The following is a 144,179-nucleotide window of genomic DNA, read 5'->3' as shown; positions in this document are numbered from 1 at the left end:
CAGTACCCTAGCAACAGAGTAAACAAAGCCTTATATCTCCGCATCAGAACATCGTAGAGACACGGGGGTTTGACCGTTTGACTCGTGACTCGGAGTGTAATCACTAGTGGATGCCAATTTTCTCCCTAGCAACCAAATACAGTACCCTAGCAACCGAATAAACAAAGCCTTATATCTTTGCATCAGAATATCGTAGAGACATGTGGGTTGAATTGTTTTACTTTTGGCTTGGAGTATAATCATATATTGTCCCCCGAAATTTGCCACGGCAAGCACCACTTCACATTTTCTTCAGGAAATGTACCTATCTAGTTATTATTATTATTCTTCTTTTTCTGGACACTTTTTCGGCGCGTAGCTCGTCCCGCACGCATTGTCATAGACCCATAAATTAGGGCTCAAATCGACCGGCTTATTGAGGAGAGGTGTGCTATGACTTTTATAAGCGATCGGGTGCAGGATTTCCGAAAGGGGGGCGAAAAACCACCCAAAAAATCCCATTGACTTAACATTGCGCCCAACTTTGACGAGTCATAGCTCCGCTCGAGGATTTTGTAGAAACATGTGGGTTACAACATTTAAAGAGGGTAGTAGGCTCTGTAAGAACATGGATCACAATGGGGTGTAAGTTGTACCCCTGGGGTGTAAGAGGTGCCCAAAAGTGCCCCAATGAAAAGTCAATGGGGCAAAATCCCATAGACTTACCATTGCAAAAATTTTGACGGGTCATAGGTCCGAGCCAGGATTTCATAGAAACATGTGTGTTACTAAATTTCAAGAGGGTGCTAGACTCTGTCAGGACGTCCCCCACAATGGGGTGTAAGGTTACCATAGCAACCATTTTGGGCACCCTAGCAACCTATACCATAGACTGCCATTATAAAATGCCCGGATGGATATCTTTGCACCACAGTGTCATAGAGACATGGGGGTGGGCTCATTTTACTCAGGCATCCAATCAGTATCTCAGGATCCTTACAGACTTACTAAGCCACGCCCCTAGCAACCAGTTTTGAGCACCCTAGCAACATAAAATACAAACAGTTATATCTCGGCATCAGAACATCGTAGAGACACGGGGGTTGGACCGTTTTACTTGTGACTAGGGGTGTAACAATTGGGCACATCATTGGCCACTCCCAAGCCACGCCCCTAGCAACCAAATTTGAGCACCCTAGCAACCGAATAAACAAAGCCTTATATCTCCGCATCAGAACATCGTAGAGACACGGGGTTTGGACCGTTTTACTTGTGACTCGGGGTGTAATCACTGGGCACATCATTGGCCACTCCCAAGCCACGCCCCTAGCAACCAAATACAGTACCCTAGCAACAGAGTAAACAAAGCCTTATATCTCCGCATCAGAACATCGTAGAGACACGGGGGTTGGACCGTTTTACTTGTGACTCGGAGTGTAATCACTGGGCACATAATTGGCCACTCCCAAGCCACGCCCCTAGCAACCAAATACAGTACCCTAGCAACAGAGTAAACAAAGCCTTATATCTCCGCATCAGAACATCGTAGAGACACGGGGGTTGGACCGTTTTACTTGTGACTCGGAGTGTAATCAATGGGCCCATCATTGGCCACTCCCAAGCCACGCCCCTAGCAACCAAATACAGTACCCTAGCAACAGAGTAAACAAAGCCTCATATCTCCGCATCAGAACATCGTAGAGACACGGGGTTTGGACCGTTTGACTCGTGACTCGGAGGGTAATCACTAGTGGATGCCATTTTTTCCCTAGCAACCAAATACAGTACCCTAGCAACAGAGTAAACAAAGCCTTATATCTCCGCATCAGAACATCGTAGAGACACGGGGTTTGGACCGTTTGACTCGTGACTCGGAGGGTAATCACTAGTGGATGCCATTTTTTTCCCTAGCAACCAAATACAGTACCCTAGCAACAGAGTAAACAAAGCCTTATATCTCCGCATCAGAACATCGTAGAGACACGGGAGTTGGATCGTTTTACTTTTGGCTTGGAGTATAATCATATATGATCTCCAGAATTTTGCCACGGCAAGCACCACTCACATTTTCTTCAGGAAATGTACCTATCTAGTTATTATTATTATATTTTATTCTTACATCCGGACACTTTTTTCGGCAATTAACTCGTCCCGCACGCTTTGTTGTAGACCCATGAAAGAGGGCTCAAATCGACCGGATTATTGAGGAGAGGTGTGCTATGACTTTTATAAGGGATCGGGTGCAGGATTTCCGAAAGGGGGGCGTAAAACCACCCCCAAAATCCCATTGACTTAACATTGGGCCCAACTTTGATGGGTCATAGCTCCGCTCGTGGATTTTGTAGAAACATGTGGGTTACAACATTTGAAGAGGGTGGTAGGCTCTGTAAAAACATAGATCACAATGGGGTGTAAGTTGTACCCCTGGGGTGTAAGAGGTGCCCAAAAGTGTCCCAATGAAAAGTCAATGGGGCAAAATCCCATAGACTTACCATTGCAAAAATCTTGACGGGTCATAGGTCCGAGCCAGGATTTCATAGAAACATGTGGGTTACTACATTTGAAAAGGGTGCTAGACTCTGTCAGGACGTCCCCCACAATGGGGTGTAAGGTTACCATAGCAACCATTTTGGGCACCCTAGCAACCTATACCATTGACTGCCATTATAAAATGCATAGATGGATATCTTCGCACCACAGTGTCATAGAGACATGGGGGTGGGCTCATTTTACTCAGGCATCCAATCAGTCTCTCAGGATCCTTACAGACTTACTAAGCCACGCCCCTAGCAACCACTTTTGAGCACCCTAGCAACATAAAATACAAACAGTTATATCTCGGCATCAGAACATCTTAGAGACACGGGGGTTGGACCGTTTTACTTGTGACTAGGGGTGTAACAATTGGGCACATCATTGGCCACTCCCAAGCCACGCCCCTAGCAACCAAATTTGAGCACCCTAGCAACCGAATAAACAAAGCCTTATATCTCCGCATCAGAACATCGTAGAGACACGGGGTTTGGACCGTTTTACTTGTGACTCGGAGTGTAATCACTGGGCACATCATTGGCCACTCCCAAGCCACGCCCCTAGCAACCAAATACAGTACCCTAGCAACAGAGTAAACAAAGCCTTATATCTCCGCATCAGAACATCGTAGAGACACGGGGGTTGGACCGTTTTACTTGTGACTCGGAGTGTAATCACTGGGCTCATCATTGGCCACTCCCAAGCCACGCCCCTAGCAACCAATAACAGTACCCTAGCAACAGAGTAAACAAAGCCTTATATCTCCGAATCAGAACATCGTAGAGACATGGGGTTTGGACCGTTTGACTCGTGACTCGGAGGGTAATCACTAGTGGATCCCATTTTTTTCCCTAGCAACCAAATACAGTACCCTAGCAACAGAGTAAACAAAGCCTTATATCTCCGCATCAGAACATCGTAGAGACACGGGGGTTGGACCGTTTGACTCATGACTCGGAGGGTAATCACCAGTGGATGCAATTTTTTTCCCTAGCAACCAAATACAGTACCCTAGCAACAGAGTAAACAAAGCCTTATATCTCCGCATCAGAACATCGTAGAGACACGGGGGTTGGATCGTTTGCCTTTTGGCTTGGAGTATAATCATAAATTGTCCCACGAAACTTGCCACGGCAAGCACCACTCACATTTTCTTCAGGAAATGTACCTATCTAGTTATTATTATTATATTTTATTCTTACATCCGGACACTTTTTTCGGCGATTAACTCGTCCCGCACGCTTTGTTGTAGACCCATGAAAGAGGGCTCAAATCGACCGGATTATTGAGGAGAGGTGTGCTATGACTTTTATAAGGGATCGGGTGCAGGATTTCCGAAAGGGGGGCGTAAAACCACCCCCAAAATCCCATTGACTTAACATCGGGCCCAACTTTGATGGGTCATAGCTCCGCTCGTGGATTTTGTAGAAACATGTGGGTTACAACATTTGAAGAGGGTGGTAGGCTCTGTAAAAACATAGATCACAATGGGGTGTAAGTTGTACCCCTGGGGTGTAAGAGGTGCCCAAAAGTGTCCCAATGAAAAGTCAATGGGGCAAAATCCCATAGACTTACCATTGCAAAAATTTTGACGGGTCATAGGTCCGAGGCAGGATTTCATAGAAACATGTGGGTTACTAAATTTGAAAAGGGTGCTAGACTCTGTCAGGACGTACCCCACAATGGGGTGTAAGGTTACCATAGCAACCATTTTGGGCACCCTAGCAACCTATACCATTGACTGCCATTATAAAATGCCTAGATGGATATCTTCGCACCACAGTGTCATAGAGACATGGGGGTGGGCTCATTTTACTCAGGCATCCAATCAGTCTCTCAGGATACTTACAGACTTACTAAGCCACGCCCCTAGCAACCACTTTTGAGCACCCTAGCAACATAAAATACAAACAGTTATATCTCGGCATCAGAACATCTTAGAGACACGGGGGTTGGACCGTTTTACTTGTGACTAGGGGTGTAACAATTGGGCACATCATTGGCCACTCCCAAGCCACGCCCCTAGCAACCAAATTTGAGCACCCTAGCAACCGAATAAACAAAGCCTTATATCTCCGCATCAGAACATCGTAGAGACACGGGGTTTGGACCGTTTTACTTGTGACTCGGAGTGTAATCACTGGGCACATCATTGGCCACTCCCAAGCCACGCCCCTAGCAACCAAATACAGTACCCTAGCAACAGAGTAAACAAAGCCTTATATCTCCGCATCAGAACATCGTAGAGACACGGGGGTTGGACCGTTTTACTTGTGACTCGGAGTGTAATCACTGGGCACATAATTGGCCACTCCCAAGCCACGCCCCTAGCAACCAAATACAGTACCCTAGCAACAGAGTAAACAAAGCCTTATATCTCCGCATCAGAACATCGTAGAGACACGGGGGTTGGACCGTTTTACTTGTGACTCGGAGTGTAATCACTGGGCACATCATTGGCCACTCCCAAGCCACGCCCCTAGCAACCAAATACAGTACCTTAGCAACAGAGTAAACAAAGCCTTATATCTCCGCATCAGAACATCGTAGAGACATGGGGGTTGGACCGTTTGACTCATGACTCGGAGGGTAATCACTAGTGGATGCCATTTTTTTCCCTAGCAACCAAATACAGTACCCTAGCAACAGAGTAAACAAAGCCTTATATCTCCGCATCAGAACATCGTAGAGACATGGGGTTTGGACCGTTTGACTCGTGACTCGGAGGGTAATCACTAGTGGATGCCATTTTTTTCCCTAGCAACCAAATACAGTACCCTAGCAACAGAGTAAACAAAGCCTTATATCTCCGCATCAGAACATCGTAGAGACACGGGGGTTGGACCGTTTGACTCATGACTCGGAGGGTAATCACCAGTGGATGCAATTTTTTTTCCCTAGCAACCAAATACAGTACCCTAGCAACAGAGTAAACAAAGTCTTATATCTCCGCATCAGAACATCGTAGAGACACGGGGGTTGGACCGTTTGACTCGTGACTCGGAGGGTAATCACTAGTGGATGCCATTTTTTTCCCTAGCAACCAAATACAGTACCCTAGCAACAGAGTAAACAAAGCCTTATATCTCCGCATCAGAACATCGTAGAGACACGGGGTTTGGACCGTTTGACTCGTGACTCGGAGGGTAATCACTAGTGGATGCCATTTTTTCCCTAGCAACCAAATACAGTACCCTAGCAACAGAGTAAACAAAGCCTTATATCTCCGCATCAGAACATCGTAGAGACACGGGGGTATGATCGTTTGACTCGTGACTCGGACGGTAATCACTAGTGGATGCCATTTTTTTCCTTAGCAACCAAATACAGTACCCTAGCAACAGAGTAAACAAACCCTTATATCTCCGCATCAGAACATCGTAGAGACACGGGGTTTGGACCGTTTGACTCGTGACTCGGAGTGTAATCACTAGTGGATGCCAATTTTCTCCCTAGCAACCAAATACAGTACCCTAGCAACCGAATAAACAAAGCCTTATATCTTCGCATCAGAATATCGTAGAGACATGTGGGTTGAATTGTTTTACTTTTGGCTTGGAGTATAATCATATATTGTCCCCCGAAATTTGCCACAGCAAGCACCACTTCACATTTTCTTCAGGAAATGTACCTATCTAGTTATTATTCTTTTTCTCCCCCCAAAATTTCGGCAACTAACTCGTCCTAGGGCTTTCAAGCTACATGCACCAAATTTTCCACAGACCTTCAGACTGGTCTGACTTAGTGTGCTATATCTTTTCTAACTGATGGGACCTTCCGAATTCCTAAACGGGGGTCTCGAACACCCCAAAATTTCCATTGACTTAACATTGAGACAAACTTTGATGGGTCATAGCTGTAAGTGAGAAACTTGTAGAAACTTGTGGCTTACCACATTTAAGGTGGCTGACAGGCTCTGTAAGAACATACATCACAATGGGGTGTAAGCTATACCCCTGGGGTGTAAGAGGCCCCCAAAATTTCCCATTGACTTATAATGGGGCAGGAAACATGCCCATATAAGGGAATAAAAGCGTCCCAGATGGAATATCTTTACTTTAGAGTGTCGTAGAGACATGGGGGTGGGCTCATTTTACTCAGTCATCCAATCAGTCTCTTAGGATCGCCCAAAAGCTATTTAGCCACGCCCCTAGCAACAATTTTGGGTACCCTAGCAACATCTCCCATAGACTACCATTATAAAAAGCCCAGATGGATATCTTTACACCAGCGTGTCATAGAGACATAGGGGTGGGCTCATTTTACTCAGGCATCCAATCAGTCTTAATAGGATTCTTATTGAGGCATTAAGCCACGCCCCTAGCAACCAAATTTGAGCATCCTAGCAACATAATAAACAAAGCCTTATATCTCTTGGTCTGAACATCATAGAGACATGGGGGTTGGGTCTTTGGGTCATGTTAGCTTCATGTTAGCTCCATGCTAAGTCATACTAGCTTCATGCTAGTTTCATGCTAGCTTTATGCTAATTTCATAATAAATGTTGCTAACTTCATGCTAAATCATGCTAACTTCATGTTAAATCTTGTTAGCTGCACGCTAAATAGTGCTAGCGTCATGCTAATCATGTTAGCATCATGCTAATCATGCTAGCTTCACGTTAAATCATGCTAGCTTCATGCTAATCATGCTAACCTCATGCTTACTTCATGCTAATCATGCTAGCCTCATGCTACCTTCATGCTAATCATGCTAACATCATGCTAGCTTCATGCTAATCATGCTAGCAACATGCTAGCTTCATGCTAATCATGTTAGCATCATGCTAGCTTCATACTAATCATGCTAGCTTCATGCTAACATCATGCTAGCTTCATGCTAATCATGCTAGCATCATGCTAGCTTCATGCTAATCATGCTAACTTCATGTTAAATCTTGTTAGCTGCACGCTAAATAGTGCTAGCGTCATGCTAATCATGTTAGCATCATGCTAATCATGCTAGCTTCACGTTAAATCATGCTAGCTTCATGCTAATCATGCTAACCTCATGCTTACTTCATGCTAATCATGCTAGCCTCATGCTACCTTCATGCTAATCATGCTAACATCATGCTAGCTTCATGCTAATCATGCTAGCAACATGCTAGCTTCATGCTAATCATGTTAGCATCATGCTAGCTTCATACTAATCATGCTAGCTTCATGCTAACATCATGCTAGCTTCATGCTAATCATGTTAGCATCATGCTAGCTTCATGCTAATCATGCTAACATCATGCTAGCTTCATGCTAATCATGCTAACATCATGCTAGCTTCATGCTAATCATGCTAGAATCATGCTAGCTTCATGCTAATCATGCTAGAATCATGCTAGCTTCATGCTAATCATGCTAGAATCATGCTAGCTTCATGTTAATCATGCTAGAATCATGCTAGCTTCATGTTAATCATGCTAGAATCATGCTAGTTTCATGCTAATCATGCTACCATCATGCTAACTTTATGCTAGCTTCATGCTTATCATGTTAGCATCATGCTAGCTTCATGCTAATCATGCTAGCATCATGCTAGCTTCATGCTAATCATGCTAGCATCATGCTAGCTTCATGCTAATCATGCTAGCATCATGCTAGCTTAATGCTAATCATGTTAGCTTCATGCTAATCATGCTAGTATCATGCTAGCTTCATGCTAATCATGCTAGCATCATGCTAGCTTCATGCTAATCATGCTAGCATCATGCTAGCTTCATGCTAATCATGCTAGCATCATGCTAGCTACATGCTAATCATGCTAGCATCATGCTAGCTTCATGCTAATCATGCTAGCATCATGCTAGCTTCATGCTAATCATGTTAGCATCATGCTAGCTTCATGCTAATCATGCTAGCATCATGCTAGCTTCATGCTAATCATGCTAGCATCATGCTAGCTTCATGCTAATCATGCTAGCATCATGCTAGCTTCATGCTAATCATGCTAGCTTCATGCTAACATCATGCTAATCATGCTAGCTTCATGCTAACATCATGCTAGCTTCATGCTAGCTTCATGCTAACATCATGCTAGCTTCATGCTAATCATGCTAAATCATGCTAACTTCATGCTAATCATGCTAGCATCATGCTAGCTTCATGTTAATCATGCTAGCATCATGCTAGCTTCATGTTAATCATGCTAGCATCATGCTAGCTTCATGCTAATCATGCTAGCATCATGCTAGCTTCATGCTAATCATGCTAGCTTCATGCTAATCATGCTAGCATCATGATAGCTTCATGCTAATCATGCTAGCATCATGCTAGCTTCATGCTAATCATGCTAGCAACATGCTAGCTTCATGCTAATCATGTTAGCATCATGCTAGCTTCATACTAATCATGCTAGCTTCATGCTAACATCATGCTAGCTTCATGCAAATCATGCTAGCATCATGCTAGCTTCATGCTAATCATGCTAACATCATGCTAGCTTCATGCTAATCATGCTAACATCATGCTAGCTTCATGCTAATCATGCTAGCTTCATGCTAATCATGCTAGCTTCATGCTAATCATGTAAGCATCATGCTAGCTTCATGCTTAAACATACTAACTGCCAGACAGCATACTAAACTAAACTTCTGTCAATCCGTTTTAAATGTTCAGGCTACGCTTTTTCAAGCCAACATAAAGTTTGTCTTCAAACTTTAATATCTAGTTATATTTTATTCTTACATCTGCACGTTTTTTCGGCACCTAACTCGTCCCGCACGGTTTGTCGTAGACCCATGAAAGAGGGCTCAAATCGACCGGCTTATTGAGGAGAGGTGTGCTATGACTTTTAGAAGCGATCGGGTGCAGGATTTCCGAAAGGGGGGCGAAAAACCACCCGAAAAATCCCATTGACTTAACATTGCGCCCAACTTTGACGAGTCATAGCTCCGCTCGAGGATTTTGTAGAAACATGTGGGTTACAACATTTGAAGAGGGTGGTAGACTCTGTAAGAACATACATCACATTGGGGTGTAAGTTGTACCCCTGGGGTGTAAGAGGCGCCCAAAAGTGCCCCAATGAAAAGTCAATGGGGGAAAATCCCATAGACTTAACATTGCAAAAACTTTGACGGGTCATAGGTACGAGCGAGGATTTTGTAAAAACATGTGGGTTACATTATTTGAAGACGGTGGTAGACTCTGTAAGAACATGGATCACAATGGGGTGTAAGTTGTACCCCTGGGGTGTAGAAGGCACCCGAATTTTCCCATTGACTTATAATGGGGCAGGAAACATGCCCATATAAGGGAATAAAAAAGTTCCAGATGGGATATCTTTGCTTTACAATGTCGTAAAGACAAGGGGGTGGGCTCATTTTACTCAGACATCCAATCAGTCTATCAGGATATTCCCAAAGCTTTTAAGCCACGCCCCTAGCAACCACTTTTGAGCACCCTAGCAACATAAAATTCAAACAGTTATATCTCCGCATCAGAACATCGTAGAGACACGGGGGTTGGACCGTTTGACTCCTGACTTAGAGTGTAATCATTATGGGATGCCAATTTTTTCCCTAGCAACCAAATACAGTACCCTAGCAACAGAGTAAACAAAGCCTTATATCTCCGCATCAGAACATCGTAGAGACACGGGGGTTGGACCGTTTGACTCCTGACTTAGAGTGTAATCATTATGGGATGCCAATTTTTTCCCTAGCAACCAAATACAGTACCCTAGCAACAGAGTAAACAAAGCCTTATATCTTCGCACCAGAACATCGTAGAGACACTGGGCTTGGACCGTTTGACTAGTGACTCAGAGTGTAATCATTATGGGATGCCAATTTTTTCCTTAGCAACCAAATACAGTACCCTAGCAACAGAGTAAACAAAGCCTTATATCTCCGCATCAGAACATCGTAGAGACACGGGGGTTGGACCGTTTGACTCGTGACTCAGAGTGTAATCATTATGGGATGCCAATTTTTTCCCTAGCAACCAAATACAGTACCCTAGCAACAGAGTAAACAAAGCCTTATATCTCCGCATCAGAACATCGTAGAGACACGGGGCTTGGACCGTTTGACTCGTGACTCAGAGTGTAATCATTATGGGATGCCAATTTTTTCCCTAGCAACCAAATACAGTGCCCTAGCAACAGAGTAAACAAAACCTTATATCTCCGCATCAGAAAATCGTAGAGACACGGGGGTTGGACCGTTTGACTCGTGACTCGGAGTGTAATCATTATGGGATGCCAATTTTTTCCCTAGCAACCAAATACAGTACCCTAGCAACAGAGTAAACAAAGCCTTATATCTCCGCATCAAAACAACGTAGAGACACGGGGGTTGGACCATTTGACTCGTGACTCGGAGTGTAATCACTATGGGATGTCAATTTTTTCCCTAGCAACCAAATACAGTACCCTAGCAACCGAATAAACAAAGCCTTATATCTCCGCATCAGAACAACGTAGAGACACGGGGGTTGGACCGTTTGACTCTTGACTCGGAGGGTAATCACTAGTGGATGTCGTTTTTTCCCCTAGCAACCAAATACAGTACCCTAGCAACAGAGTAAACAAAGCCTTATATCTCTGCATCAGAACATCGTAGAGACACGGGGGTTGGACCGTTTGACTCGTGACTCGGAGGGTAATCACTAGTGGATGCCGTTTTTTCCCCTAGCAACCAAATACAGTACCCTAGCAACAGAGTAAACAAAGCCTTATATCTCAGCATCAGAACATCGTAGAGATACGGGGTTTGGAACGTTTGACTCGTGACTCGGAGGGTAATCACTAGTGGATGCCAATTTTTTCCCCTAGCAACCAAATACAGTACCCTAGCAACAGAGTAAACAAAGCCTTATATCTCCGCATCAGAACATCGTAGAGACACGGGGGTTGGACCGTTTGACTTGTGACTTCCGACATTAACTCGTCCTAGGGTAATCACTAGTGGATGCCAAATTTTTCCCTAGCAACCAAATTCAGTACCCTAGCAACAGAGTAAACAAAGCCTTATATCTCTGCATCAGAACATTGTACAGACACGGGGGTTGGACCGTTTGACTCGTGACTCGGAGGGTAATCACTAGTGGATGGAAATGTTTTCCCTAGCAACCAAATACAGTACCCTAGCAACCGGATAAACACAGCCATATATCTCCGCATCAGAACATCGTAGAGACACGGGAGTTGGATCGTTTTACTTTTGACTTGGAGTATAATCATATATGGTCCCCAGAATTTTGCCACGGCAAGCACCACTCACATTTTCTTCAGGAAATGTACCTATCTAGTTATTATTAGTGGTGCTTGCATTTATGCAAAGCATCACTATTACTATTGCTCAGGGATATTATTATTATTATTAGTGGTGCTTGCATTTATGCAAAGCATCACTATTATTATTGCTCAAAGATATTATTAGTGGTGCTTGCATTTATGCAAGGCATCACTATTACTATTCCTCATACTTATTCTTATTATTCTTATTCTGGACACTTTTTTCGGCGCGTAACTCGTCCCGCACGGTTTGTCATAGACCCATGAAAGATGGCTCAAAATGACCGGTTTATTGAGGAGAGGTGTGCTATGACTTTTATAAGGGATCGGGTGCAGGATTTTCGAAAGGGGGACGAAAAACCACCCGAAAAATCCCATTGACTTAACATTGCGCCCAACTTTGACGGGTCATAGCTCAGCTCGAGGATTTGGTAGAAACTTGTGGGTTACAACATTTGAAGAGGGTGGTAGACTCTGTAAGAACATACATCACAATGGGGTGAAAGTTGTACCCCTGGGGTGTAGGAGGCGCCCAAAAGTGCCCCATTGACTTATAATTGGTCAGGGAACATGCCCATATAAGGGAATAAGAATTTTCCTGATGGGATATCTTCGAATTACAGTGTCGTAGAATCAAGGGGGTGGGCTTATTTTACTCAGGCATCCAATCAGTCTCTCAGGAGAGTCCCAGAGCTATTAAGCCACGCCCCTAGCAACCATTTTGGGCACCCTAGCAACATCTCCCATAGACTGCCATTATAAAATGCCCAGATGGATATCTTTGCAGCACAGTGTCATAGAGACATGGGGGTGGGCTCATTTTACTCAGGCATCCAATCAGTCTCTCGGGATCCTTAAAGACTTACTAAGCCACGCCCCTAGCAACCACTTTTGAGCACCCTAGCAACATAAAATTCAAACAGTTATATCTCGGCATCAGAACATCGTAGAGACAAGGGGGTTGGACCGTTTTACTTGTGACTAGGGGTGTAACAATTGGGCACATCATTGGCCACTCCCAAGCCACGCCCCTAGCAACCAAATACAGTACCCTAGCAACAGAGTAAACAAAGCCTTATATCTCCGCATCAGAACATCGTAGAGACACGGGGGTTGGACCGTTTGACTCGTGACTCAGAGTGTAATCATTATGGGATGCCAATTTTTTCCCTAGCAACCAAATACAGTACCCTAGCAACCGAGTAAAAAAGCCTTATATCTCCGCATCAGAACATCGTAGAGACACGGGGGTTGGACCGTTTGACTAGTGACTCAGAGTGTAATCATTATGGGATGCCAATTTTTTCCCTAGCAACCAAATACAGTACCCTAGCAACAGAGTAAACAAAGCCTTATATCTCCGCATCAGAACATCGTAGAGACACGGGGGTTTGACCGTTTGACTCGTGACTCGGAGTGTAATCACTAGTGGATGCCAATTTTCTCCCTAGCAACCAAATACAGTACCCTAGCAACCGAATAAACAAAGCCTTATATCTTCGCATCAGAATATCGTAGAGACATGTGGGTTGAATTGTTTTACTTTTGGCTTGGAGTATAATCATATATTGTCCCCCGAAATTTGCCACGGCAAGCACCACTTCACATTTTCTTCAGGAAATGTACCTATCTAGTTATTATTCTTCTTTTTCTGGACACTTTTTCGGCGCGTAACTCGTCCCGCACGCTTTGTCGTAGACCCATAAATTAGGGCTCAAATCGACCGGCTTATTGAGGAGAGGTGTGCTATGACTTTTATAAGCGATCGGGTGCAGGATTTCCAAAAGGGGGGCGAAAAACCACACAAAAAATCCCATTGACTTAACATTGCGCCCAACTTTGACGAGTCATAGCTCCGCTCGAGGATTTTGTAGAAACATGTGGGTTACAACATTTGAAGAGGGTGGTAGGCTCTGTAAGAACATGGATCACAATGGGGTGTAAGTTGTACCCCTGGGGTGTAAGAGGTGCCCAAAAGTGCCCCAATGAAAAGTCAATGGGGCAAAATCCCATAGACTTACATTGCAAAAATTTTGACGGGTCATAGGTCCGAGCCAGGATTTCATAGAAACATGTGGGTTACTAAATTTGAAGAGGGTGCTAGACTCTGTCAGGACGTCCCCCACAATGGGGTGTAAGGTTACCATAGCAACCATTTTGGGCACCCTAGCAACCTATACCATAGACTGCCATTATAAAATGCCCGGATGGATATCTTTGCACCACAGTGTCATAGAGACATGGGGGTGGGCTCATTTTACTCAGGCATCCAATCAGTCTCTCAGGATCCTTACAGACTTACTAAGCCACGCCCCTAGCAACCACTTTTGAGCACCCTAGCAACATAAAATACAAACAGTTATATCTCGGCATCAGAACATCGTAGAGACACGGGGGTTGGACCGTTTTACTTGTGACTAGGGGTGTAACAATTGGGCACATCATTGGCCACTCCCAAGCCACGCCCCTAGCAACCAAATTTGAGCACCCTAGCAACCGAATAAACAAAGCCTTATATCTCCGCATCAGAACATCGTAGAGACACGGGGTTTGGACCGTTTTACTTGTGACTCGGAGTGTAATCACTGGGCACATAATTGGCCACTCCCAAGCCACGCCCCTAGCAACCAAATACAGTACCCTAGCAACAGAGTAAACAAAGCCTTATATCTCCGCATCAGAACATCGTAGAGACACGGGGGTTGGACCGTTTTACTTGTGACTCGGAGTGTAATCACTGGGCACATCATTGGCCACTCCCAAGCCACGCCCCTAGCAACCAAATACAGTACCTTAGCAACAGAGTAAACAAAGCCTTATATCTCCACATCAGAACATCGTAGAGACACGGGGGTTGGACCGTTTGACTCATGACTCGGAGGGTAATCACTAGTGGATGCAATTTTTTTCCCTAGCAACCAAATACAGTACCCTAGCAACAGAGTAAACAAAGCCTTATATCTCCGCATCAGAACATCGTAGAGACACGGGGGTTGGACCGTTTGACTCGTGACTCGGAGGGTAATCACTAGTGGATGCCATTTTTTTCCCTAGCAACCAAATACAGTACCCTAGCAACAGAGTAAACAAAGCCTTATATCTCCGCATCAGAACATCGTAGAGACACGGGGTTTGGACCGTTTGACTCGTGACTCGGAGGGTAATCACTAGTGGATGCCATTTTTTTCCCTAGCAACCAAATACAGTACCCTAGCAACAGAGTAAACAAAGCCTTATATCTCCGCATCAGAACATCGTAGAGACACGGGGTTTGGACCGTTTGACTCGTGACTCGGAGGGTAATCACTAGTGGATGCCATTGTTTCCCCTAGCAACCAAATACAGTACCCTAGCAACAGAGTAAACAAAGCCTTATATCTCCGCATCAGAACATCGTAGAGACACGGGGTTTGGACCGTTTGACTCGTGACTCAAAGGGTAATCACTAGTGGATGCCATTTTTTTCCCTAGCAACCAAATACAGTACCCTAGCAACAGAGTAAACAAAGCCTTATATCTCTGCATCAGAACATCGTAGAGACATGGGGGTTGGACCGTTTGACTCGTGACTGGAAGTGTAATCACTAGTGGATGCCAATTTTTTCCCTAGCAACCATATACAGTACCCTAGCAACAGAGTAAACAAAGCCTTATATCTCCGCATCAGAACATCGTAGAGACACGGGGGTTGGATCGTTTGACTTTTGGCTTGGAGTATAATCATAAATTGTCCCTTGAAACATGCCACGGCAAGCACCACTCACATTTTCTTCAGGAAATGTACCTATCTAGTTATATTTTATTCTTACATCCGGACACTTTTTTCGGCGATTAACTCGTCCCGCACGCTTTGTTGTAGACCCATGAAAGAGGGCTCAAATCGACCGGATTATTGAGGAGAGGTGTGCTATGACTTTTATAAGGGATCGGGTGCAGGATTTCCGAAAGGGGGGCGTAAAACCACCCCCAAAATCCCATTGACTTAACATTGGGCCCAACTTTGATGGGTCATAGCTCCGCTCGTGGATTTTGTAGAAACATGTGGGTTACAACATTTGAAGAGGGTGGTAGGCTCTGTAAAAACATAGATCACAATGGGGTGTAAGTTGTACCCCTGGGGTGTAAGAGGTGCCCAAAAGTGTCCCAATGAAAAGTCAATGGGGCAAAATCCCATAGACTTACCATTGCAAAAATTTTGACGGGTCATAGGTCCGAGGCAGGATTTCATAGAAACATGTGGGTTACTAAATTTGAAAAGGGTGCTAGACTCTGTCAGGACGTACCCCACAATGGGGTGTAAGGTTACCATAGCAACCATTTTGGGCACCCTAGCAACCTATACCATTGACTGCCATTATAAAATGCCTAGATGGATATCTTCGCACCACAGTGTCATAAAGACATGGGGGTGGGCTCATTTTACTCAGGCATCCAATCAGTCTCTCAGGATACTTACAGACTTACTAAGCCACGCCCCTAGCAACCACTTTTGAGCACCCTAGCAACATAAAATACAAACAGTTATATCTCGGCATCAGAACATCTTAGAGACACGGGGGTTGGACCGTTTTACTTGTGACTAGGGGTGTAACAATTGGGCACATCATTGGCCACTCCCAAGCCACGCCCCTAGCAACCAAATTTGAGCACCCTAGCAACCGAATAAACAAAGCCTTATATCTCCGCATCAGAACATCGTAGAGACACGGGGTTTGGACCGTTTTACTTGTGACTCGGAGTGTAATCACTGGGCACATCATTGGCCACTCCCAAGCCACGCCCCTAGCAACCAAATACAGTACCCTAGCAACAGAGTAAACAAAGCCTTATATCTCCGCATCAGAACATCGTAGAGACACGGGGGTTGGACCGTTTTACTTGTGACTCGGAGTGTAATCACTGGGCACATAATTGGCCACTCCCAAGCCACGCCCCTAGCAACCAAATACAGTACCCTAGCAACAGAGTAAACAAAGCCTTATATCTCCGCATCAGAACATCGTAGAGACACGGGGGTTGGACCGTTTTACTTGTGACTCGGAGTGTAATCACTGGGCACATCATTGGCCACTCCCAAGCCACGCCCCTAGCAACCAAATACAGTACCCTAGCAACAGAGTAAACAAAGCCTTATATCTCCGCATCAGAACATCGTAGAGACATGGGGGTTGGACCGTTTGACTCATGACTCGGAGGGTAATCACTAGTGGATGCCATTTTTTTCCCTAGCAACCAAATACAGTACCCTAGCAACAGAGTAAACAAAGCCTTATATCTCCGCATCAGAACATCGTAGAGACATGGGGTTTGGACCGTTTGACTCGTGACTCGGAGGGTAATCACTAGTGGATGCCATTTTTTTCCCTAGCAACCAAATACAGTACCCTAGCAACAGAGTAAACAAAGCCTTATACCTCCGCATCAGAACATCGTAGAGACACGGGGGTTGGACCGTTTGACTCATGACTCGGAGGGTAATCACCAGTGGATGCAATTTTTTTCCCTAGCAACCAAATACAGTACCCTAGCAACAGAGTAAACAAAGTCTTATATCTCCGCATCAGAACATCGTAGAGACACGGGGGTTGGACCGTTTGACTCGTGACTCGGAGGGTAATCACTAGTGGATGCCATTTTTTTCCCTAGCAACCAAATACAGTACCCTAGCAACAGAGTAAACAAAGCCTTATATCTCCGCATCAGAACATCGTAGAGACACGGGGTTTGGACCGTTTGACTCGTGACTCGGAGGGTAATCACTAGTGGATGCCATTTTTTACCTAGCAACCAAATACAGTACCCTAGCAACAGAGTAAACAAAGCCTTATATCTCCGCATCAGAACATCGTAGAGACACGGGGGTATGATCGTTTGACTCGTGACTCGGACGGTAATCACTAGTGGATGCCATTTTTTTCCTTAGCAACCAAATACAGTGCCCTAGCAACAGAGTAAACAAACCCTTATATCTCCGCATCAGAACATCGTAGAGACACGGGGTTTGGACCGTTTGACTCGTGACTCGGAGTGTAATCACTAGTGGATGCCAATTTTCTCCCTAGCAACCAAATACAGTACCCTAGCAACCGAATAAACAAAGCCTTATATCTTCGCATCAGAATATCGTAGAGACATGTGGGTTGAATTGTTTTACTTTTGGCTTGGAGTATAATCATATATTGTCCCCCGAAATTTGCCACAGCAAGCACCACTTCACATTTTCTTCAGGAAATGTACCTATCTAGTTATTATTCTTCTTCTGTTCATACTTTTTACCAATTGTAACTCCTCCTAGAGCTTTCAAGCTACACCCACAAAACTTTACAAAACTTTTAAGACTGGTCCGTAGATGGGTGCTATGACTTTTCTAACTGATGGGACCTACCGAATTCCTAAACGGGGCGCTCAAACACCCCAAATTTTCCATTGACTTAACATTGCGACAAACTTTGACGGGTCATAGCTGCAAGCGAGAAATTTGTAGAAACTTGTGGGTTACCACATTTGAAGAGGCTGGCAGACTGTGTAAGAACATACATCACATTGGGGTGTAAGTTTCACCCCTGGGGCGTAAGGACCACCCAAATTTCCCCATTGACTTATAATGGGGGAGGGAACATGCCCATATAAGGGAATAAAAGCGTCCCAGATGGAATATCTTCACTTTAGAGTGTCGTAGAGACAAGGGGGTGGGCTCAATTTAGTCAGGCATCCAATCAGTCTCTCAGGATCGCCCCATAGCTATTAAGCCACGCCCCTAGCAACCATTTTTGGGCACCCTAGCAACATATCCCATAGACTGCCATTATAAAATGCCCAGATGGATATCTTTGCAGCACAGTGTCACAGAGACATGGGGGTGGGCTCATTTTACTCAGGCATCCAATCAGTCTCGGAGGATTCTTATTGAGGTATTAAGCCACGCCCCTAGCAACCAAATATGAGCACCCTAGCAACATAATAAACAAAGCCTTATATCTCTGGATCCGAACATCATAGAGACATGGGGGTTGGGTCTTTTGGTCATGTTAGCCTTATGCTAGCTCCATGCTAAGTCATACTAGCTTCATGCTAGTTTCGTGCTAGCTTTATGCTAATTTCATAATAAATCTTGCTAACTTCATGCTAATCATGTTAGCATCATGCTAGCTTCATACTAATTCATGTTAGCATCGTGCTAACTTCATGTTAATTCATGTTAGCATCATGCTAGCTTCATGCTAATTCATGTTAGCTTCGTGCTAGCTTCATGCTAATTCATGTTAGCATCGTGCTAGCTTCATGCTAATTCATGTTAGCATCGTGCTAGCTTCATGCTAATTCATGTTAGCATCGTGCTAGCTTCATGCTAATTCATGTTAGCATCGTGCTAACTTCATGCTTATTCATGTTAGCATCGTGCTAGCTTCATGCAAATTCATGTTAGCATCGTACTAGCTTCATGCTAATTCATGTTAGCATCGTACTAGCTTCATGCAAATTCATGTTAGCATCGTACTAGCTTCATGCTAATTCATGTTAGCATCGTACTAGCTTCATGCTAATTCATGTTAGCATTGTGCTAGCTTCATGCTAATTCATGTTAGCATCTACTAGCTTCATGCTAATTCATGTTAGCATCGTGCTAGCATCATGCTAATTCATGTTAGCATCGTGCTAGCTTCATGCTAATTCATGTTAGCATCGTGCTAGCTTCATGCTAATTCATGTTAGCATCGTGCTAGCTTCATGCTAATTCATGTTAGCATCGTGCTAGCTTCATGCTAATTCATGTTAGCATCGTGCTAGCTTCATGCTAATTCATGTTAGCGTCGTGTTAGCTTCATGCTAATTCATGTTAACGTCGTGCTAGCTTCATGTTAATTCATGTTAGCGTCGTGCTAGCTTCATGCTAATTCATGTTAGCATCGTGCTAGCTTCATGCTAATTCATGTTAGCGTCGTGTTAGCTTCATGCTAATTCATGTTAGCGTCGTGTTAGCTTCATGCTAATTCATGTTAACGTCGTGCTAGCTTCATGCTAATTCATGTTAGCGTCGTGCTAGCTTCCTGCTAATCATGCTAGCTTCATGCTAATCATGCTAGCATCATGCTAGCTTCATGCTAATTCATGTTAACATCATGCTAGCTTCATGCTAATTCATGCTAGCTTCATGCTAATTCATATTAGCACAATGCTAATTCATATTAGCATCATGCTAGCTTCATGCTAATTCATGTTAGCATCATGCTAGCTTCATGCTAATTCATATTAGCATCATGCTAGCTTCATGCTAATTTATGTTAGCATCATGCTAGCTTCATGCTAATTCATGTTAGCATCATGCTAGCTTCATGCTAATTCATGTTAGCATCATGTTAGCTTCATGCTAATTCATGTTAGCATCATGTTAGCTTCATGCTAATTCATGTTAGCATCATGCTAGCTTCATGCTAATTTATGTTAGCATCATGCTAGCTTCATGCTAATTCATGTTAGCATCATGCTAGCTTCATGCTAATTCATGTTAGCATCATGCTAGCTTCATGCTAATTCATGTTAGCATCATGCTAGCTTCATGCTAATTCATGTTAGCATCATGCTAGCTTCATGCTAATTTATGTTAGCATCATGTTAGCTTCATGATAATTCATGTTAGCATCATGCTAGCTTCATGCTATTTCATGTTAGCACAATGCTAATTCATGTTAGCATCATGCTAACTTCATGCTAATTCATGTTAGCATCATGCTAGCTTCATGCTAATTCATGTTAGCATCATGTTAGCTTCATGATAATTCATGTTAGCATCATGCTAGCTTCATGCTAATTCATGTTAGCATCGTGCTAGCTTCATGCTAATTCATGTTAGCATCATGCTAGCTTCATGCTAATTCATGTTAGCATCATGCTAGCTTCATGCTAATTCATGTTAGCATCATGCTAGCTTCATGCTAATTCATGTTAGCATCATGCTAACTTAGTGCTAAACATGCTAACATGGTAACTTTTGGTATCATGTTTACGGAAAGTTATAATACTAAACTAAACTTGTTTTAAATTTCTCTCAATCTGTTTTAAACGTTCAGGCTAGGCTTTGTCAAGCCAACATAAAGTTTGTCTTCAAACTTTTCTATCTAGTTAGTGGTGCTTGCATTTATGCAAAGCATCACTATTACTATCTTGCATACTTATTAGTGGTGCTTGCATTTATGCAAAGCATCACTATTACTATTGCTCAGGGATATTATTAGTGGTGCTTGCATTTATGCAAGGCATCACTATTACTATTGCTCATACTTATTATTTATTATATCTTTATTTATTCTTATATCTGGACACTTTTTCGGCGCGTAACTCGTCCCACACGGTTTGTCGTAGACCAATGAAACAGGGCTCAAAATGACCGGCTTATTGAGGACACGTCTGCTATGACTTTTATAAGCGATCGGGTGCAGGATTTCCGAAAGGGGGGCGAAAAACCACCCGAAAAATCCCATTGACTTAACATTGCGCCCAACTTTGACGAGTCATAGCTCCGCTCGAGGATTTTATAGAAACATGTGGGTTACAACATTTGAAGAGGGTGGTAGGCTCTGTAACAACATGGATCACAATGGGGTGTAAGTTGTACCCCTGGGGTGTAAGAGGCACCCGAAAATTCCCATTGACTTATAATGGGGCAGGAAACATGCCCATATAAGGGAATAAAACAGTTCCAGATGGGATATCTTTGCTTTACAGTGTCGTAGAGCTAAGTGGGTGGGCTCATTTCACTCGGGCATCCAATCAGTCTCTCAGGATCATCCCAGAGCTATTAAGCCACGCCCCTAGCAACAATTTTGGGCACCCTAGCAACATCTCCCATAGACTGCCATTATAAAATGCCCAGATGGATATCTTTGCACCACAGTGTCATAGAGACATGGGGGTGGGCTCATTTTACTCAGGCATCCAATCAGTCCCTCAGGATCCTTACATAGGTATTAAGCCACGCCCCTAACAACCACTTTTGAGCACCCTAGCAACATAAAATTCAAACAGTTATATCTCAACATCCGAACATCGTGGAGACACGGGGGTTGGACCGTTTGACTCGTGACTCAGAGTGTAATCATTATGGGATGCCAATTTTTTTCCCTAGCAACCAAATACAGTACCCTAGCAACAGAGTAAACAAAGCCTTATATCTCTGCATCAGAACATCATAGAGACACGGGGGTTGGACCGTTTGACTTGTGACTCGGTGTGTAATCATTATGGGATGCCAATTTTTTCCCTAGCAACCAAATACAGTACCCTAGCAACAGAGTAAACAAAGCCTTATATCTCCGCCTCAGAACATCGTAGAGACACGGGGGTTGGACCGTTTGACTCGTGACTCAGAGTGTAATCACTATGGGATGCCATTTTTTTCCATAGCAACCAAATACAGTACCCTAGCAACAGAGTAAACAAAGCCTTATATCTCCGCCTCAGAACATCGTAGAGACACGGGGGTTGGACCGTTTGACTTGTGACTCGTTGTGTAATCACTATGGGATGCCATTTTTTCCCTAGCAACCAAATACAGTACCCTAGCAACAGAGTAAACAAAGCCTTATATCTCTGCATCAGAACATCGTAGAGACACGGGGGTTGGACCGTTTGACTTGTGACTCGTTGTGTAATCACTATGGGATGCCATTTTTTCCCTAGCAACCAAATACAGTACCCTAGCAACAGAGTAAACAAAGCCTTATATCTCAGCATCAGAACATCGTAGAGACACGGGGGTTGGACCGTTTGACTCGTGACTCAGAGTCTAATCACTATGGGATGCCAATTTTTTCCCTAGCAACCAAATACAGTACCCTAGCAACAGAGTAAACAAAGCCTTATATCTCTGCATCAGAACATCATAGAGACACGGGGGTTGGACCGTTTGACTTGTGACTCGGTGTGTAATCATTATGGGATGCCAATTTTTTCCCTAGCAACCAAATACAGTACCCTAGCAACAGAGTAAACAAAGCCTTATATCTCCGCCTCAGAACATCGTAGAGACACGGGGGTTGGACCGTTTGACTCGTGACTCAGAGTGTAATCACTATGGGATGCCATTTTTTTCCATAGCAACCAAATACAGTACCCTAGCAACAGAGTAAACAAAGCCTTATATCTCCGCCTCAGAACATCGTAGAGACACGGGGGTTGGACCGTTTGACTTGTGACTCGTTGTGTAATCACTATGGGATGCCATTTTTTTCCCTAGCAACCAAATACAGTACCCTAGCAACAGAGTAAACAAAGCCTTATATCTCTGCATCAGAACATCGTAGAGACACGGGGGTTGGACCGTTTGACTTGTGACTCGTTGTGTAATCACTATGGGATGCCATTTTTTTCCCTAGCAACCAAATACAGTACCCTAGCAACAGAGTAAACAAAGCCTTATATCTCAGCATCAGAACATCGTAGAGACACGGGGGTTGGACCGTTTGACTCGTGACTCAGAGTCTAATCACTATGGGATGCCAATTTTTTCCCTAGCAACCAAATACAGTACCCTAGCAACAGAGTAAACAAAGCCTTATATCTCCGCATCAGAACATCGTAGAGACACGGGGGTTGGACTGTTTGACTCGTGACTCGGAGTGTAATCATTATGGGATGCCAATTTTTTCCCTAGCAACCAAATACAGTACCCTAGCAACAGAGTAAACAATGCCTTATATCTCCGCCTCAGAACATCGTAGAGACACGGGGGTTGGACCGTTTGACTCGTGACTCAGAGTGTAATCACTGTGGGATGCCATTTTTTCCCATAGCAACCAAATACAGTACCCTAGCAACAGAGTAAACAAAGCCTTATATCTCCGCCTCAGAACATCGTAGAGACACGGGGGTTGGACCGTTTGACTTGTGACTCGGTGTGTAATCACTATGGGATGCCATTTTTTTCCCTAGCAACCAAATACAGTACCCTAGCAACAGAGTAAACAAAGCCTTAAATCTCCGCCTCAGAACATCGTAGAGACACGGGGGTTGGACCGTTTGACTCGTGACTCGGAGTGTAATCATTATGGGATGCCATTTTTGTTCCCTAGCAACCAAATACAGTACCCTAGCAACAGAGTAAACAAAGCCTTATATCTCTGCATCAGAACATCATAGAGACACGGGGGTTGGACCGTTTGACTTGTGACTCGGTGTGTAATCATTATGGGATGCCAATTTTTTCCCTAGCAACCAAATACAGTACCCTAGCAACAGAGTAAACAAAGCCTTATATCTCCGCCTCAGAACATCGTAGAGACACGGGGGTTGGACCGTTTGACTCGTGACTCAGAGTGTAATCACTATGGGATGCCATTTTTTTCCATAGCAACCAAATACAGTACCCTAGCAACAGAGTAAACAAAGCCTTATATCTCCGCCTCAGAACATCGTAGAGACACGGGGGTTGGACCGTTTGACTTGTGACTCGTTGTGTAATCACTATGGGATGCCATTTTTTTCCCTAGCAACCAAATACAGTACCCTAGCAACAGAGTAAACAAAGCCTTATATCTCTGCATCAGAACATCGTAGAGACACGGGGGTTGGACCGTTTGACTTGTGACTCGTTGTGTAATCACTATGGGATGCCATTTTTTTCCCTAGCAACCAAATACAGTACCCTAGCAACAGAGTAAACAAAGCCTTATATCTCAGCATCAGAACATCGTAGAGACACGGGGGTTGGACCGTTTGACTCGTGACTCAGAGTCTAATCACTATGGGATGCCAATTTTTTCCCTAGCAACCAAATACAGTACCCTAGCAACAGAGTAAACAAAGCCTTATATCTCCGCATCAGAACATCGTAGAGACACGGGGGTTGGACTGTTTGACTCGTGACTCGGAGTGTAATCATTATGGGATGCCAATTTTTTCCCTAGCAACCAAATACAGTACCCTAGCAACAGAGTAAACAATGCCTTATATCTCCGCCTCAGAACATCGTAGAGACACGGGGGTTGGACCGTTTGACTCGTGACTCAGAGTGTAATCACTGTGGGATGCCATTTTTTCCCATAGCAACCAAATACAGTACCCTAGCAACAGAGTAAACAAAGCCTTATATCTCCGCCTCAGAACATCGTAGAGACACGGGGGTTGGACCGTTTGACTTGTGACTCGGTGTGTAATCACTATGGGATGCCATTTTTTTCCCTAGCAACCAAATACAGTACCCTAGCAACAGAGTAAACAAAGCCTTAAATCTCCGCCTCAGAACATCGTAGAGACACGGGGGTTGGACCGTTTGACTCGTGACTCGGAGTGTAATCATTATGGGATGCCATTTTTGTTCCCTAGCAACCAAATACAGTACCCTAGCAACAGAGTAAACAAAGCCTTCTATCTCCGCATCAGAACATCGTAGAGACACGGGGGTTGGACCGTTTGACTCGTGACTCTGCGTGTAATCACTATGGGATGCCATTTTTTCCCCTAGCAACCAAATACAGTACCCTAGCAACAGAGTAAACAAAACCTTATATCTCCGCATCAGAACATCGTAGAGACACGGGGGTTGGACCGTTTGACTCGTGACTCGGAGTGTAATCACTAGTGGATGCCATTTTTTTCCCTAGCAACCAAATACAGTTCCCTAGCAACAGAGTAAACAAAGCCTTATTTCTCCGCATCAGAACATCGTAGAGATACGGGGGTTGGACTGTTTGACTCGTGACTCGGAGTGTAATCACTAGTGGATGCCAATTTTTTCCCTAGCAACCAAATACAGTACCCTAGCAACCGGATAAACACAGCCTTATATCTCCGCATCAGAACATCGTAGAGACACGGGAGTTGGATCGTTTTACTTTTGGCTTGGAGTATAAACATATATGGTCCTCAGAATTTTGCCACGGCAAGCACCACTCACATTTTCTTCAGGAAATGTACCTATCTAGTTATATTTTATTCTTACATCCGGACACTTTTTTCGGCGATTAACTCGTCCCGCACGCTTTGTTGTAGACCCATGAAAGAGGGCTCAAATCGACCGGATTATTGAGGAGAGGTGTGCTATGACTTTTATAAGGGATCGGGTGCAGGATTTCCGAAAGGGGGGCGTAAAACCACCCCAAAAATCCCATTGACTTAACATTGGGCCCAACTTTGATGGGTCATAGCTCCGCTCGTGGATTTTGTAGAAACATGTGGGTTACAACATTTGAAGAGGGTGGTAGGCTCTGTAAAAACATAGATCACAATGGGGTGTAAGTTGTACCCCTGGGGTGTAAGAGGTGCCCAAAAGTGCCCCAATGAAAAGTCAATGGGGCAAAATCCCATAGACTTACCATTGCAAAATTTTTGACGGGTCATAGGTCCGAGCCAGGATTTCATAGAAACATGTGGGTTACTAAATTTGAAGAGGGTGCTAGACTCTGTCAGGACGTCCCCCACAATGGGGTGTAAGGTTACCATAGCAACCATTTTGGGCACCCTAGCAACCTATACCATAGACTGCCATTATAAAATGCCCGGATGGATATCTTTGCACCACAGTGTCATAGAGACATGGGGGTGGGCTCATTTTACTCAGGCATCCAATCAGTCTCTCAGGATCCTTACAGACTTACTAAGCCACGCCCCTAGCAACCACTTTTGAGCACCCTAGCAACATAAAATACAAACAGTTATATCTCGGCATCAGAACATCGTAGAGACACGGGGGTTGGACCATTTTACTTGTGACTAGGGGTGTAACAATTGGGCACATCATTGGCCACTCCGAAGCCACGCCCCTAGCAACCAAATTTGAGCACCCTAGCAACCGAATAAACAAAGCCTTATATCTCCGCATCAGAACATCGTAGAGACACGGGGTTTGGACCGTTTTACTTGTGACTCGGAGTGTAATCACTGGGCACATCATTGGCCACTCCCAAGCCACGCCCCTAGCAACCAAATACAGTACCCTAGCAACAGAGTAAACAAAGCCTTATATCCCCGCATCAGAACATCGTAGAGACACGGGGGTTGGACCGTTTTACTTGTGACTCAGGGTGTGATCACTGGGCACATAATTGGCTACTCCCAAGCCACGCCCCTAGCAACCAAATACAGTACCCTAGCAACAGAGTAAACAAAGCCTTATATCTCCGCATCAGAACATCGTAGAGACACGGGGGTTGGACCGTTTTACTTGTGACTCGGAGTGTAATCACTGGGCACATCATTGGCCACTCCCAAGCCACGCCCCTAGCAACCAAATACAGTACCCTAGCAACAGAGTAAACAAAGCCTTATATCTCCGCATCAGAACATCGTAGAGACATGGGGGTTGGACCGTTTGACTCGTGACTCAGAGTGTAATCATTATGGGATGCCAATTTTTCCCTAGCAACCAAATACAGTACCCTAGCAACAGAGTAAACAAAGCCTTATATCTCCGCATCAGAACATCGTAGAGACACGGGGGTTGGACCGTTTGACTCGTGACTCGGCGGGTAATCACTATGAGATGCCAATTTTTTCCCTAGCAACCAAATACAGTACCCTAGCAACAGAGTAAACAAAGCCTTATATCTCCGCATCAGAACATCGTAGAGACATGGGGGTTGGACCGTTTGACTCGTGACTCAGGGTGTAATCATTATGGTCTGCCAATTTTTTCCCTAGCAACCAAATATAGTACCCTAGCAACAGAGTAAACAAAGCCTTATATCTCAGCATCAGAACATCGTAGAGACACGGGGGTTGGACCGTTTGACTCGTGACTCAGATTGTAATCATTATGGGATGCCAATTTTTTCCCTAGCAACCAAATATAGTACCCTAGCAACAGAGTAAACAAAGCCTTATATCTCAGCATCAGAACATCGTAGAGACATGGGGGTTGGACCGTTTGACTCGTGACTCAGAGTGTAATCATTATGGGATGCCAATTTTTTCCCTAGCAACCAAATACAGTACCCTAGCAACAGGGTAAACAAAGCCTTATATCTCCGCATCAGAACATCGTAGAGACATGGGGGTTGGACCGTTTGACTCGTGACTCAGAGTGTAATCATTATGGGATGCCAATTTTTTCCCTAGCAACCAAATACAGTACCCTAGCAACAGAGTAAACAAAGCCTTATATCTCCGCATCAGAACATCGTAGAGACACGGGGGCTGGACCATTTGACTCGTGACTCAGAGTGTAATCATTATGGGATGTCAAAATTTTCCCTAGCAACCAAATACAGTACCCTAGCAACCGAATAAACAAAGCCTTATATCTCTGCACCAGAACATCGTTGAGACACGGGGGTTGGACCGTATGACTCGTGACTCAGAGTGTAATCATTATGGGATGCCAAATTTTTCCCTAGCAACCAAATACAGTACCCTAGCAACCGGATAAACACAGCCTTATATCTCCACATCAGAACATCGTACAGACACGGGAGTTGGATCGTTTAACTTTTGGCTTGGAGTATAATCATATATGGTCCCCAGAATTTTGCCACGGCAAGCACCACTCACATTTTCTTCAGGAAATGTACCTATCTAGTTAGTGGTGCTTGCATTTATGCAAAGCATCACTATTACTATTGCTCAGGGATATTATTATATTTTATTCTTACATCCGGACACTTTTTTCGGCGATTAACTCGTCCCGCACGCTTTGTTGTAGACCCATGAAAGAGGGCTCAAATCGACCGGATTATTGAGGAGAGGTGTGCTATGACTTTTATAAGGGATCGGGTGCAGGATTTCCGAAAGGGGGGCGTAAAACCACCCCAAAAATCCCATTGACTTAACATTGGGCCCAACTTTGATGGGTCATAGCTCCGCTCGTGGATTTTGTAGAAACATGTGGGTTACAACATTTGAAGAGGGTGGTAGGCTCTGTAAAAACATAGATCACAATGGGGTGTAAGTTGTACCCCTGGGGTGTAAGAGGTGCCCAAAAGTGCCCCAATGAAAAGTCAATGGGGCAAAATCCCATAGACTTACCATTGCAAAAATTTTGACGGGTCATAGGTCCGAGCCAGGATTTCATAGAAACATGTGGGTTACTAAATTTGAAGAGGGTGCTAGACTCTGTCAGGACGTCCCCCACAATGGGGTGTAAGGTTACCATAGCAACCATTTTGGGCACCCTAGCAACCTATACCATAGACTGCCATTATAAAATGCCCGGATGGATATCTTTGCACCACAGTGTCATAGAGACATGGGGGTGGGCTCATTTTACTCAGGCATCCAATCAGTCTCTCAGGATCCTTACAGACTTACTAAGCCACGCCCCTAGCAACCACTTTTGAGCACCCTAGCAACATAAAATACAAACAGTTATATCTCGGCATCAGAACATCGTAGAGACACGGGGGTTGGACCATTTTACTTGTGACTAGGGGTGTAACAATTGGGCACATCATTGGCCACTCCGAAGCCACGCCCCTAGCAACCAAATTTGAGCACCCTAGCAACCGAATAAACAAAGCCTTATATCTCCGCATCAGAACATCGTAGAGACACGGGGTTTGGACCGTTTTACTTGTGACTCGGAGTGTAATCACTGGGCACATCATTGGCCACTCCCAAGCCACGCCCCTAGCAACCAAATACAGTACCCTAGCAACAGAGTAAACAAAGCCTTATATCTCCGCATCAGAACATCGTAGAGACACGGGGGTTGGACCGTTTTACTTGTGACTCGGAGTGTAATCACTGGGCACATAATTGGCTACTCCCAAGCCACGCCCCTAGCAACCAAATACAGTACCCTAGCAACAGAGTAAACAAAGCCTTATATCTCCGCATCAGAACATCGTAGAGACACGGGGGTTGGACCGTTTTACTTGTGACTCGGAGTGTAATCACTGGGCACATCATTGGCCACTCCCAAGCCACGCCCCTAGCAACCAAATACAGTACCCTAGCAACAGAGTAAACAAAGCCTTATATCTCCGCATCAGAACATCGTAGAGACATGGGGGTTGGACCGTTTGACTCGTGACTCAGAGTGTAATCATTATGGGATGCCAATTTTTCCCTAGCAACCAAATACAGTACCCTAGCAACAGAGTAAACAAAGCCTTATATCTCCGCATCAGAACATCGTAGAGACACGGGGGTTGGACCGTTTGACTCGTGACTCGGCGGGTAATCACTTTGAGATGCCAATTTTTTCCCTAGCAACCAAATACAGTACCCTAGCAACAGAGTAAACAAAGCCTTATATCTCCGCATCAGAACATCGTAGAGACATGGGGGTTGGACCGTTTGACTCGTGACTCAGGGTGTAATCATTATGGTCTGCCAATTTTTTCCCTAGCAACCAAATATAGTACCCTAGCAACAGAGTAAACAAAGCCTTATATCTCAGCATCAGAACATCGTAGAGACACGGGGGTTGGACCGTTTGACTCGTGACTCAGATTGTAATCATTATGGGATGCCAATTTTTTCCCTAGCAACCAAATATAGTACCCTAGCAACAGAGTAAACAAAGCCTTATATCTCAGCATCAGAACATCGTAGAGACATGGGGGTTGGACCGTTTGACTCGTGACTCAGAGTGTAATCATTATGGGATGCCAATTTTTTCCCTAGCAACCAAATACAGTACCCTAGCAACAGGGTAAACAAAGCCTTATATCTCCGCATCAGAACATCGTAGAGACATGGGGGTTGGACCGTTTGACTCGTGACTCAGAGTGTAATCATTATGGGATGCCAATTTTTTCCCTAGCAACCAAATACAGTACCCTAGCAACAGAGTAAACAAAGCCTTATATCTCCGCATCAGAACATCGTAGAGACACGGGGGTTGGACCGTTTGACTCGTGACTCAGAGTGTAATCATTATGGGATGTCAAAATTTTCCCTAGCAACCAAATACAGTACCCTAGCAACCGAATAAACAAAGCCTTATATCTCTGCACCAGAACATCGTTGAGACACGGGGGTTGGACCGTATGACTCGTGACTCAGAGTGTAATCATTATGGGATGCCAAATTTTTCCCTAGCAACCAAATACAGTACCCTAGCAACCGGATAAACACAGCCTTATATCTCCACATCAGAACATCGTACAGACACGGGAGTTGGATCGTTTAACTTTTGGCTTGGAGTATAATCATATATGGTCCCCAGAATTTTGCCACGGCAAGCACCACTCACATTTTCTTCAGGAAATGTACCTATCTAGTTAGTGGTGCTTGCATTTATGCAAAGCATCACTATTATTATTGCTCAAAGATATTATTATTATTCTTCTTTTTCTGGACACTTTTTCGGCGCGTAACTCGTCTCGCACGGTTTGCCGTAGTGCCTTGAAAGAGGGCTCAAATCGACCGGATTATTGAGGAGAGGTGTGCTATGACTTTTATAAGCGATCGGGTGCAGGATTTCCGAAAGGGGCGCGAAAAACCTCCCGAAAACGTCCCATTGACTTTACATTGCGTCGAACTTTAACGGGTCATAGCTCCACTCGAGGATTTAGTAGAAACATGTGAGTTACAGCATTTGAAGAGGGTGGTAGGCTCTGTAAGAACATACATCACATTGGGGTGTAAGTTGTACCCCTGGGGTGTAAGAGGTGCCCAAAAGTGCCCTAATGGAAAGTCAATGGGGCGAAAATCCCATAGACTAACATTGCGAAAAAAAATTGACGGGTCACAGGTCCAAGTGAGGATTTCATAGAAACATGTGGGTTACTAAAATTGAAGAGGGTGCTAGACTCTGTCAGGACGTCCCCCACAATGGGGTGTAAGGTTACCCTAGCAACCGTTTTGGGCACCCTAGCAACATCTCCCATAGACTGCCATTATAAAATGCCCAGATGGATATCTTTGCACCACAGTGTCATAGAGACATGGGGGTGGGCTCATTTTACTTAGGCATCCAATCAGTCTCTCAGGATCCTTAAAGACTTATTAAGCCACGCCCCTAGCAACCACTTTTGAGCACCCTAGCAACATAAAATTCAAACAGTTATATCTCGGAATCAGAACATTGTAAAGACACGGGGGTTGGACCGTTTTACTTGTGACTAGGGGTGTAACAATTGGGCACATAATTGGCCACTCCCAAGCCACGCCCCTAGCAACCAAATTTGAGCACCCTAGCAACCGAATAAACAAAGCCTTATATCTCCGCATCAGAACATCGTAGAGACACGAGGGTTGGACCGTTTTACTTGTGACTAGGGGTGTAACAATTGGGCACATCATTGGCCACTCCCAAGCCACGCCCCTAGCAACCAAATTTGAGCACCCTAGCAACCGAATAAACAAAGCCTTATATCTCCGCATCAGAACATCGTAGAGACACGAGGGTTGGACCGTTTTACTTGTGACTAGGGGTGTAACAATTGGGCACATCATTGGCCACTCCCAAGCCACGCCCCTAGCAACCAAATTTGAGCACCCTAGCAACCAAATAAACAAAGCCTTATATCTCTGCATCAGAACATCGTAGAGACACGGGGGTTGGACCGTTTGACTAGTGACTCAGAGTGTAATCATTATGGGATGCCATTTTTTCCCCTAGCAACCAAAAACAGTACCCTAGCAACAGGGTAAACAAAGCCTTATATCTCCGCATCAGAACATCGTAGAAACACGGGGGTTGGACCGTTTGACTCGTGACTCGGAGGGTAATCACTAGTGGATGCCATTTTTTTCCCTAGCAACCAAATACAGTACCCTAGCAACAGAGTAAACAAAGCCTTATATCTCCGCATCAGAACATCTTAGAGACACGGGGGTTGGACCGTTTGACTCGTGACTCGGCGTGTAATCATTATGGGATGCCAATTTTTTCCCTAGCAACCAAATACAGTACCCTAGCAACAGAGTAAACAAAGCCTTATATCTCCGCATCAGAACATCGTAGAGACACGGGGGTTGGACCATTTTACTTTTGGCTTGGAGTATAATCATATATGGTCCCCAGAATTTTGCCACGGCAAGCACCACTTCACATTTTCTTCAGGAAATGTACCTATCTAGTTAGTGGTGCTTGCATTTATGCAAGGCATCACTATTATTATTCCCCATACTTATTATTATTATTCTTCTTTTTCTGGACACTTTTTCGGCGCGTAACTCGTCCCGCACGGTTTAACGTAGTCCCATGAAAGAGGGCTCAAATCGACCGGATTATTGAGGAGAGGTGTGCTATGACTTTTATAAGCGATCGGGTGCAGGATTTCTGAAAGGGGGGCGAAAAACCACCCGAAAAATCCCATTGACTTAACATTGTGCCCAACTTTGACGAGTCATAGCTCCGCTCGAGGATTTTATAGAAACATGTGGGTTACAACATTTGAAGAGGGTGGTAGGCTCTCTAAGAACATACATCATAATGGGGTGTAAGTTGTACCCCTGGGGTGTAAGAGGTGCCCAAAAATGCCTAATGAAAAGTCAATGGGGCAAAATCCCATAGACTTAACATTGCAAAAATTTTGACGGGTCATAGGTACGAGTGAGGATTCCTTAGAAACATGTGGGTTACTAAATTTGAAGAGGGTGGTAGGCTCTGTAAGAACATACATCACATTGGGGTGTAAGTTGTACCCCTGGGGTTTAAGAGGCACCCGAAAATTCCCATTGACTTATAATGGGGCAGGAAACATGCCCATATAAGGGAATAAAACAGTTCCAGATGGGATATCTTTGGTTTACAGTGTCGTAGAGATAAGTGGGTGGGCTCATTTTACTCGGGCATCCAATCAGTCTCTCAGGATCATCTCAGAGCTATTAAGCCACGCCCCTAGCAACCACTTTTGAGCACCCTAGCAACCTATCCCATAGACTGCCATTATAAAATGCCCAGATGGATATCTTTGCACCACAGTGTCATAGAGACATGGGGGTGGGCTCATTTTACTCAGGCATCCAATCAGTCGCTCAGGATCCTTACAGAGTTACTAAGCCACGCCCCTAGCAACCACTTTTGAGCACCCTAGCAACATAAAATACAAACAGTTATATCTCGGCATCAGAACATCGTAGAGACACGGGGGTTGGACCGTTTTACTTGTGACTAGGGGTGTATCAATTGGGCACATCATTGGCCACTCCCAAGCCACGCCCCTAGCAACCAAATTTGAGCACCCTAGCAACCGAATAAACAAAGCCTTATATCTCCGCATCAGAACATCGTAGAGACACGGGGTTTGGACCGTTTTACTTGTGACTCGGAGTGTAATCACTGGACACATAATTGGCCACTCCCAAGCCACGCCCCTAGCAACCAAATACAGTACCCTAGCAACAGAGTAAACAAAGCCTTATATCTCCGCATCAGAACATCGTAGAGACACGGGGGTTGGACCGTTTTACTTGTGACTCGGAGTGTAATCACTGGGCTCATCATTGGCCACTCCCAAGCCACGCCCCTAGCAACCAAATACAGTACCCTAGCAACAGAGTAAACAAAGCCTTATATCTCCGCATCAGAACATCGTAGAGACATGGGGGTTGGACCGTTTGACTCATGACTCGGAGGGTAATCACTAGTGGATGCCATTTTTTTCCCTAGCAACCAAATACAGTACCCTAGCAACAGAGTAAACAAAGCCTTATATCTCCGCATCAGAACATCGTAGAGACATGGGGTTTGGACCGTTTGACTCGTGACTCGGAGGGTAATCACTAGTGGATGCCATTTTTTTCCCTAGCAACCAAATACAGTACCCTAGCAACAGAGTAAACAAAGCCTTATATCTCCGCATCAGAACATCGTAGAGACACGGGGGTTGGACCGTTTGACTCGTGACTCGGAGGGTAATCACTAGTGGATGCCATTTTTTTCCCTAGCAACCAAATACAGTACCCTAGCAACAGAGTAAACAAAGCCTTATATCTCCGCATCAGAACATCGTAGAGACACGGGGTTTGGACCGTTTGACTCGTGACTCGGAGGGTAATCACTAATGGATGCCATTTTTTCCCCTAGCAACCAAATACAGTACCCTAGCAACAGAGTAAACAAAGCCTTATATCTCCGCATCAGAACATCGTAGAGACACGGGGTTTGGACCGTTTTACTCGTGACTCGGAGTGTAATCACTAGTGGATGCCAATTTTCTCCCTAGCAACCAAATACATTACCCTAGCAACAGAGTAAACAAAGCCTTTTATCTCCACATCAGAACATCGCAGAGACACGGGGGTTGGACCGTCTGACTCGTATCTCGGAGTGTAATCACTAGTGGATGCCAATTTTTTCCCTAGCAACCAAAAACAGTACCCTAGCAACAAAGTAAACAAAGCCTTATATCTCCGCATCAGAACATCGTAGAGACACGGGGGTTTGACCGTTTGACTCGTGACTCGGAGTGTAATCACTAGTGGATGCCAATTTTCTCCCTAGCAACCAAATACAGTACCCTAGCAACCGAATAAACAAAGCCTTATATCTTCGCATCAGAATATCGTAGAGACATGTGGGTTGAATTGTTTTACTTTTGGCTTGGAGTATAATCATATATTGTCCCCCGAAATTTGCCACGGCAAGCACCACTTCACATTTTCTTCAGGAAATGTACCTATCTAGTTATTATTATTATTCTTCTTTTTCTGGACACTTTTTTCGGCGCGTAACTCGTCCCGCACCCTTTGTCGTAGACCCATGAAATAGGGCTCAAATCGACCGGCTTATTGAGGAGAGGTGTGCTATGACTTTTATAAGCGATCGGGTGCAGGATTTCTGAAAGGGGGGCGAAAAACCACCCGAAAAATCCCATTGACTTAACATTGCGCCCAACTTTGACGAGTCATAGCTCCTCTCAAGGATTTTGTTGAAACATGTGGGTTACAACTTTTGAAGAGGGTGGTAGGCTCTGTAAAAACATGGATCACAATGGGGTGTAAGTTGTACCCCTGGGGTGTAAGAGGTGCCCAAAAGTGCCCCAATGAAAAGTCAATGGGGCAAAATCCCATAGACTTACCATTGCAAAAATTTTGAGGGGTCATAGGTCCGAGCCAGGATTTCATAGAAACATGTGGGTTACTAAATTTGAAAAGGGTGCTAGACTCTGTCAGGACGTCCCCCACAATGGGGTGTAAGGTTACCATAGCAACCATTTTGGGCACCCTAGCAACCTATCCCATAGACTGCCATTATAAAATGCCAAGATGGATATCTTTGCACCAGAGTGTCATAGAGACATGGGGGTGGGCTCATTTTACTCAGGCATCCAATCAGTCTCTCAGGATCCTTATTGAGATATTAAACCACGCCCCTAGCAACCACTTTTTAGCACCCTAGCAACATAAAATTCAAACGGTTATATCTCGGAATCAGAACATCGTAGAGACACGGGGGTTGGACCGAATTACTTGTGACTCGGAGTGTAATCACTGGCCACATCATTGGCCACTCCCAAGCCACGCCCCTAGCAACCAAATTTGAGCACCCTAGCAACGGAATAAACAAAGCCTTATATCTCTGCATCAGAACATCGTAGAGACACGGGGGTTGGACCGTTTTACTCGTGACTCGAAGGGTAATCACTAGTTAATGCCAAGAGGTGTTAAGCCACGCCCCTAGCAACCAAATATGAACACCCTAGCAACGGAATAAACAAAGCCTTATATCTTCGCATCAGAACATCGTAGAGACACGGGGGTTGGACCGTTTTACTCGTGAGTCGAAGGGTAATCACTAGTGGATGCCAAGAGGTGTTAAGCCACGCCCCTAGCAACCAAATATGAACACCCTAGCAACGGAATAAACAAAGCCTTATATCTTCGCATCAGAACATCGTAGAGACACGGGGGTTGGACCGTTTTACTCGTGACTCGAAGGGTAATCACTAGTTAATGCCAAGAGGTGTTAAGCCACGCCCCTAGCAACCAAATGCAGGACCCTAGCAACAGAGTAAACAAAGCCTTATATCTCCACATCAGAACATCGTAGAGACACGGGGGTTGGACCGTTTGACTCATGACTCGGAGGGTAATCACTAGTGGGTGCCATTTTTTTCCCTAGCAACCAAATGCAGGACCCTAGCAACAGAGTAAACAAAGCCTTATATCTCCGCATCAGAACATCGTAGAGACACGGGGTTTGGACCGTTTGACTCGTGACTCGGAGGGTAATCACTAGTGGATGCCATTTTTTCCCTAGCAACCAAATACAGTACCCTAGCAACAGAGTAAACAAAGCCTTATATCTCTGCATCAGAACATCGTAGAGACACGGGGGTTGGACCGTTTTACTTTTGGCATGGAGTATAATCATAAATTGTCCCTTGAATTTTGCCACGGCAAGCACCACTCACATTTTCTTCAGGAAATGTACCTATCTAGTTATGTTGGCTTTGAAAAAGCCAATATATTGTTATTGCTATTAAACTTATTATTATTCTTTTTCTCCCCCCAAAATTTCGGCAACTAACTCGTCCTAGGGCTTTCAAGCTACATGCACCAAATTTCCACAGACCTTCAGACTGGTCTGACTTAGTGTGCTATATCTTTTCTAACTGATGGGACCTTCCGAATTCCTAAACGGGGGTCTCGAACACCCCAAAATTTCCATTGACTTAACATTGAGACAAACTTTGACGGGTCATAGCTGTGAGTGAGAAACTTGTAGAAACTTGTGGCTTACCACATTTAAGGTGGCTGACAGGCTCTGTAAGAACATACATCACAATGGGGTGTAAGCTGTACCCCTGGGGTGTAAGAGGCCCCCAAAATTTCCCATTGACTTATAATGGGGCAGGAAACATGCCCATATAAGGGAATAAAAGCATCCCAGATGGAATATCTTTACTTTAGAGTGTCGTAGAGACATGGGGGTTGGACCGTTTTACTTGTGGCTTGAAGGTTGATCATTATGGGATGCCAATTTTCTCCCTAGCAACCAAACTTAGTACCCTAGCAACGGAATAAACAAAGCCTTATATATCCGCTTCAGAACATCATAGAGACACGGGGGTTGGACCGTTTTACTTGTGGCTTGAAGGTTGATCATTATGGGATGCCAATTTTCTCCCTAGCAACCAAACTTAGTACCCTAGCAACGGAATAAACAAAGCCTTATATCTCCGCTTCAGAACATCATAGAGACACGGGGGTTGGACCGTTTTACTTGTGGCTTGAAGGTTGATCATTATGGGATGCCAATTTTCTCCCTAGCAACCAAACTTAGTACCCTAGCAACGGAATAAACAAAGCCTTATATCTCCGCTTCAGAACGTCATAGAGACACGGGGGTTGGACCGTTTTACTTGTGGCTTGAAGGTTGATCATTATGGGATGCCAATTTTCTCCCTAGCAACCAAACTTAGTACCCTAGCAACGGGATAAACAAAGCCTTATTTCTCCGCTTCAGAACATCATAGAGACATGGGGGTTGGACCGTTTTACTTGTGGCTTGAAGGTTGATCATTATGGGATGCCAATTTTCTCCCTAGCAACCAAACTTAGTACCCTAGCAACGGAATAAACAAAGCCTTATATCTCCGCTTCAGAACATCATAGAGACACGGGGTTGGACCGTTTTACTTGTGGCTTAAAGGTTGATCATTATGGGATGCCAATTTTCTCCCTAGCAACCAAACTTAGTACCCTAGCAACGGAATAAACAAAGCCTTATATCTCCGCTTCAGAACATCATAGAGACACGGGGGTTGGACCGTTTTACTTGTGGCTTGAAGGTTGATCATTATGGGATGCCAATTTTCTCCCTAGCAACCAAACTTAGTACCCTAGCAACGGAATAAACAAAGCCTTATATCTCCGCTTCAGAACATCATAGAGACACGGGGGTTGGACCGTTTTACTTGTGGCTTGAAGGTTGATCATTATGGGATGCCAATTTTCTCCCTAGCAACCAAACTTAGTACCCTAGCAACGGAATAAACAAAGCCTTATATCTCCGCTTCAGAACGTCATAGAGACACGGGGGTTGGACCGTTTTACTTGTGGCTTGAAGGTTGATCATTATGGGATGCCAATTTTCTCCCTAGCAACCAAACTTAGTACCCTAGCAACGGGATAAACAAAGCCTTATTTCTCCGCTTCAGAACATCATAGAGACACGGGGGTTGGACCGTTTTACTTGTGGCTTGAAGGTTGATCATTATGGGATGCCAATTTTCTCCCTAGCAACCAAACTTAGTACCCTAGCAACGGAATAAACAAAGCCTTATATCTCCGCTTCAGAACATCATAGAGACACGGGGTTGGACCGTTTTACTTGTGGCTTGAAGGTTGATCATTATGGGATGCCAATTTTCTCCCTAGCAACCAAACTTAGTACCCTAGCAACGGAATAAACAAAGCCTTATATCTCCGCTTCAGAACATCATAGAGACACGGGGGTTGGACCGTTTTACTTGTGGCTTGAAGGTTGATCATTATGGGATGCCAATTTTCTCCCTAGCAACCAAACTTAGTACCCTAGCAACGGAATAAACAAAGCCTTATATCTCCGCTTCAGAACATCATAGAGACACGGGGGTTGGACCGTTTTACTTCTGGCTTGAAGGTTGATCATTATGGGATGCCAATTTTCTCCCTAGCAACCAAACTTAGTACCCTAGCAACGGAATAAACAAAGCCTTATATCTCCGCTTCAGAACATCATAGAGACACGGGGGTTGGACCGTTTTACTTCTGGCTTGAAGGTTGATCATTATGGGATGCCAATTTTCTCCCTAGCAACCAAACTTAGTACCCTAGCAACGGAATAAACAAAGCCTTATATCTCCGCTTCAGAACATCATAGAGACACGGGGGTTGGACCGTTTTACTTGTGGCTTGAAGGTTGATCATTATGGGATGCCAATTTTCTCCCTAGCAACCAAACTTAGTACCCTAGCAACGGAATAAACAAAGCCTTATATCTCCGCTTCAGAACATCATAGAGACATGGGGGTTGGACCGTTTTACTTGTGGCTTGAAGGTTGATCATTATGGGATGCCAATTTTCTCCCTAGCAACCAAACTTAGTACCCTAGCAACGGAATAAACAAAGCCTTTTATCTCCGCTTCAGAACATCTTAGAGACACGGGGGTTTGACCGTTTTACTTGTGGCTTGAAGGTTGATCATTATGGGATGCCAATTTTCTGCCCAGCAACCAAACTTAGTACCCTAGCAACGGAATAAACAAAGCCTTATATCTCCGCTTCAGAACATCATAGAGACACGGGGGTTGGACCGTTTTACTTGTGGCTTGAAGGTTGATCATTATGGGATGCCATTTTTCTCCCTAGCAACCAAACTTAGTACCCTAGCAACGGAATAAACAAAGCCTTATTTCTCCGCTTCAGAACATCTTAGAGACACGGGGGTTGGACCGTTTTACTTGTGGCTTGAAGGTTGATTATTATGGGATGCCAATTTCCTCCCTAGCAACCAAACTTAGTACCCTAGCAACGGAATAAACAAAGCCTTATATCTCAGCATCAGAACATTGTAGAGACACGGGGGTTGGACCGTTTTACTTGTGGCTTGAAGGTTGATCATTATGGGATGCCAATTTTCTCCCTAGCAACCAAACTTAGTACCCTAGCAACGGAATAAACAAAGCCTTATATCTCCGCTTCAGAACATCATAGAGACATGGGGATTAGACTGTTTTACTTGTGGCTTGAAGGTTGATCATTATGGGATGCCAATTTTCTCCCTAGCAACCAAACTTAGTACCCTAGCAACGGAATAAACAAAGCCTTTTATCTCCGCTTCAGAACATCTTAGAGACACGGGGGTTTGACCGTTTTACTTGTGGCTTGAAGGTTGATCATTATGGGATGCCAATTTTCTCCCTAGCAACCAAACTTAGTACCCTAGCAACGGAATAAACAAAGCCTTATATCTCCGCTTCAGAACATCATAGAGACACGGGGGTTGGACCGTTTTACTTGTGGCTTGAAGGTTGATCATTATGGGATGCCAATTTTCTCCCTAGCAACCAAACTTAGTACCCTAGCAACGGAATAAACAAAGCCTTATATCTCCGCTTCAGAACATCATAGAGACACGGGGGTTGGACCGTTTTACTTGTGGCTTGAAGGTTGATCATTATGGGATGCCAATTTTCTCCCTAGCAACCAAACTTAATACCCTAGCAACGGAATAAATGTTAGCTTCATTCTAGCTTCATGCTAATCATGTTAGCTTCATGCTAGCTTCATGCTAATCATGTTAGCTTCATGTTAGCTTCATGCTTATCATGTTAGCTTCATGCTAGCTTCATACTGATCATGCTAACATCATGCTAGCTTCATGCTAATCATGCTATCTTCATGCTAATCATGCTAACTTCATGCTAATCATGCTAACAGCCAGATAGCCTACTAAAATAAACTTCTGTCAAACCATTTTAAATGTTCAGGCTACGCTTTTTCAAGCCAACATAAAGTTTGTCCTCAAACTTTAATATCTAGTTAGTGGTGCTTGCATTTATGCAAAGCATCACTATTATTATTGCTCAAAGATATTATTATTATTCTTCTTTTTCTGGACACTTTTTCGGCGCGTAACTCGTCCCGCACGCTTTGTCGTAGACCCATAAATTAGGGCTCAAATCGACCGGCTTATTGAGGAGAGGTGTGCTATGACTTTTATAAGCGATCGGGTGCAGGATTTCCGAAAGGGGGGCGAAAAACCACCCAAAAAATCCCATTGACTTAACATTGCGCCCAACTTTGACGAGTCATAGCTCCGCTCGAGGATTTTGTAGAAACATGTGGGTTACAACATTTGAAGAGGGTGGTAGGCTCTGTAAGAACATGGATCACAATGGGGTGTAAGTTGTACCCCTGGGGTGTAAGAGGTGCCCAAAAGTGCCCCAATGAAAAGTCAATGGGGCAAAATCCCATAGACTTACATTGCAAAAATTTTGACGGGTCATAGGTCCGAGCCGGGATTTCATAGAAACATGTGGGTTACTAAATTTGAAGAGGGTGCTAGACTCTGTCAGGACGTCCCCCACAATGGGGTGTAAGGTTACCATAGCAACCATTTTGGGCACCCTAGCAACCTATACCATAGACTGCCATTATAAAATGCCCGGATGGATATCTTTGCACCACAGTGTCATAGAGACATGGGGGTGGGCTCATTTTACTCAGGCATCCAATCAGTCTCTCAGGATCCTTACAGACTTACTAAGCCACGCCCCTAGCAACCACTTTTGAGCACCCTAGCAACATAAAATACAAACAGTTATATCTCGGCATCAGAACATCGTAGAGACACGGGGGTTGGACCGTTTTACTTGTGACTAGGGGTGTAACAATTGGGCACATCATTGGCCACTCCCAAGCCACGCCCCTAGCAACCAAATTTGAGCACCCTAGCAACCGAATAAACAAAGCCTTATATCTCCGCATCAGAACATCGTAGAGACACGGGGTTTGGACCGTTTTACTTGTGACTCGGAGTGTAATCACTGGGCACATAATTGGCCACTCCCAAGCCACGCCCCTAGCAACCAAATACAGTACCCTAGCAACAGAGTAAACAAAGCCTTATATCTCCGCATCAGAACATCGTAGAGACACGGGGGTTGGACCGTTTTACTTGTGACTCGGAGTGTAATCACTGGGCACATCATTGGCCACTCCCAAGCCACGCCCCTAGCAACCAAATACAGTACCTTAGCAACAGAGTAAACAAAGCCTTATATCTCCACATCAGAACATCGTAGAGACACGGGGGTTGGACCGTTTGACTCATGACTCGGAGGGTAATCACTAGTGGATGCAATTTTTTTCCCTAGCAACCAAATACAGTACCCTAGCAACAGAGTAAACAAAGCCTTATATCTCCGCATCAGAACATCGTAGAGACACGGGGGTTGGACCGTTTGACTCGTGACTCGGAGGGTAATCACTAGTGGATGCCATTTTTTTCCCTAGCAACCAAATACAGTACCCTAGCAACAGAGTAAACAAAGCCTTATATCTCCGCATCAGAACATCGTAGAGACACGGGGTTTGGACCGTTTGACTCGTGACTCGGAGGGTAATCACTAGTGGATGCCATTTTTTTCCCTAGCAACCAAATACAGTACCCTAGCAACAGAGTAAACAAAGCCTTATATCTCCGCATCAGAACATCGTAGAGACACGGGGTTTGGACCGTTTGACTCGTGACTCGGAGGGTAATCACTAGTGGATGCCATTGTTTCCCCTAGCAACCAAATACAGTACCCTAGCAACAGAGTAAACAAAGCCTTATATCTCCGCATCAGAACATCGTAGAGACACGGGGTTTGGACCGTTTGACTCGTGACTCAAAGGGTAATCACTAGTGCATGCCATTTTTTTCCCTAGCAACCAAATACAGTACCCTAGCAACAGAGTAAACAAAGCCTTATATCTCTGCATCAGAACATCGTAGAGACATGGGGGTTGGACCGTTTGACTCGTGACTGGAAGTGTAATCACTAGTGGATGCCAATTTTTTCCCTAGCAACCATATACAGTACCCTAGCAACAGAGTAAACAAAGCCTTATATCTCTGCATCAGAACATCGTAGAGACACGGGGGTTGGATCGTTTGACTTTTGGCTTGGAGTATAATCATAAATTGTCCCTTGAAACATGCCACGGCAAGCACCACTCACATTTTCTTCAGGAAATGTACCTATCTAGTTATTATTATTCTTTTTCTGGACACTTTTTCGACGCGTAACTCGTCCCGCACGGTTTAACGTAGTCCCACGAAAGAGGGCTCAAATCGACCGGATTATTGAGGAGAGGTGTGCTATGACTTTTATAAGGGATCGGGTGCAGGAATTCTGAAAGGGGGGCAAAAAACCACCCGAAAAATCCCATTGACTTAACATTGCGCCCAACTTTGACAGGTCATAGCTCCGCTAGAGGATTTTATAGAAACATGTGGGTTACAACATTTGAAGAGGGTGGTAGGCTCTGTAAGAACATGGATCACAATGGGGTGTAAGTTGTACCCCTGGGGTGTAAGAGGCACCCAAAAATTCCCATTGACTTATAATGGGGCAGGAAACATGCCCATATAAGGGAATAAAACAGTTCCAGATGGGATATCTTTGCTTTACAGTGTCATAGAGATAAGTGGGTGGGCTCATTTCACTCGGGCATCCAATCAGTCTCTCAGGATCATCCCAGAGCTATTAAGCCACGCCCCTAGCAACAATTTTGGGCACCCTAGCAACATCTCCCATAGACTGCCATTATAAAATGCCCAGATGGATATCTTTGCATCACACTGTCACAGAGACATGGGGGTGGGCTCATTTTACTCAGGCACCCAATCAGTCTCTCAGGATCCTTACATAGGTATTAAGCCACGCCCCTAGCAACCACTTTTGAGCACCCTAGCAACTTAAAATTCAAACAGTTATATCTCGGCATCAGAACATCGTAGAGACACGGGGGTTGGACCGTTTGACTCGTGACTCAGAGTGTAATCACTATGGGATGTCAATTTTTTCCCTAGCAACCAAATACAGTACCCTAGCAACAGAGTAAACAAAGCCTTATATCTCCGCATCAGAACATCGTAGAGACACGGGGGTTGGACCGTTTGACTCGTGACTCAGAGTGTAATCATTATGGGATGCCAATTTTTTCCCTAGCAACCAAATACAGTACCCTAGCAACAGAGTAAACAAAGCCTTATATCTCCGCATCAGAACATCGTAGAGACACGGGGGTTGGACCGTTTGACTCGTGACTCAGAGTGTAAACATTATGGGATGCCAATTGTTGCCCTAGCAACCAAATACAGTACCCTAGCAACAGAGTAAAAAAAAGCCTTATATCTCCGCATCAGAACATCGTAGAGACACGGGGGTTGGACCGTTTGACTCGTGACTCGGAGTGTAATCATTATGGGATGCCAATTTTTTCCCTAGCAACCAAATACAGTACCCTAGCAACAGAGTAAACAAAGCCTTATATCTCCGCATCTGAACATCGTAGAGACACGGGGGTTGGACCGTTTGACTCGTGACTCGGAGTGTAATCATTATGGGATGCCAATTTTTTCCCTAGCAACCAAATACAGTACCCTAGCAACAGAGTAAACAAAGCTTTATATCTCCGCATCAGAACATCGTAGAGACACGGGGGTTGGACCATTTGACTCGTGACTCGGAGTGTAATCATTATGGGATGCCAATTTTTTCCCTAGCAACCAAATACAGTACCCTAGCAACAGAGTAAACAAAGCCTTATACCTCCGCATCAGAACATCGTAGAGACACGGGGGTTGGACCGTTTGACTCGTGACTCGGAGTGTAATCATTATGGGATGCCAATTTTTTCCCTAGCAACCAAATACAGTACCCTAGCAACAGAGTAAACAAAGCCTTATATCTCCGCATCAGAACATCGTAGAGACACGGGGGTTGGACCGTTTGACTCGTGACTCGGAGTGTAATCATTATGGGATGCCAAATTTTTCCCTAGCAACCAAATACAGTACCCTAGCAACAGATTAAACAAAACCTAATATCTCCGCATCAGAACATCGTAGAGACACGGGGGTTGGACCGTTTGACTCGTGACTCAGAGTGTAATCATTATGGGATGGCATTTTTTCCCTAGCAACCAAATACAGTACCCTAGCAACAGTGTAAACAAAGCCTTATATCTCCGCATCAGAACATCGTAGAGACACGGGGGTTGGACCATTTGACTCGTGACTCGGAGTGTAATCATTATGGGATGCCAATTTTTTCCCTAGCAACCAAATACAGTACCCTAGCAACAGAGTAAACAAAGCCTTATACCTCCGCATCAGAACATCGTAGAGACATGGGGGTTGGACCGTTTGACTCGTGACTCGGAGTGTAATCATTATGGGATGCCAGTTTTTTCCCTAGCAACCAAATACAGTACCCTAGCAACAGAGTAAACAAAGCCTTATATCTCCGCATCAGAACATCGTAGAGACACGGGGGTTGGACCGTTTGACTCGTGACTCGGAGTGTAATCATTTTGGAATGCCAATTTTTTCCCTAGCAACCAAATACAGTACCCTAGCAACAGAGTAAACAAAACCTAATATCTCCGCATCAGAACATCGTAGAGACACGGGGGTTGGACCGTTTGACTCGTGACTCAGAGTGTAATCATTATGGGATGCCACTTTTTCCCTAGCAACCAAATACAGTACCCTAGCAACAGAGTAAACAAAGCCTTATATCTCCGCATCAGAACATCGTAGAGACACGGGGGTTGGACCGTTTGACTCGTGACTCGGAGTGAAATCATTATGGGATGCCAATTTTTTCCCTAGCAACCAAATACAGTACCCTAGCAACAGAGTAAACAAAGCCTTATATCTCCACATCAGAACATCGTAGAGACACGGGGGTTGGACCGTTTGACTAGTGACTCGGAGTGTAATCATTATGGGATGCCAATTTTTTCCCTAGCAACCAAATACAGTACCCTAGCAACAGAGTAAACAAAGCCTTATATCTCAGCATCAGAACATTGTAGAGACACGGGGGTTGGACCGTTTTACTTGTGGCTTTAAGTGTGATCATTATGGGATGCCATTTTTCTCCCTAGCAACCAAACTTAGTACCCTAGCAACGGAATAAACAAAGCCTTATATCTCCGCTTCAGAACATCATAGAGACACGGGGGTTGGACCGTTTTACTTGTGGCTTGAAGGTTGATCATTATGGGATGCCAATTTTCTCCCTAGCAACCAAACTTAGTACCCTAGCAACGGAATAAACAAAGCCTTATATCTCCGCTTCAGAACATCATAGAGACACGGGGGTTGGACCGTTTTACTTGTGGCATGAAGGTTGATCATTATGGGATGCCAATTTTCTCCCTAGCAACCAAACTTAGTACCCTAGCAACGGAATAAACAAAGCCTTATATCTCCGCTTCAGAACATCATAGAGACACGGGGGTTGGACCGTTTTACTTGTGGCTTGAAGGTTGATCATTATGGGATGCCAATTTTCTCCTTAGCAACCAAACTTAGTACCCTAGCAACGGAATAAATGTTAGCTTCATTCTAGCTTCATGCTAATCATGTTAGCTTCATGCTAGCTTCATGCTAATCATGTTAGCTTCATGTTAGCTTCATGCTAATCATGTTAGCTTCATGTTAGCTTCATGCTAATCATGTTAGCTTCATGCTAGCTTCATACTGATCATGCTAACATCATGCTAGCTTCATGCTAATCATGCTAGCTTCATGCTAATCATGCTAACTTCATGCTAATCATGCTAACAGCCAGATAGCCTACTAAAATAAACTTCTGTCAAACCATTTTAAATGTTCAGGCTACGCTTTTTCAAGCCAACATAAAGTTTGTCCTCAAACTTTAATATCTAGTTAGTGGTGCTTGCATTTATGCAAGGCATCACTATTACTATTCCTCAGGGATATTATTATATTTTATTCTTACATCTGCACGTTTTTTCGGCACCTAACTCGTCCCGCACGGTTTGTCGTAGACCCATGAAAGAGGGCTCAAATCGACCGGCTTATTGAGGAGAGGTGTGCTATGACTTTTATAAGCGATCGGGTGCAGGATTTCCGAAAGGGGGGCGAAAAACCACCCGAAAAATCCCATTGACTTAACATTGCGCCCAACTTTGACGAGTCATAGCTCCGCTCAAGGATTTTGTAGAAACATGTGGGTTACAACATTTGAAGAGGGTGGTAGACTCTGTAAGAACATACATCACATTGGGGTGTAACTTGTACCCCTGGGGTGTAAGAGGCGCCCAAAAGTGCCCCAATGAAAAGTCAATGGGGGAAAATCCCATAGACTTAACATTGCAAAAACTTTGACGGGTCATAGGTACAGGTGAGGATTTTGTAAAAACATGTGGGTTATAACATTTGAAGAGGGTGGTAGACTCTGTAAGAACATGGATCACAATGGGGTGTAAGTTGTACCCCTGGGGTGTAAGAGGCACCCGAATTTTCCCATTGACTTATAATGGGGCAGGAAACATGCCCATATAAGGGAATATAAAAGTTCCAGATGGGATATCTTTGCTTTACAATGTCATAAAGACAAGGGGGTGGGCTCATTTTACTCAGACATCCAATCAGTCTATCAGGATATTCCCAAAGCTTTTAAGCCACGCCCCTAGCAACCACTTTTGAGCACCCTAGCAACATAAAATTCAAACAGTTATATCTCTGCATCAGAACATCATAGAGACACGGGGGTTGGACCGTTTGACTAGTGACTCGGAGTGTAATCATTATGGGATGCCAATTTTTTCCCTAGCAACCAAATACAGTACCCTAGCAACAGAGTAAACAAAGCCTTATATCTCCGCATCAGAACATCGTAGAGACACGGGGGTTGGACCGTTTGACTCCTGACTCGGAGCGTAATCATTATGGGATGCCAATTTTTTCCCTAGCAACCAAATACAGGACCCTAGCAACAGAGTAAACAAAGCCTTATATCTCCGCACCAGAACATCGTAGAGACACGGGGGTTGGACCGTTTGACTCGTGACTCGGAGTGTAATCATTATGGGATGCCAATTTTTTCCCTAGCAACCAAATACAGTACCCTAGCAACAGAGTAAACAAAGCCTTATATCTCCGCATCAGAACATTGTAGAGACACGGGGGTTGGACCGTTTGACTAGTGACTCGGCGTGTAATCATTATGGGATGCAAATTTTTTCCCTAGCAACCAAATACAGTACCCTAGCAACAGAGTAAACAAAGCCTTATATCTCAGCATCAGAACATCGTGGAGACACGGGGGTTGGACCGTTTGACTCGTGACTCGGAGTGTAATTATTATGGGATGCCAATTTTTTCCCTAGCAACCAAATACAGTTCCCTAGCAACAGAGTAAACAAAGCCTTATATCTCCGCATCAGAACATCGTAGAGACACGGGGGTTGGACCGTTTGACTCGTGACTCGGAGTGTAATTATTATGGGATGCCAATTTTTTCCCTAGCAACCAAATACAGTACCCTAGCAACAGAGTAAACAAAGCCTTATATCTCCGCATCAGAACATCGTAGAGACACGGGGGTTGGACCGTTTGACTCGTGACTCGGCGTGTAATCACTATGGGATGCCATTTTTTCCCCTAGCAACCAAATACAGTACCCTAGCAACAGAGTAAACAAAGCCTTATATCTCCGCATCAGAAGATTGTAGAGACACGGGGGTTGGACCGTTTGACTCGTGACTCAGAGTGTAATCATTATGGGATGCCATTTTTTTCCCTAGCAACCAAATACAGTACCCTAACAACAGAGTAAACAAAGCCTTATATCTCCGCATCAGAACATCGTAGAGACACGGGGGTTGGACCGTTTGACTCGTGACTCGGAGTGAAATCATTATGGGATGCCAATTTTTTCCCTAGCAACCAAATACAGTACCCTAGCAACAGAGTAAACAAAGCCTTATATCTCCGCATCAGAACATCGTAGAGACACGGGGTTGGATCGATTGACTTGTGACTCAGTGTATAATCACTATGGGATGCCAATTTCCCCCCTAGCAACCAAATACAGTACCCTAGCAACAGTGTAAACAAAGCCTTACATCTCCGCAGCAGAACATCGTAGAGACACAGGGGTTGGACCATTTTACTTGTGACTCGGCATGTAATCACTAGTGGATGGAAATTTTTTCCCTAGCAACCAAATACAGTACCCTAGCAACCGGATAAACACAGCCTTATATCTCCGCATCAGAACATCGTAGAGACACGGGAGTTGGATTGTTTTACTTTTGGCTTGGAGTATAATCATATACGTTCCCCAGAATTTTGCCACGGCAAGCACCACTCACATTTTCTTCAGGAAATGTACCTATCTAGTTATTATTATTATTCTTCTTCTGATCCCTACTTTTTCTGACTGTAACTCCTCCTAGAGCTTTCAAGCTACACCCACAAAACTTTACAAAACTTTTAAGACTGGTCCGTAGATTTATGCTATGACTTTTCTAACTGATGGGACCTTCCGAATTCCTAAACGGGGGGCTCAAACACCCCAAAATTTCCATTGACTTAACATTGAGACAAACTTTGACGAGTCATAGCTGCGAGTGAGAAACTTGTAGAAACTTGTGGGTTACCACATTTAAGGAGGCTGACAGGCTCTGTAAGAACATACATCACAATGGGGTGTAAGCTGTACCCCTGGGGTGTAAGAGGCCCCCAAAATTTCCCATTGACTTATAATGGGGCAGGAAACATGCCCATATAAAGGAATAAAAGCGTCCCAGATGGAATATCTTCACTTTAGAGTGTCGTAGAGATATGGGGGTTGGACCGTTTTACTTGTGGCTTGAAGGTTGATCATTATGGGATGCCAATTTTCTCCCTAGCAACCAAACTTAGTACCCTAGCAACGGAATAAACAAAGCCTTTTATCTCCGCTTCAGAACATCATAGAGACATGGGGGTTGGACCGTTTTACTTGTGGCTTGAAGGTTGATCATTATGGGATGCCAATTTTCTCCCTAGCAACCAAACTTAGTACCCTAGCAACGGAATAAACAAAGCCTTTTATCTCCGCTTCAGAACATCATAGAGACATGGGGGTTGGACCGTTTTACTTGTGGCTTGAAGGTTGATCATTATGGGATGCCAATTTTCTCCCTAGCAACCAAACTTAGTACCCTAGCAACGGAATAAACAAAGCCTTTTATCTCCGCTTCAGAACATCATAGAGACACGGGGGTTGGACCGTTTTACTTGTGGCTTGAAGGTTGATCATTATGGGATGCCAATTTTCTCCCTAGCAACCAAACTTAGTACCCTAGCAACGGAATAAACAAAGCCTTATTTCTCCGCTTCAGAACATCTTAGAGACACGGGGGTTGGAACGTTTTACTTGTGGCTTGAAGGTTGATTATTATGGGATGCCAATTTCCTCCCTAGCAACCAAACTTAGTACCCTAGCAACGGAATAAACAAAGCCTTATATCTCAGCATCAGAACATTGTAGAGACACGGGGGTTGGACCGTTTTACTTGTGGCTTTAAGTGTGATCATTATGGGATGCCATTTTTCTCCCTAGCAACCAAACTTAGTACCCTAGCAACGGAATAAACAAAGCCTTATATCTCCGCTTCAGAACATCATAGAGACACGGGGGTTGGACCGTTTTACTTGTGGCTTGAAGGTTGATCATTATGGGATGCCAATTTTCTCCCTAGCAACCAAACTTAGTACCCTAGCAACGGAATAAACAAAGCCTTTTATCTCCGCTTCAGAACATCATAGAGACATGGGGGTTGGACCGTTTTACTTGTGGCTTGAAGGTTGATCATTATGGGATGCCAATTTTCTCCCTAGCAACCAAACTTAGTACCCTAGCAACGGAATAAACAAAGCCTTATATCTCCGCTTCAGAACATCATAGAGACACGGGGGTTGGACCGTTTTACTTGTGGCTTGAAGGTTGATCATTATGGGATGCCAATTTTCTCCCTAGCAACCAAACTTAGTACCCAAGCAACGGAATAAACAAAGCCTTATATCTCCGCTTCAGAACATCATAGAGACACGGGGTTGGACCGTTTTACTTGTGGCTTGAAGGTTGATCATTATGGGATGCCAATTTTCTCCCTAGCAACCAAACTTAGTACCCTAGCAATGGAATAAATGTTAGCTTCATTCTAGCTTCATGCTAATCATGTTAGCTTCATGCTAACTTCATGCTAATCATGCTAGCATCATGCTAGCTTCATGCTAATCATGTTAGCTTCATGTTAGTTTCATGCTAATCATGTTAGCTTCATGCTAGCTTCATACTTATCATGCTAACATCATGCTAGCTTCATGCTAATCATGCTAGCTTCATGCTAATCATGCTAACTTCATGCTAATCATGCTAACAGCCAGATAGCCTACTAAAATAAACTTCTGTCAAACCATTTTAAATGTTCAGGCTACGCTTTTTCAAGCCAACATAAAGTTTGTCCTCAAACTTTAATATCTAGTTATTATTATTCTTCTGGTCCACACTTTTTCTAACAGTAACTCCTCCTAGAGCTTTCAAGCTACACCCACAAAACTTTACAAAACTTTTAAGACTGGTACGTAGATTTATGCTATATCTTTTCTAACTGATGCGACTTACCGAATTCCTAAACGGGGCGCTCAAACACCCCAAATTTTCCATTGACTTAACATTACGACCAACTTTGACGGGTCACAGCTGCGAACAAGAAATTTGTAGAAACTTGTGAGTTACCACATTTGAAGAGGGTGGCAGGCACTGTAAGAACATAAATCACATTGGGGTGTAAGTTTCACCTCTGGGGTGTAAGAGGCCCCCAAATTTCCCCATTGACTTATAATGGGGCAGGAAACATGCCCATATAAGGGAATAAAAGCGTCCCAAATGGAATATCTTCACTTTATAGTGTCGTAGAGATATGGGGGTGGGCTCATTTTACTTAGGCATCCAATCAGTCTCTCAGGATCGTCCCATAGCTATTAAGCCACGCCCCTAGCAACCATTTTTGGGCACCCTAGCAACATATCCCATAGACTGCCATTATAAAATGCCCAGATGGATATCTTTGCAGCACAGTGTCACAGAGACATGGGTGTGGGCTCATTTTACTCAGGTATCCAATCAGTCTCTGAGAATTCTTATCAAGGTATTAAGCCACGCCCCTAGCAACCAAATATGAGCACCCTAGCAACATCATAAACAAAGCCTTATATCTCTGGATCCGAACATCATAGAGACATGGGGGTTGGGTCATTTGTTCATGTTAGCCTTATGCTAGCTTCATGCTAAGTCATACTAGCTTCATGCTAGTTTCATGCTAGCTTCATGCTAGTTTCATGCTAGCTTCATGCTAATTTCATAATAAATCTTGCTAACTTATTGCTAAATCATGTTAGCATCATGCTAGCTTCATGCTAATTCATGTTAACATCATGCTAACTTCGTGTTAATTCATGTTAGCATCATGCTAGCTTCGTGCTAATTCATGTTAACATCATGCTAGCTTCATGCTAATTCATGTTAGCATCATCTTATCTTCATGCTAATTCATGTTAACATCATGTTAGCTTCATGCTAATCATGTTAGCATCGTGTTAGCTTCATGCTAGTTCATGTTAGCATCATCTTAGCTTCATGCTAATTCATGTTAGCATCATGCCAGCTTCATGCTAATTCATGTTAGCATCATGCTAGCTTCATGCTAATTCATGTTAACATCACGTTACATTTATGCTAATTCATGTTAGCATCACCTTAGCTTCATGCTAATTCATGTTAGCATCACCTTAGCTTCATGCTAGTTCATGTTAGCATCATGCCAGCTTCATGCTAATTCATGTTAGCATCATGCTAGCTGCATGCTAATTCATGTTAACATCATGTTACCTTCATGCTAATTCATGTTAACATCATCTTAGCTTCATGCTAATTCATGTTAGCATCATGCTAGCATCATGCTAATTCATGTTAGCATCATACTAGCTTCATGCTAATTCATGTTAGCTTCATGCTAGCTTCATGCTAATTCATGTTAGCATCATGTTAGCTTTATGCTAATTCATGTTAGCATCATCTTAGCTTCATGCTAATTCATGTTAGCATCATGCTAGCATCATGCTAATTCATGTTAGCATTATACTAGCTTCATGCTAATTCATGTTAGAATCATGCTAATTCATGTTAGCTTCATGCTAGCTTCATGCTAATTCATGTTAGCATCATGCTAGCTTCATGCTAATTCATATTAGCTTCATGCTAGCTTCATGGTAATTCATGTTAGCTTCATGCTAGCTTCATGCTAATTCATGCTAGCTTCATTCTAATTCATGTTAGCATCATGCTAGCTTCATGTTAATTCATTTTAGCTTTATGTTAGCTTCATGCTAATTCATGTAAGTTTCATGCTAGCTTCATGTTAATTCTTGTTAGATTCATGCTAACTTCATGCTAATTCATGTTAGCATCATGCTAGTTTCATGCTAATTAATGTTAGCATCATCTTAGCTTCATGCTAATTCATGTTAGCATCCTGCTAGCTTCATGCTAATTCATGTTAACATCATGCTAACTTAGTGCTTAATCATGTTAACATGCTAACTCTTTGTTAAATCATGTTTACGAAAAGTTAGACTACTAAACTAAACTTGTTTTAAGTTTCTCTCAAACTGTTTTAAACGTTTAGGCCAGGCTTTGTCAAGCCAACATAAAGTTTGTCTTCAAACTTTTCTATCTAGTTGATTTTACTGTACTGAAATCGTAGCCAGCTAACGTTCGCTAGGCTATGTTTACTGCACCAGCCGCTGTTCACCCTGCAAGGAGAGTGGGGTAAAGTAAAGTAATAATTACAAGAGTTTCTCTGGTGTGAGTATTGTGTAAAGCGCTATATAAATGTGTATTATTATTATTATTAATATTATTATTATAAGGTGCTGTGAGCTGCGTGATCCTCCGAGCTTTAAAAAGCTGAGATGTCAACAGGAACAGAGGATGTTTTCTTTCGTAGGGAGGACATTGAGGAGACTCGGTTTGGAATCGACAACTATCAGTCTGACTCGTTGTCACTGGTTGTGTCTGTGTTTTTGGCTCCACCATGTTGCCAAACTCACCTCTCTTGAACTACAGAAAGGGAGCACGGGAAAGAAGCTCTGGACAGGGGTGTGTGTGTGTGTGTGTGTGTGTGTGCGTGCGTGCGCGCGCGTGTGAGTGTGTGGGGGGGTTTACAAATCATTTTAAATTGTTTCTTCACCATATTAAAAAGTCTTATTTTATTGCAACTATCTGTTTCTGCATCTTTGTCATATTTATAGTGTGTGATTTATAAAATATCTTATGTCCTACACCACATATTTTGATTCTGCACTCACTTTATATCTTATATCAGAATATTTTATTACTGTTTAGTGAATATTCATTCATTCCTACTATGAACATTAAGTGGCGCTGTCCACATTAGTGTTGGTAACACTAAGATTCTAAACCTAAATATTGACAAACTATATATTGTTGGAAAGCTCAAATAGTATAATTTTCATATTTCATTACCATTTGGGGAAAATTATGACACAGTGAGAGTCAGTTTCTAAAAATGTTACGGGCCCACAGGTAGGCCAAATTTGTTTTTGCATATAACACTAAAACCCTACTCTAAACCTAAAAAATCATGGCAAGCTATATATCATCGGAAAGCTCTCAGAATGTAGTTTTAATATTTCAAAATCTTTTTGCATGAATAATATTGCGGTGACAGTAATTTATTAGTTTGTGAGTATACAAGAGTACAAGAGTATGTGGCAAAATCTAGTGGCAGTTGTTGGTAAAACCATTAAAATTGTGACCCAAACATCATTTTTTTGTGATTTGGATCACAACTACTTGAGACATATTGCTTCATGTTAACATTATTTATTGTGTGAAAAATTAACTTTTATGTAATTTTATTTATAAATTAATATGTTACTGCATAATTTGATATATTAAAATAAAGGTAAACGGCTATAAAAGTATTTATATTCAATATTTTTACGTTCCAACTCATTTGTGAAAAACCCTAAATTGTCTTCTTTAAAACAAGACCAAGATTAGGTTTCTAGCCCAAAGAATCCCAGAGAAATATTCATTTAAAGATGTACATCACATTGTCACCCCCACTCAAACGGGATTTGCGGCACATAAGGGGTTAAAATACGCCGAACCATGTGTCCTATATCATAGCTCCATGAATGACCTTTGCAGCAAAAAAACCCGCGTGAAAATCTGTTCGGTATTCACTGAGATATGATTCATTAAATGCGCTGATAGCTCATTCCACCAGTCATACAGATTACACTGAGTGGAGCGGGTGACCGATCTAAGATGGCGGCCCCATATCTCACCGCGCCAGTAGGCAATAGCGGTCGATAGGGCGTCTACCTCTATGATGTATGGTTTGGCAAACCAACGAAAAGGTGAATTACGTCACTTCCGGTTACGCCGACGTTTTATTACAGTCTGCTGGACGGGGATCAGTTTTTTTAGTGATGGCGAAGTGAAGCTTTCTTGAAGCAGTAAAGCTTTCAACCCAAATGTAGAATTGACGCTTTTCAAATCAGAGCTCAATGAGGTAAAAAAAAAAGAGCTCGATGAGGACCTCTGCTGGTGAAAGCGCTGTATCACAGAATGTTCCACAACCAAACAACGTAATTTTAGAAGCAAGAATTAATGGATTGACAAATAAAGGATAGATTAATAAATAAATGAATCAATATATTAAATACATGACCAAAGCATGTTTTTATTGCATACGCATGGTAACTTTAAACAAAAATGTAATAAAGATAATTGTCTTAGTTATGTGAGCTTGTGAAATGGACATAGCCTATAAGAGTGATGCTTTTAGTGTAAATTGTAAATGACAGATGAAAATGAGAGTGATTGCTTGAAGAAATGCATACTTCAAATGTAAACTCTATAACCGATTCCGTGTATGCATATGACGTCACCGTCGGCGAGAGGGACTGTGGTTACGCCCACTGAGTGTCAAAAGACACGCTCTGGCTGCATCCGAAAACTTTAACTTGCTGGGTCCGTGTACCATTTGATAGTTTGTTTTTCTGACCCTTGCCCCTTTGTTCGTTTTTTCGTTTTTTACCGAAAGACGAAAAACGAGATTTCGGGTTGATTTTTCGTTTTTTGGTAAAAAACGAATAAACCACTCTAAAATTCGTTGTGACGTGTGGGCGGTCGCTAGACGCACCTCTCCGCCAATTGGTCAACCAAAATGTGAATATGTGACATCATCCGTTGTTCCTCAAGTCTGTTCAACAAAATAAAAGTCCTCCGCTACTGTAGCAATAGGCTAATCTTTAAATTTTACAGGTCAGCTGACTGGGGCAAATGCTTAACATTTTTATGACTAATATTATTGTTATTAATACCATAGTAAAATCAAGCAAGCGACAAAAACACAACCAACGCGCTGTTGGCCTGTAAAAACATGTTATATATTTAAAAAAAACCGCACCGGTCCACACTTTTAAAAAATGGTCAGGCCCCTCTGGCATTTGCCAGAATTGCTAGATGGCTAGTCCATCCGAGTATACAATCTTATTGCACATTCAAATAAAGTCGTGTCGCTCGTTTGCTCTGTAATGACCCAGTGGCCTAATGGATAAGGCATCAGCCTCCGGAGCTGGGGATTGTGGGTTCGAGTCCCATCTGGGTCGGTTAAATTAAAACATTTTTGCCTGAACTTCAATAAGTGTACTTTCATAGAAAATAAACGCCAAAAAGCTGTATACACTACGCCTACTGTAAATGGCAGAATATTATGCGTTAAATATGGCGAGACCAGACATTTTAAGCTGAGTGGACCTTGGTGAAATGGGGACCTGCCTACTTTCAAATGACATAATTTTTTTAACCACTATATTGGAAAATTAAGATTTTGAGTCATGGATCGAAAAATGTTCAGATCAGCAAAAAAAAAAAAGGGGAAATGAATAAGAACAAATCAAGAAATTATAAGCATATGAACAAAAAGAAACCAACAAAGTTACAAATAAAGTACAGTTTTTACAAAAATGTAATCAAGTGAATAATAACACTGTCTTCTTCATTCTTTGAATTAAGTATAATTAATCTTTTACAAGGCTACAGATGTGATTTTCCTTTTGTCTTCTGTTGTTTGATTAACATAATGACACAAACATAAGCAGATTTTTTTTACCTTTTTTTATAGGCGTGGAAAGTGGGGTGCTGCAGCAGCACCCCCTGGTGGGAAAGATTTAAAACTGCGATGACAATAAAATGATAGCTCTATAAATATCTCTGATTGTTTGTTTCTGTTCCAAGACATTTTGTATGGCATGTTTAGGGTGTGTGATGAAGAGAGGTATAATTTTAGTAATTTTAAAATTATTCAATTTATTTCAGTGTGTATTAGCCAATCAGATTTGTCTTGACGACGTGAATGCGATTCACCCAATATGCTGTGTATATGTATAACACACAAGCACACTCACAGCCACATAGAACGACGAATGAGTTTACTAGATTATCTGTATCTATCAGCTTCGCAATGTCTCAGAAGAGAATTTTGGATTTTTTTCCATCACACAACCCAAAAGTCCCGAGGACTAGTGTTATTTTTCCAACTGACTCCTCATCCTGCATACCAGAAAAAGGTCATCTTTTCAAAAAATATTTAAAGGTGTTACATAACATGTGCTTTATTGAATGAAAGTAAAAACGACTGAATTAAATTATTTAAAACAACGTGAAAGAAACTAAATTTATAAGCCTTGATGTACAATAAGAACCATGCGACATTTAAGAGTGGTGGGTATTTCAAAAATTAAAGGCATTCTAAGCGAATCAGTGTGTTGATTTTTGAAATGTGTTTTCAAACAAACTGAGCGTAGTTAACTCCTCCCCCTCCCCCTCCCTTCCGTGCTTTCATGAACGCGCCCAAACCCAACCCCCAAATCCTTCTTGTCGTTTATTGGCTGGAACACTTTGTTATGTTTCGTTGTGCTAGGTTTGGCCATTGTGTTGTTATTGATGTTTGTGGAGCCTGGGCTGTCTACAGAGATCGCGTTTTTTACAGTTTGATCAGCGGTCAGGTAGCAAGCAGATAGTGAGGAGTTGTTTGCTGTATGTAACAAAATAAAGCAATAAACCCCAAGAAGCAGTGGGTTACCAGTGCATTTTATAACAGCTAAGGGGCGTTGTTAGGCACGACGCGAATGCACTGTAACCCCACTGCTTCGAGGGGGTTTATTGCGTTTATAAAACGGTTACTTCATATGCATAACGTTAGAGGGATTTTATAAAATAAAACACAAATAAGTTGTACAAATATTACTCTTCCGCCAAACAAAGTAGTTCCTCAGAATCAAGTGTGACTGAAACAGAGCGCAGTTCCCAACCAACACAGATGCAGCAAAGACACAATGAAAATATGATTTAAGACTGTGGTGTTTATTTTATAAATCAACATTCATCTAATTTATACATTAACATTGATATTGTGCAACTGTTGAAGTGATGATTAAATATGCTTGGAAGCATGCTGAACTCTTTCCCCGTCAGCGTTATTTTTTTTTTTTTATAAGTTGCCACCCAGTTTTAGTTTAATGCCTTGCAGAAAAATTATCTTCTTTAAATAAACATAAAATATCAAATGAAAGAACAGACCATCCGCTTTCAAACAGAAACAAACAAAAAAACGTTTCATCCTACCTTCATTTGTTCTCTTATCACCTCTCATTTTTTTTTAAGCTAAAAGCTGAGATAATTCCATTTTTGTGAAGAACTTGTGTAAGAGATCAGATTCAAAGCCATCAAAACTTACACGCTGTGTTTTCAGTGTTGAGTGAATGCGTCAGTGTTTACAGTTTTTTACAATTGCTATGACACTTTTTTCAATACTTTTAACAAATTTTCTAAACTCTTAACGCACCAACACATCTAAAACACACAACTGGCAAAACAATAAATTTTATCTTCAAAATCACACGTTGTAAACTAAACTCTCACACTGTTTACAAAAACACTGTAAACATGTTTCAGAATCAACTAGTTATACCAGATCACCAACACATGCTCTCTTCCAACAGAAACATTTAGTCAATCATAACACAATGTCATGAAAAACACAAACATAAGATGGAAAAAAAAAAACTGAATAAGTTTATGTGTAAGTCTGTCCTTATACAATAGACAGTAGATTGAATTGATTATAGACTAAGTTTTGCACTACAGTTTCTTTTGAAAACTTGTTTATATTTTTGTTTAGTTGGGTTTAGTACAGTTTTTCCTGATTTGCTAAAACACATTTTTTGAAACCATCACTCATTTTCTCAAAACCTTAAACACAAATCCCAATTTTAAACAAAATTCACAGAACCCCTGACTCTTTTAGCAAAATCAAACAATTGCTTCAAAACCATTTCACTTGTACTCAAAATCAAACTAAGCTTTCTAATCATACACACATAAGTCTATAATATAAAACACTACAAGCATCCAATAGCCACTACCTTAAAAAATGGAAAACACAACATCCAGGAGATCTGCTTACAGAAAAATACATGTTTACTGTACATAACAACAAACTTGACAAATACTGTTAAAAATCTCTACACTGTAAACCCAAATACTCAAAATAATTAAATTAATTGAGTAGAATAACCTTAATTTTCTAAAACAGTTCCACTAACTCAAATGTTTTGCGTTTCTGAAATTAAACTCAATATTTTTAATTTACTGAAACTATTTGCAGATTAAGTTGATTTTCACTTAAGAGTATAATTTCACTTTACTTTGTTGTTTCAACTGTCAAGCGTCTGACATCAGTAACGTGTGCGTGCGTGTGTCAGTGTCATTAAATGATATAAATTTTAAAAGGGTTAACATTTACAGTTTTTTACGATTGCTTACGATTGCTTAAGCACAAAAGGGCCCGGTTTGTCAAAACACTACACACAATTAACACAACCCTCCACCAAAGTAGCACAACACTTCAGATCATTTGCAAAATGGAACACTTTTGTCAAAACTATACACAACTTTATAAAAACAATATTTTGTTACTATAAGAAACACACACATTTCATAAGACTTCAATCTTTTTGAACCACACTGCTGTTGCTTACCTAAAATACTTTTAGCAATACTAATTCTTATTAATTAGAGTACTGCAAATGAAGTACAAAGAAAAAGTGCAACTATACAATAGTTTAACAAACACTACATAAGACCAATATTGCAGGCCGAGGAAAATATAATTGATTTCTCTGCATATACCTAAATCAGTCAACATGGAAAATCACAACCAAACATGTCCCAGTTGTCATGCTAGTGTGCATAACACTGTTAGCCCAGCAAACAACAGACAAACATAAAATACTGTATCCAGTACAGGTTACAATTACAGTAAATAACAACAACAACCATAAAAAATAATCAGAAAAAACTGACAATATTGTACAGAAAATACTATGGCCATCCCTGCTGGAAAAAACAGCATACCAGCAATACTAGCATATGTTGTGTTTTGGTGCTGGTGTATTGGTGACCACCAGCATTCCCATGCTGGTTTGGTTCTGGTTTAGCTGGTGGTCATCAGCACACCAGCATCAGCATACCATGTTGGTCATTACAGCAAGACCAGCATATAATGTGTTTTAATGCTGGTATGCTGTTGACCACCAGCTAACCAGCATGGGAATGATGCTGGTCTATGCTGTTTTTTTAGCAGGCATACTATACATTATCTCTTCGCCTAGCTAGATCTGGCCAGAGAATTTCATCAACATCACAAGCAATATCCCTATAAGCATCCTCCATAGCCTGAATGAGGGGTACCTGAGCCTGTAGATCGTAAACCTTCCACCGCCATGCAGAGAAAAACTCTTTGATATGGTTTTGAAACGGAGAGTATGGTGGAAGGTAGTACTGTCAACTGTGGATGGTGTTGAAACCAGTTCTGGACCAAAGCAGAGCGGTGGAATGACACATTGTCCCAGATGACAGTGTATTGTATCTGGTGCATTTCATACCTGCTGTGACAATGTGGTGCAATCGGTCCAAAAATGAGAAAATGTGGGGTGTGTTCTAAGGGCCCATTTTGGCATGATGGAGGAGAACCGCATGCTGTGAAATACTTTCACTTTGCCCTGGGACATTGATTATAGCCCGGTGGCCAATGATATTTCTGCCTCTCCTTCTTGCTTTTGTGATTTTGAACCCTGTCTCATCAATACATATGAATTCATGCAGGACCTGCTGCATTTTTATAGTGCAAACCTGATTGGTGTGTGTACAATTTAGCAACAGTGTGTTTGTGCACCTGATGGCTGTGTTTAACAGATTGGCTCATAAGTGTGGTCATTTAACAGTCAGTGCTTTGGAATTGCAAAGAAGTGACATCCTGATAGACTTCTGTGCAGGGGCGTAGCCAGTAATGGGCCAGGGCGGCACTGGCCCGCCCACATAACTCCCTGGCCCGCCCAGGCAAGTGTAACCAAAATACATTTTTAGTTTTTTTTATTATTCAAATGTATTTAAGAAAATATATTAATATAAACCGGATTTATTGTTGACTGGTGTGTGTTTAATTTGCTTTCTAAATAAAATGGAATTGTTGAAGCAAGTTGTAGGAAGCCTCCGAAACGTAATTGGTTGCTTGGTTGTTAGGAGTTCTGATAGATAGACTCTGTGGGGGGCGGCGGCCGGCGGGCTCTGGCAGTCTGCCAGCTAACTTTGCTAACTGCTTTTTTAGCTAATATTAACATTAATGGCTAAAGTTTCTTTAATGTGTTATTTAAAAAAGCAAGAGTTGATGAAGAAGATACGCCACTGCCTCCATCTACCGAGTCTTACCAGCCCAGTTCTTCAGACTCATTAACCCACAAGAAGGCTAGTCAGGCGCTGGTGGCGCCGGCTGCCGCTTGCTCCCTGGCGGCAGTTCCAGTGCTCTCTCCCGGTCAGTCTGACACAGGTTACCCGCCGATCTAACTGCAATTGATGAACCACATTCACAACCCAATTTACATCCATGAGTTACTACCCGCCTCAACAACCTTTTGTTTTTTGAAAAAGAACTCTGTGACTCTTTGGACTATAATGAGATCACTTCTGTTTTCAACATCAAACCCAGGCATTTGCGTCTTGTTTTGTAGAATGAAAACAACAAAGGTAGGCTTGTTGTTTAACTAATTTCCTTATTTGTTTGCTCGTGAAGTGATTTAACTAAGTGGTGTGTTGTGTATAGATGTATGCCAGCCTTATAGGTTAAACTTACATTGTTTAATTTAAATGAGTTTCTATTTGTGGCACAAAAGCTTAATTTCCAACAGGCTGATTGCACTGTATATGGTTGATTTAACATAACTTAGGCAGTGTGTTGTTATTTATTTCAAACCGTGCTCTGCTGAGAGTTTTCGTTATTTCAATTTATTTTTAGCCTACTTTATTTCAGGTGAACTGTTTTTGCACTGCTGACTAGCCTGAATAAGCCTTGGTTTGTCCAGCCTTTATTGAGCTCTGTTGGTTGAACATGTTTAGACAGTGTTTTATTATTCACTATTGAAAGTAAAGATGTCACTGTTTTTGCAGTTTGTCTATTCATTTTTCCACTCTAAGGTTTAATTATTATTTAAGTAATTTTATTCTGATAAACTATAGGCCCACTCACTTTTGCTCCGGCCCGCCCAAAATATAATTTCTGCCTACGCCCCTGCTTCTGTGTCTAATGTATACAAGTGTGTTTAGTGTTTTGCAAATCACTGTGTGTAATGTTTTGAAAATAGTGTAAAGCTGACAATGTGCTTAAAGTTGTGCAAATCCAGCCTTGTGTTTTGCTCCTTAGATGTTAGGTTTTGCTAATTGTGGGAAAATTTTAATTATAGTGTGTAAGCAATCGTAAAAAACTGTAAAATATACACACACACACGTTTACTTCAAATTAGGGTCTCAGAATTGTAATTTCATTGACCATGCCAGTGGGTTCAACATTATATTTATTTGAATTTATCACAGATATAACATTAATATACGTTTGAAAAAAGTTTAATTTCGAATTAGGTTAGGTACATCATTTTATTGGCTTACGACACTCACGTGGTCCAAGATCAGCGCGTGCGTGAGGACCGGAACGCGCAACGTGGGAATGACGTTGGCGGCTTGGCGCCACAATTGACTGCAGTCGAACTTTAAGCTGTCGGCAGTAATCAGCACAATCGGTTTCACGGTAAGTGTTAAATGTGTTTTTTCTAATGAACAGTTGATTGCGTCCCCGCGATACAAAAAACAGCCGTTGCCAATGTTGTCTGATGTGGACATAAAGTAAATAACCTGGAAACACCGAAGTCGCGTTGCCGTGGCGGCTGGGTTTTGGATAAACCGTCGCTTTCCTATGGGGTGTGAAAGCTGAACTTTCTGCTGATTGATTAGCTAACAGACATGAGAGCTAACGTGTACGCTCGCCTATGGAAAGCCAAAAGGGACAAAACGTGTGAAACATACGCATTAACACTATGGAAGGCCGCGAGACCCAAAAACGCGCCAAACCTTACACGTAAACAACACGTAAACAACGTGTTGTTTGCGCGTAGAATACACGTCGATTGTTTACGCGTTGTTTACGTGTGAAAATTCGCGCGATTTTGGCCCTCGTGGCAACATGACCAGTTTCAAGGAGTGAGCCTGATGAGTTCCTATTGGCTGCTGGGCAGTTGGGTTAAACCATTACTGTAGGCGTTGGGGGGGGGGGTTTCCCATCCATTTCTATGCTATGACACCAAAATGCAAGTAAAATGCTAAGGATCAACTTATTTCTTTGTGCTTTTTCCTTCTTACATGTTGGCTATAATGTAAAATACTGCAAATAAAATAACAGATTGTCTATACTTACACAAATTACCCACCTTGTTGTACATTAACTAAAACAACACTCACTTTTCTTATCAGGCTCAGTGGTGTGTGGTTGGTGATGCCTGCATTTGGCGCGGTAGACCCAGGTTCGATTCCACCTTTTGCCAAGCAAGTTTTATTTTTGCTTTTGCTATCCCTGATCAGATTCCAAAAGCATATATATATATATATATATATATATATATATATATATATATATATATATATATATATATATATATATATATGGAAGGTGGAAAAAAGCACTTCACTGGTACTTCATAATATCTGGCAGGGTTTACTAAGCCTATTGCTTGCACATTTGGTGTATGTGCACTTGGAGATAACATTAATCAGAAAGATAACATCAGTCAGTGATATGTAAGAGCCACCAGGGCTGGACTGGGACAAAAATTCGGCCCTGGCATTTTGGCCCAAACCGGCCCACACTACATACACTGCAAAAAATGATTTAAGAAAATAATGTTCTTAGTATTTTTGTCTTGTTTTCAGAAAAATATCTAAAAATTCATTAAGATGCTTTTTCTTGATGAACAAAACGACCCAAGAAAATAAGTCTAGTTTTTAGACCAAAAATATCAAATTTAAGTCATTTTGTGCATAAAACAAGCAGAACAATCTGCCAATGGGGTAAGCAAAAATTTCTTGAACATTTTTCTTAAACACTAAATGCAAGAAAAATTAGCTTACCCCATTGGCAGATTTTTTTGCTTGTTTTATGCACAAAATCACTAAAATTTAAAATTTTTGGTCTAAAAACTAGACTTATTTTCTTGGGTCATTCTGCTAATCAAGAAAAACCATCTTATTTTAAGAATGTTTAGATATTTTTACTGAAAACAAGACAAAAATACTAAGAATGTTTTTTCTTGAAAATAATTTTGCAGTGTATAATTACAAATACCACCCATCTTTGCACGCCTTTAAATATGTATAGCAATAGCAACTCGAATTCCATAAAAGCACTAAACCCAATTAATAGCAGGTAGAAAAGAGTGAGAGTTGACACAACAAACACTTCTAGAACGTGTTATTTATTAATGCAATAAAACTGTATAATCCACACTTATGAACCCTAAAACAAGTTTCATGCAATTAGCAAAATTTGCCATTGGATTGCTAACTTATTACAAAATACAAGTGCTGCTTACAGTAATATTGAAAACTGATTATTACTTGCAGTACTTACAGGTACTTACAAAGTATTCACTACATTCACTGAACTAAAGTAGTGTGATTATAGTAATAGAGATTTTTAACATTATCTGTCAAGTGTGTTGTTATATACAATAAACATATATTTGTCTGTAAGCAGATCTCCTGAATTGTTTGATTTTGCTTGAAGAGAAATCATACGTTTTGAAACAGACAATCAACGAAAAATCTATGAATCAGATACACTCTCGTAGTCACAGAGCAAAGAGTGCAATTATTTTATTGGAGCTTTATCACCATATTTTGTGTTTTTGACTCAGCTTTATCAAGGGGTATCCATCTAAACTTGTGTTTTGAAAGCAGTTCTGCTTACCGCAGTCATACACTCACTTCTCCCTCGTCTCTCTCCCTCTCCTCACTGACACTTTGCGTGCTGGTGCTGACAGTGCCACCGCCGCCACCATCATCATCATCACCAGCGACGCGAGATGAAGGTCTTGCTGCCGCAGAAAATATTTTTGTGTTTTTAACACATTTTGCAGCGTCTGATGAAGGGCTTGCTTCTTTTTGTCGCGCAGTTTTTCTGCGCCTCCTTGCGTTTTCTCTCTCTCTCTCTCTCTGTTTTGACACGTGAACTGACCGACGATGCACGCTCGCTTGCACAGAGACCAAAGCGGTGATTGGGCCAGCTTAATGTCATTCAAAAAATATAACCAATGGGCTGCTGCTTAAATGTGAGAGGGCCGGTCTATCTAGGAAAAGAAAGGATGATGACTTTGCTGGTCAGTCATTGGTCCAGCTTAATGTCGTTTAAAAAAAATAACCAATGGGCTGCTGCTTAAATGTCAGTGGGCCGGTCTGTCTTGAAAAAAAAAGACGCTAACTGGGCTGCTCAGACAAATATAGTATGAGATGTATCGGCCCGAAAAGTACGTCGGCCCACCGGGAAACTGCCCGGTTTGCCAGATGGCCAGTCCGCCCCTGAGAGCCATCCTGCACTTGTTAGAAAGACACATGGATTTTTAACCATTTCAGTGGCTTGTGGTGGGCAAGCTTCTCTCTTTTTACTATCACAGATCAGATTAGAAAAAAAAATTTTCAATGCAAAAAAGATTTATGTCTAAAGTGGAAATAAAGTGCTTCACTGGTACTTAATAATGAAGTGTTTATCTGGTAGTCCTATTGTTTGTACTATAAGCACTCTTTCAGTTTGACCAATACCGTCTGTACAACAACTGCATAATGTTGTAAAGGGTGCAGCTATATATTAAATTAATAAAAAATAAGCCACTACATGGTAGTACTATGATTGTGTTTAAATGTTAAAATAATTTTATATTAATTTAACATATACATGTTCATCAGTAGAAACATAGTTTTTCTTTGGGAAAAATAAATGTCTTGAAAATGAATACAGACAGTTTTGTACACTTTCTTTATTGTCATCTGAACTTTTTAAGTTTAGTTAGTTTGTAACTGCCGATTTAAAATGATGCACTGCAGCACACATAAGCATACATATATTCACATTAGGGATCGACCGATATGGATTTTTTTGTGCCGATGCCGATATCGATTTTTTTTCCCTTAGCCGATGACCGATACAGGCTGCCGATTTTCTTTAGCCGATATTTGGAGCCGATACTGCTTTTTCTCATTCAGTTTATATCATAAAAATGACACAATGATAAAACCAAATGTTACAACTCTTAATTTAAAAAAGGAACATTTACTGAACTATACTTAACAAATAGTAAGAAAAGGTGAGGTAGAACAAGTAAGAAAATTCAGTGCTGCTTAAAATACATAAATAAAATAATAATTACACCATTGCACACAATAGCAGCAATCAAGCAACATAACAAGGGGAACACTTTACTTTATCCATGAAAGTAACCAACTATTTACAACCTATTTAATGCTTAAGTCTAAGTTTTAGTGCACTTAACTTAATCTCTTGTAGAGCAAATGTCTTTAATAAGAAGACAAGGAAAATGTTAACAGCAATACTGATCAAAAAACAACTTAAGAATTCTGAATAACATGCCAATTGCCCCACTTCTGTACCTCACACACCCTAGTGCCCTATAATAAATGCGAGGGATAGTTAGTTTGCCTCAGCTCGCTTAAAACGCATAAAACTGAACAAATACATGAGGATTTGTGTACGGACTTCGGTCAGATAGTAGAGCGCGTGCACGTGGGAGAGGTGCAGTGAGACATGGATGAGAGAGGGCATGTATCTTTGCGCTCCCAGTGAACGGAAATGTTGACAAAACGTACAAAAAAACACTTCTCCGGTCACATAAAAGTCATGTGTGAACTGTTTGGAACTAAGTGCTTTGGGTCGAATTTCTTATTTTCGCTGACGAAAATTCCGCGAAACTCCGCGTTAACAACCATAAACGTATGCAACCATGAACTGCACTCTCCACAATGACGAGAAACTATAAGCAATGGATATTGATTTTTAGCCTTTTACTACTACATATATTTATGGAGATGAGAATTAAAAACCCACCCTGTCCATCTATGATCAGCTGTTCGGCTGATCACATGACCTGCGTTCGCTTGCAGCATTATGAGCACGCGTCGCGTCCAAACGTCAGACTGGTAGTCGCTGAATAAAACTCCTATAAATACCACGAAATCACGGAACAACGTCAGCATTATATAATCCTATGACCAGTGTTCGTAACAGCTGCCGTATGCATACGGTTAGCCTAAAAGCTATTTGAAGCTCCCTAAATACAATGGCAAGCAGTTTTATAGGCATTCGCGTTTTCCATTAGGACCACCAAACTTTCTTAGCTATGGTTGCACGCACATATAGAGCAACGTGTTTACACTTTCAAAGTATATGGCAATATTTCAGTCAAACAGTTAAAAGATGCTTTGAAGTTTAAAACTTACCAGCACAAGCTTGGAGCGCTCCGCTCTGCTAGTGGGGGGAGAGGCAATGCACGGGCTGCAGGCAGCCTCCAGCAACACAGAGCTGCCTGTGGGCGCCTGTCTGTAATTAATGCCGGGGAAAAACTATCGGCGAACGCAAGCCGCGAATCGGCCGATGCCGATACACCTAAAACCTGCTAAAATCGGCCCGATGTATCGGCCGGCCGATATATCGGTCGATCACTAATTTACATTTAGAACATCAAGAAGGGTGTGACATAAGATTTAAAAACCAAACAATCAAACATTAGCATGTAGAACACCAATGCCCGGTTTCACAGATAAGGCTTAAGGCAAAACTAAAATGAATGTTTCAGCTGTCTTAACTGAAAATAACTTGCACTGAGATATCTGAAAGTATGTATTTGGAAAAATGTGTTATTAACCAACCAACCAAATTTGCATGCAAAACACCAAGTAATTAAACTAAGTTATCAAAATCTTGGAAAAATAGGCAGTATTTTGTGCTCTCAAACGGTGGTGGTATGTACGCCATCAAAGCTGAAACAACACCCACTTACTGTTTCTCAACTTTCAAATACCACTTCAACCTGAATGGATGGTCACAATTGTGTTAGGGGCGTGGCCACGCTGGGTGGCTCAAGTGCATTATCGAGCAACCATTTTAGGACCATCTAAACAATCCTGAACTCAGAAATACACAATCTTTACTCTGCAATTCAGAACTACGTAGTTTACAGTCTTTGTTGTGTATTTCTTCAATACATTTTTTAAACATTTATAATGTGTTCAGAAACAATTTTTTAAAATTGACTTTACAGGGACTTAAGAAAACATTCAAATTTGTAAACATGTTAATATTAAGTAGTTTCCATCACTGTGCCACAATGAGTTGGGACCTGCAACACGGTAGGTTCTTCGGTGCAGTCTTTGGGCCAAAGCTCTACGTGCAGCTCCAGTTGGGTTACTTGTTTAATAAAAACAAGAGAAAAATTATAGGACAACAAAGTACAGCGGCTCAGATTAAACCGTACTAGTGAACGGAGTAATAATGTAATGTAACTCTTTAAGTTAAGCTAATGTAAGCCGACCCCAAGGGGTTTAAAAAACTCCTAGGAAAACAACCCTTATAGGGGAAAAAGTCATTGGGAGAAAGAAAACCCTTGAGAGAGACCCAGACCTAGCTGATCCTAGAAAATATATACTATATGTTGAATAGGCCTTCTATATTCTTAAAATGTATGGGAATTATTGTTAAAGGTTTAAATCATTTAAATTAAAAGTTAAAATAAGTGGTTGGTTGTCACTAAGCAGAATTACGCGATCCAATAAAAAACTATACTATACGATTTATTAAGAATAAAAAAATTTAGAAATAAAGGGAAGCAGCGGGTGGTTGCTGGTCAGACATTGGCAGGGCATCAGGATGATGGGAGGCCAGTAGATCATGGTGTGATGAGCTTCATGGCAGCAGGAACTGGGTCTGTCAGTCTCAGTGTCCTTGGGTTCTAGGACGAGACAGGGAAAGACAAACAAAATCCTATTAGCATAAGTCATCACATATAATGCAAGTGTCATACAGTATAATGGATGAAAGTGTGCTCTGTTCCAGACAAGCTAACTATTGCGGCATACGTATATTTAATAGGCGAATTATGTGAATCCTTTGTTAAAGAGATATGTCTTTAGTTTAGACTTAAATTGAACATTGTTGGGCAAAACATTCCAAAGCTTGGGACCTAAGTAGGTAAAAAGTATTTACTCTAACCATACAGTCCAAGTCTCCTTCGCGGCACTCGAATATTTATAGCTGCAAGCCTGGACCGAACAGCATTTGCCCCAATCTCCTAATTTTCTCCAACCAAATTCTGAACAATATCATAAAGTTGGGAATCTGAAAGGTGTGAATCTCTCAAGACAGAAAAGTTGAACTCTCTAGGAAAGAAAAGAAAGATTTCTTTGTAAGTGTATTGGCTTTTTGATGAACATGACAAAAGAAACATCTGATACAGATAACTAGGACAGCTATAATAGAGAAGCATTTAAGACAAACACCTTTCAAAGTGTTCTATAAAACGACTTTACAATTTATACTTTTAAATATCTTAAAAGCATGCTTTAACAATACTGAAATATATATGTATTGCAAAACTATAAAAATTATAGTTCTTTATAATTTTGCTTAAAATAATAAGAATAGTTCATGTTCCCCAAATCAGCATATTACAATGATTTTGAGGGATCTTGAGGGGCTGATGAAAATTCAATGCTGTCAGATGTTGCACATATAAATGACTTTGACAGACAAAGCATTGTTTGTAAAGTTGAATTAGTTCATAAAATAATAGTCTGATTAAACAAGTCATGCTGCATGTGGTACCTGATATTGCTATGACAAACACAAGCCCACAAACAAAATAAATCGAAGTGCAGAACAAATGGTTAACACTGTAGTCACTACTAAGATAAATGATTAACTAATCAGTAGGTATAACATACTGATGTTTAGGTTTAAGTAAAAATTACTTGTGCAGTTAATTATTTAATAATTAATATTACACTCTGTAAAAGCATGTGGTAATTTTTTTACACATTTTTTGTGTTATGCGCTTTAACACATTATGTGCAATTTTAACATATTATGTGTCACTTTGTGTTAAAATAAATAAAAGTGACAACACTTGTATTTAAAGTAACACAAAATGTGTTGTTTCAATAATAACAGAGATTTGTCTGTTTTGGGACAATGCATTTAGTGTGTTGTCCCAAAACTAACACTGTTTGTGTTGTTTCTAACATCAAAACAACATTTTTAATCTGTTTAGAGTGTAGAATGCAATTCTCCATATTACCATATAGAAAGTGCCCCATTTAACTCTTGTGGATATGTTATTGACTGCTGCAGTACTTTGGTCGGGGAGTTGGGAGTCATCAGATTTGGTCATGTATTGCACAAGAGTGACCATTTTCACATAGTGGTGTACTTGAGGTAATATTCTGAAACATGATAACAGAAATAATAAATAATGATTGTCTAAATATAACACGTAAAAAACATAAGAGATTACAAACATCAATGATAAACAACTAACTTTACCATTAAGTTACACAACGCACTGATATATGACCAATAAATATCAGCATAAGATAATATCAAACTGCATAATGAAGTAAATACTACAAAACAACAATAATAAATTGAATATAGAAATGATACTGTATTGTTAGTAAAGCAATAATTAAGCAGAAATGTTGCACTTTTGAAAGAATAAACAAGTAAACATTAAACATATTAGCCGCGATGCTAACGGCACCTGCTCATAAAACATTATCAAATTTCACTCAAACAGGTCTCGGTGCATCAAAGTTAACACAGCTGCGGTACATTGTAATAATCTGCATTGACGACAACAACATAGAAGAAAACTTACTTGTCACGGACTTTCACTTCCACATAAACGCTACATATGAATAACTGCATATGAATCCGCGATCTGACTGACACTCTGGGCCCGGTTTTTCAAAAGTAATCCACTAGGATTTTGGATAACGGATTGGATCAAATCTTGAAAATGGGTTTTTCAAAAGAAAAAACGGATTACATAATCGGATTAGATCACGTTATCCAATCTTGGTTTTGATCCGGATCAAACCTTTAGTTTGGGTTCTTCAGAACTTTTTTGTAGGATTTGGATCACTTTGATCCAAAATATCTGGATTAAACTGATCCCATCAGAAGGGTGGATTCAGCGTGGATTTCATGCCCAAAATAATGCCCAAAGTAATGAAAACTTAAAAAAAGTATCAAATAATACTATATTTGGATCATGCAGTATCTTACAAGATATCCTATTTATTCATAAGGTTTAAATTTTATTTGTTCATCTGTCAGGCTACAATGATTAGGTAGGCTTTAAAGTATTCAGCCTTTCAGTATATGCCTACAGCAAAGTAGGCCTATACTGTATTTTAAAAAATATTTTTTTAAATATTAAAAAATATTTTAGTTTTTAGAATATTTATTAGTGATGCATGCAATGATTACAGAATAACCCAAAAAATGCAAAGAATGGCAATCACAGATTTTTGAAATCCAAATCAGAAATAATGTCTAACTATTGCGTCCCTTGTTGCACGTCCTGTTTGCTCATTCTGGTAGAATGCAGGAGGTTGGTTAGGGTCTCCAAAGGGCTCAGGTGCATCATTGTCAGCACAGAGAGGGACATTGCGCTTAGTAGCAATGTTGTGCAGGACAATACAGGCAAGGGTTATGTTGCATGCTTTCTGTGGTTCCGCTCTCAGGTAGTTAAGGCATGCAAAGCGCCTCTTAAAGCAACACTATGTAGTTTTTTTTACCTTTAAATAATGTCTCTAAAATTATTTCAGTGATAGAACAACTTTTAAATGGACAAATTGTACTGTTGCTGCAACCTGAGCAGCCTCCTAGCTGCTACAAGCACACTCTGAAAGTGGCGGTGGAGGGTAGGAAACACAGCCCCGCCCCTCCCCCTGCCTGCAGAAGAGTGTCTGATACCAGGCACTGTTGCGCTTTTCAACCACATGGGGGAGCTGTAAGTCATTTTTACATGGAAACTACATAGTGTTGCTTTAAGAACCCCATTTAAACGCTCAATTGCACATCTTGCTCTGCAATGAGCAGTGTTGAAGCGTGCTTGCGCCGGCGTATTTGGTGTTAGAAAAGGAGTCATCAGCCATGGTAGGAGTGGGTAGGCACTGTCTCCTAATATTATGCCATCCGGTCGGTTGGTTTGGAGGTCTCTATATAGAGAGCTCTCCCTCAGGATGCGTGCATCATGGACAGACCCAGGCCACTTGACAACGCAGTTGGTGATGATGAGGTCAGCATCACACCCAAGTTGGACATTGATGCTGTGCCTCCCCTTTCTGTTTATAAACTCCCATTCATTCTCACGAGGTGCTTGTATATGCACATGTGTGCAGTCGATTGCTCCAATAGTATTGGGCATATTCCCCAAAAGAAAAAAGCTGCGCTTGGCCTGGGCAATCTGGTTGTCCTTTGGAAAAGAAACAAATTCATTGACCAGGCTGGCCAGTGCGATTGAGACATCTCTCACCACATCACACACAGCTGATTTCACCACTCCCATATAGTCACCAACAACTTGATAGAAAGTCCCACATGCATAAAATCGAAGAGCAATGAGGATCTGGTCTTCCACAGACAGACCGTGACTCCTTTGGGTTCTGTGTTGAAGTTTTGGCCTGAGAAGGTTTACAAGGTAGTCTATATCAGCCTTCCCAAAGCGAAACCGGACATACAGCTCCTCAGTGGTGTATTGCTCCAGTGGCTTGGTACGTTCAACATACACCCTTTGACAGTGTCCTCTCCTGACAAACTGGTGGTGGTGGACAACACCTGCCATTTCACTGTCTCTCTGTGAATCCTCTGAGAAAGGCTGATTTATATGGCTGTGTAGTTGGTCTTTTCAAACACACCTATTACAACTGATTAGTTTTGGCTTGTGTTCAATTGAGGTAACTGGACCCAAGGCCTATAATTGATGAACAATTTTCACTATAGTAAAGCATCGGAACCATGGACTCAAGAAGCTGTAACTTCACTGCTGCTGAAACCAATGCACTTCTAGAGGGTGTTCGGTGCCATTATGGAACAATAGTGGGAAGTTTTAATTCTGCTAAGGATACCAACAAAAAGAAAAATGATGTTTGGATTGTAATCACAGAAAATGTGAATGCCATAGGGTCTGGCCAGAGGAGGACCACAGACCAAATCAAATTGCGGTGGAAGAATCTTAAGGCTAGGGCAACAAAGGACCATGCTGAAGCCAAAAACCCACAAACAGACAACAAGCCATTTAAGAGGGGAGACTACACAGATGTGGTCCTCGACATCATTGGAGGTGAGAAGTCGCAAGCCCTCCATGGTATTCAAGGTGTTGTAGGGGATGGGGAGCCTTGGATTGAGGAGGAGGAGGATAATCTGCCAGTTCCTCCTGAGGCTGATCCAGAGAGCGTATTTATATTGAATCTCAGCTCTGTTCCTGAGGAAGAAGCTGGACCCTCATTGGTTGAGCCAGTGGTAGTTGCCACAGGATCTCAGAAGAAAGGCTTGAAGCGCCCTTCATCAAACAAAGATGATGATTACAAGGCACTTCTAGAAAAAGAGACTGAAAGGGCAGTAGCACAGCTTCGCCTGGCAGAGGAACAACTGACTCTGACCAAACTGCAGCAAACCAAGGCCAGACTTGAGATCCGCCTCCTAAAGGCTACGCTCAGACAAGCTGGTCTCTCCACATCAGATGAAGAAGTCTGAAATTATTGTGGAGTATTTGACATTAAGTCTTTTTTTATTTAATACATCTATATTTGAAACTTGTTATAAATATCCTCAGTGTACAGTGTTTGTGTTGTAGGTCTCAGATGAGTGGACTGCTGGAAGAGGATGGGGTTTTTCTTGTTTTTAGTTTTTTTTTTAAATGTGTGTGTTTTCATTTCAAATAAAAATAAACTTATATTGACCCCACACTGGCTATTCTACTTGTTGCTCTTTACATATCTATAGTTCTACATTGTGATTTCCTATACTGTTTGAGCACTGGTTATCCAGATTTGGTGAAAAGTTTCTATCCGGATCAGATTGAACCAATCCGATGTTGCTTTGAAAAACTGGCTCAAAAGTAAGCTGGATTACGTGATCACGGATCGCAAAAAAAAGGATTACTAAATCCGGATCAATTTTATCCGGATTAAACCTTTTGAAAAACCGGGCCCTGGAGTTACGGTGAGTTCTTCTTCTGGTGTTTTATGGCGGTTTGGCACACCAATAAACAAGTGATTACCGCCACCTACCGATCTGGCGTGTGTAGTGAACAGATTTGGAAAAAAGAAATACAAAAAAATAGATTCTATCTCTTGTTCTTGTGTTTTACAGGTATTTAATTACTAATGAATGTAATCTTGATTGTCTTGACTCGTTTCCTAACAATACTTTTAAAGAAGTATTAACTCCCAACCATAATTCTTGTCTTTACGGTGAGTTCTTTGCTCGAACTGCTATACGTGTCAAAACGTCACACACAGAAAACTTTAAGTTCTCAACGATACCAATTAAACCCTTAGCATTGTTATTCTGTTTTCTATCATATTGATGATAAAAAATATCCATAAAAATGCAAAAAAAAATAAAGATTCCATGTTTTCAAACCCTTTCCGATTCCTTCTGTTTAAGTGTAGAAGATAAAGACTCAGGAGGTGTGCTTTTTAACATTAACCTTTTCTTAATATTAAGAAAATATGGTACCTATTAATTAATGTAAGTAATTGGCATGTGGGGGACGTGAAAAATGTAGCCTACGTTTGTGTGTAGAAGTCTGAGCTAAAGATACGCGGATTGTCCGCTGTCGGTAGGTCAAGCAATTCTGATGAATATGAGAGTGGATGCGTGAAAGCACTGACTGACAATGAAATATTATCTACATTTCTAACATGTAAACGCGTTAAAAAGTTCTGCGGATGTGATAATTTACTGGTCTGCATGTGTGACAGACACAATAAACTTTAGGCTACACGTTCGTTTAAAAACATATTAATTTACCATATCTGTCACAGTAATGAGACTATGGAGGGTTCGGGTGAGGATATAAATTAAAGAAAACCATTAGGTGACCCCAAATAGTCAAATTGTCAAATCATCAAAGACGTGCTATGAGAGGATCATTCAATTTTGGCCATATGGGGGACACATTATCTGATTTCACATATAACAGCTTTCTTTCAATATATTAATATAGGCTACAGCATATTATTTGCATAGCATTATCATAATATGTGAAGAAGTAGCCTAGCTTTCAATAAATATTTAAAAAAATGCGTTAATAAATCCAATAACCCCCGTGACAGGGCTACATGGCCATAAGAGGTTTCTAGGCTTTGTTTCTGCATTTAAAAAGACAAAGCTGGCAATTCTGGCTACTCTTTCGTTATTTTAATAATGTCTTCATTTTATTTTATTTATAAATTACTCGGGTTAATCTAATTTAATTATTTGGCTTGTGTTTTGTTTCCGTGCACTTCAGGCATTTTGCACATATTTGTCCTGCACCTTGTTACTTCTGACCTCTTTTTATTTAATTTTTATTTATTATAAAGGTAAATTCTGATCTCAAGTTAAGTACATTTTGGATTGCTTCTTGTTGTAGTTATAGCCTATCAATGTTGCACTGTTGCGTGCTGGCCATGGTGCTGGCTAATGCTAAGGTGCTAGGTGCGCTCTGAGTGTCATATTTAGGAGTTCATCAAACTAAACTTAAAAAAAAATTTTTTTTTTCGACAGGTATAAGTTTAAAAATGTATTTAAAACAGGGTGGTTATCTTGTCAAAAGTATAAAACTGCACCAAATTAATTCCAGACGCGACTGTCTCTCTTGTGATTTAAATTCTTGAAATAAATGATATTAGAATCATCAGGTTTTTCTACACTTAAAGTGAATACATAGATGATAAAAGTCAAAATAAACAAGCAGCAAAATAATACAACGTAGTGTCTGTAAAATTATTAATTTCAGTGATTATCTTGTTACAAATTAACATTCAAGGAATTGTATATAAAGGTTAGTTTTTATCATTTAGGCTACAGTAAATCATATTCGTGTGGGTGTCAGATGTTTAATTTAAAATCTTTGTGTACGTTTGTGAATTAAAAATTCTGTAGAATGTATAAAAAGTATGTCTCTTTTTTTAATCACTAGGCCACCCCTGAAAAAACCGTTCTGGCACGCCCCTGTGTAGCAGAGTTTGATTTCTGACTTAAATAAAATTAATTTGACTAGATTAAAATAAGTGTGCTTTCACCGAATTGACCCAATTACAAGGAGCAAAACATTGAATATTCAGAAGAATAAACCATTTAATGGATAAGTGATTGAGATTTCAGCACTCAAGCACGCAAACTCCACCGCACCTTGGTGTAAAGTGCATAAAAATTAACAAGTTACCTTGCGCACATAATCAACAGGTAATGCTTTTTGCTGTATTATGCGTTTTCATGACATAGCTTTTAGCCTTTAATATTTTATTAATATGTTAAAATATTTTTTTATATATTTGTAGTGCTTTGTAATGCTATTGTTTGCTAATTTTAGCTATTTTTAATGTGATTTTGTGTTTATTTTATGCTACAGAGGTAGCATTATTAGTTTATTTAGTATAGAGTTATACATTTTACCGCCTCGACTTAAACCTTTAACCTCAGTTTATTGCTAAAGCTACATTTCTAATTTTCGTTTAGTTTAGATTAGTTTAAAATAATATTTAGATCTATATTTTATTTGATATTTTATTTGATATCAGTTAAAAGAAATTATTAAAAATGGTTTAGTAAATGATAATAACCCTACTATGGTAAAGAAATGAATGAAAATGAATAACAAAGCAGTCTGAAAATGAAAATTCTGTTGCATCATGCTGCTGTTGTGCCCTTCCGAGGTTGCAAATTCAAATGTGATACGACATTTGATAATATGCGTTTCCATCAGCTATATCTGTAAACTGTTTAATAATGTCTTTTTATTTAAAAAGTGTTACTGATCAAATCATATCTGTTATATTTGCTCTTTGTATGAAAGTGACAATCAACCAGAAGATATTTCAAGATTTTAAATGTTTCAAAGCATGAAATTATTTTGCCCACATGTGCCATGAGGGTTCCACATTATCATCCCACATGGGCAAACCTATATATGGGACCCACCCACATAGTGAAACCCACATGGACCCACACATATTGCCCATGTTAAGCCCATGCCCACATGGAACCCATGCTGAACCCACGTAGGTCCCACATAAAAGAATATTATGAGTTTGCATACATTGAAATATAAAAGTGTACGCTTAATAAATAAGAAAAGCACACTCTTTTAACTAGCTTTTTAAAACAGGACTTGGCAATGCCTAAGAAACTACAGCGTCACATCTGAGGTATTTTAATGCAGAATAGCTCTTATAATTAATCTTACGAATTTAATGCAGTTAACTGAAATAAACCAATGAGTTCTCCATAGGATGCAGCCTTCCCAACCCAGTTAATGAAAAAAAAATTAATTCATGGTTACAGATAGATTGGACGCCATTCCAGCTGGGGTCAAAGCAGTCCTTGGCGGGAATGGCGTCCAATCTATCTGTAACCATTAATTTTTTTTTTTTTCATTAACTGGGTTGGGAAGGCTGCATCCTATGGAGAACTCAAGGTTTGCCCATGTGGGATGATAATGTGGAACCCTCATGGCACATGTGGGCAAAATAATTTCATGCTTTGAAACATTTAAAATCTTGAAATATCTTCTGGTTGATTGTCACTTTCATACAAAGAGCAAATATAACAGATATGATTTGATCAGTAACACTTTTTAAATAAAAAGACATTATTAAACAGTTTACAGATATAGCTGATGGAAACGCATATTATCAAATGTCGTATCACATTTGAATTTGCAACCTCGGAAGGGCACAACAGCAGCATGATGCAACAGAATTTTCATTTTCAGACTGCTTTGTTATTCATTTTCATTCATTTCTTTACCATAGTAGGGTTATTATCATTTACTAAACCATTTTTAATAATTTCTTTTAACTGATATCAAATAAAATATCAAATAAAATATAGATCTAAATATTATTTTAAACTAATCTAAACTAAACGAAAATTAGAAATGTAGCTTTAGCAATAAACTGAGGTTAAAGGTTTAAGTCGAGGCGGTAAAATGTATAACTCTATACTAAATAAACTAATAATGCTACATCTGTAGCATAAAATAAACACAAAATCACATTAAAAATAGCTAAAATTAGCAAACAATAGCATTACAAAGCACTACAAATATATAAAAAAATATTTTAACATATTAATAAAATATTAAAGGCTAAAAGCTATGTCATGAAAACGCATAATACAGCAAAAAGCATTACCTGTTGATTATGTGCGCAAGGTAACTTGTTAATTTTTATGCACTTTACACCAAGGTGCGGTGGAGTTTGCGTGCTTGAGTGCTGAAATCTCAATCACTTATCCATTAAATGGTTTATTCTTCTGAATATTCAATGTTTTGCTCCTCGTAATTGGGTCAATTCGGTGAAAGCACACTTATTTTAATCTAGTCACATTCATTTTATTTTAGTCGTCAGAAATCAAACTCTGCTACACAGGGGCGTGCCAGAACGGTTTTTTCAGGGGTGGCCTAGTGATTAAAAAAGAGACATACTTTTTATACATTCTACAGAATTTGTAATTCACAAACGTACACAAAGATTTTAAATTAAACATCTGACACCCACACGAATATGATTTACTGTAGCCTAAATGATAAAAACTAACCTTTATATACAATTCCTTGAATGTTAATTTATAACAAGATAAACACTGAAATTAATAATTTTATAGACACGTTGTATTATTTTGCTGCTTGTTTATTTTGACTTTTATCATCTATGTATTCACTTTAAGTGTAGAAAAACCTGATGATTCTAATATCATTTATTTCAAGAATTTAAATCACAGGAGAGACAGTCGCGTCTGGAATTAATTTGGTGCAGTTTTATACTTTTGACAAGTTAACCACCCTGTTTTAAATACATTTTTAAACTTATACCTGTCGAAAAAAAAAATTTTTTTTAAGTTTAGTTTGATGAACTCCTAAATATGACACTCAGAGCGCACCTAGCACCTTAGCATTAGCCAGCACCATGGCCAGCACGCAACAGTGCAACATTGATAGGCTATAACTACAACAATAAGCAATCCAAAATGTACTTAACTTGAGATCAGAATTTACCTTTATAATAAATAAAAATTAAATAAAAAGAGGTCAGAAGTAACAAGGTGCAGGACAAATATGTGCAAAATGCCTGAAGTGCACGGAAACAAAACACAAGCCAAATAATTAAATTAGATTAACCCGAGTAATTTATAAATAAAATAAAATGAAGACATTATTAAAATAACGAAAGAGTAGCCATAATTGCCAGCTTTGTCTTTTTAAATGCAGAAACAAAGCCTAGAAACCTCTTATGGCCATGTAGCCCTGTCACGGGGGTTATTGGATTTATTAACGCATTTTTTTAAATATTTATTGAAAGCTAGGCTACTTCTTCACATATTATGATAATGCTATGCAAATAATATGCTGTAGCCTATATTAATATATTGAAAGAAAGCTGTTATATGTGAAATCAGATAATGTGTCCCCCATATGGCCAAAATTGAATGATCCTCTCATAGCACGTCTTTGATGATTTGACAATTTGACTATTTGGGGTCACCTAATGGTTTTCTTTAATTTATATCCTCACCCGAACCCTCCATAGTCTCATTACTGTGACAGATATGGTAAATTAATATGTTTTTAAACGAACGTGTAGCCTAAAGTTTATTGTGTCTGTCACACATGCAGACCAGTAAATTATCACATCCGCAGAACTTTTTAACGCGTTTACATGTTAGAAATGTAGATAATATTTCATTGTCAGTCAGTGCTTTCACGCATCCACTCTCATATTCATCAGAATTGCTTGACCTACCGACAGCGGACAATCCGCGTATCTTTAGCTCAGACTTCTACACACAAACGTAGGCTACATTTTTCACGTCCCCCACATGCCAATTACTTACATTAATTAATAGGTACCATATTTTCTTAATATTAAGAAAAGGTTAATGTTAAAAAGCACACCTCCTGAGTCTTTATCTTCTACACTTAAACAGAAGGAATCGGAAAGGGTTTGAAAACATGGAATCTTTATTTTTTTTGCATTTTTATGGATATTTTTTATCATCAATATGATAGAAAACAGAATAACAATGCTAAGGGTTTAATTGGTATCGTTGAGAACTTAAAGTTTTCTGTGTGTGACGTTTTGACACGTATAGCAGTTCGAGCAAAGAACTCACCGTAAAGACAAGAATTATGGTTGGGAGTTAATACTTCTTTAAAAGTATTGTTAGGAAACGAGTCAAGACAATCAAGAGTACATTCATTAGTAATTAAATACCTGTAAAACACAAGAACAAGAGATAGAATCTATTTTTTTGTATTTCTTTTTTCCAAATCTGTTCACTCTACACGCCAGATCGGTAGGTGGCGGTAATCACTTGTTTATTGGTGTGCCAAACCGCCATAAAACACCAGAAGAAGAACTCACCGTAACTCCAGAGTATCAGTCAGATCGCGGATTCATATGCAGTTATTCATATGTTAGCGTTTATGTGGAAGTGAAAGTCCGTGACAAGTAAGTTTTCTTCTATGTTGTTGTCATCAATGCAGATTATTACAATGTACCGCAGCTGTGTTAACTTTGATGCACCGAGATCTGTTTGAGTGAAATTTGATAATGTTTTATGAGCAGGTGCCGTTAGCATCGCGGCTAATATGTTTAATGTTTACTTGTTTATTCTTTCAAAAGTGCAACATTTCTGCTTAATTATTGCTTTACTAACAATACAGTATCATTTCTATATTCAATTTATTATTGTTTTTGTGTAGTATTTACTTCATTATGCAGTTTGTTATTATCTTATGCTGATATTTGGTCATATATCAGTGCGTTGTGTAACTTAATGGTAAAGTTAGTTGTTTATCATTGATGTTTGTAATCTCTTATGTTTTTTACGTGTTATATTTAGACAATCATTATTTATTATTTCTGTTATCATGTTTCAGAATATTACCTCAAGTACACCACTATGTGAAAATGGTCACTCTTGTGCAATACATGACCAAATCTGATGACTCCCAACTCCCCGACCAAAGTACTGCAGCAGTCAATAACATATCCACAAGAGTTAAATGGGGCACTTTCTATATGGTAATATGGAGAATTGCATTCTACACTCTAAACAGATTAAAAATGTTGTTTTGATGTTAGAAACAACACAAACAGTGTTAGTTTTGGGACAACACACTAAATGCATTGTCCCAAAACAGACAAATCTCTGTTATTATTGGAACAACACATTTTGTGTTACTTTAAATACAAGTGTTGTCACTTTTATTTATTTTAACACAAAGTGACACATAATATGTTAAAATTGCACATAATGTGTTAAAGCGCATAACACAAAAAATGTGTAAAAAAATTACCACATGCTTTTACAGAGTGTAATATTAATTATTAAATAATTAACTGCACAAGTAATTTTTACTTAAACCTAAACATCAGTATGTTATACCTACTGATTAGTTAATCATTTATCTTAGTAGTGACTACAGTGTTAACCATTTGTTCTGCACTTCGATTTATTTTGTTTGTGGGCTTGTGTTTGTCATAGCAATATCAGGTACCACATGCAGCATGACTTGTTTAATCAGACTATTATTTTATTAACTAATTCAACTTTACAAACAATGCTTTGTCTGTCAAAGTCATTTATATGTGCAACATCTGACAGCATTAAATTTTCATCAGCCATTACTCCAGTTTTCATTGTCACAAGATCCCTCAAAATCATTGTAATATGCTGATTTGGGGAACATGAACTATTCTTATTATTTTAAGCAAAATTATAAAGAACTATAATTTTTATAGTTTTGCAATACATATATATTTCAGTATTGTTAAAGCATGCTTTTAAGATATTTAAAAGTATAAATTGTAAAGTCGTTTTATAGAACACTTTGAAAGGTGTTTGTCTTAAATGCTTCTCTATTATAGCTGTCCTAGTTATCTGTATCAGATGTTTATTTTGTCATGTTCATCAAAAAGCCAATACACTTACAAAGAAATCTTTCTTTTCTTTCCTAGAGAGTTCAACCTTTCTGTCTTGAGAAATTCACACCTTTCAGATTCCCAACTTTATGATATTGTTCAGAATTTGGTTGGAGAAAATTAGGAGATTGGGGCAAATGGTGTTCGGTCCAGGCTTGCAGCTATAAATATTAGAGTGCCGCGAAGGAGACTTGGACTGTATGGTTAGAGTAAATACTTTTTACCTACTTAGGTCCCAAGCTTTGGAAGGTTTTGCCCAACAATGTTCAATTTAAGTCTAAACTAAAGACATATCTCGTTAACAAAGGATTCACATAATTCGCCTATTAAATATACGTATGCCGCAATAGTTAGCTTGTCTGGAACAGAGCACACTTTCATCCATTATACTGTATGACACTTGCATTATATGTGATGACTTATGCTAATAGGATTTTGTTTCTCTTTCCCTGTCTCGTCCTAGAACCCAAGGACACTGAGACTGACATACCCAGTTCCTGCTGCCATGAAGCTCATCACACCATGATCTACTGGCCTCCCATCATCGTGATGCCCTGCCAATGTCTGACCAGCAACCACCCGCTGCTTCCCTTTATTTCTAAATATTTTTATTCTTAATAATTCGTATAGTATAGTTTTTTATTGGATCGCGTAATTCTGCTTAGTGACAACCAACCACTTATTTTAACTTTTAATTTAAATGATTTAAACCTTTAACAATAATTCCCATACATTTTAAGAATATAGAAGGCCTATTCAATATATAGTATATATTTTCTAGGATCAGCTAGGTCTGGGTCTCTCTCAAGGGTTTTCTTTCTCCCAATGACTTTTTCCCTATAAGGGTTGTTTTCCTAGGAGTTTTTTAAACCCCTTGGGGTCGGCTGACATTAGCTTAACTTAAAGAGTTACATTACATTATTACTCCGCTCACTAGTACGGTTTAATCTGAGCCGCTGTACTTTGTTGTCCTATAATTTTTCTCTTGTTTTTATTAAACAAGTAACCCAACTGGAGCTGCACGTAGAGCTTTGGCCCAAAGACTGCACCGAAGAACCTACCGTGTTGCAGGTCCCAACTCATTGTGGCACAGTGATGGAAACTACTTAATCTTAACATGTTTACAAATTTGAATGTTTTCTTAAGTCCCTGTAAAGTCAATTTTAAAAAATTGTTTCTGAACACATTATAAATGTTTAAAAAATGTATTGCAGAAATACAAAACAAAGACTGTAAACTACGTAGTTCTGAATTGCAGAGTAAAGATTGTGTATTTCTGAGTTCAGGATATTTTAGATGGTCCTAAAATGGTTGCTCGATAATGCACTTGAGCCACCCAGCGTGGCCCCGCCCCTAACACAATTGTGACCATCCATTCAGGTTGGAGTGGTATTTGAAAGTTGAGAAACAGTAAGTGGGTGTTGTTTCAGCTTTGACGGCGTACATACCACCACCGTTTGAGAGCACAGAATACTGCCTATTTTTCCAAGATTTTGATAACTTAGTTTAATTACTTGGTGTTTTGCATGCAAATTTGGTTGGTTGGTTAATAACACATTTTTCCAAATACATACTTTCAGATATTTCAGTGCAAGTTATTTTCAGTTAAGACAGCTGAAACATTCATTTTAGTTTTGCATTAAGCCTTATCTGTGAAACCGGGCATTGGTGTTCTACATGCTAATGTTTGATTGTTTGGTTTTTAAATCTTATGTCACACCCTTCTTGATGTTCTAAATGTGAATATATGTATGCTTATGTGTGCTGCAGTGCATCATTTTAAATCGGCAGTTACAAACTAACTAAACTAAGTTCAGATGACAATAAAGAAAGTGTACAAAACTGTCTGTATTCATTTTCCAAGACATTTAATTTTCCCAAAGAAAAACAGTTTTTCTACTGATGAACATGTATACGTTATTAATTTATATATAAATATTTTAACATTTAAACACAATCATAGTACTACCATGTAGTGGCTTATTTTTTATTAATTTAATATATACCTGCACCCTTTACAACATTATGCAGTTGTTGTACAGACGGTATTGGTCAAACTGAAAGAGTGCTTATAGTACAAACAATAGGACTACCAGATAAACACTTCATTATTAAGTACCAGTGAAGCACTTTATTTCCACTTTAGACATAATTCTTTTTTGCATTGAAAATGTCTTTCTCTAATCTAATCTGTGATAGTAAAAAGAGAGAAGCTTGCCCACCACAAGCCACTGAAATGGTTAAAAATCCATGTGTCTTTCTAACAAGTGCAGGGTGGCTCTTACATATCACTGACTGATGTTATCTTTCTGATTAATGTTATCTCCAAGTGCACATACACCAAATGTGCAAGCAATAGGCTTAGTAACGTGTCTTTACTGAGACATTTAAAACCCTCCATATACACTTACAAGCAAACCCTGCCAGATATTATGAAGTACCAGTGAAGTGCTTTTTTCCACCTTCCATATATATATATATATATATATATATAATATATATATATATATATATATATATATATATATATATAATATATGCTTTTGGAATCTGATCAGGGATAGCAAAAGCAAAAATAAAACTTGCTTGGCAAAAGGTGGAATCGAACCCAGGTCTACCACGCCAAATGCGGGCGTCACCAACCACACACCACTGAGCCTGATAAGAGAAGTGAGTGAAGTTTCAGTTAATGTACATAGTGCTTGACATCAAGGTGGGCAATTTGTGTAAGTATAGACAATCTTATATTTTATTTGCAGTATTTTACATTATAGCCAACATGTAAGAAGGAAAAAGCACAAAGAAATAAGTTGATCCTTAGCATTTTACTTGCATTTTGGTGTCATAGCCTAGAAATGGACGGGAACCCCCTAAGCCTACAGTAATGGTTTAACCCAACTGCCCAGCAGCCAATAGGAACTCATCAGGCTCACTCGTTGAAACTGGTCATGTTGCCACGAGGGCCAAAATCGCGCGAATTTTCACACGTAAACAACGCATAGAATACGCGTTGTTTGCGCGTAGAATACGTGTTGTTTACGTGTGAAAAATCGATGCATATTCTACGCGCAAACAACACGTATTCTACGCGCAAACAACACGTTGTTTACGTGTTGTTTACGTGTAAGATTTCGCGCGTTTTTGAGCTTCACGGCCTTCCATAACGTGTTAACGCGTATGTTTCACACGTTTTGTCTCCTTTGGCTTTCCATACTCGCCTGCCGTCTGGCCAAAATCCTATAGTATAGAGCCGTCAGACGTATCCCTTACGAAAATTAACCATGGTTTTACTACAGTTAAAACCAAAAAACCATGGTTACTGTAGTTAAACCATGGTAACCACAAAATAACCATGGTTTTGACAACCATGGTTTTCAAAAACCATAGTTAAACCATGGTAAGTGTAGTAAAACCATAGTTTTGCTCATAGTAATCAATAGACCAAAAAACCATGGTTACTACACTTTTACCACAATAAAACCATGGTTAATTTTCGTAAGGGATAATTTAATGACGTCACGGTCACCTGTTGGAGCTGCGCCAAATGTCAGTGGCGGCGGCGGCGTAACTGAGAAATTGATATTTTGTAATTTATGACGAGTGTATGGGGTGTGAAAGCTGAACTTCTATGGCGAGTGGATGCTGCCAATTCAAAGCCTAACCTGGAGAAGGAGAAGGAGCAGCCTAACCTTCCGTCGCCGCCAGTCCGTGTGGAGTTTTGAATGGATTTGATAGGGAGTGCAGACGTAAGACCGGCGGTGACGTCACGGCGAGTGCATGGAAAAATCGTTTACCGGCGGCGACGTGACGACGGCGCATGTTCGAAATTTACATAAAAAACTACGTGTACTAAGTATGTCTGAAATATGTACGTCGCCGTACAACACGTCTGATACATACGTCGCCACTAAGCACGTCTGATACCCACGTAGTCTCTAAGCACGTCTGATAACCACGTCGTCTCTAAGCACGTCTGATAACCACGTCGTCGCCAAATAACTACGTGTTGTTTTATGTGGTCCTGATGCTGCAGTCCTACAAAACGAGTTTTACTGTTATAGGCCAAACTGATTGAACTTCATTTAAAGCAACAAAAGGACACCAATACAAGGTGGACAACAATCAGTGAGTGAGTACTGAATGTGAATTTAACTTGCATTACTTTAACTTTTCTGTGCAGCCTAAGGCATCAGAACGGGTTTAAGTTAAAAGTTGACAGATTTGCATAGTAAAAGCCACTATCAGCTTCTGATATCTTTTGAAATACCAACTGTTTATCTGTCTTTGAAACTGTAGTGCAACCACAACTTCGTTAATCATTTATTCTATTAAGTTTAAAAGATCTGCTGTCTTTAGTATTAAAGTTAATAAGTTTTAATTTTTTGTTTTTATCAAAGTAATTTAACTGGTGCAGTTATATTGTTCTACTGGCTACTGTGGTAGATTTAGTCTGTAATCATTTGATGTGTTGTATATATGTACTATACAGTCTTCCTCTTTGGCCAAGTTTACAATCACCAGAAACTGTTAAAAAGTTTTTTTCATGACTGGTGTACCCCTTTCATGTGTTTCAACTATTTATCTTTTCAGTGATTGTTTTCTGTTTATTAATTCAGTGAAGCTAGTGAAAGGATTTGAAAGAGGGTTTACTAGTTCACCTGGCCATTTAGTCTTAATAATTATTGGTAAATTAACTTGGCTTTCTGTTCTCGAAGGGAGTTGTGAACCTTCAAAGAGAGTGAACCTGGGGCTTGAGCCCAAACTTCAACCCCCCTTTAATGGAACTGCAGAGAGGAAGAAAGCAAACAGTGAAGGAGATGGGAAGGGGCTTGGATGCGCAGAGACTGGTGCTCTTATATGTAGGGCTGTGAACTTTAGTCTTTTAGTCGACTAATTGGTCGATGCTGTCTTTGTCCACTGACATTTTCATTGGTCGACCAGTTGCATAATTACTTTATTTTCACCAATAAAGAAATTTTCATTGATTTACTTCTTGATATTTATTCCTTTATAAGCAGTTAAATATTACTGTAATCTAAATATAATTAGCCTATGTTTTATCCCCAACTTTAAATGCTTTAATTTAGGCTATTCTGTAACAGCGCCACAGTTAGCGCACCACGTAGAACCGCACCTGTGGCTGGCTGCACTGCTACTTCGCTCAGAAAGGAATATAGGTAGTTTTGCTGTATTCATTCAGTTCAAATGCTACCTGTTTTGGCGAACTTAACTCCGTGACCTTTTTTGTAAAATGCAGCCAGACAAAAGATTTAGATTTCTTGGACATTTTGCTGACTGCATTTTACAAAAAAGGTCACAGAGTTAAGTTCGCCTGCTCACAAGGTTTGCGAAAAGTAAATAGTACAGTCTATTTTTTGTAAATTATTTCATTCGAATAGTAAATAAAATACCGCAATAAAATAATTAAAATGAAAGTCTCTCCTGATCGTGTTCCAAATTATTAACATTTACGTCTTTTAGGGTATAATTAAATTGCAGATTAAGTTTTGTTTTTGTAAATCCTCAGACATTATTTTTACCACTTAATTAAGTTTTGCTTTATAGAAAGCATTTCTTTAAAGTGAATTTCGTTTTTTATAAATTGTTTCTTAATTTTAATAAATGTTTCATTAACCAACTGCATGTATTTAATAAATAAAAAGCAAATATAGCAGACAATATAATAACCGCGCATGGAGGCACCGGCACGGCGTGTTCACTTGCATTGCATTGTTAACTAGAACCCACCTCATTATAAACTAGATATGCAATTCCCAAGGAATTACCAGTGCATGAAAATGCAAAAAGTTGATTGACAGAAATGTAAAAGAAATTTAGTCTAGTAGTTTACCTGGCTGTTGACATGTTTTAGTGTGAAGCTAGCATGATTTAAAAAAGTTATCATGATGAAATATGATGCTAGCATGATTAGCATGATTCAGCATGACGTTAGCATGATGCTAGCATGATGCTAGCATGACTAGCATGAAGCTAGCATGAAGCTAGCATGACTAGCATGAAGCTAGCATGATGCTAGCATGACTAGCATGAAGCTAGCATGATGCTAGCATGATTAGCATGAAGTTAGCATGATAAGCGTGAAGCTAGCATGATGTTAGCATGATTAGTATGAAGCTAGCATGATGCTAGCATGATTAGCATAAAGCTAACATGATGCTAGCATGATTAGCATGAAGCTAGCATGATGTTAGCATGATTAGCATGAAGCTAGCATGATGCTAACATGATTAGCATGATGCTAGCATGATTAGCATGATGCTAGCATGAAGCTAGCACGATGTTAGCATTATTAGCATGAAGCTAGCACGATGCTAGCATGATTAGCATGAAGCTAGCACGATGGTAGCATGATTAGCATGAAGCTAGCACGATGCTAGCATGATTAGCATGAAGCTAGCACGATGCTAGCATGATTAGCATGAAGCTAGCACAATGTTATCATGATAAACACGAAGCTAGCATGATTAGCATGAAGCTAACATGATGCTAGCATGATTAGCATGAAGCTAGCATGATGTTAGCATGATTAGCATGAAGCTAGCATGATGCTAACATGATTAGCATGATGTTAGCATGATTAGCATGATGCTAGCATGATTAGCATGATGCTAGCATGAAGCTAGCACGATGCTAGCATGATTAGCATGAAGCTAGCACGATGCTAGCATGATTAGCATGAAGCTAGCACGATGTTAGCATGATTAGCATGAAGCTAGCACGATGCCAGCATGATTAGCATGAAGCTAGCACGATGCTAGTATGATTATCATGAAGCTAGCATAATTTGCATGAAGCTAGCATGATGCTAGCATGATTACCATGAAGTTAGCATGAATTTAGCATGAAATTAGCATGATCCTAGCATTATTAGCATGATGCTAGCATGATTCAGATGATGCTAGCATGATTAGCATGAAGCTAGCATGATTTAGCATGAAGCTAACAAGATTTAACATGAAGTTAACATGATTTAACATTAAGTTAGCAAGATTTATTATTAAATTAGCATAAAGCTAGCATGAAACTAGCACGAAGCTAGCATGACTTAGCATGAAGCAAGCATGAAGGTAATATGATCCAAAGACCCAACCCCCATGTCTCTATGATGTCCGGATCCAGAGATATAAGGCTTTGTTTATTATGTTGCTAGGCTGCTCATATTTGGTTGCTAGGGGCGTGGCTTAATACCTCAATAAGGATGGTGAGAGACTGATTGGATGCCTGAGTAAAATGAGCCCACCCCCATGTCTCTGTGACACTGTGCTGCAAAGATATCCATCTGGGCATTTTATAATGGCAGTCTATGGGAGATGTTGCTAGGGTGCCCAAAATGGTTGCTAGGGGCGTGGCTTGATAGCTCAAAAAGGATCCTAAGGGACTGATTGGATGCCTGAGTAAAATGAGCCCACCCCCATGTCTCTATGACACTGCGCTGCAAAGATATCCCATCCGGGACGTTTTTAGTTCCTTATATGGGCATGATTCCTGCCCCATTATAAGTCTATGGGGAAATTTGGGGACCTCTTACACCCCAGGGGTACAGCTTACACCCCATTGTGAGGTATGTTCTTACAGAGCCTGCCAGCCTCTTCAAATGTGGCAAGTCACAAGTTTCTGTGAAATCCTAGGTCTGAGCTACGACTCGTCAAAGTTTGTCCCAATGTTAAGTCTATGGGATTTTTCGGCTGCTTTTTCGCCCCTGGGGCGAAGACAGTACCCCCGATCGCTTATAAAAGTCATAGCACACTATTCCCGAATAGTCCGCACGTTTGAGAGTTTGAATGAAGTTTCTAAGTTAACCGGTTCGAGCCGTATTAATTGCGGAAATTTGGTTGGAATAATAATAATAATAATAATAACTAGAAATGCAATTCCCAAGGAATTACCAGTGCATGAAAATGCAAAAAAGTTGATTGACAGAAATGTAAAAGAAACTTAGTCTAGTAGTTTACCTGGCTGTTGACATGTTTTAGTGTGAAGCTAGCATGATTTAAAAAAGTTATCATGATGAAATATGAAGCTAGCATGAGTTAACATGATTTACCATGAAGTTAACATGATTTATCATGAAGTTAACATGATTTATCATGAAGCTAGCATGATTTATCATGAAGCTAACATGATTTAACATGAAGCTAACATGATTTAACATGAAGCTAACATGACGTTAACATGATTTAGCATGATTTAGCATGAAGCTAGCATGATTTAAAGAGCACCAATTATGCTAATAAATTGGCACGTTAGCACGTTATTGCAATATCCCATAGTACATACATGTTATTAAAACTTGAACTAATGCATTGTGAGTCTTATAAATTGCTTACATACCTCACCGATTTCCCACTGTCTGGAAAACGCTCGGTTTGGTTCCTGTCTCCGCCTCCCAAAATGTCTAGTGTAATCGGATTGGTCAGATGACTACTCAACTGTTATTGGTCAGCTGGGTTCAGCGTGTGTTTGAAAGGTTACGCCCCTGACTACGCGTGGGTTGACACAGATTCTGACTGAGAGTCACAGCCTCAGAGGCAACGTAAACAAGCGCTATATTTCTCTATAAACGATGGTGTCTGTACTGCCTTACCACTTCAAGCTCGATCCAGAGAGTTCAGACGGCCGTTACGATATAAACGATCTCCGTCAATGAACGCGATTGGATTTAACTTTTTTAGGTGTCCTTAGCTCTGCCAGAATGCTAAACGAAGATGAAAATGTGTTGCAAAGACATCCAAAAGGTAATTATAACGTACTACATAACTATATGGAAACACCAAATGTAGCACATAGAAAGTATTTGTTGAAATGATTATAAAACGATTTCACTTGGTAATTTCTACATTATTTTACTCTAGTAAAATATATTATAAAAGACTGCTTACATACTCTATTACTGTGCAAACTATATGGAAACACCAAATGTAGCACATATAAATTATTTGTTAAAATGATTATAAAACGATTTCACTTGGTAATTTCTACATTATTTTACTATAGTAAACTTAATTATAAAATACTGCTTACATACTATTTTACTGTGCAAACTATATGGAAACACCAAATGTAGCACAAAGAAAGTATTAATTGAAATGAATGTTAGTTCTACATTATTTTACTATGGTAAACTTTATTATGAAAGACTGTGCTATGTTTTTACTTACTAGGTTTTAAGGAGAATGCAACATGTTCCAGGGCCTCTTACCTGCGTGATTCATCATCCAGGTTTTGCACAAATTGTCTAAATCCCTACACACAGAACATTTATTGTACCGACTATAAGCCTTTGAGGTGCAGGACTAGAGTAAGTTTTATTACATTTTTAAACCAATAACACTAAAGTATCATTATAGTAACAAAGTACCCAAAAGAACAAAAGATGTAACTTTAAAGAAAATATAGTAGTCAGTCAAAAGTTTTTTTTATTTATTACAAATATATATTTAAATGTTAAACAATATATAAATAAACATACTTTAGTAACCATATTGTGCTCTTGTTTCAAAAATTGTTCAATTCATTTCTTACAGCTATCTATTCAGATAAATGGCATATCAAAGCTTTGTCAGCTGGTGCTATTTAAGACGACACTATAAGGTTATCATCCTGTCGTGTGTTGTTCTCCAGATACGCTTGGAGCTTCCTGATCAGATCGGTCACAATTTTGGCTTTCGACGACCCCTGCACTGAAGATGGCATGCAATCACGTCCTCCTTTGAAGGTCTCTCAAACTGTGATGCCAGGTCCATTGGAATCAGGGCTTCCTTCAGCTTATCTTCAAATACCTCATCAAACACAAGCCTGATCACATCATCCACATAACTGTAGAAATATTGCAGTCAATAAATCTTTTGTTTTGATCATTTATTTCCCTGCTTCATACATTAAGTTTTTAATTATGAATGTATTTGAAATAAAACATTACTGCTTACGGTATGTCACTTGTGTGTTTTGGGAACATAGCCTTGTACTTTCCCTCTCCTGCTTTTGTTACGGCTTGGTGACATTGTAATGGATGGCTGCAAGGTACAAATACCTGTAAAATATAAACAAGCAATTAATTTATTGTAAAAGTAAATACTACTTTATTTAACACAGTTACTAAAATACTTAAATACCTGCACAGCATTCCAATAAATGAGAAAATAAATTTTTTTTTGCTGCAAATCTGAAATCTCAGGCTACGGACAGCAAAGGCATCCACTGATGATGGTGATGGAAACATTGTGAAACGATGCTACTGCCTGGGTTCCTATTATTATGCAGAGAAAAAAAACTTTGTCATCATCAGTTATACATCTAAGACTGGTAGTGGTTTCACTAGCTAAATACATCATGTGTGTTACACACCTTTGCTCCTCATATGCCAGTCTGACTCCTTGTACTGTGTGTAATGATGTTGCATGTTTGCATACAGTGTAGAAGGATGTGTCCAGCTGCGAATCTAGGATATAGACAAATAAAACAAACATGTATTCAGTCAAAAAGACATATTATAACAATAGAGTACAACGACTATAACTCGTTAGACTATTCATTAAAACATTAATGTATTACATATTACATGGCCCAACATTAGCAACATACATTACGTGTTTACTTCGTTTCAAAATCTAAGAAAGCTTCAAGTAAATACAACAGTAAAATACATATAACTTTAAACAAATCATCTGTACTTAGAGTTTCTTGAGTTTGATCATGAGAACAAATTTTATTACCGGTAACAGTTTAGCTGGTATTTGTATTTGTATTTAGCTTAGCAACTTAGCAAGTTTGTAAACATGTCTAAACCAACATAGATAAAAAAAACGATAGTCTGCATAATTCAACATACACGTGTGTAAATATGGTACGTTGTTTATGAAATACAGTATTACAACACAAGACAATTAGCTTGCAAGCTTAGCTCTACATGCACATTATGTTAATCTCCGGTTACCGGTTACGTAATGTACAGTAAAAGGCAAATAATAAACGTGAATACTTACAGCCTGTGATCCAGAAGTGCAGTAATCCAACTTTCAAGAGGAGACTTCGCGCAAATCCAGCTTCGGTTCATGAGAAGCAGTTATTGTGAAAACTCCGTGAACAACTTCTGACTGGATTTTTCCGGAACCGTATTAAACATGATGTCCTCTGTGGAAGTCCATAAAGTGCTATTTTGCCCTCGCATCTAAAGAGACAGCGTCTACTCGAGAGATTTAATCGCTTAAACAATGAAACAAGAGCTTGCAAACAGGGTCAAAGCAGGAACTCACAACCTCCGCCATTTTAGCTGTCTTCTGACTCGGCGCTCCCCACCCTCGTCTTTGAGGGCGTACCCAAGCAAAGCAGAGAGGGCTGAACTATGATAATGTTGGTCTTATCTACGTCACCAATCCCAGGAAGTAAACTGTTGCCTACAATCCGAGTGTTTTTTGTAGTCCTCGAACGTTAGAGACGATAACTCGTGTCATCGTTTTCTTTGAGGTATGTACTTCTTGAATATCGTTAGCATGTACTTATGCACACTTACACACAAAAGGATGTTTAAAAACGTGTATCCCATAATAGGTGCTCTTTAACATGATGTTAGCACGATTTAGCATTAAGCTAACATGAAGCTAGTAAGATTTAGCATGAAGTTAACATGATGCTAGCATGATTAGCATGAGGCTAGCATGATGCTACCATGATTAGAATGAAGCTAGCATGATGTTAGCATGATTAGCATTAAGCTAACATGATGCTAGCATGATTAGCATGAAGCTAGCATGATGTTAGCATGATTAGCATGAAGCTAGCATGATGTTAGCATGATTAGCATGAAGCTAGCATGATGCTAGCATGATTAGCATGATTAGCATGATGGTAGCATGATTAGCATGAAGCTAGCATGATGCTAGCATGATTAGCATGAAGCTAGCATGAAGCTAGCATGATTAGCATGAAGCTAGCATGATGCTAGCATGATTAGCATGAAGCTAGCATGATGCTAGCATGATTAGCATGAAGCTAGCATGATGCTAGCATGATTAGCATGAAGCTAGCATGATGCTAGCATGATTAGCATGAAGCTAGCATGATGTTAGCATGATTAGCATGAAGCTAACATGAAGCTAGCATGATTAGCAAGAAGCTAGCATGATGCTAGCATGATAAGCACAAAGCTAGCATGATGTTAGCATGATTAGCACGAAGCTAGCATGATGCTAGCATGATTAGCACGAAGTTAGCATGAAGCTAGCATGATTAGCATAAAGCTAACATGATGCTAGCATGATTAGCATGAAGCTAGCATGATGCTAGCATAATTAGCATGAAGCTAGCATGATGCTAGCATGATTAGCATGAAGCTAACATGAAGCTAGCATGAAGCTAGCATGATTAGGAATGACGGTAGCATGAGGCTAGCATGATTAGCATGAAGCTAGCATGATGTTAGCATGATTAGCATGAAGCTAGCATGATGTTAGCATGATTAGCATGAAGCTAACATGATGCTAGCATGATTAGCATGAAGCTAGCATGATGTTATCATGATTAGCACGAAGCTAACATGATGCTAGCATGATTAGCACGAAGCTAGCATGATGCTGGCATGATTAGCACGATGCTAGCATGATTAGCATGAAGTTAGCATGAAGCTAGCATGATTAGCATGAAGCTAACATGATGCTAGCATGATTAGCATGAAGCTAGCATGATGCTAGCATAATTAGCACGAAGCTAGCATGAAGCTAGCATGATTAGCACGAAGCTAGCATGATGCTAGCATGATGCTAGCATGATTAACACGAAGGTAGCATGAAGCTAGCATGATTAGCACGAAGCTAACATGATGCTAGCATGATTAGCACGAAGCTAGCATAATTTGCATGAAGCTAGCATGATGTTAGCATGATTACCATGAAGTTAGCATGAATTTAGCATGAAATTAACATGATACTAGCATGATTAAGATGATGCTAGCATGATTAGCATGAAGCTAGCATGATTTAGCGTGAAGCTAACAAGATTTAACATGAAGTTAGCATGATTTAGCATCAAGTTAGCAAGATTTATTATGAAATTAGCATAAAGCTAGCATGAAACTAGCATGAAGCTAGTATGACTTAGCATGAAGCTAGCATGAAGCTAATATTACCCAAAGACCCAACCCCCATGTCTCTATGATGTTCGGATCCAGAGATATAAGGCTTTGTTTATTATGTTGCTAGGCTGCTCATATTTGGTTGCTAGGGGCGTGGCTTAATACCTCAATAAGGATGGTGAGAGACAGATTGGATGCCTGAGTAAAATGAGACCACCCCCATGTCTCTGTGACACTGTGCTGCAAAGATATCCATCTGGGCATTTTATAATGGCAGTCTATGGGAAATGTTACTAGGGTGCCCAAAATGGTTGCTAGGGGCGTGGCTTAATAGCTCAATAAGGATCCTAAGAGACTGATTGGATGCCTGAGTAAAATGAGCCCACCCCCATGTCTCTACGACACTGCGCTGCAAAGATATCCCATCTGGGACGTTTTTATTTCCTTATATGGGCATGATTCCTGCCCCATTATAAGTCTATGAGGAAATTTGGGGGCCTCTTACACCCCAGGGGTACAACTTACACCCCATTGTGAGGTATGTTCTTACAGAGCCTGCCAGCCTCTTCAAATGTGGCAAGTCACAAGTTTCTGTGAAATTCTAGGTCTGAGCTACGACTCGTCAAAGTTTGTCTCCATGTTAAGTCAATGGGATTTTTCGGCTGCTTTTTCGCCCCTGGGGCGAAGACCGTACCCCCGATCGCTTATAAAAGTCATAGCACACTATTCCCGAATAGTCCGGATGTTTGAGAGTTTGAATGAAGTTTCTAAGTTAAGCGGTTCGAGCCGTATTAATTGCGGAAATTTGGTTGGAAGAATAATAATAATAACTAGATAGGTACATTTCCTGAAGAAAATGTGAGTGGTGCTTGCCGTGGCAAAATTCTGGGGACCATACATGATTATACTCCAAGCCAAAAGTAAAACGATCCAACTCCCGTGTCTCTACGATGTTCTGATGCGGAGATATAAGCCTTTGTTTACGCTGTTGCTAGGGTACTGTATTTGGTTGCTAGGGGAAAAATTGGCATCCACTGGTGATTACACTCCAAGTCACAAGTCAAACGGTCCAACCCCCGTGTCTCTACGATGTTCTGATGCGGAGATATAAGGCTTTGTTTACTCTGTTGCTGGGGTACTGTATTTGGTTGCTAGGGAAAAAATTGGCATCCCATAGTGATTACACTCTGAGTCACGAGTCAAACGGTCCAACCCCCGTGTCTCTACGATTATCTGATGCGGAGATATAAGGCTTTGTTTACTCTGTTGCTAGGGTACTGTATTTGGTTGCTAGGGGAAAAAGTGGCATCCACTAGTGATTACCCTCCGAGTCACGAGTCAAACGGTCCAACCCCCATGTCTCTACGATGTTCTGATGCGGAGATATAAGGCTTTGTTTACTCTGTTGCTAGGGTACTGTATTTGGTTGCTAGGGAAAAAAATGGCATCCCATAATGATTACACTCTGAGTCACGAGTCAAACGGTCCAACCCCCGTGTCTCTACAATGTTCTGATGCGGAGATATAAGGCTTTGTTTACTCTGTTGCTAGGGTACTGTATTTGGTTGATAGTGAAAAAAATGGCATCCCATAATGATTACACTCTGAGTCACGAGTCAAACGGTCCAACCCCCGTGTCTCTACGATGTTCTGATGCGGAGATATAAGGCTTTGTTTACTCTGTTGCTAGGGTACTGTATTTGGTTGCTAGGGAAAAAAATGGCATCCCATAATGATTACACTCTGAGTCACGAGTCAAACGGTCCAACTCCCGTGTCTGTACGATGTTCTGATGTGGAGATATAAGGCTGTGTTTATCCGGTTGCTAGGGTACTGTATTTGGTTGCTAGTGAAAAATTTGGCATCCCATAATGATTACACTCTGAGTCACGAGTCATACGGTCCAACCCCCGTGTCCCTACGATGTTCTGATGCAGAGATATAAGGCTTTGTTTATTCGGTTGCTAGGGTACTGTATTTGGTTGCTAGGGAAAATTTTGACATCCCATAATGATTACACTCTGAGTCACGAGTCAAACGGTCCAACTCCCGTGTCTGTACGATGTTCTGATGTGGAGATATAAGGCTGTGTTTATCCGGTTGCTAGGGTACTGTATTTGGTTGCTAGGGAAAACTTTGGCATCCCATAATGATTACACTCTGAGTCACGAGTCATACGGTCCAACCCCCGTGTCTCTACGATGTTCTGATGCAGAGATATAAGGCTTTGTTTATTCGGTTGCTAGGGTACTGTATTTGGTTGCTAGGGAAAATTTTGACATCCCATAGTGATTACCCTCCGAGTCACGAGTCAAACGGTGCAACCCCCGTGTCACTACGATGTTCTGATGTGGAGATATAAGGCTTTGTTTACTCTGTTGCTAGGGTACTGTATTTGGTTGCTAGGGAAAAATTTGACATCCCATAGTGATTACCCGCCGAGTCACGAGTCAAACGGTCCAACCCCCGTGTCTCTATGATGTTCTGATGCGGAGATATAAGGCTTTGTTTACTCTGTTGCTAGGGTACTGTATTTGGTTGCTAGGGAAAAAATTGGCATCCCATAATGATTACACGCCGAGTCACTAGTGAAACGGTCCAACCCCCGTGGCTCTACGATGTTCTGATGCGGAGATATAAGGCTTTGTTTACTCTGTTGCTAGGGTACTGTATTTGGTTGCTAGGGAAAAAATTGGCATCCCATAATGATTACACTCCGAGTCACGAGTCAAACGGTCCAACCCCCGTGTCTCTACGATGTTCTGATGCGGAGATATAAGGCTTTGTTTACTCTGTTGCTAGGGTACTGTATTTGGTTGCTAGGGAAAAAATTGGCATCCCATAATGATTACACGCCGAGTCACGAGTCAAACGGTCCAACCCCCGTGTCTCTACGATGTTCTGGTGCGGAGATATAAGGCTTTGTTTACTCTGTTGCTAGGGTACTGTATTTGGTTGCTAGGGAAAAAATTGGCATCCCATAATGATTACACTCTGAGTCACTAGTCAAACGGTCCAACCCCCGTGTCTCTATGATGTTCTGATGCAGGGATATAACTGTTTGAATTTTATGTTGCTAGGGTGCTCAAAAGTGGTTGCTAGGGGCGTGGCTTAAAAGCTTTGGGAATATCCTGATAGACTGATTGGATGTCTGAGTAAAATGAGCCCACCCCCTTGTCTTTACGACATTGTAAAGCAAAGATATCCCATCTGGAACTTTTATATTCCCTTATATGGGCATGTTTCCTGCCCCATTATAAGTCAATGGGAACATTCGGGTGCCTCTTACACCCCAGGGGTACAACTTACACCCCATTGTGATCCATGTTCTTACAGAGTCTACCACCCTCTTCAAATAATGTAACCCACATGTTTTTACAAAATCCTCGCTCGTACCTATGACCCGTCAAAGTTTTTGCAATGTTAAGTCTATGGGATTTTCCCCCTTTACTTTTCATTGGGGCACTTTTGGGCGCCTCTTACACCCCAGGGGTACAAGTTACACCCCAATGTGATGTATGTTCTTACAGAGTCTACCACCCTCTTCAAATGTTGTAACCCACATGTTTCTACAAAATCCTCGAGCGGAGCTATGACTCGTCAAAGTTGGGTGCAATGTTGAGTCAATGGGATTTTTTGGGTGGTTTTTCGCCCCCCTTTCGGAAATCCTGCACCCGATCGCTTATAAAAGTCATAGCACACCTCTCCTCAATAAGCTGGTCGATTTGAGCCCTCTTTCATGGGTCTACGACAAACCGTGCGGGACGAGTTAGGTGCCGAAAAAACGTGCAGATGTAAGAATAAAATATAACTAGATAGGTACATTTCCTGAAGAAAATGTGAAGTGGTGCTTGCCGTGGCAAATTTCGGGGGACAATATATGATTATACTCCAAGCCAAAAGTAAAACAATTCAACCCACATGTCTCTACGATATTCTGATGCGAAGATATAAGGCTTTGTTTACTCTGTTGCTAGGGTACTGTATTTGGTTGCTAGGGAAAAAATTGGCATCCACTAGTGATTACACTCCGAGATACGAGTCAAACGGTCCAACCCCCGTGTCTCTGCGATGTTCTGATGTGGAGATAAAAGGCTTTGTTTACTCTGTTGCTAGGGTAATGTATTTGGTTGCTAGGGAGAAAATTGGCATCCACTAGTGATTACACTCCGAGTCACGAGTCAAACGGTCCAAACCCCGTGTCTCTACGATGTTCTGATGCGGAGATATAAGGGTTTGTTTACTCTGTTGCTAGGGTACTGTATTTGGTTGCTAGGGAAAAAATGGCATCCACTAGTGATTACCCTCCGAGTCATGAGTCAAACGGTCCAACCCCCGTGTCTCTACGATGTTCTGATGCGGAGATATAAGGCTTTGTTTGCTCTGTTGCTAGGGTACTGTATTTGGTTGCTAGGGAAAAAAATGGCATCCACTAGTGATTACCCTCCGAGTTATGAGTCAAACGGTCCAACCCCCATGTCTCTACGATGTTCTGATGCGGAGATATAAGGCTTTGTTTACTCTGTTGCTAGGGTACTGTATTTGGTTGCTAGGGGCGTGGCTTGGGAGTGGCCAATGATGAGCCCAGTGATTACACTCCGAGTCACAAGTAAAACGGTCCAACCCCCGTGTCTCTACGATGTTCTGATGCGGAGATATAAGGCTTTGTTTACTCTGTTGCTAGGGTACTGTATTTGGTTGCTAGGGGCGTGTCTTGGGAGTGGCCAATGATGAGCCCAGTGATTACACTCCGAGTCACAAGTAAAACGGTCCAAACCCCGTGTCTCTACGATGTTCTGATGCGGAGATATAAGGCTTTGTTTATTCGGTTGCTAGGGTGCTCAAATTGGGTTGCTAGGGGCGTTGCTTGGGAGTGGCCAATGATGTGCCCAATTGTTACACCCCTAGTCACAAGTAAAACGGTCCAACCCCCGTGTCTCTAAGATGTTCTGATGCCGAGATATAACTGTTTGTATTTTATGTTGCTAGGGTGCTCAAAAGTGGTTGCTAGGGGCGTGGCTTAGTAAGTCTGTAAGGATCCTGAGAGACTGATTGGATGCCTGAGTAAAATGAGCCCACCCCCATGTCTCTATGACACTGTGGTGCGAAGATATCCATCTAGGCATTTTATAATGGCAGTCAATGGTATAGGTTGCTAGGGTGCCCAAAATGGTTGCTATGGTAACCTTACACCCCATTGTGGGGTACGTCCTGACAGAGTCTAGCACCCTTTTCAAATTTAGTAACACACATATTCTATGAAATCCTGGCTCGGACCTATGACCCGTCAAAATTTTTGCAATGGTAAGTCTATGGGATTTTGCCCCATTGACTTTTCATTGGGACACTTTTGGGCACCTCTTACACCCCAGGGGTACAACTTACACCCCATTGTGATCTATGTTTTTACAGAGCCTACCACCCTCTTCAAATGTTGTAACCCACATGTTTCTACAAAATCCACGAGCGGAGCTATGACCCATCAAAGTTGGGCCCAATGTTAAGTCAATGGGATTTTTGGGGTGGTTTTACGCCCCCCTTTCGGAAATCCTGCACCCGATCCCTTATAAAAGTCATAGCACACCTCTCCTCAATAATCCGGTCGATTTGAGCCCTCTTTCATGGGTCTACAACAAAGCGTGCGGGACGAGTTAATCGCCGAAAAAAGTGTCCGGATGTAAGAATAAAATATAACTAGATATTAAAGTTTGAAGACAAACTTTATGTTGGCTTGAGAAAGCGTAGCCTTAACGTTTAAAACGGTTTGACATAAGTTTAGTTTAGTAGGCTATCTGGCTGTTAGTATGTTTAAGTATGAAGGTAGCATGATTTACCATGAAGCTAGCATGATGTTAGCATGATTAGCATGAAGCTAGCATGATGCTAGCATGATTAGCATGAAGCTAGCATGATGCTAGCATGATTAGCATGAAGCTAGTATGATGCTAACATGATGTTAGCATGATTAGCATGAAGCTAGCATGATGCTAGCATGATTAGCATGAAGCTAGCATGATGCTAGCATGATTAGCATGAAGCTAGCATGATGCTAGCATGATTAGCATGAAGCTAGCATGATGCTAGCATGATTAGCATGAAGCTAGCATGATGCTAGCATGATTTGCATGAAGCTAGCATGATGCTAGCATGATTAGCATGAAGCTAGCATGATGCTAACATGATTAGCATGAAGCTAGCATGATGCTAGCATGATTAGCATGAAGCTAGCATGATGCTAGCATGATTAGCATGAAGCTAGCATGAAGCTAGCATGATTAGCATGAAGTTAGCATGAAGCTAGCATGATGCTAGTATGATTAGCATGAAGCTAGCATGATGCTAGCATGATTAGCATGAAGCTAGCATGATTTTAGCATGATTAGCATGAAGCTAGCATGAAGTTAGCATGATTAGCATGAAGCTAGCATGAAGTTAGCATGATTAGCATGAAGCTAGCATGATGTTAGCATGATTAGCATGAAGCTAGCATGAAGCTAGCATGATTAGCAAGAAGCTAGCATGAAGCTAACATTTATTGCGTTGCTAGGGTACTAAGTTTGGTTGCTAGGGAGAAAATTGGCATCCCATAATGATCACCCTTCAAGCCACAAGTTAAACGGTCCAACCCCCGTGTCTCTACAATGTTCTGATGCGGAGATATAAGGCTTTGTTTATTCCGTTGCTAGGGTACTAAGTTTGGTTGCTAGGGAGAAAATTGGCATCCCATAATGATCACACTTCAAGCCACAAGTAAAACGGTCCAACCCCTGTGTCTCTACGATGTTCAGATCCAGAGATATAAGGCTTTGTTTATTATGTTGCTAGGGTCTTCATATTTTGTTGCTAGGGGCGTGGCTTAATACCTCAATAAGAATCCTAAGAGACTGATTGGATGCCTGAGTAAAATGAGCCCACCCCTATGTCTCTATGACACTCTGGTGCAAAGATATCCATCTGGGCTTTTTATAATGGTAGTCTATGGGAGATGTTGCTAGGGTACCCAAAATTGTTGCTAGGGGCGTGGCTTAATATCTCTGGGGTGATCCTAAGAGACTGATTGGATGCTTGAGTAAAATGAGCCCACCCCCATGTCTCTAAGACACTCTAAAGTGAAGATATTCCATCTGGGACGCTTTTTTTCCCTTTTATGGGCATGTTTCCTGCCCCATTATAAGTCAATGGGAAAATTTGGGGGCCTCTTACACCCCAGGGGTACAGCTTACACCCCATTGTGAGGTATGTTCTTACACAGCCTGTCAGCCTCCTTAAATGTGGTAAGCCACAAGTTTCTACAAGTTTCTCACTCGCAGCTTTGACCCGTCAAAGTTTGTCTCAATGTTAAGTCAATGGAAATTTTGGGGTGTTTCAGCGCCCCGTTTAGGAATTCGGAAGGTCCCATCAGTTAGAAAAGATATAGCACACCTCGTCAGATCAGACCGAAAGTCTGTCCAAAGTTTGATGGCTGTAGCTTGAAAGCTCTAGGACGAGTTAGAGTTAGAAATTTTAGTCTCAGAAGAAAAAGAATAATAATAATAATAAGTTTAAGTGCAACAACAGTATGTTGGCTTTCTCAAGCCAACATAATAACTAGATATGCAATTCCCAAGGAATTACCAGTGCATGAAAATGCAAAAAGTTGATTGACATGATTAGCATGAAGCTAGCATGATGCTAGCATGATAAGCATGAAGCTAACATGATGCTAGCATGATTAGCATGAAGCTAGCATGATGTTAGCATGATTAGCATGAAGCTAGCATGATGCTAACATGATTAGCATGATGCTAGCATGATTAGCATGATGCTAGCATGAAGCTAGCACGATGTTAGCATGATTAGCATGAAGCTAGCACGATGCTAGCATGATTAGCATGAAGCTAGCACGATGCTAGCATGATTAGCATGAAGCTAGCACGATGTTATCATGATAAACACGAAGCTAGCATGATTAGCATGAAGCTAACATGATGCTAACATGACTAGCATGAAGCTAGCATGAAGCTAGCATGACTAGCATGAAGCTAGCATGATGCTAGCATGATTAGCATGAAGCTAGCATGATGCTAGCATGATTAGCATGAAGCTAGCATGAAGCTAGCATGATTAGCATGAAGCTAGCATGATGCTAGCATGATTAGCATGAAGCTAGCATGATGCTAGCATGATTAGCATGAAGCTACCATGATGTTAGCATGATTAGCATGATGCTAGCATGATTAGCACGATGCTAGCATGAAGCTAGCATGATGCTAGCATGATTAGCATGAAGCTAGCACGATGCTAGCATGATTAGCATGAAGCTAGCACGATGCTAGCATGATTAGCATGAAGCTAGCACGATGCTAGCATGATTAGCATGAAGCTAGCACGATGCTAGCATGATTAGCATGAAGATAGCACGATGCTAGCATGATTAGCATGAAGCTAGCACGATGCTAGCATGATTAGCATGAAGCTAGCACGATGCTAGCATGATTAGCATGAAGCTAGCACGATGCTAGCATGATTAGCATGAAGCTAGCACGATGTTATCATGATTAGCATAAAGCTAACATGATGTTAGTATGATTAGCATGAAGCTAGCATAATTTGCATGAAGCTAGCATGATGCTAGCATGATTACCATGAAGTTAGCATGAATTTAGCATGAAATTAGCATGATCCTAGCATTATTAGCATGATGCTAGCATTATTAGCATGATGCTAGCATGATTAAGATGATGCTAGCATGATTAGCATGAAGCTAGCATGATTTAGCATGAAGCTAACAAGATTTAACATGAAGCTAACATGATTTAACATTAAGTTCGCAAGATTTATTATAAAATTAGCATAAAGCTAGCATGAAACTAGCACGAAGCTAGCATGACTTAGCATGAAGCAAGCATGAAGCTAATATGACCCAAAGACCCAACCCCCATGTCTCTATGATGTCCGGATCCAGAGATATAAGGCTTTGTTTATTATGTTGCTAGGCTGCTCATATTTGGTTGCTAGGGGCGTGGCTTAAAACCTCAATAAGGATGGTGAGAGACTGATTGGATGCCTGAGTAAAATGAGCCCACCCCCATGTCTCTGTGACACTGTGCTGCAAAGATATCCATCTGGGCATTTTATAATGGCAGTCTATGGGAGATGTTGCTAGGGTGCCCAAAATGGTTGCTAGGGGCGGGGCTTGATAGCTCAATAAGGATCCTAAGGGACTGATTGGATGCCTGAGTAAAATGAGCCCACCCCCATTTCTCTATGACACTGCGCTGCAAAGATATCCCATCCGGGACGTTTTTAGTTCCTTATATGGGCATGATTCCTGCCCCATTATAAGTCTATGGGGAAATTTGGGGACCTCTTACACCCCAGGGGTATAGCTTACACCCCATTGTGAGGTATGTTCTTACAGAGCCTGCCAGCCTCTTCAAATGTGGCAAGTCACAAGTTTCTGTGAAATCCTAGGTCTGAGCTACGACTCGTCAAAGTTTGTCCCAATGTTAAGTCTATGGGATTTTTCGGCTGCTTTTTCGCCCCTGGGGCGAAGACCGTACCCCCGATCGCTTATAAAAGTCATAGCACACTATTCCCGAATAGTCCGCACGTTTGAGAGTTTGAATGAAGTTTCTAAGTTAACCGGTTCGAGCCGTATTAATTGCGGAAATTTGGTTGGAAGAATAATAATAATAATAATAATAATAATAATAATAATAATAAAAAGCCCAGTAAGAACAGTACAGCGCATTTTCAATGCACTGTAATAATAATAAAAAGCCCAGTAAGAACAGTACAGCGCATTTTCAATGCACTGTAATTAATAAAACTTACCGTATGCCTATATGCCTCATACTTTAGCATTAAATATCTTTGCTGCATTCGTTCTAGAAGATGACAAGGGCTTTCTCACACACAGTGAGTTAGACCCGCCTTGGCCGGTGCGTCTTTTTACACATTCTTAAGGTGCCTGTTTTATCCATTAGTTTTATCGTGTTGCAGTCTATTCGGCAACATTCCGCATACGACGGGCTTAGATTTTGAAATATATAACATCTACATTTCAGTGGTAACAGATATGGTGATGATGATCATCTTCTTTCTCTATTGTAGCACTACCTCAAACTAAAGCGGCGTCTCTTCGGAGTTGTCATTTTCTTAAATAAGCTGCGGCAATGTTTCATATGAGCTTCTAACGCTAGACAAACGTCTTTTTTTTATCACGATCACCTTTTACTCAAACCATTTCGAAACTAAGGAGCCATTTGTCCTCCGATTCGGCGTTTGCTGGACTTATGTTTTTATTTGTACAGTTGACGCGTTTGAAAATAGCCTAAATAATGTAACAAAACGAAAATAAACCTATAGGCCATCCTGCTATACAGCCTATTATTATTAGGATTGTTTTTAGGCTATTTTTGTGTGTGTTTGTGTGTGTGTTTGTTTTAAAACGGCTAGATCGGTTAGACCAAAGTCAACCTATAGCTTCAAATTAAGGAAGAATACAGCCTGTATAAACGAGAGCTTTTAGGAGTTTTCATTATTTTGGCAGTTTTAGCAGTTATATTTTTTGTAGCGTGCGGGTGTGGTCAGGTGCGCGATTGTGACTGTCACTATAGACCTAGTACAGAGCTCCTCACTTTGCAGTAACGTTTGTTTTGCCAAATAACTCTGTAAAAACAGTGATTTTCATGGGATTTAATAAATATTTAAAAGAACGTTTGATCTGACTCATTTAAACATGTATTTATATATTGAGAGAATTAAATTTTTTTAGATTATGTCAATTGTGAAGCCTTTTATATTACTTGGAATGAATACATATTTCAGATTGAAGGAAACTGAATTTAGATCAAGTCTGTTAAAAATCTTTTTTTATTTTTTTATTTAAGCCAATTTAAAATATTTGATTTACACCAAATTCAGAAAAGAGTTTGCATGAAATGCAAAAAAAAAAGTTTGAACTGAATGGTTTCTGAACATTAGATTAATGTTAAAACTTTTTTTGTGAATGGTGAGCTGAGCAGATTTACTTCACGAGCCAGTTAACTCTACAGCAGTTGGATCCATATAGCAGCTGATGAATGTTTTTTGGGGGGTAAGGGTGGGGGTTTGTTGTGTTATTATTTATTATTGTATCTACAGGCTTGAAACTGCAACACAATGCACAACAAAATGTGTCACTTTTCTTTATTTCAGAAATTCCTAAGGAAAAGTACAAATTATTCACATCAATATCTATAAAAAATACCAAAAGTTAACAAGTGTGTGTGTGTGTGTGTGTGTGTGTGTGTGTGTGTGTGTATATAATTAGCCTATTTAATTTACGTGTTGAATATTAAACACATTAACCGTAGTATTTTAATATTAAATATGACTGCGTAACATACAGCCAAGTGTGCATGTTATTAATACATTTGCATTTTGCAATATAACACGTTTAGCTTCTAAGATCTAGCTACAATTGCTGAGGTTTGTACAATCACATACACTTGTAAAAACGTCTGACAGCATCTGCAACTACTTTTGAGGTAAGTGTCTATGGCAGCGACGTGCTTCTCCACGACGTTGGTATCACGCGTCTTCGGCGGCGACGTGCTTCTCCACGACGTTGGTCTCACACGTCAGTGGAGGCGACGTACTTATCCAAGACGTTGGTCTCACGCGTCATTGGAGGCGACGTATCCTTATCTCGCGTAAAAGTACACGACTGTCTCCTTTGCTAGAAAATATATGCTGGAAAAAAGTCTGGATGCTTCCACATTTCTATTTCTTAACCAATAAAGTAAAAGAAATTTCCTTTAAAATAATTCATATGCGTTACCCTGCAAACCACTACTTAAAAAGTTTCAAGAAGGACATATCCTCCAGTTGCTCATTTTGTGACAATTCTGAAGAAACTGTAGTTCACCTTTTTTGGTATTGTCCATTTACTAAGATATTTTGGCAAGATGTTTTACGATTTATTAGAAAAGAAATTTATAATGAATGTGTGTTGTTTAGGAAGGATGTGGCATTAGGTTTTGTGGACTATGATAAATCTAAGAGAAATCAGTTTTTTATTATTAATCTGATATTGCTACTTGCAAAGTTCCACATTCATAAATCTAAATACTTGAAAGCAAAACCTCTTTTTCTTGTTTATTTGAAAGAGTTTGAAAAATACCTTACTACTATCAGAATGTCTGAGAACAAAAAAGCTGTATGTAATTCCTTTCCTTTTTTTGAGGTCTTATAATTCTATTTATTATTATTTATGAATAACACACTTAACCTATACCTCCCCCTGGTTGTTCTATATTGTTTTGTTTTGTTTGTTTTTTATACTCTTGTTGTTATTGTTATAATTTGTCATTTTTGTTACCTGTACATTGTTTTTGAATAGAATAAAAAAAAAAAAAAGACTGTCTCCTTTGCTTGGTTATCCGTGGCACTATCCACTCGCCATGGTGAAAAACAAATATACTTTATTGTATTTCAAGTATATTTAACTTTGCAATAGTACATTACAAATATACTTACAAAGGAATGTACTTTCTTTAAACATATTTAAAGTATGCTTACAACATATTTGCGCGTATTTTTTACAATTAAACTTTTAACATACTTCAAAATAATTATACTTTAGTATATTTTCTAAAAGTATACTTTAGAAAAATATACTTAAAGTTAAAGTTTTTTGCAATTTTTAAAGTATACTAAATTTAAACTTATTTTAAAATGTATTTTAGGTATACTTTATCGGTATGCTTAAAGTTATCATTATAATAGTGCACTGACAGTATATTTCTAAAATACATTATTTAGTATTCTTTAGAAACAGTATATTTTAAGCACATTTTGAAAGTATATGGGGTGTACAAATGTATATTATTTTATGGAGAAATAACGTGGGCTTAAAATTACGGGAGAGCAGTATGTTCTGTTACATTTTATATTGGAGATGTATACATTTGTAATATACTATTAACATAATAAGGTACACTTTAACTTCACTGTAGTCAAGCATTGGATAAACCAATAACTGTGTTTTACCACAAAATAACCATGGTTTTGCTAATAATAATCATTACACCAAAAAAAACATGGTTACTAAACTTTTACCACAAAAAAAACCATTCATTTTCTTAAGGGGAATATGAGTGTTTTTTTTTTTTTGTAGTTTTTGAGTCAATTGCATACCGCTTTTAGCTGTACACATTAATTACTTTAACAGTTTTCGTAAATGCATTTAAGAGAAAAGTGAATTCTGAGATTTGAATAATGCATCTGACGTGTGTGATGACGTCACGACGGCGCACGTATTTTGATTTTTACCAATCGTTCAAGACAGACGGATTCAGTCCCAAGGTACGTTAAAATATCTTAAAATTAATATATTTGATTATCGTTTGACCATTCTGAAGTTTATCAGTAGACTATCATATTTCGAATGCGAAATGTTGTCAATAACGTATGGAACGCGAACGGGGACAAATGTATTAACAAGAAACGCGTGAAATTTGGACGCTTCAACATGTACAGTTTGTCCGCATCAATAGGGTTACTTTGTTCGGGTCTTTGCGTCAAACCGGACACCAGCCAATGCCATTGCCATGTTCAAGGTTATATTTGCATTTGTGATGTGATGGTAACATCAGACGTCGAATTTGTTCGTGAGGGATGACACGACATTAGGTAAGCAAATACCTATGCAAACGTCAGACGTAATATTTGTACGCGAATGACATCGTGATAATGCGTTGGCATGTACGAACGCAAACGTAAGTATAACGTATTGCTTCGTTGTTTATGATGTCAGATTTTGTCATGGTTTGTCATGCATCCCAGCATGCCCTCGTGTAAGTTAGTGGAAAGTCAGTTGCAAAGTAAGTTAACGTTGTTCTCTAAAATGGCGCTTAGGTTGTTTTTAAATTGCAAAAGGACCTTTTCAGACTGCATGCGATTGGCCTCCTCTTATCAAACAAATTATGTTTTGAATGTTGTGATAACAAGGTATGTCCAAAAACATTAAATTTATAAGATGGCTGCCTTCCAATAACGTGAAATCGAGGGCTGGTGTCATGAGTTTAGCTCAAACCCTAATCAAACACACCTGAAGTAGCTAATTAAGGTCTTGCTATGCATACTAGAAACTTCCAGCAGGTGTACTAAGGCTTCGAGCTAAACTCTGCAGGACACCGGTTCCAAGACTGAGTTTGGGCACCCCTTCCCAGTGTTTTGATTATGAAAAAGTTACGTTAAATGTAAGTAAATTGTGAACAAGCAGGTCACGTGACAAATCTGTATTACTGCTTTATTTACAGTAATTTGCAGGCAGAATCTGAACACTGTTCTTTAAAAGTATTCTGTTATTGGACTCCTGATACAAATTTTGTTACCCATTACAGAATGCAGACAATGGCAAAAGTGTGGTATGGTCCAGAGGACGATTGCTGGATCCTGAAACAGCAAATGGCATCCTGGATCATGTGTCTGAATTTCTGGATGCTTTGGAAACATTGCCCCAACAGGATGGTACGCTTCAAATAGCCAGATTGACTCTTCCATTAATCATGTTAATCAATCAAATTTGTTTTCAAAAATTTCTTTTTTGTTTACCCTAGTTCTCCAGGCTTATAGTGCTCCATTGGAAAGGGGTTCATCTGGTCGTCCACAATTATCTATCACACGAGCAGTTGCAGTTTCTGCTAAAATATAATTTTTCGACAAAACAAATGGCAGAAATCTTGGGAGTCTCCAAACGAACTGTGAAGCGGCGTTTAAGGTGAGATTGTTGTTTTCAGTTTGTCTTCTTAAAAGGCCGCGTCAAAATAACCACACCTGCAGTCTTTGCACTTTACCGCTTACATGAAGTGTTCTAGTGGGCGACGGGCGTGAAGATCCCAGCATGCATGTAAAATGGGACTGATGGGACACGCTTAGCAAGGGTAAAAATGTCAGTAAAAGTAGTGGCAGCAATTAGCACCAAAACATATTCATTTTTTTTTATTTAGGCTATTTAAAATGTATATTTTAAGTTTCTTTTCAAATAAAATGAACACACAAACAAATGAATAAATAAATTAACACTTAAAGATTATTATCTACTTACCTGAAACTTTCAGAAGCAGAATTCTTTGCACCTGTACAAACTCTTCATTTTGCGCATGCAGCTTTATTAAAGTTTTTTGTTTATTCAGTAGTCCTTGAATATACCACATAATTAATGTTGTTTCTAATTATGTGATAAAAGCAGTTGCAGATATTTTACCAAAAACATGCTGGCACCAATGAAATGTGCACATTTTTCATTTTACCAACATATGTAATATCCATTTATACGTTTCTGCGAAATCTCATGAGGTTTGGGCAAAAGTCTCACGATTTACATTCAGAACATGATTCATGATGGGATACGCTTAGCCTTGAATACCGCTCCAAAGCGCTATTTGAGAGAGTGTGGGTTTAGTGTGCGTTATGGGCATTCACTTTGCTAGTTTGAAGACATGGAAAGTCTTGGGCACTTACTTCCTGTCGCGTGCATGCTCTCTCCAGTGGCCAAGACCGCAAGTTGGGTATTTGGAGGCAGCCAAAATGTACAGATCTTTAGTGCACCTGAAACTTCATTGCAATATCCATGATGTTTCATCTATTGATGTATTTGTGCGTATCCAAATGTGTATGTTTGTAACCACTAAAAGAATAAATCAAATATGCTTATAATATAAAAAAGATGGAACAAATTCCATGTTACACAGTAAATTTGCTAAAATTGGCACTTTCAGTGACTATATGCCAGTCTTACCCTAATGAATGGTATCTTCAACTCTTTAACTGGTATCTTGTAATTATCCATGTGTGGTTATTTAATAGGCAGAAGCAATAACAAAGTCAAAAGCAGGCACAGGTTAAAACCAGAAAATGCAATAGTCCAGGCAGTTTAACTAAATGTGAGTGAGTAGAAAGGGTAAAATAAGTAACGGGTATCATAGTTTTCAAAATAATCTAGTTAGCATTGTATCGGAGTTTGATACATTATTGCATTGATATAACTGCTTTGAGATTTAAACAAGATCTACACAGAATAGTTTTGTATAATTCAGCCTCATTTTCTCTCTTACTTTTTTATACAAACAGGCAATTCAGATAAACTGATATGTCTGATTCTGATCTTGAAACGATGAGCTTGGGGCAGAATCAGTAAGAGCACGTCTGGCAGGTCAAGGGTTAATAGTGCAGCGTCACAGAGTGCGACAAAGTTTGATCAGGACCAATCCAGTGGTAGCAGCTCAGAGAGTCACAACACGCAGGCTACACAGCGGAGTCTACAAAGTTGCCGGGCCAAACGCATGGCATTTGGATGGCAATCATAAGTTAATCAGGTACCATAGTTCTTTCATTCATTTTTTTTAGGTCACTGTGTTAAAACTTGCAAAGAACTTGACATATTTTTGCATTTTTATCATTCATTACAAGAAGTTATCGAGTTTGTTTGAATTGTATTAAATAATTTTATTGTAATATCACTGATGGGACCTATTTTAAGCGATAGTTCACCAAAAAAAATGAAAATTTAGTTTTATCAGTGCTACAATATGCTTTTTTTACTATCATGTATCTTTATCTCTTTGAAGGAGGCGAATTGGAATACACGGCGGCATAGACGGCTACAGCAGACGACTTGTTTTCTTAAAGGCTTCAGACAACAATCGCAGCAACACAGTTTTCGAGAGCTTTGTGGATGCTATTGGCAAACATGGAATACCTTCAAGAGTTTGCTGTGATAATGGAGGGGAGAACAATTCAGTCTGTCTATTTATAAATGTGTTCCGAGGCTCAACAAGAGGAAGTGCTATGAGAGGAAGGAGCACGCACAATCAAAGGATTGAAAGATTGTGGGGTGATGTTTGGCGGGGCATCACCAATACTTATTCCTTATTCACGCTTTAGGAGAGTAAGGGTAAAATTGACACTAACAATTAAATGCATCTCTGGGCATTACATTATGTGTATATATATATATATACCTAGAATCAACAGGGATCTCCAACTGTTCATTAATCAATGGAACCACCACAAGCTGAGGACTGAACGACACATGTCTCCACACCAGATCTTTATTCGAGGGTGTCTGTTACAGCAAACTCAAAACCAGACTGGCATACGTGGAGTTATTGGAATGTTCTCAACATTCCGCAACAATCCATTAAAATATTTACCATGTGTATTGAAAACATTCAAATGAAGTCAAAACAGAACTATTAAAACATTGCACATTTATGTAAAATTGCATGACACTGGATCACCTTAACCTCTTAAAACCTGGCGTGTCCACATGTGGACATCACATTTTTGTTGTTTGCACCTTAATACTTAATTTGTGTAACTGGAACCTGTTTTACACAAATGTAGACAATTACACTGCTTCATGTTCAAAGAAAAACATTTGGTTCTTATTTATTGGTTCTTCCTAACCCCAAATAGCTAGAAATTTGAAATAAAGACAAACCAAAGCTCAGATCTTGGGTTAATGATTACCTTAACTTTGTAAATTGAGGTTGTGCAAGTATCATACAAATAAATAGTTAAAAAATCATACATTGTGATTTCAGTTTTTTTAGATTATGTCTCTCACAGTGGGCATGCACCTAAGATGACAATTTCAGACCCCTCCATGATTTCTAAGTAGGAGAGAACTTGCAAAATAGCAGGGTGTTCAAATACTTATTTTCCTCACTGTATATACAGGGCTATAAATGGGGGAATCTAGGAAAACAAAGTGGTGGTCACATTACAAAATGATTTTTTATCTTTTATTTATGAAATAGCCTCCACGTGCTCTACAAATAGCTACAAATAGTTCCCAGTGATTTTCAGCACTGCATAAATATGTCGTCACAAAAATACTTTAAGTGAAAAACACATGTAGGAATATACATCCTTGTGCTTTATATTTTGCTCAGTTATTGTACAATATTGTACCTGTCACCTTACACCGTGTGCAGAATTATTAGGCAAATTGTATTTTTGAGGATTACTTTTGTTATTGTACAACTACAGTGCTCTTGCTCAATTCAAAATGTTAACAAACCCTCAAACCTGAACATTTAAGTAGTAAAAGTGAAATTTTGGCTTTCTTAAAAGAATATGTCTATGTACATCATTATTAGGCAACGATTAGTGTGAAGAATTATTAGGCAACTAAATGAAAAACAAAGATTTTACCATCTCACTTGTTTTTTTTTCACCTGTTAAAGTGAGAATAATAAACAAACTCTACATTTACAAATAAACATGTAATAAAAAAATTAAAAATTAAAAAATATATAAACTCAGTGACCAATATAGCCCCCTTCTTTTCAATAACAGTCACAAGCCTTCCATTCACGGATTCAGTCAGTTTCTTGATCTGGTCTGAAGCAACATTTTGTGCAGACGCAACCACAGCCTCCCAGACACTGTTCAGAGAGGTGTACTGTTTACCTTCACTGTAAATGTCCTGCTTAAGAAGGGATCAAAAGGTCTCAATAGGGTTTAAGTCAGGTGAAGAAGGGGCCATGGCATTAGTTTTTCATCTCTAAGGCCTTTACTGTCCAGCCATGCAGTGGAGTACTTGGGATGTATGTGATGGAGCGTTGTCTTGCAAATTAATCAGTCTTCATTAAAGATGCAAACTGTTTCCTGTACCACTGCTTGAAGAAAGTGTCTTCTACAATACAGGCAGGCAGGCACAGACAGGTATTATTAAAGATGAGCTAGTTGGACCTTTTGGTGTTGAAAATGGAAATAAAAAACAACTCTCAAACTTACTGACAATTTTTAGAAGACACTTTCTTCAAGCAGTGGTACAGAAAAAAGTTTGCATCTTTCAAGAAGACTTTTTTATGCAAGACAACGCTCCATCACATGCATCAAAGTACTCCACTGAGTGGCTGGCCAGTAAAGGCCTTAGAGATGAAAAACTAATGACATGGCCCCTTCTTCATCTGACTTAAACCCTATTGAGACCTTTTCATCCCTTCTTAAGCAGGACATTTACAGTGAAGGTAAACCGTACACCTCTCTGAACAGTGTCTGGGAGGCTGTGGTTGCGTCTGCACAAAATGTTGGTTCAGACCAGATCAAGAAACTGACTGAATCCGTGAATGTGACTGTTATCGAAAAGAAGGGTGCCTATATTGGTCACTGAGTTTTTATATTTTTTTATTTTTATATTTTTTTTGTTTTTTTATTACATGTTTATTTGTAAATGTAGAGTTTGTTTATTATTCTCACTTAACAGGTGAAAAAAAAAACAAGTGAGATTTCATTTAGTTGCCTAAAAATTCTGCAAAGTTATAGTTGCCTAATAATGATGTACATAGAAATTTCTCTTAATAAATCCAAAATTTCACTTTTACTACTTAAATGTTCAGGTTTGAGGGTTTGTTAACATTTTGAATTGAGCAAAAGCACTGTAGTTGTACAATAACAAAAGTAATCCTCAAAAATACAACTTGCCTAATAATTCTGCACATGGTGTAGTTGCCCACCATCTTGTAACAGTCTTCAGGGCTGTTCCACAGGTGAATCTACATTAATTATTTAAATAAACAAGCATGAACAACATTGTTGATTCCCAAAGTAAAAGATTTGTACAGTTTAAATGGATTAGTTTTTTTTTAAATCAGCATTTTAACTTACATAGGACATAAATTATGTTATATCATGGGTGCTGTTGCTTATGTCTTGTAAAAGTTGTATATAAAACAATACAAGTATATGACATTATATTTATTTACCTCAGCAAAATATGATTAAGGTCACATGTCAAAATAGTAGCCTACAGAAGTGAGACTGTAAAATATGAGATTGTATGAAAAATGTTTCCTTAGACAATATGGACAAGTTTAAATTGGCTAAAGACTACAGATTGTTTGTAAAAAATAAAAAAACAATGATGTCTCACTCCGAAAAATGTGATCAAAATATTTTTGCAGATGTGGTTCTGTTAACAAGTTATACAAATAGGAACACAAATATATTGAAACATACAACAATTAACACAGGTCTAAGATAAACTGAAAGTTACTGGTAATAAGTAAATGGACAAATTTATAAACTACTTTACTATATAAAAGTGGGCTTTCAGCATAAGTATATAAAGACCTCGCTCTAATGGTGTGCTTGAACTGTCCAAGTTTAAACAGCTGTTACGAACATGCTGTCAACCTGATCGTAAACAACGTGTGTATGTTTAGATAGTAATAAAAATATACATAGCAGTAACAATAAGTGGCCCAAATAACATAGGTAGTTATAGGTGAAACTCCTTAACAGTCATAGGGTTACAGTGCACTTTGGCACCTCCCAACACCAGCGGTCAGCGGAACTTGTGGAGCAGTCCATTTCTTACTGAAAGAGGGAGGTGATTGGAAGGGTCCACATATTAGGTTGACATATTCTAAATATGTGTTTACTCGATGAAAGGTTCATTTAAACACGCAGCAAAAACAAAAAAACAAAAAAACCACGCTCAAATATATCGCGTCGATGCGATTCAAATGATCGTGTCTTAACGTTACTAAAAAAACCACGGTCAAAAACTTCGTGTGAAGACGATCAAAACTTTAGTGTCTTAGCGTAAAAAGAAAACACGTTACAACGAATCACGTTAACGGAAAACGCGTTTCTTGTTAATACATTTGTCCCCGTTCGCGTTCCATAATAACGCGGTGTCTAACTCGCTATTAGTGATAAGCTGCTGTGTAGCTTAGCTTAGCTTATAGCTAATGTTAAAGGTTTGAAAGATAGCACTGTTAGCCTGTTATATCGAATTAGTACACCCGATTGTTTTGTTAAATATATGTATTGGTGTGTATGTATATGTTAATGAAAAAAGGTAGCGTCAGAAAATCTGTTTTTTTTAATGTAGCGTGAAAGTTAACCATTTATTGACTGTCAGCAGTGGTTCTCAATCCTGGTCCTGGAGCCCCACTGCTCTGCACATTTTGTATGTCTCTCTTATCTGATGGACAATAAGATCTTTGCTAATGAGCTGATGATTTGAATCAGCTGTGTTAAACAAGGGAGACATACAAAATGTGCAGAGCAGTGGGGCTCCAGGACCAGGATTGAGAACCACTGGTTTAGAGGTTGTAAGGCTTTTACCTAATTTAACTGTATTTAGTATTAATGATGCTGCATTCTTTCCTCAGAAGCTAAAGTTTTTCAAAGACATTTGTAGGGAGGACTTTGCAGCTAGTGGTAAGTCATTTTAAACTCTTAAGATATAATAATTCATTCGTAGTAGTAAATCAAGCTTCAGTTTAGATAACGTTATATACATATTGAGGCGGTTTCCCGGACAGGGATTAGACTAGTCCTAGACTAAAATAAATGTAAGAGCTGTCCAAACTGAAAACAACTTGCACTGACATATCTTAAATACACCAGTGTCCTTTGTTTTGCCTCAAAATGCACACAGGTAATGTTTTTATTAAGGCATGTTTTTTGAAACTAGTTATATTTCTTAATTAAACTAAGGCCTAGTCCTGTTTTAAGCTAATCCCTTTACAGGAAACCACCCAATTGTCTGCTTGTTGCATTTTCTTTCTGACAAGTTTACATATAAATTTAATACAATAGAATCTTTCTTTAGGAGCTGAAGTATTTTATGTAAGGAGGATTTTGCAGCCCATATAGGCAAGTCATTATAATGAAAACTCTTAGGGGTGGTTTCCCGGACAGGGATTAGCTTTATCCAGGACTAGACCTTAGTTTAATTAGGATAGTTTTAACAAACATGCCTTACTAAAAACATTTCTTATGTGCATTGTAAAACAAAGGGCACTGATGTATTTTAAGATATGTCAGAGCAAGTTGTTTTCAGTTTGGACAGCTCTTACATTTATTTTAGTCTAGGACTAGTCTAATTCCTGTCTGGGAAACCGCCCCTTAATATATATGATGACATTTTAGTCAAGCTCTAGTTTAGGTAAAAATATATCTGCTATACAATCTCTGCCAGTAAACTATAGATTTAATACAGTAAGTCTTAAATAAATGTAATGTTTTAATATTAAACACTTTTTAATTGAGCTTATTGTCTCTCTTTTTCAGATTTCCTAAGGCTGAACCAAAACCTGCCAGACTAAAGTTGATTTGGGAGAGAAAGACGTTGTAAACTTAATCATCTTGACATTCTTCAATGAGTAATTGTTCAATTTTTAGGCAAATACTGTACACTTTGAATGCTGTGAATAAAACTATATTTTAAATATATTTAAAATGAATTGTTTTTGACTGTTTTAATCAGCTTTTATTTATTTGGAAAAAAATATTTTGGTTATGTTACCAGCTAAAGTAATCTATTCCCAAAATAGCACTCTTTAAGTTAACTAATTATTAACGCACTTGAAGTATACTCATTACTAATCTAGCTGCAGGTCCCAGGTGAAAAAAAAGTGCACTAAAATACACTTTATTTAAGTACACTTAGTACACTTTTCCACAATATACTAAAAGTGCTCTATTTTTGAACTTAGTATACTAAAAAGTAGTATTTAGTACTTCTTAAGATGAACTTAATACCATCTTAGTGTACTCAACTGTGCTATTTTGAGACACCATGAAGTTGAACTAAAATGTATTTTTAACATACTAGGTCTGTATTTAAAAAAAATATATTTAATTATAACTTGAAGTACACTTGAACCCACCTTTAAGCATTTTTAAATATACTTTAAAGTATAATAATGGTAAGTTAAAATAATATTCCAAATGTATTCCCAGGTGAAAAAAGTTCACTAAAATACACTATTTAAGTACACTTTCCACAATATACTAAAAGTGCTCTATTTTCGCACACTAATTTTGAACTTAGTATACTAAAAAGTAGTATTTAATACTTCTTAAGATGAACTTAATACCATCTTAGTGTACTCAACTGTGCTATTTTGAGACACCATGAAGTTGAACTAAAATGTATTTTTAACATACTATGTCTGTATTTAAAAAAATATATTTCATTATAACTTAAAGTACACTTGAACCCACTTTTAAGCATTTTTAAATATACTTTAAAGTATACTAATGGTATGTTAAAATAATATTCCAAATGTATTCCCAGGTGAAAAAAGTTCACTAAAATACACTATTTAAGTACACTTTCCACATTATACTAAAAGTGCTCTATTTTCACACACTAATTTTGAACTTAGTATACTAAAAAGTAGTATTAAGTACTTTTTAAGATGAACTTAAAACCATCTTAGTGTACTCAACTGTGCTTTTTTGAGACACCATGAAGTTGAACTAAAATGTAATTTTAACATACTAGGTCTGTATTTAAAAAATATCTTTAATTACAACTTGAACCCACCTTTAAACATTTACGAATCTACTTTAAAATATACTAGTAGTATGTTAAAATAATATACCAAATGTATTCCCAGGTGAAAAAGTTCACTAAAATACACTTTAAGTTCACAACCTTAAGGTACCAAAAGCTCTTTATTTTAGTGCAGTAAATTGTGCTTAATATACTAAAAAGTAGTATTTAGTACTTGTTAAGACAATCTAAGTGTACTCAACTGTGCTATTTTCTAAAATTGTATTCAGTTACAACTTGAAGCACATTTGAACCCACCTTTTAAACATTTATAAATGTAATTTAATAATTTCAGATATAATAATATTACATAAATAATATAGCATAAAAAAATGAAATAATAATATATTGCCCACACATTTGTATACATAAAATAAATCATTTCTAATGTACTGTATGTGACATTTGAATTACAGTCAAGTTTACTATTAGAATGTTATACATGTACTATTTTACCTGCATGTTTGCCACCCAACTCATTCTAAAATGATACCTATTCTGTATTCATACATACGAACCGGTTTCTTCCATCATTAACAACTAATTAAATGTTAAAGAAACAACTAAGTATGTATTCACTGCTATTGAAATGATTTTACAATATAAAACAAAGATCAGTGAAATGCAATGAGCTACTTTTATCAAATTGTGGAACATTAATACATCCATATGAAAAGTACACTATGAATATGCAACCATTGAATAATTATATAATCATAATGATTTAATTCTCTAAACAAAAAGTTACTGGACAAATGCAGAAGTGCATTTGAACTTACTCGAGATAAACCTACAAATGGCTGAACCAAAACACAGAGCAGTTTAAATGTCACGTTTAAGTGGAGGGTCACTTCTTCTTGCCATTCAGACACTGAAGACTTAATCACAAGGTCTGTGAAAAGGAAACAGAATATATACAAAATTAACCAATAATTAATGAACATATGCATTAGAATTTTGTTAACTTCTCAGTTTACCTTTTAAAGCTTTGACTGTGTCCTCATCAAGCTTGACATGAGTGTCCGTTTGATCCGTCGCTACATGGCACTCTACAAGTTACATTGAACAAAGGGTTATAGGAGGCTTAACTCACTGACACTGATATAATGCAACCTGTGTGTATTACAGGATATTCTTTACTTTGATAATTGTGTTTTATTTTAACCAAGGGCATTTTCCATTGACATGTCTATTGTGGTCTTGCTTACAAGAAAAGTTCACCTCTGTTTAAGGAGATTTAAGGAAATCAGAAGTCATGCCAATGGACTCTATGCACGCTTAACTTCCACATTTGACTCAAGGCTGCTCTTAAGTTTCCGATGCAGGAGATTTAAAGCAGAGTGACAGCAGAATCGCTAAAATTACTTGTTTGCTGGATTTACCCAAATTTACAACCTATGATGTGTGAAGAATTGTCCAGATGTGCAAACTGAGAAAGGTTGCAAGTTTTTTGTGTTGTCTTATCTCTGTAATCATTAAGATATATTCAGCTAGCCTGTACTAGCAGTGCTTACATTGTGCTGTTTTTTACAATTCGTCCAGCAGGCTAATCACGTTAGTAATATATTATTGTCTTTGTAATGTTGTCTAAAAGTGTCCGGTCCAACATCCAATAGGAAAATTCAACTGCAGTACAGGGCTCAAAATTAACTTTTTTTTGGTAGCATTGGTGCTCACAACTTTAAAGAGTTAGGAGCACCAGCAAAAATTTAGGCGCATCCATCCAAAAATTAAAAAGCACCACAACTACAGTACAATGTATATGTTAATAGATTTATTTTATTAAAATAAAATGCAACCACCAGGCTTTACATATCCTATGGCCAGCTTTTAAAATTTGGTCTTTTATTTTATTTTTTTTACTGCATAGATTCCTAAATTAATACCCAACTGCTTTTGAAATAGTATAGCAATAATAATTTACCAATTACAGATTACAGGTAAAATGATTAAGATTACAATAGAAAATCTAGCAAACACGTAAAACACTGATTAATTGGGACATTTACAAAAGTGACCTTAATATAGAAGCTTAATATAGAAGGCTAATATTGGTATTGATAACTGCATTACCAGGATGCTATTACTACTAAATATGTTTTAAAAAATATATTTTTTTATAAAAACATACCATCAACATTGTCGTGTTCCACCAACATGGACCACAAGGATGTTTGTCGGATGTCCATTCACCAGCCCATGCGCACATACACTAGCAAACACTCTTTGATAGACAGGTCGGTGTCTTCATCAATAATGAACACATTTGTCATGACACTATTTGTGTTTTTGGCACTTTCGCCATGTTTAAGCAAGGTCTGGCGCTTAAAATGTTTTGATTCCGCCACCAACGCCGTTTTACAGGATTTACAGTAAACACATTAAATTACATCGAGCCATTTTCATAGCGGAGACACTCGAAATCTTTAAGCCACTCTCTCTGAAAGGTTTAACGTCAAGTCTTATTTTCCGGTGGTGGAGTCGCATTTGAATCCGGATCGTCTGATTAATTAGTAGTAACATTAGTCGGCTTGTTCTCGTCATGCTCGCGGTGCATCTCATTTTCGCGCTTCACGTACCAACGTAGCACGGCAACAAGGAATGACTGACGCTCATATTAGCCAATCTGCGGTCTTCATTAAACGTGAACTTAATGGTGAAATTTGATTGGTTATGTAACGTTGGAGAGAACACTGAACCTGGGACAGCAGCACGCAGCATCACAATCTAAATCAAGTCGCACCACAACAAAATGGGCAGTCGCAGAAATGCTCCCAAATATATTTTAAGATCGCACAGATTAAATTTCGGTCGCATATGCGACCAAAATATTCGCAATTTCGAGCCCTGCCAGTAGCCACCGTTCAACCTGAAGAGGGCAGCACTCAGACGTTTTTACAACATATATTGTAGTATTGAAACACTTTATATCCAAATGTCAAAAAACTTACACTAATAAAGCATCATTCTTACAGATCATTAACTAAAAAAGTTGGTTTAGGGTTTAGTTACTCTTTAAACATTAGCATTAGAAAAACGTAAAAGTTATCTAAATGTTATACAAATACTGTAGAACTAAAAACTTACCACCAAGAATAAGTATTTTTACGGGCTGTATCTTCATCTGTTCATCTCTACTTCGACTTATTAGATATTCTCGGCTCTGATTGGTCAATTTGAATGCCGCTGTGCTAAAAAAAAAGACAGGCTGTTATGATTTCTGAAATACAACAAGAGAAATGAAATGCCTAACTTTACTCACAAAAAAAATGTAACGTTATGTTCCAAAAGCCACACAACATACACGCTTTAAGAAGCTGGGTTAAAATTAAGACATACTGTAATACTAAAAGTTCTACTTATTTAATAGTTCACTAAAAATAAAAAGCAAAAATCTGTCATCACTTAACTTACCCTCATGTTCTCTCATTCATCTTCAAACAAAAACCGATGTACTTTAATGAAATCCAAGAAACGTATATTTCCCCTCGATGTCAGATCCACTTGATAACCTACTTAAAAACTGCTCACATTTCAAAAAGTTAATCGCAACAGCAATAAAAAACATCGCCGAAGTAATCCATGTGAATCGCGTTGTTTCAGCCAAGTCCTCTGATGATCACTATATATAATTTAACAGTTTTAATTTCAATTTTTAATCCACATTTACCAACGATCACGCACGTTGTGTATCGAACAACTGAATCAGGAAGCCAATGTGACGTACTGAATCCCAAGAACCAATGAGGTTTAGTCAGGTCCGTCACGTGTGTTGTTTGAATATAAACACTAACAAATTTATGTGGACTAACTTTGTGAAATCAATATATAATGCAAGTTCAATGATATGATGTTGAAATTGCAATGTTAGCCTATTAAAATTAATGTACATGTTTAAAAAAAAATATGTTTTTTTCTAAATACACTAAAACCTCTGTAAAAGTATGCTTGTGTTTAACATACTTTTTTTTAAATGTGTAATTAAACATATATTTTTTCCCAGCGTACCTCTTTTTAGAAATATGTTAAATGTATGCTTGAGTTTAGCATACTTATAAAAAGTGTAATTAAACATATATTTATTACCAGTGTACCTCTAGTGCACTTTTTAGAAATACATTAAAAGTATGCTTGAGTTTAGCATACTTTTTTAAAGTGTAATTAAAGATATAATTATTACCAGCGTACCTCTAGTGTACTTTTTAGAAAAACATTAAAAGTATGCTTGAGTTTAGCATACTTGTAAAAAGTGTAATTAAAAATATATTTATTACCAGTGTACCTCTAGTGCACTTTTTAGAAATACATAAAAAGTATGCTTGATTTTAGCATACTTTTTTAAAGTGTAATTAAAGATATAATTATTACCAGCGTACCTCTAGTATACTTTTTAGAAATACATTAAAAGTATGCTTGAGTTTAGCATACTTATAAAAAGTGTAATTAAACATATATTTATTACCAGTGTACCTCTAGTGCACTTTTTAGAAATACATTAAAAGTATGCTTGAGTTTAGCATACTTTTTTAAAGTGTAATTAAAGATATAATTATTACCAGCGTACCTCTAGTATACTTTTTAGAAATACATTAAAAGTATGCTTGAGTTTAGCATACTTATAAAAAGTGTAATTAAAGATATATTTATTACCAGTGTACCTCTAGTGCACTTTTTTAGAAATACATTAAAAGTATGCTTGAGTTTAGCATACTTTTTAAAAGTGTAATTAAAGATATAATTATTACCAGCGTACCTCTAGTGCACTTTTTAGAAATACATTAAAAGTATGCTTGAGTTTAGCATACTTATAAAAAGTGTAATTAAAGATATAATTATTACCAGTGTACCTCTAGTGCACTTTTTAGAAATACATTAAAAGTATGCTTGAGTTTAGCATACTTATAAAAAGTGTAATTAAAGATATAATTATTACCAGCTTACATCTAGTGCACTTTTTAGAAATACATTAAAAGTATGCTTGAGTTTAGCATACTTATAAAAAGTGTAATTAAAGATATAATTATTACCAGCTTACATCTAGTGCACTTTTTAGAAATACATTAAAAGTATGTTTGAGTTTAGCATACTTTTAAAAAGTGTAATTAAGCATATATTTATTACCAACGTACTTGTAGTACACTTTTTTGAAATACATTTAAAAGCTATTTAACATATTTTTAATACACTTTAAATAAGCACGTTGGGAATACAAATGTACTAAAAACATATTACTTAAATTTTAAGTATATTTTTAATACATTAAATACAACTTTTTTTTCACCTGGGTACAAATGTACTAAAAACATATTACTTAAATTTTAAGTATATTTTTAATACATTAAATACAACTTTTTTTCACCTGGGACGTATGTAAAAGTATACAAAATGTAATGTACTTAGCATATTTATTTTTCACCAGGGCAGTTTTTAGAATTTTGGATTGGCCAAAAATATATAGAATGTACGCAAACAGTCTATTTAAGGTATACTGATTGTATGTTTGCAAGACACTCATAATACATTTGTAATGTACTCCTAACATAAATAAAACACACTCTAAATCCACTTATCAAGCATGAATTTAGCACAAAAACAGTCATGTACTTAAATTGTACTAAATACACTTAAAGTTGTTCCACTTTAGCACACAAAAGTACACTAAATACACTTAAAGTTGTACTTTGTTACAATTAATATACAACTAAAATATATTAAGTACAAAATTAGTTGTTCCAAAATAGCACTCTTTAAATAAACTAATCAATAGCACACTTTAAGTATACTGGTCATTAGTGTGACTGCAAGTATACTTAAGTATATCAAAATTAAATATATTTAGCATACTATTTTTTCACCAGGGCGGCGACGTACATATTTCAGACATACTTAGAACACGTAATTTTTTATGTAAATTTCGAACATGCGCCGTCGTCACGTCGCCGCCGGTAAACGATTCTTCCATGCACTCGCTGTGACGTCACCGCCGGTCTTACGTCTGCAGTCCCTATCAAATCCATTCAAAACTCCACACGGACTGGCGGCGACGGAAGGTTAGGCTGCTCCTTCTCCAGGTTAGGCTTTGAATTGGCAGCATCCACTCGCCATAAGTTAGCAAAGGAAGTTCAGCTTTCACACCCCATAGTTCAGCTTTCACACCCCATACTTTCCTTTAGTGGGAAACACGTCAGTACCCCTGCTGAAAAAACCAGCATCAAACCAGCATGGACCAGCATGGGAATTATGCTGGTCTATGCTGGTTTAGCTGGTGGTCACAGCATACCAGCACCAAAACACAACATATGCTGGTATGACCAGCATGGGATGCTGGTGCTAATGCTGGTTTAGCTGGTGCTAATGCTGGTTTGGTGCTGGTTTAGCTGGTGCTAATGCTGGTGCTGATGCTGGTTTGATGCTGGCTTAGCTGGTGTTCACTAGCAAACCAGCACCAAAACACAACATATGCTGGTCTTGCTGGTATGCTGTTTTTTTCAGCAGGGTGCCCCGCGTGGTCTCGCTTTTCTCGCGTGTGTGATTTAACATTAAAATGTAATGTGTGTGATTAATCGGAAGGGAGAAGCAGCATATTCAGATCAACCTATGGCGGTCAGCGTTTTTAAAACCTGTCACTGTTATCAACTGTTTGGATATATAAGCACGAACATAGTTCGTCTGTAAGTAAACACATGGTAACAAAGACTTACGCTGTGCATGCGCTTTGTGTGTGATAAAATATAGCCAAAATCTCAGTTCTTTAAGGTGTGTGTTTATCATCGATGTCTTGGTTATGAAACAGAACTGACAACAAAAGCAGAAAATATATAAAGACGCAAGATCCATGTAATGATAATCACTTAATCAGACCGTAGAAATGGGTCTAAAGTTGCAACTTTTGCTGCCTTCACATGTGTTCGGAAGTTCAATAATCATGTAAACTGTTGGTTAACTTGTACGTTACTCAGTATTAAGTAAAAGGAATTCTACTCAAACTGTTTCAAGTTTTCCTGCTTTAATGGAGCTATACACTTGCTAACATTCATTTTGTTTGCCTTTCAGGTGGCTGGCTGCAAAAGGATTTGGCAGTGTAAGTTGTGCTCATCTTCTTTTACTGACAGATTGCAAATATTTAAAGGGACACTTCACCCATTTGCATTAAGCTTTGTATAGTTAGAACATATTTTTCAATGGTCGTGCATCATTTTCTCAGTTGCCACTGAGACAGGAGAAATACAGATTTCAGTGTTGCACTTCCTTCTTTCAATGATGTAAAAATCCTCATTTTGCATCATTGAAAGCAGGAAGTCCAATATCTTTGTTAAGGGGGTGAGACCATAGATATGTATAAAGGCTAGATTTCTCGCCTGTGCTGCTGGCCAATTGAGTGGAACGTCCGCATTTTGGCGGCCATCTTACCACATGACGCATGGATTAAAGTTCTCCGTCGTAGCGACGGATATCCGTCGATTGCAGCGAGTCTACGACGGATTTCCGTCAGTTGCAAAATTATTAAATTAACTTTTCATAAAGACGCCGTGTATTCACCTTTTTAAGTGGAATGTGATAAAAGCCTGAAGTGGAGCGAAATCTCGTTCCTCTCTCCACTGTAAGCGTTCTGTAATCATACGCACCAGATCCACTCTGGGTTTTCTGGCTGTATCTCACGTTAAGCTGAGGTAAAACTTTATTTTTGCTAGCATGGACATACTTGTAATGCAGGAAGGATCCGATGTTTTGGACATCGATAAAGGTGTATAAGACCAATGGAGATTTACTTGACTTAGCGAAATGAGGAAGATTGGCAAGCCTTTCAGTTCGTGGGCTAAGAAAATCAAACAGCCAGGTAATTTACGTGTCTTTGCACAGTAAGCCTAGGGTCCTGTATTTTGGGGGTAATTGGTTTGTCTCGTACGTCATCGTTTTTGACCGCTACGCTGATCTAACCAGTGGCTGATACAATGAGTTGTTAAACTCATGGGTAAACTTCACTTGGCGCCACAAGAACCAAGAGGCAGTCAGATGACATCAAAATCCGTGAGAGCGAACCGAGAACTCATTAGACGAGACTGCTTCCGAAATGCTCTCGCAGTACTTTGATGTCATCCACCTGTCAGTTCTTGCAGTTGCATGTGCGCGTGGTCAAGAAATGTTGACGTTTGTACATGTATCCGCATTTAAAAACAAGTGATTTTAAATTGAAACAATAACAACAGTGTTAAATGCGCTGTTTCTGTATGAGGGGAATAAGCAAGTCGCGCATTCGCTTCTCTTTGAGCTTGTGAGTATTTTTGCCGCTTTATTTACATAAGGTTATGCGTAAAAAATCCAGTCTTTGCAAGTATCCTCAAACACGACCATTTAGAGCTTAGGAGAAAGTAAACAGCAGAAAAAAGTTAACTTTTTTGCGTATCTATCACTAATGTTAATCAAACAATTAATCTCTCACTGCTCTTGACTAAATCAATTTATACCTTTACTAAGATATATACATTATTGTTTATTATCCTTATTTCATCACTGACTGTTTATACGTGAGCTTGAATTTTGTTCTTGTGTAATATACGCACGTTGCGCACAATGCGTTGTTTTAAGTGCATAACATTGCGCATAAAATAGCACCTCAGCTCTGCCTCTATTGTAAAATAATAATTTGTTGATAAAGGGTACAGTCATTCAATGTACAACTGTCACTATGATTACAGGCATCCTGTGCGAATTGTACACGAGTTTTATTCGAGTTGCTCGTTCAGGGTTTATATTCATACATAACGTTACTGTATTAGAGCTGTGACTGTAAGCTGTTGTGTGAGCAGAACAGAACCTGGATTATTCGTTTATGTGTACTGAATAATATGATATGAAAAAGTTGTATTTGTTCACATTTTTAAATGCATTATATAACATGAACAAACTATAGAAAATATAGAGTATATAAGCATTTATTAATTCATGTTTATGTCATTAAAGTAATTGATGTTAGTTCATGGTGCATTAACTAATGTTAACAGTTTCAACCTTGATTTAAAAAAATGTATAAGTAAATGCCAACATTAATAAGATTTACAATGAATAAATAATTAAGGTTCATTAAAGGTGGTGATATTTATATTTCTTTTTATATAGGGAGTTATTTAGCTGTTTCACCTTAATCTGAAATGCCCTGCAAACTACATTTTACAGAATAAATTTTTTTTTAGTTTGTCACAACAAGTAGATTAACATGAGGGGATAACGTTTTTAACCCTTAGTGCAGGAGTCACAAGTGTTTTGTTTTAGACAGATATTAAAGGTAATGGTTCAATTAAAGGACTGTGTTAAAAGTAAAGCTGTAAATTAACAAACTATTAATAAAGCTATCATATGTTGTAATTAAGTGTTAACACTGTTTATTCACAAAAAACATACCCGCACTGCTGCTGTATTTCATAGCAGTTGGCAACCCTATAAATGCCACAGTAGACTTTAATATGGCATTAATGGCAAAAAACATCTCCCCTTAGAATGCTATTGGTCTCGCCTTTTTACACGGAATATGACTTGGCCTGAAAAAAATTTCAGTCAGAATTTTTTTCACTTTTATCCATGCATGACGCTCACTCGTAGCATTGAGTTTTAACGGTATAGTTACTTTTAAATGACCATAACTTGCTTAATTTTTTACAGATTTTCAAACGGTTTGGTTTGTTATAAACGTCAAAGATGTACCTGTCACTGCATGCTTATACTAAAAAAATAGAAAAAATTCATGAAAAATGTTGAAGCATCCAGAATTATAGCCACGTTAATAATGTTTGTAAGAAACCAAACCGTTTGAAAATTGGTAGAGCATTTAAAAGTACCTGCACCATTAAACTCAATGCTCAGAGTGAGCGAACTGTCTGAGGTAAGATGGCCGCCAGGTGAGGACGTTAGAGACTCTGCCGTAAGACATCTAGCCTTTATACATATCTATTAGGGGTGTAACGATATTACGAACCGAACCGAACGATCGCGATACACCACCCACGATACGAATCGCGAACCTCCCGTGTCGTGTACGCGGTACTCTCACGCCTCCTGCTGCCCATTGTTGAGGTTAATGTCACTTATCTCTGACTAACTAATCTATGTATTAAAAAATATATATTTGCATATATTTGATTAAATTGTATTAGTAACGACTAGGGGTGGCACGGTTCACAAAACCCTCGGTTCGGTTCGTATCACGGTTCTATGGTCACGGTTCACGGTTCAGTACGGTTCTTGTTGTTATTTTTTCTTTAAATTTTTAACACTCCAGAAATGTATTATCTTATTAATGTATTAACTATCCATAATCCATAGGATACAGTATTAAAAAAAGTTACATCATGTATGTAATCATGCACAAACTGAATTTGACTTTAAGCACATTGGACCATCTCTGAGGAAAGCCAGATGAGATTTTGATAGAGCAAGAGGGAAGACATTGATGATTTCAACATGCTTTTCATTTAATTGGCAAAAAAGAGAATGTGTATTGCCATCTACATAAACTTTATGTGCATTTTTAGCACACAAAGATAACTTGCATTTATTAAAATGCCAACTTCAGTGTAGCTCTTAGATTTATCACTGAGAGGCTGCTTTAATACTGAGAGTATATGTGGACGAGAGAGAAACATAACCTTTGCACCTGTAATATTAAAATCTCTTTAAGTCTCTTTTGTCCACTTTTGACCACTTCTGATTACTTTGAGGGGCAATTTCTGAAATAAGATCGCGCAGCTTTCACACGCTAGCAAAATGAAACTACGCGGAAATCAGCCGCTTTAATTTTATCAATGAAAGGCTAAAAATAGCGCTGAATATGAAAAGACGTAAAACATTGTTGTCAGTACCTCAGAGTAGATAAATGGTCGGAGAGAAGGCGATCTCCTGTGGCTGTTGGAGCATATTCAACCCATAGACTGCAGTTCTATCTATTGTTTTTTTCCGCTGTCATCATAAGTAACATGAAATAAAAATATGTTTCCACACACCAAACTTATACGACGCTGGCGCATCCTCCAACTGCGGGCAGACTTCCTTTTCTCTCCCACTTGCCATTTCTACACGTAACATAACCCGCAGTACTTATACTCCAAACCAGTCACCTCTTCTTTCGCGCGAAAGGGAAACACGCTATCTGAGGTCACATACAGGGCATGAGACTACATTGCGCATGCCATGAACCGTTGAACCGTGCGGTACACACGCGCTCCGAACCGAGACAAGCGAACCGAACGGTTCGGATTTTTTTCATGGACCGTGCCACCCCTAGTAACGACTAATAAGAGCTTTTTAAATGCTGTTCTAAATAGTATATTCCAAAGTTACTGTTTTCCAAGTTCATGTCATGTCACGTGACTTGGGAGTGAGCGCAGGTCACAGGATGGCTGCTCCGCCTGAGATTGCAGATCCCCTGGACACATTTAAGTGTCGGAACATTTTGGGTTTCCAGTGGAGAACAGGAATGGAATTCGTGTCGTAGACAAATCACACACAATCTGTCGTAACTGTGTGCGTGTGCTTGCGTTCGCGTGTGTGTGTGTGCTTGCGTGTCAGATCGGGTTAACCGAAGTGAAATAGAAGAGCGCGAGATCATTCTCCAGAACAAAAGTACAAATGTAACAAGACGTCGTCTGTCTGAGGTAAAAACAGAGGGTTTACACGTTTGTTGCTATTTTAATCGCAACAGAGATTTGATTTGTTTATTTTTGCCTGTTCAGCACAAAGTTCGCGTGTTAAATCGCCTCCGCTGTCACTGTGAGAAAAAAATCATTAATTCATCTGTTTCATGATGTTAAACATGTAAAGTGATGCATGGTCTTTGTTCATCTGTTCTCTTCTTCACAAATAATTAAACACATTTTAACTTGATTGCTCGTTTTGTAAGTCCATGATTAAAAATGAACATGTAAACAAAAACAATTATTATCATTAAAGCATGAAATGACGAATAATAAGTGATGGCAGAATTTGTAAAAGTGAAAGTCTAACGCGACCTATGGTGTGTGTGTAATGATTACCTTGATTAGTTCATTACTGATAATAAACCCACATTATACTCAGATTTACAGATTCATAGTACATCTATTTCATGCATTAGTTGACTTCAACAGTAACATTTTCAGCATTTTAGCTAAGGAATGATATTCATCACCAGATAAACAGCTAATTACAGTCCTGCATTACTAAAGTTAAAGTTTGATTTTAAGTTTGTTTGCCAAAGTTAATAAAGAAAACGTCAAGTTATTTTTGTTTATTGTTATTAAGTTAAGTTAATCTATTGTTCCTTAGCATTGCTGGTAAAATGACAGGAACCCTACACCCACAGCAAACCGAACCAAATCGGACCGAACCGTGGCTCCAAAACCGTAAACCGATCCGAACCGTTCAATTGGTGTATTGTTACACCCCTAATATCTATGGGTGAGACTACAAACACTCCTTTTCTCTGTCAAATAGGCACCAAATTTGAAATGAATGTTACATTTCAACTACAAATATGACACACTTTCATTAAAGATTTATATTTCATCCTCTTCACTTATAAGAAAGAGGATGCAGACAGCATTTGACCTGCGGCGACAGACCATAATGAAGACATGCCCACCAGTGAAAAACCTCATGGAACTCTGGCCTGCACTCAAATAGAGTCTGAGGTAATGTGTAGTGGCACTTTTTCTTGTTATTCCTTTCCTGATAACCTATACCACATTCAGGTCTGTTTTATGCTTTATGGGAGGGTTAGATTTACCAGTTTCACATAATTAAAATAACTGTGTTGTCTTTGTTTAAAAATGTAGGTGTATTTAGAGTTCCAACGAATTACAATACAGAACCTGCCCAACATATTCTGCTCTGAGCTTGACTGACATCTTCTTTCTGAAAAGAGTCATCAGTCTAGAAAGACAACCAAAATTGGGAAGACATCAAATGCTTTGACTGAAATCCTAAGAATCTACGATTAACAGGTAAAGATATTGTTAAAGATTTTATGGGTCTAATTCTTAATTGAAAGAGGAAAGTTGAAAAGCATTTGACAAGTTTAATGATTCAATTTTGAATGCTACATTTTCTTCACTTATTTGTCTGATTGCATTACAAGTTTAACATCTACAGTTCAGTTATGTTCCATGGTGTTTTATCATTATAGGAGGTATGTGACACATACACCAAGTGTATCACTGCTCTTCATCTCCTTCCAGTCTATCAACATGAGGACGTCTCGGGGTTCTTCAGGACCTGCACAGTGAGTGTTTTTTTTGGAAAATATACACTACTATTATTAGAAGTTAATGTTAGAAGTAGTGAATGTTTTTCATGATTTTACATTTCCTTTGGTGTGTAAGTGTGTATTAGTACATGTTAATGATATGCAAAATGTACTAATCCCAATGTAAACAATGACGTGAGTTATTGTGTCCAACTTAAATCTCTTTTCTTGGATTACAACAAACACATGGATTGAGGGCAACAGTTTACTTCCTAAGCCTGTTGATGTGGACTCGACGGTCATTATCATAATCCCGCCCGCTTATGTTTTCATATTTAAAGAATTTACTACTAACTAAACCATGATTCAAACACAAGTTTTGAGCAGTGCAGAGTAGCGCTGGTTGTTTGTCGCTTCTACGATCACAAATGCAGGCATGGTTTTAACGTTTTAGTATCCTTACCTTACCAATCTGTTATGTTCTGCATAACAAACAAGCGCTATTCTGCACTGCACAAAACTCGTGATTGAGTCATGGTTAAGTCAGTAGTAAATTCTTTAAATCTTTAAAAATTCTTTACAGGCTGTGAGTCAGAAACAGGCAGGATTATGATAATGACGTGTTCACGTCAACAGGCCATGGAAGTAAACTGTTGCCTACAATCCATGTGTTTGTAGTAGTCAAGAAAAGAGATTTAAGTTTGAGAGGATACCTTGCGTCATCGATTACTTAACATGTACTAATACACACTGACAACACCCCCCAAAAAATGTAAATCATGAATCGGATAATAGGTGCTCTTTAAACAAGATAAGGCATTTATCTTTATATGTTTTTGAGCATATTATCAACTTGGATGTACTGGTAGCTTGGCTGGCTCCTTTAGAACACTGATTTTCTGTTTTTCACATCCTTATGTGTTCTTTGTTCACACATCTTTTAAAATCACTTTCTGTCTGTTGTTCTGCAGCAATATTGTTTGTTTAACATATGTCATGACTAGCTTTATGCCTTTATTTTTGCACTAAACCTGCTGTAAATAATTGAAAATTTGTCAAAAATGTATTAATAAAAAACTATTTACCCTTGGTATTTGCCATGTGTAACCAGTTTTTGCTTTAATATCTGTTTTATTTTGCAGGACACATCTGATGAGCCAGAGCTTTAAGATGTTGTAAAGGCCCTCCTTACAGTCATCATAGATGACGACACAAGTCCAGTTCACTTCAAGCCTGAGAAAATCTGTCATCATTGAAAGCGAGATTTGGTCAACCTCTGCAGATTTACTGATGCCTTTCTGGTAATGTTTGGACTGATCTATGCACTACACCTCAGCTATCCCAGGCGACTGACAACACACTTGAATTCACTCAAATGTTACTTTGCCTTAATGATGGAAAAGTGTCATCTAAGTAACAGAGTCTCAAAAAGGACTTGATGTGTATGTAGAAATGTATCTAAAAATTTGTTTTCTTCACAATATGCACAATGTGCCTTTGTATTTTCAAATGGTATTTGTGACTTGAATTGTTGTCTGTGTTGGTCTTTTAAATTGACACTGCCATTGTAAATGGAAAGGGCAAAAATTTTGTGAAACACAATGTAATTCAAACTGTTTAAGTTGTCTGTACTCCAAAAAATTAAGTTTTGAGCCATGTGATTTTGAGTTTTGCGTGTCAGGTTTTGAGTAATGTGTAATTAAAAATAAACTGAACAAAAATAAAAACATTGAGTTTACATAACTTAAAAGTGCTTCTTTGTGTACTTATTTTTTTTTAGTAATGTTAACTTAATGCCAAGAGTCAATGTAACTGAAAATTATTGAGTAGACTTTAATAAGAACTTTTAATTTAATTATAATCAAAAGGTTTATGTAACAAGTAATCAAAATATTTAACCTCTAAAAGAAATGTTCATGAACTTAAAAAATTTGAGGCAACGAGTTGCTTTAATTTTTTTGAGTTCTGCTTACTAATTTGGGTTTACAGTGTATTACTGTAATCACAAGTTTAGTTCAGTGAATATAGTGAATACTTTACTGTAAGTACTGCAAGTAATAGTAAGTTTTCAATATTACTGTAAGCAGCACTTGTATTTTGTAAAAAGTCAGCAATCCAACTGCAAATTTTGCCAATTGCATTGTCTCTGGTGTCCTTTTCTTCCTCATACTTTTCATCTGCCTCTCAGACTGTTTCCAATTCACACAATTGGTAAAAAATACCATTAGATAAAAGTGTGTAGAATTTTGAGTTGTTGTGTTTACTCGATGATAACGGTGTTTTAGTTGTGTTCAACTTTTGCCTGCCTGTGTTAAGTATTTATAAAATAAGTGCATTGCAGTGTGAAATGTGTGTTTTAGTGAGAAGTTTGTGTTTAGAATTTTGCAAAAAGAGTGCATGATTTGACAAATGGGTTTAGGCCACTATGAATTTGGTTCAGAGATTGGGGGTTAGTGTTTTAGCAATTCAAAAAAACTGTAAATGCATGTATTATTTTTGTTTTGCTACAGAAATTCAAGACAAAAATGAATCATCTATCTTAGAGTACGTTTTATGAAAAAAGTAGACAGAATTGCTGCAGTAAAGACTTTACAGTATTTACAACAGGACATTACTGCAAGATAACAAACATATTCAATATTGCTTCCTTTTACAGTAAAAAAGTTAAAAAAAAAATACAAACAGAAAAAGCCACTGAAAATTGCATTTCTATTTGGCCACATGTTCTCATTCACATCACACCTGATATCTTCTCTGTCAAGGCATCTTGGAAATTATCTTTTGCCATGTCTTATCCACCCCTGACAGTGTTCAGGTATAATGTCTGGGAATGCACCTATTGCATCCAGGTGGGACCTGAAGAAAAATGTCCTGGTGGTCTTCCATTGACTTTGTGCAGACATATATCTTTTTTTTGTGTGTTGCTCATATTGTTCCTTTTCCACACAAGATGGACCTAAAGAGGCCGTCCTTTACACTATTGTATAGTCATGCAATTGAAAGAACCTGAGTGTGTTTCCTAGGTGGGAATCAGCTGTGATTTATATATTTGCATTTGTACAATAAATTGTTTTTCAATCCCAATGGAATAAAATACAGGGGATATATTTATGTTTCAATTCATCATATAAACAGCTGTTTACTTTGACTATAAGTGAGGTTTAGCACATGATGTTATCTGTTTTGACATGCTGTGTGAAAGCATTTGTAAATTTGACATTAAAAATCTATTGTTTTGGTCTTGTTTGAGCTTGTCTGTAAAAGAAGTTAAAGCATTTTAAATTTGTGTTAATTGTATGCATTTTGTGTTAAAGCAACAATAAATGTGTAAATAGTATAGCTTACACAGGTGGATGTAGTGCCAACTGTGTTAAGAGTTTTGGAAACTTGTTAAAAGTACTGAAAAATCTGTCATAGCAATCGTAAAAAACTGTAAATTGGGTAAGATCGCCACCCAGTGGATAATAGCGGACGTATGAACTTGAGTTATAAACTCCTCAGACAACGTTTTTTCTTTATCGACGAGATGACTCAACAATATTTATTAACAGTAATCTGGATATCGCCATTAATTGTGCAATTGTAGACAAATTAAAAATATGATTAAAGACACTGTTGTTTATTTTCATTTAAACAATACGCAGCAACAGTGGCGCAGTGATACTTGTAATGTGGTCTGAACCGTGAGGTTACCGGTGTATTTTATCACGGCTTAGAACGCGTTTCAACCAATCAGAATGAAGAACCAGAACTGCCCGTTTTATAAAATGTTTTATGGTCTAAAACGCGTGAATTCGCTTAGAGGCCCTTTTAAATCGAACCCGTAAATAGGAAAGGTCCACTAATCGCCTTAACTCGAGTGATGTCAATAAAGTTTCCATGTTAGAAATATTATTGATTCTCCTGTTTTTCTTTACATATTTAAACTCCATATGTTGCACTTAAGCTACACCATACAGCACAGCAGGCTGACTGTTTGTTTCTGGTCCAAGACATTGTGTATGGCATGTTTAGGGTGTGTGATGAAGAGAGGTATAATTTTAGTAATTTTAAAATGATTTAATCTATTTCAGTATGTATTAGCCAATCAGATGCGTGCCAGAGGATATTCCGCACATTTTCGCATTGCATTTTGTAACTTTTACAAATCATTTTGTAATTTGTGTAACTTTTTGGACACATTTGTTACTTTGGCCTAAATGTAGTCTATATATAATATTTCTGATTAAATGGCATAACTTTCTCCCCACCCAATTGAGCTAATAATGTAATGATTAAAAAATATGCTTAATCAACTGCCCAGCCCTAGGATAGTACCAGAAAAAAACGGCCCAGCCCGGGCAGAGAATCTAAACTCTACTATGTTGCAATAGGCTAGTTTGTATGCAGCGTCAGCTCAGTTCTATGCACGTTCTATAACCCCCCCACCCTACCAAAAATATCTTCCAGCGCCTCTGCCTTTTTTCTATGACAACAAGAGCGGTGCCATTGCCTTCATTTTGTCATCTTACTTCCGGCTCAGAGAAACCTCTACTTCAAGCCGCATGCAGACCACGAGCACCTAAAGCAGTGGCTAAAGGCATTAAACTTGAAACACTAACTTAAGTAGTGATGGAAAAATTAAGCCTTGAATAAGGCACCTCCCCAAACTGTTTCGAACTAAGATTCAAAGCTTTAAGTGTCGAAGACAGCGCCATCTGTTGGTTAATAAAACATATATCAGTTGCTTCTGTTGAACGAAGCATCAGAAGATGATGCAATTCAGGTGCAAATTATAATGTTATGTCACATAACTTGTACAAATAAAGTACAACGTGTTTGAGTTTAAATATAATAAATTAATTTTACTGGAATTTAACCATTCAAGAGTGGCAATAAATACCAGTATGAATTAATATTCAGACAATTTGATACTGTATTGTACAAAACAATTTTCCCACGCACATAATCAGACAGACAAATATGTATGTACATATAACAAACTAAAATAACAAACCAAAACAATAAACGGCACAACTGTCATGTTGGCAGCTCTTTCTAACCGGACAACCCATGATTTCATCCTACAGCATTTCGCTTGTTTGGTTAACATAAGCTAATCTTCAGACTAATGTGTGTCCATCTAGGTTTACCTAGCAACTTTACTGCTGAATTTAATTGCTACATTTTATTGCTGAAGGGGTAACTAGTAGGACCACATAAAGCCAACATTGCAAGGTGGGGCCCATGTGAGCCCCATATGGGCTTCCTATGTGGGCCCTATTTGGGTTTGTCCATGGGTTCCACTATGGCCCCACCTAGGTTGCCCACATTCATTGTTATAGAAACTGAGTGGGACCTATGTGAGGCCCAGCTGGGCAACACATATGGGGCCCATATTGGCCCCACCTAATAAAGCCCACATTATTTACCAGGGTCCAGTATGGGTTTTTAATGGGTACTGTACTGGTCCCTTATTATGTAATAATTATACTTTTAATGCTTAATTGTAATTTACTTAGATAATATATTTGTTTAAAATTGAAAACCGATAAAAGCAACATAATTTCAGTTCGGTAAATATCAGTTTTCAGCATTAATATTAAACAGTTCATTCATCTATAACATCACAAAACATGAAGGTGCAATATGAAAAATGAAATAAAATATCAAAATACTTTATTGTCAATTCACAACACTTTCAATGCTAAAATAATCATCAACAGTTCAAAACTGCAGGAAATGACTAACAATTTAACATAACACTGTTAGGAACGACAAACACAAGGATCCCAGCGCAGAGGTGTTTATTCAGATGTGTAGGAGATGACACTCAGTGAATATGTATAAGAGATGACACAAATGTGAAAGTCAATATGTATAATAGAAGACACTCTGTGAAAGTCAATATGTAAACTCAGCAAAAAAAGAAACGTCCCTTTTTCAACTCTGTGTATTTCAACAGTAATGTTGTAAAATCCAAATAACTTTACAGATCTTCATTGAAAAGGGTTTAAACATTGTTTTCCATGCATGTTCAATTAACCATAATCATTTAAATAACATGCACCTGTGTAATGGTCGTTAAGACCTTAACAGCTTACAGAGAGTAGGCATTTAATGTCACAGTTCTAAAAACGCAGGACACCAAAGAGACTTGTCTACCGACTGTGAAAAACACCCCAAGAAAGATGCCCAGGGTCCCTGCTCATCTGCGTGAACGTGCATTAGGCATGCTGCAGGGAGGCATGAGGACTGCTGATGTGGCTAGGGCAATAAATTGCCATGTCCGTACTGTGAGACGTCTAAGACAGCGCTACAGGGAGACAGGGAGGACAGCTGATCATCCTCGCAGTGGAAGACCACGTGTAACAACACCTGCACAGGATCGGTACATCAGAATATCACACCTGCGTGACAGGTACAGGATGGCCACAACAACTGCCCGAGTCACACCAGGAACACACAATCCCTCCATCAGTGCTCAGACTGTCCGCAATAGGCTGAGAGAGGCTGGACTGAGGGCTTGTAGGCCTGTTGTAAGGCAGGTCCTTACCAGACATCACCAGCAACAACGCCGCCTATGGGCACAAACCCACCTTCGCTGGACCAGACAGGAGTGGCAAAAAGTGCTCTTCACTGATGAGAACGGTTTTGTCTCACCAGGGGTGATGGACGGATTCGTGTTTATCGTCGAAGGAATGAGCGTTACACCGAGGCCTGTACCCTGGAGCGGGATCGATTTGGAGGTGGGGGGTCCGTCATGGTCTGGGGCGGTATATCACATCACCATCGGACTGAGCTTGTTGTCATTGCAGGCAATCTCAATGCCTTTCGGTACAGGGAAGACATCCTCCTCCCTCATGTGGTACCCTTCATGCATGCTCATCCGGACATGATCCTCCAGCAGGACAATGCCACCAGCCATACTGCTCGTTCTGTGTGTGAGTTTTTGCATGACAGCAATATCAGTGTTCTGCCATGGCCAGCAAAGAGCCCGGATCTCAATCCCATTGAGCACGTCTGGGACCTGTTGGATCGCAGGGTGAGGGCTAGGGCCATTCCCCCCAGAAATGTCCAGGAACTTGCAAGGGCCTTGGTGGAAGAGTGGGGTAACATCTCACAGCAAGAACTGACAAATCTGGTCCAGTCCATGAGGAGGAGATGCACTGCAGTACTTCAAGCAGCTGGTGGCCACACCAGATACTGACTGGTACTTTTGATTTTGAGCCTCCCTTCATTCAGGGACACATTATTCTTTTTCTGTTAGTCACATGTCTGTGTAACATTTTTAGTTTATGTCTTATGGTGTTGACTCTTTTAGTGTTCATACAAATATTTACACACATTAAGTTTACTGAAAGTAAAAACAGTTTAAAGTCAGAGGACGTTTCTTTTTTTGCTGAGTTTATATAAGAAGACACTCTGTTTGTGGTGATGTATGCGAGGAGGAGACAACACAGGCGAGACAGGCTCAACGGAATCCTTTTCGGGAAAGGCTCAGAGTGGGAAACACAGCACAGCCGTAGAACGTCCACTCGCACATCCGAAATCCTCTAAGATGAAATCCTGGCGGGGCACAGAGAGAGAGAGAGAGAGAGAGGCGGTCAGAGTCTTCAGCAGAGTCTGTGCTGGACAGCGCACAGCGGCAGTCCGAGTCTTATGCTGCATTTACACCAACCGCGGTAGAGTCGTGAAGCGCGAGTGATTTCAATGATAAGTCAATGTGAAGACGCGTTGACGCGCGTCAGGAGGTCCCGCGGCGCGGAAGAGGCGTTCGGCGCGGCGCGGAAGACGCGTTTCCGCCTCTTTCGCGCGTGAAGCTCGGGCGAAAGGCGCGAATTGAGCGTTGTGCGCGGTACGCGCGGTAAGCGCGAATGGTGCTTTTTGTGCATCTAGCGGTTCACGCGAATTTGCGGCTGACGCCCGAGTTGAAAAAATTTGAACTTTGGCGGAATTTCGCGCCGCGTTAACCAATCAGGAGCCTGCTTGCTGCTGTGGTGGCAGCCCCGCCCGGAGTCACTCACTCAACCAAGGCTTGATATTGTCCATAAGCAGACACCCGGAGCTATACGACACAAGTTCTTATTTCTATAGAGGAGACAGGAATAAAAAGGACCTCGCTTGGAAGAGTGTCAGTGAGGACATTGGGCAACCTGGTAATTGTAATACACACTTAACTTTTGAGTCACGTGACGTTTATCGACCCGTGTCGTTCATTTTCCCCATAGTAAGGTTACCAAATACAAACTGGTAACTCTCTCGATAAATGCACAATCAACATCAGTCATTTTGCAAACAGACAGCCGCATAGCACTTGCCCCTCCCACAAGAAGCGGAGTTTGCCTCTGACGCGCGTCAAATGCTTGCTTTTTCCGCGCGTCTACTCCGCTCTACACGCGCGAATGCATCCAAATTGTTCAAGCGGCAAACCACGCGCGGTAGACGCGATTTTGACGCCCAAACCGCGTTTGGTGTAAACTCAGCATTACGCAGAATTACGCGCCCGAGAGCACACTGCGGCTGGACAGCGCAAGATGTAGACTGGCGCTCGGAGAATCCACAGACAGAGTGTACACAGAGGCTTGACGGTAGACACACCACTCGGGAGAGACTGACAGCGGGGCGGGGAATCTAAAGGGGTAAAGGCAGCAGAGAGCACGGTGAGTAATCCAAAATCGATAACTAGAGACAGATACTAAGACACGACAGGACTAGAACTAGAACTAGAACTAGAACTAGAACTAGACAAGCTAGCGGGCAGGTACATACAAAGACGAACTTGCAAAGAACAAAGGAAACGAGGGGAATTTAAATCAAACCGGATTGGGCAATAACAAGGATCAGGTGTGGGACGCCGGTGCGAAGAGTTAGAGGCTGTTTACACTTGGTATTAAGATGTGTTTTCATCGATCGGATCACAAGTGGACGAGAGAGACACATTGCGTTTACACCTGGTATTTAAATCCGTCTCTTTTGTCCACTTTCGATCGCATCTGTCCTGAATACTGTGAGGGGGCGGTCTGTGAGACGGTGGGCGAGTCTCTCTGCTGTCATTCAAACGCGAGCGGGGGTAATTATGAGTTTATATGGACGCAAACTAATATTATGTCGGAGTACACTGCTTGTTTAGCAAGTATACATGCTGCACAGTGTTTTGTACGTTTATTTGTTGGAGCTTTCTCTGAATTTTCAGCGCAATTGATGAAATAGGATCGCGCAACTTTCACGCTTTCAAAACGAAACTACGGAGAACACCCCGCAGTAGTTTTATCAATGAAAGTCTAAAAATAGCGCTGTTCACCGTATGTTCACGGCAGAAGTCAAAAAAGACGTAAAACTTGTGTTTAATACCTCAGATTAGATAAATGGGCGGAGAGAAGGCGGTCGCGTGTGGGTGTTCGAACGCATTCAACCACATTGCGTTCCGCAACTCCAAAGCGATCCGATCGAAAGTGGTTTCGACTACCTCTGAATGTGGTTGAAAGTGGTCGAAAGTGGACGCGTTCAAAACGTTTTGAACACCGTTTACACCTGGCATTAACGTCGTCCACTTGTGATCCGATCGACGAAAACGCATGTTAATGCCAAGTGTAAACAGCCTCTTAGAGACAATGAGATCACCAGGTGGAAGGCGCGCACGTGTGGAGCTGTCAAAACAAAAACACAACACAAGTGAAACAAAGACAAAGCAGCCAATAAAACCGAAATCATGACAAACACTTAAAATAAACATTGAAAGAAGTCAAACTCTTTCAATACTTCAGACTCAAAAACAACACAAATATTGCTCACTGTTCTGGAGATGGTCTTAATTCTGATCATCAAATAATCTTTGCTCAAAAGTTTTATGAAGAACTTCCAAAGCATAGCCAAACTCATTAAATGTCCTTGCACGTTTGCTTTGATTCATTGGGCCCTATTTTAACGATCTGAAACGCAAGTGTGAAGCGCAAAGCGCAAGTGACTTTGTGGGCGGATCTTGGGCGCTGTTGCTATTTTCCCGGCGGGAGAAATAACTATTGCGCCAGGCGCAAATCTATAAGGCCCAGGTGAAAAAAAGTAGTATTTAATGTATTAAAAATATACTTAAAATTTAAGTAATATGTTTTTTAATACATTTGTATTCCCAACGTGCTTATTTAAAGTGTATTAAAAATATGTTAAATAGCTTTTAAATGTATTTAAAAAATGTGTACTAGAAGTACGCTGGTAATAAATATATGCTTAATTACACTTTTTAAAAGTATGCTAAACTCAAACATACTTTTAATGTATTTCTAAAAAGTGCACTAGATGGAAGCTAGTAATAAATATATGTTTAATTACACTTTTTATAAGTATGCTAAACTCAAGCATACTTTTAATGTATTTCTAAAAAGTGCACTAGAGGTAAGCTGGTAATAAATATATCTTTAATTACACTTTTAAAAAGTATGCTAAACTCAAGCATACTTTTAATGTATTTCTAAAAAGTGCACTAGAGGTACGCTGGTAATAAATATATCTTTAATTACATTTTAAAAGGATGCTAAACTCAAGCATTTAATTAACTTTTTTTTTAAAAAGTATGTTAAACACAAGCATACTTTTACTGAAGTTTTAGTGTATTTAGAAAAAACATTATTTTTTAAAACATGTACATTAATTTTAGAAGGCTAACATTGAAATTTCAACATCATATCATTGAAAGTGCATTATATATAAATTTTACAAAGTTAATCCACATAAATTTGTTAGTGTTTATATTCAAACAACACACGTGACGGACGTGACTAAACCTCATTGGTTCTTGGGATTCAGTACGTCACATTGGCTTCCTGATTCTGTTGAAACTAGTTGAAACTAAAACTGTTAAATTATATATAGTGATCATCAGAGGACTTGGCTTAAACAACGCGATTCACATGGATTACTTCGGCGATGGTTTTTTATTGTTGTTGCGATTAACTTTTTGAAATGTGAGCAGTTTTTAGTTCAAGTATCAAGTGGATCTGACATCGAGGGGAAATATACGTTCGGTCACTACGACGTCACGTCGTGACTGACGAATTGGGAACTCGCTTAGAGAGACCAATCTGCTTCGAATACTACTAAAACGCCAATGAACTTGGCATTGAGATATGAGCATAATGCTGGCGCCGCCCCGCCAGGTGTGTATAGCGGCAGGTGCAAATAGGGAAATTAGCTTTTTATCGCTTCGAAAGCTGGCAGTATCTGCTACTGAGAAGCTACTTTACTCCGTTGGGATTCGATTGCTGAAGTTGGTTGGACTGGCAGTACCACAGCGGACGCTTCACGTATTCCACGGCTCTACATCTGTTTGTTTGTTTTGAGTTTAGTGTGTGCGTTGCCTTTCCCTGTGCGCATCATCAACTGAGCATCTGAGTGAATTTCCCTAAAAGAGTGTTATGAGAGAGCTTTGTGCCTTGTTAAAGGCAGCCACTCTCTCGTATATCCGGAGATCAGCGTCCTTTTCAGGATGGCTTTTCGTCCGTGCGATCTTGGGTGCGGCAAGTACATGGGTCCGAAGGACGGTCACGAGCGTTGTCTTTCGGACTTGGGCATCGAGCACGCAGAGGCAGCGTTTGCTGGGGGTAAGGTATCAATGCAAATGGCCCGTATTACTACTCACACACACTGCCAGCTTCCGAATCTTCACCGCCGTTCTCCGAAATCTGCCG

General features: G+C 39.7%; 1 protein-coding gene, 9 long non-coding RNA genes and 1 other non-coding gene across 14 annotated transcripts; 8 read left to right on the top strand and 3 right to left on the bottom strand.

Moving 5' to 3' along the window:
- The first annotated feature begins 53,876 nt into the window (after positions 1-53,876).
- Positions 53,877-54,484, top strand: LOC135718008 (uncharacterized). Its single transcript, XR_010520510.2, has 2 exons — positions 53,877-53,967; positions 54,069-54,484. It is a non-coding gene; the product is annotated as an uncharacterized lncRNA (long non-coding RNA).
- Positions 54,485-56,770: 2,286 nt separating this feature from the next.
- On the top strand, positions 56,771-56,843 carry trnar-ccg (transfer RNA arginine (anticodon CCG)). The gene has a single exon. It is a non-coding gene; the product is annotated as a tRNA-Arg (tRNA).
- A 6,036-nt stretch (positions 56,844-62,879) lies between these two features.
- LOC135734327 (uncharacterized) lies at positions 62,880-87,866 on the top strand. Its single transcript, XR_010527263.2, has 3 exons — positions 62,880-63,373; positions 86,943-87,010; positions 87,597-87,866. It is a non-coding gene; the product is annotated as an uncharacterized lncRNA (long non-coding RNA).
- Positions 68,819-71,634, bottom strand: LOC135734326 (uncharacterized). Its single transcript, XR_010527261.2, has 4 exons — positions 71,556-71,634; positions 70,977-71,121; positions 69,893-70,059; positions 68,819-69,632 (listed from the first exon to the last, which is right to left on the bottom strand). It is a non-coding gene; the product is annotated as an uncharacterized lncRNA (long non-coding RNA).
- LOC135734402 (uncharacterized) lies at positions 81,266-84,739 on the top strand. 2 transcript variants are annotated; one of them, XR_010527314.2, is made up of 4 exons: positions 81,266-81,405; positions 81,837-81,981; positions 82,918-83,084; positions 83,345-84,739. It is a non-coding gene; the product is annotated as an uncharacterized lncRNA (long non-coding RNA). The 2 variants fall into 2 exon arrangements; XR_010527316.2 differs by having other exon boundaries at positions 82,918-83,090.
- Positions 87,867-91,288: 3,422 nt separating the features above from the next.
- On the top strand, positions 91,289-92,763 carry LOC141282406 (uncharacterized). Of its 2 annotated transcripts, XR_012337029.1 has the most exons (3): positions 91,289-91,637; positions 92,064-92,200; positions 92,524-92,763. It is a non-coding gene; the product is annotated as an uncharacterized lncRNA (long non-coding RNA). The 2 variants fall into 2 exon arrangements; XR_012337028.1 differs by lacking the exon at positions 91,289-91,637 and having other exon boundaries at positions 91,647-92,200.
- LOC135734401 (uncharacterized) lies at positions 92,578-94,455 on the bottom strand. Its single transcript, XR_010527313.2, has 5 exons — positions 93,885-94,455; positions 93,247-93,340; positions 93,015-93,148; positions 92,829-92,932; positions 92,578-92,718 (listed from the first exon to the last, which is right to left on the bottom strand). It is a non-coding gene; the product is annotated as an uncharacterized lncRNA (long non-coding RNA).
- A 15,123-nt stretch (positions 94,456-109,578) lies between these two features.
- On the top strand, positions 109,579-113,491 carry LOC135718013 (uncharacterized). 2 transcript variants are annotated; one of them, XR_010520516.2, is made up of 4 exons: positions 109,579-110,467; positions 110,557-110,717; positions 112,070-112,314; positions 112,567-113,491. It is a non-coding gene; the product is annotated as an uncharacterized lncRNA (long non-coding RNA). The 2 variants fall into 2 exon arrangements; XR_012337027.1 differs by having other exon boundaries at positions 109,579-110,717.
- A 5,546-nt stretch (positions 113,492-119,037) lies between these two features.
- Positions 119,038-123,179, bottom strand: LOC135734324 (uncharacterized). The gene is made up of 4 exons (XR_010527259.2): positions 122,718-123,179; positions 122,391-122,494; positions 120,281-120,352; positions 119,038-120,195 (listed from the first exon to the last, which is right to left on the bottom strand). It is a non-coding gene; the product is annotated as an uncharacterized lncRNA (long non-coding RNA).
- Positions 123,180-130,683: 7,504 nt separating this feature from the next.
- LOC135718014 (uncharacterized) lies at positions 130,684-134,111 on the top strand. The gene is made up of 5 exons (XR_010520517.2): positions 130,684-130,948; positions 131,855-131,962; positions 132,107-132,274; positions 132,457-132,552; positions 133,659-134,111. It is a non-coding gene; the product is annotated as an uncharacterized lncRNA (long non-coding RNA).
- Positions 134,112-138,645: 4,534 nt separating this feature from the next.
- Positions 138,646-140,008, top strand: LOC141282405 (uncharacterized). The gene is made up of 2 exons (XM_073815285.1): positions 138,646-139,129; positions 139,223-140,008. Exons 1-2 carry the CDS (start codon positions 138,687-138,689, stop codon positions 139,392-139,394), a joined length of 615 nt encoding a protein of 204 aa, XP_073671386.1. The 5' UTR covers positions 138,646-138,686; the 3' UTR covers positions 139,395-140,008.
- The last annotated feature ends 4,171 nt before the right edge of the window (positions 140,009-144,179 follow it).

Source organism: Paramisgurnus dabryanus, chromosome 7, assembly GCF_030506205.2.
Source record: "Paramisgurnus dabryanus chromosome 7, PD_genome_1.1, whole genome shotgun sequence".
Taxonomy (NCBI): domain Eukaryota; kingdom Metazoa; phylum Chordata; class Actinopteri; order Cypriniformes; family Cobitidae; genus Paramisgurnus; species Paramisgurnus dabryanus.
This window is presented reverse-complemented; position numbering and strand designations above follow the sequence as displayed.

Bases quoted from the DNA above. Each gene is read 5' to 3' on its own strand.
- LOC141282405 (XM_073815285.1), top strand. From the start codon at position 138,687: ATGCCCAGGGTCCCTGCTCATCTGCGTGAACGTGCATTAGGCATGCTG. The intron at 139,130-139,222 runs CTTCACTGATGA...GAGGCCTGTACC, and splicing joins CAGGAGTGGCAAAAAGTGCT to CTGGAGCGGGATCGATTTGG.